Source organism: Podarcis bocagei, assembly GCF_964188305.1.
Source record: "Podarcis bocagei genome assembly, chromosome: 2".
In the NCBI taxonomy this organism is placed as follows: domain Eukaryota; kingdom Metazoa; phylum Chordata; class Lepidosauria; order Squamata; family Lacertidae; genus Podarcis; species Podarcis bocagei.
This window is the reverse complement of record NC_138126.1, coordinates 32,035,211-32,179,389: the sequence shown is the minus strand read 5'-3', so window position 1 is coordinate 32,179,389 and position 144,179 is coordinate 32,035,211. Positions and strand designations below refer to the sequence as shown.

General features: G+C 42.4%; 2 protein-coding genes and 1 long non-coding RNA gene across 11 annotated transcripts; 1 reads left to right on the top strand and 2 right to left on the bottom strand.

Moving 5' to 3' along the window:
- Positions 1 to 40,913: 40,913 nt before the first annotated feature.
- LOC308581587 (monocarboxylate transporter 2-like) lies at positions 40,914 to 71,469 on the bottom strand. 3 transcript variants are annotated; one of them, XM_081184218.1, is made up of 5 exons: positions 70,899 to 71,013; positions 67,959 to 68,222; positions 48,310 to 48,453; positions 46,372 to 47,229; positions 40,914 to 41,932 (listed from the first exon to the last, which is right to left on the bottom strand). In XM_081184218.1, the coding sequence occupies exons 2-5, from the start codon at positions 68,173 to 68,175 to the stop codon at positions 41,631 to 41,633; spliced, it is 1,521 nt and encodes a 506-aa protein (XP_081040344.1). In that variant the 5' UTR covers positions 68,176 to 68,222; positions 70,899 to 71,013; the 3' UTR covers positions 40,914 to 41,630. The 3 variants fall into 3 exon arrangements, with proteins under 3 accessions (XP_081040344.1, XP_081040345.1, XP_081040343.1); XM_081184219.1 differs by lacking the exon at positions 70,899 to 71,013 and adding an exon at positions 68,736 to 68,883; XM_081184217.1 differs by lacking the exon at positions 67,959 to 68,222 and having other exon boundaries at positions 70,899 to 71,469.
- Positions 71,470 to 89,823: 18,354 nt separating this feature from the next.
- KBTBD8 (kelch repeat and BTB domain containing 8) lies at positions 89,824 to 112,191 on the bottom strand. Of its 4 annotated transcripts, none has more exons than XM_081184150.1 (5): positions 112,063 to 112,191; positions 110,964 to 111,009; positions 105,124 to 105,334; positions 101,718 to 102,832; positions 89,824 to 94,458 (listed from the first exon to the last, which is right to left on the bottom strand). In XM_081184150.1, the coding sequence occupies exons 3-5, from the start codon at positions 105,270 to 105,272 to the stop codon at positions 93,995 to 93,997; spliced, it is 1,728 nt and encodes a 575-aa protein (XP_081040276.1). In that variant the 5' UTR covers positions 105,273 to 105,334; positions 110,964 to 111,009; positions 112,063 to 112,191; the 3' UTR covers positions 89,824 to 93,994. The 4 variants fall into 4 exon arrangements, with proteins under 4 accessions (XP_081040276.1, XP_081040274.1, XP_081040275.1 ...); XM_081184148.1 differs by lacking the exon at positions 112,063 to 112,191 and adding an exon at positions 111,436 to 111,605; XM_081184149.1 differs by lacking the exon at positions 110,964 to 111,009.
- LOC308581689 lies at positions 111,904 to 143,715 on the top strand. Of its 4 annotated transcripts, none has more exons than XR_014005162.1 (7): positions 111,904 to 111,972; positions 116,408 to 116,500; positions 126,562 to 126,689; positions 131,282 to 131,371; positions 140,634 to 141,049; positions 142,241 to 142,378; positions 143,061 to 143,714. It is a non-coding gene; the product is annotated as an uncharacterized lncRNA (long non-coding RNA). The 4 variants fall into 4 exon arrangements; XR_014005163.1 differs by having other exon boundaries at positions 142,241 to 142,422; XR_014005160.1 differs by having other exon boundaries at positions 142,241 to 143,715.
- Positions 143,716 to 144,179: the final 464 nt, after the last annotated feature.

The window sequence follows — 144,179 nt, the reverse complement described above, 5'->3', positions numbered from 1 at the left end:
TTTATTGTGTTCCTTCCAGGTGTGGTAAGCTATAAGCAGTGGCTTGTGGTTAATTTTTTCATAGGGGAACACTTAGGGCCAAAGCTGCCAGCTTGCAAGGGCAATTGGGGGGCAACGTTGCACATGTGACATTGCGATGTTGTGACGTTGCATGTCGTCTTTTTCTTTGGTGAGAAAGATTGTCTTTTATAAGCACAGTTTTAACAGTGAGTTCACAGGTGACTGTGGAGGCCAATTCTGGATCCACACGTCCTTCCACAGTGGAGGCATAGCTTTCCAGGCAGGAGTTGATCATGGTGAGGGTTTGCCAAGCATGCCTTCCTCTTGGCATGTTATTCCCTTTCATCCTGAACATCTTCAAAGCCCATGACACCTTTGGTAAAGGCTGTTCTCCAACTGGAGCGCTCGCAGGCCAGTGTTTCCCAGTTGTCGGTGTTACTACTACATTTTTTAAGATTTGCCTTCAGAGAGTCTTTAAACCTCTTTTGTTGACCACCAGCATTATGCTTTCCGTTTTTTAGTTCGGAATAGAGTAGTTGCTTTGGAAGACGATATTCAGGCATCCGCTGCCTCATGCCTCCCTCCTTAAGCCAGGCAGAAGCTTACTCTATGGTCTTAACCCATTAATTAATGCATTAATTAGAGTTAAGCATGTTGGTTATATGAGGCTGGTCATCCTACAAATTTTACATCTTGAGTTCACTTATACCTACCCGTCAATGAAATTGTATGCATGCCTATCCTGAAGTATGTCTGAACTGTGTTCAGGGGATGGTGCTCCCTACTTTTATCCTCACTATTTTCAGTTGGTCTTACCTCTAGTACGTGTGTTTAGATTGCAGCCTTAGTCTTGATCCGACCCTCTCTTTTGAAATAATGGATAAACTCCATGAGTGCAAAACAGGATTGCTCAAGGAGTGCTTAAGAAAGATGTCAGAGCAATAAGCTTATTTCTTAGACTTTGTTTTGCTTGAAAGCTCTCAGCTACGCTTTTTATAGAACAGTTTTAAATAATAGCATTGAGAAAATAGAGAGAAGGTAAAGCCATAGCATGTAAAGGCATTCCACCTTTTATTTCTATGAGAAATATGTTACTGTGATGTTATTTAATTACATTCGGTGAAGCATGTTTAATATTGACTCAGACCAGAATCACTCATGTTCTAATTTATGATGTGCTACCAGAGCTTTAGCCCAATGTAAGTGTTGCCTCTTTGAAGTATTGCTAGATTCTATAATTTTATTGTACGCTGAGTTGCCTTGTAAAAATTATTATCTTTCTGTCCGTCTAATTAAAATAAAGATGTAATAAAAAATTTACAGTTTTAATTAGAGCATAGATCTTAAAGCTATTACAGCGTGATTAATAATTCTTTAACAAGAGATGAAAAATAAAAGGTTCTACTCTCATGAAAAATCAATAGGCATTACTCAATTATGCTAACAGAGTTATACAAAGCAATCTAGGTCCCAATTAAATGGCTTTTCTTGTTAAGCTGGTTGGTGGAGTTAGCAGTTATTAATGAGTCCTGATTTGTTTGTTTGCTTGTATTTTAACTCCATTTAAAAAGAAAGAAAGACAAAGAAAGAAGTCCTTGAGGACATGCTAGGATAAACAATGGCAGCCAAGGAACTTGTGTGTGTGTGTGTGTGTGTGGTCTGATTCACGCAAGACAAGGCACTGTACACATTTAATGACATCACTTCCAGACAGGTTCATAAGTCACAAGCTTAAGGCTGGGGATGAAATTTGATTCAGTTCGTATTTAAAGGTGAGCTTACCTAGTTTGATCTTTCCAAAACAATACGAAAACTTAAACACAGTTCATTCTTCAAAACTGGCACATCTCCAAATGTCACAGTATAGTACGCCATCCAAGTCAATGTGCATACCATAGTAAAGTGCGCATGAAAATGCACATCTTAGCAAAAACAACAACAACATAAAAATATGCATTTTTTGGGGGGGTGCTTTGCAAAAATGAGTATGTATCAGGCAAGATTGTGTGTAAATGTATTTCCTGAGAGAGATTTGCACTGAAATGCTGGTGAATTTCCACTGGGACTTTTTTACGTAAAAAATAATAATCACAAATTGATGTGAAAATCTGAAGAATTGAACTTGAGGTAGGAACATGAGAAACTGAGAGAAACCAAAACTGACAGATCTGCCGATTCTTATGCACAAATTAACCAAGCTCTGCAACAATCTCCACCCCTTCAGCCAATCCATCAGCATTATACCCAGTGGCCACAATTCAGAAAAAAAGCATTTAAACCCACATGCCTGTGTTGGGTTTTGTCGCAGAATTTATCAGGGTTGCACCATTCTACTAGCGCCTTTATTCCCTGGATCTAGGTAGACCAATGGTAAGACTTGTTGTAAGGTAGGTTCTGCCCCACTCCTGTAAAGCAAATTTGATTGCATTTGGGGCAGTTTTAAACTAGGATTGCCTTGGCTAAATCAGTGAGTGTAAGTCTCTGCACCAGCTCCCTGCTGCTTTAAAGTTCAGCTCATGGCGGTCAAAGCAAACATTTCCATTTTTGACTCTTTGCTTCACCTTGTCGTTTCCTTATATTTTGGCAAGTCACTTGTTGGCAGATGTCTTTGCGTTGTAAGTTCCTACTTTCCCTCCAAGCAGTCAGATCTAAGCCAAATGTTAGTGACCTGCAGGGCATATTTCAAGACACACTTATGCTCTTGAAGCCTATGATAGATTGCTTGCAAAATGCCATGGCTAATGCACATGCTAATCTTTTGCAATTCAGCACCCTAGCTGCCAGGTGATTAAGTGCCCTGGAAAGTAGCGAAGCCAAGAAACAAACTCCGGCCTGGATATACGGCTAATTTTGCAAGCCAAGTAGAGATTTTGCTTGGAATAAACAGCCAGTGTGGCTCTCAGTGCTGAGATTGTATAGCTTCAGTTTGTGGGCTGTCATCACAAATTCATCCTAAATTCCTCCTTGATTATGAGTTCTCCTAACTTATGAAATTACCTTTCACTATTAACAGCAATGTCTGCTGAAGCTAGGGCTGCAGCTATGCCTAGGAGATTGTGTGTGTGTTCTGGTTAGCCACAGTATAGGACTTTTCCCTGTAGGCTAAGCAATGGGGGACACTGCACTAGAAAGCATGAGATCACAATTGCTTGACACAGTGTCATATAAACTCCCACAAACTTTCTGCAAAGAAATCAGGTGTTATGAGTTCCCTGAACAATGTCCTAAGAGTCCCAATGTATACATTCCTTCTTAGGTTCACCTGGTGAAACTCATGACCCTTAAAGAACTAATGGTCTGTCTCTTCATAGGACCCCCCAGCAGGCTCTTTCAATATTTTTAATAGCCAGGAGACTGATGGCTCTTTTCTTGAGGGTTCTGAATGAGTTAGATGGCACACCTTGTCCCCTGTGCCAGTTAAGGATGTTGTAATGTAGATACCTGTGTGAAGAATAGAAAGTAAAATATAGAGGCAGAAGGAGAGATGGGGACAAATGAAGGGAGGGAAGAGAGAGCGCAGAGAGAAGAAGCACCAGTGAAACCAGACACCTGCATCTGCCCTGCCTGCAATAAAATATGTCTCTCCTGTATTGGACTCTATAGCCACAGCAAGCGCTGTAACTCTCCAATGGTTTGAATTTACCCCCAAAGGCACACTCCTCCATTCTCCCAAGACAGATGGAGGCCAACAATAATAGTACTTCCAAGAATGATTTCTCCACTTCTGTTCCCCTTTTGCTCATTCTGCTATCTAGATGAAATTTGCAAAAATTTCCTGAAGAAACCAGAGGCCTTTCTCCTGGGCATGGTCGGCCAATTGGTGCCAAAGAAGGATAGAACTTTTTTTATGTATGCTACAACAGCAGCAAGAATACTCATCGCAAAGCACTGGAAGACACAAGATTTACCCACCCGGGAAGAATGGCAGATGAAGCTGATGGACTACATGGAATTGGCGGAAATGACTGGCAGAATCCAAGACCAGGGAGAAGAGTCGGTGGAAGAAGATCGGAAAAAAATCAAAATATATTTACAGAAATATTGTAAAATTAATGAATGTTAGAAGGATGCTGGAATGAAGTTACATGGTTTTAGCAGAAATGTTATAAAGAACTAAGTAAAAATAGATTGTTAATGGGCCAAAGTGTAAAATTTAAGGTCAGATTGTGTTAAGATAAATTATAGAACAAAAATTGAGAAAGATGGAAAGGATTTGCTGAAATAGCTAATTGAACAAGAATACAAAAAAGGGAGGTGTGAGGAGGTCGATGATACAAGTAAATGAAAGGTAGAGATATAGAGATATTGGATGTGTTTTTAAAATGTTTTTGCTTTTCTTGTTGTTTTGTTGTATTGGTTTTGTTGTTTTTGTTTTTTATTTTTGATGTATTGTGAACTTTTTACTGTTTCTTTCTTCTTTTTTCTGTAACTATTAAACTTTTAATAAATAAAAATGAAATTTGCAAAAATGACCACACTGCAGCCTCCACTTGACATGACACAACACAAAAAGCCAAGGTATGGTGTAGCAAAGAAACTTACCCGCTAGTTATTCGCCATTTTGTTTGCATTGACTGAAGTGGCACATCCCAGAATTGAAGTGGACATACCCAGAGGGGACAAATGTTATGCAAAATAATCTCGGTATCTGGCAGATTCCTCAACATAATAGTATCAGACATCACATTTTCAAATCCTGGTATTTTGTGGCTCTGAAACAATGCAGCACTATTTTATTTTAATTTTTTTAAGCTCACCTTCCTATACACATAACATCTTCACACACATGATCAGCACATGAACAACCAATTTCTACATGACCACACCCAGCTGAGCATGCCCAGAATAAAAAGAGATCACTGTGAAATGCTCGAGTTAACAACTTATTAAGCCAGGGCACTTCCAAAGAAGGATTCCCCCCCCCCCATCCACCAGTTTCCCTTTCCCCCTCCCTTTCCTCCCCCATAGGTTTCTCTGTCCCAGAAAGACTAACGGCTGTTTGTTTGCAGTCCTATGTAATGTCATGCTCCATTTGTAATCTTAATAGCTCTCCGGGGATCATAAGAAATATCTAAATGTAACCATGCCACCTTTCACAAAAACTGCCTACCAGACCTAATTAATAGTGCATCCTAGTTAACACATGCAGACTTGGCATTATTAGTCTAATTAAATGGATTTGAGCAATCCCAGTCGCCCTCCTTCCCTCCCCCGCAAGCAGTCCGACATATGCAACTCAAGGAAATTAATCCCATTAATCACCATTGGTGCAAATGATATACATTCTCAGAGCACAGTCCTGTCCCTGAAACAGAGACACTAACAGCCCTCATTATGTTTAATTTTGTTCCCCAGCCAGGGCTAATAAATACAAATTGTAACATCACAATAAAACATTTAATTATTCAAGAGTAGGTACGGAACGTTATAATTAGCATTCTGGTACACGTCTTCATTTACGCGATAATGGAAACAATTTGGGAGTTTCGATGTCCCCTGGTCAAGTAAGAGTTTGCTGGAACTTTGGCCGAGCAGAACAAATTGAAAGAGATGTGACTCTTTTGTGCTGGAGGGGAAAAGAAATGGGATGCTCTTAAGCTGAATTACATGTGATTTTAGTTTTATTTACAGTCATAACTCATGTTACGTTTGCTTCATGTTACGTCCTTTCAGGTTACATCCCACAGTGACCCGGAAGTACCGGAAAGGGTTACTTCCGGGTTTCGACGCTTGCGCATGTGCAGAAGCGCAAAATGACATCATGCGCATGCACAGAAGCAGTGAATCACAACCCGCACGTGTGCAGACGCGCCGCTGCAGGTTGCGCTCTTTTCATGTTGCGAACGGGCCTCCGGAACGGATCCCACTCGCAACCAGAGGTACCACTGTAGTTACATTGCTAAGCTGTCTTTGAATAAGAACCCATGGCAAATGACTATGAAATCAAAACATAAGAACATAAGAAGAGCCTGCTGCATCCGGGCAATGGCCCATCTAATCCAACATCCTAGTCCCACAGTGACCAGTCAGATGCCTGTTCAGATAAGGAAAACAGCAAGGATGATGATGATCAAGATCTTGGTCTTTTCTAAGCAGTGAGCTGTCCTAGGACCAAAGGCATCAGGAGGCACGTGACACCAGAGATTTTGGTAGAAGAGGAAAGGCTTGGGTTTTTTTATTTATTTCTAGCTTAATGCTAGAACAGAAATTGTAGAATTGTAGAGTTGGACCCAAGGACCGTCTAGTCCAACCCCCTGCAATGAAGGAATCTCAGCTAAAGCAGCCATGACAGATGTCCACCCAACCTCTGCTTAAAAACCTCCAAGGAAGGAGTCCACCACCTCCCAAGGGAGACTGTTCCATTGTCACACAGCTCTTACTGCCAGAAAGTTTTTTCCGTTTGTTTAGTTGGAATCTCCTTTCTTGCAGCTTGAAGCCATTGGTTCGAGTCCTTCCCTCTAGAGCAGGGGAAAACAAGCTTGTTCCCTCTTCCATGTGACAGCATTCAAGATATTTGAAAATGGCTATCCTATCTCCTCACAGTCTCCTCTTTTCCAGGCTAAACATACCCAGCTCCTTCAACCATTCCTCATAAGGCTTGGTTTCCAGACCCTTGATTATCTTGGTTGCCCTCCTCTGCACACGTTCCAGCTTGTCAACATCCTTCTTAAATTGTGGTGCCCAGAACTGGACACAGTAATCTAGGTGTGGTCTGACCAAGGCAGAACAGAGTATGCCAGGACCCCTGACCAGAGAAACAACCTAGACTCTGATTTGGATGAGAAGGAGCTGGCCAGCTCCCCCAAGCCCAGCAGCACTGGAGGCAAATCTCAGGACTTCCACCCAGAGCAACAGCCTGGGCTCTCACATGGAGGGGCTATCCTGATCCATTGTTCCTGAGGCATAGGAGGATCAGAAAGAAGGTCATTGTGACTATGCCTGACTGCTGCCAAAACCCAGTGGACCAGGGCCTCTGAAGCCCAAAGCTCGGGGGGGGGGGATAAAGGGTCTCCTAACAGTTCTCAGACTATGGCTCCCAGAATTCCTATGGGGAAAGCATGACTGTTTAAAGTGATATGACAGTGCTTTCAACATATGGTGTGAATGTGGCCTTATATTATCCTCACCTGATCACAATCTTAAGGATTCTTTGAGGAGGTGGGGACCCAACTACCAGATACACTATGCTACAAAACATTTGTAGCATAGATTTATATTTTTTATGTTTGTTTACATTTATGGGCATTTATATTCCACTTGCCCACCACAAACAAAATTGTATAGGAGCTTTTATCTCAGACCTGTGGTGAATTTGCTCATAGGCCCATAAGCATAAATGGGATATATGTTCTGGAGAATAAACCCTGTCCATATGGCTGATCAAAGCTTCAGAATGCTGAAGCCATTCGATAGTTTAAAATAAAGAGCCTTGCCTGTAAGTGTATGGAAAACCAAGAGTAAGTTGCATGCAGGCCATTCAGCCTTTAAGATATAGTTAAAGGAATTCATTAAGACTAATGGCCTTTGTAAAGGGTTCATTGATGAAATCTATATGTGGGTGGAAGGGAACAAGTCACGATCCTGGCTTTTGGTTATTACGTGTCTTATGGGAACAAAGTCAGCTTAAGAGTGGATTAATGCTCAGAGAGCATCTGGATTTGAAAATTTGTTTCCAATGCACACTCCAGACATCCCACTATTGCAACCTTTGGTAAAAGAGAGACCCTTGGTTGGCTCATGCCAGAGATAAGCAGTGGAGTGAAAAAATGTGAATTGTGCAGGTCAAGCAAATTCTGTAAAATAATCAGTACTTAGATGCCTGAATAGATTCAGGAGGAGGAGGAAGGAGAAGAAGACGACAGTTGCAAGGTTAAAGAGGACTCCAATTTGGAATAAAATGGCAATGCCAACAAAGGGGTATGCACAACTCTTGAAAGCACATTTTTCAGTTCAGGGCAGATACTTACAGTTTATGGACATGAATGATGATGTCCTTCCTAAACACACAGCTGAATTAGTCTAAGAAAGTATGAATGTGAAAAGGCAATCAACTTAATAAATGTGGTATGGGTGTTATTTCCTCTTCTGCTAAGTCTTCCCAGCAAGATTGACCATCTCTGGGAGTCTTGCAAATAAATTAAATATAACGTGAACTAGATACTTGCTCACAGGGAGCGCCTGGTTTAAGGGCTCATTAATCACTAGTTTAAATCCTGAAGTCCCCGGCCGTACTAATTAATGGGACATTGCAGAACTTTGGAATACAGGAAAGGCAAAAACAAGCTTTTGCTGATCTTGGCTTGAGAGGAACCTGATATTTGTTTCTCTGCTTTTGCTTTTAAGGCTGTTAAACTGCTATTTTAATTTAGATTCAAGCAGGAAGGAGAACAACCTGACACCTGTCAGTCCCTTATAGGGTCATTGATGCCTGCTATCTGAACCACATAGGGAAATGCTTTACATTCTGGTTGTTTCTGGTTAGATCTCCTTAGGTTTCTAATTGTGAAGGATGTCTTGCACCACAGCTGTCTGGGCAAAGGTCAGACAACTATCCAGACCATTTGAGATCAACTGCAGATCCTGAGAAACAATTGGGGAGTGGCGAGGCAACATTTAATTTTTTGAAATCACTGCATCTCCATTTAGTCCACCTGTCCCCAGGGAGCCAGTTACACCCTTTCGAAGTCTTCTGAGGCAGTCACAGACTGTTTAAAGCAGTGCCTACACAAATGATCAAGCTTCAGGTTTGTTGAACAGATTCTGACCCTCTCCACAAACAGTGCTCGCAGTCTGGATCACTGAGTAAGTGAGAGTAAGTGTAAAACCCTTAACAACCGAGGACCAGTTTACCTGCATGACCCTACCTATTGATATCAGGTAGTCACTTTCACTGTATTCATTTTGGTGCCTGCTGAAAACATTTTTGTTTAGACAAACCTACCCACGGCACAAGGAGAAGGGGACAACAGAGGACAAGATGGTTGGACAGTGTTCTCGAAGCTACCAACATGAGTTTGACCAAACTGCGGGAGGCAGTGGAGGACAGGAGTGCCTGGCGTGCTCTGGTCCATGGGGTCAAGAAGAGTCGGGCACAACTAAATGACTAAACAACAACAACACCCAGATATCAAGAATATTGATGTGTGTTTTGGTGTATTTTTGTTTATCATTGATTTTTATTTTTTTATTTTTGTGTTTTAAATGGTTTTTAACTGTTTTTGCCACCAATAATGGTTATTGTTTCATTATTCTGTAAGCCACTTTGAGGTTTTTTACAATCAAGTGGTGTATATAAATAAATACTAAAGGAGCAAATACTCAGAGGTTTCAACCGGGGTTTCAACTTTCTCTTTGTCAACCTGCTAAATTCATACCAGTGTATGTTTCCATAGCTATGCCTCTGTTTATTCTAAAAGGCCAAATGTTTGAGGTTTATCCCCAAGCAATTTCACAAATTAAAGAGGTCTCTATTCATCACTCAGGCACCGTTATGACAGTTTTTAAGATATTGGAAATTTATAACCACAAATGAAATTCCAGGACATTGTGTTCATTTTTTTTTATTTTGCAAATGAGCTGCTATTGCCCATGCGAAACAGTTCATATCTGCAGCAGCAAAGGCAGCAAGCTGGTTTCCATTAGAGCACTATTTTTCTTTCCGTTTGTTTGTTAAATATTGGCAGCAGATTCCGCTGGCATAATGCAGACTTGGTGGTTGTTTTTGCTCCCCTAAGCCCTCATTCATGGCCCAAAAATAAGCAGGAGAGTCAATTGCCAGAGCCTTTGCCCTGGTTTGTCTCCACCATCTGGAAGTTAATTAATTAGCAGGTCTTGAAGGGTTGAACCAAGCTGTCAGGAGGGAGGAACGTCTTTCTGGAAAAAGGTAAGTTGTTACTGCCATGAGAAACCTCTCTAGGGCATCACCTCATTGCATGGAGATTCTTAAAAGGGCAGCACGGCGGTGCAAATTCTCCCATTAACTTCAGATTTGGAATTGGTTTCCTATTCATTACGATGGACTTCACTGGAGCTCAGGTTTACTTACACAAGAGCAGGGACGAATGTCAGCACACACAGCCACACACAAGAACATTATTTGTTTCTTATTAATTTTGTTTATTTTATTTACTGATTTATAAACTGCTGTTTGGTGGATTAGCAAAAATAGTGTTAAAAATCACAAACTGCTTCTGTGCTGTTTTTATTGCAGGTTTTGTATGAGTTTTGATTTTGTGTATGTGTGTGTGTTGTGTGTATGGCATCCTTCTGTCTTGAGAGACAATGGAGTGGGCCTCCAGAGGTGGCATCAAACCACTGGATAATCACAACACCTGCTGTGGCTGCAGAGACCAGTAACTCATGACTGCTGCCTCCCGTGTTGTGTTTGCTGCATTAGCAGCACCAAAGTGACCTCTCTGGGATGCAAGTCTGGGCAGTGTGTATGGAGGTCCTGGGTTGCCCAGATGACAAGACCCCCCTCTCAATCTTACTGATGTGGTACAAAGGAAAGCAGAGCAATATGTTTGTCCCCAGCTTGGCTGCAGGAGTTGCTGGAAGGAGGTATACAAGGCACCATCCAACCATCTAAGGGCCTCCACTCCATATTTGTGTACAGTTTACTCCTTAGCCTTTTCTTCTAGTGAAAATATCCCACAAGGCAGTGGGATAGATAGATAGATAGATAGATAGATAGATAGATAGATAGATAGATAGATAGATGATAGATAGATAGATAGATGATAGATGATAGATAGATGATAGATAGATAGATAGATAGATAGATGATAGATAGATAGATAGATAGATAGATAGATAGATAGATAGATAGATAGATAGACAGACAGACAGACATAGATGATAGATAATAATAATAATAATAATAATAATAATAATAATAATAATAATAATAATAATACCACTACAGTGGTACCTCTGGTTATGAACTTAATTCATTCCAGAGGTCCGTTCTTAACCTGAAACCGTTCTTAACCTGAGGTAGCTAATGGGGCCCCCCGCTGCCGCCGCGTGATTTCTGTTCTCATGCTGGGGCAAAGTTCTTAACCTAAGGTACTACTTCCAGGTTAACGGAGTCTGTAACCCGAAGTGTTTGTAACCCGAGATGTTTGGAACCTGAGGTACCACTGTAATAATAATAATAATAATAATAATAATAATAATAATAATAATAATTACAAGTGGATCAATATCAGCACTCTTTCTGCATCCTTCCTGCCCTCTTCCCTTACTCTCCCACATCAGGTGTGGTGCCAGGTAAACACCTGCAGAACTTGGGCAATAGACTAGACCGAGCTCTACTTATCAAAACCAGCAACCCCTAAAAGCAACAGCAGTATGTCAAAACAGCAATTTGCAAAGCAGAAGTTCTGCTACTGCCAAAGATTCATCTAATCTCTGAAACTCTATGAGAAAAGAACAACCATGAGGCTGCTTTAGAAAGTCATTCCAGGACACCCTGGAATGTGGCCATGTGGCCAGCATGACTAAACGGCTTCTGGTGCAACGGGACACCATGACGAATGCCAGAGCACACAGAAATGCCATTGACCTTCTCACCGCAGCAGTACCTGTTTATCTATTTGCGCAGGCACGCTTTCGAACAGCAAGGTTGTCAGGAGCAGGGACAGAGCAATGGGAGCTCACCCTGTCGTGCAGATTTGAACCACCAACCTTCCGATCACAAGCCCAAGAGGCTCAGTGGTTTAGACCACAGCGCCGTCTGCTCCCTCCAGGACACCCCAATCTTAAGAGACTACCTTCCCCGATGTGTGCTACCCAATATGTTCTCAGCTCAACAACAGAAGCTTTGCTGCAGAAGTTTCCACTGAATTGGCAGGGGGGCAGGTGTTGGCACAGCAGAACCAGGGCATTTTCATCCGAACATAAGAATAGTCCAGTGGCCCATCACTCTAGCCTCTTAATCATGTTGGTTGCCATTTTCTGAACTTTTCCCAACTCTAGAACATCCTCTTAGAGTGTAGGCAACCAGGACTGTACATAGTATCTGAAACGTGGTTGCACTATAAATTTGTATCATGGCATTATATCAGCAGTTTTATTTTTGATTCCTTTCCCAATGATCCCAAGCCTGGAATCTACCTTTTTCACAGCTCAGCATCTCCATCCAGCTTTGACCTTAGGGACGTGTTCCTGGTCAGTCACCACCAATTCAGACCCCATGAGTTTATATGTTATATATAGTGCCTTTTAGGTGACGGCTAAATGTTCTGATTTGAATTTAATAACTACAAATTAATGTTTTTCCGAAAGAATTAATTTCAAATTATGATCATTTTATTTATTCAGCATTTCTCTTTTGTAGTTCCCCCACCCCATCCAGGATCAAGTGATCTTTACTATATTATGTCTTCACTCTTTTCATTGACTTGAATGTTGGGTGGGGGTCGGGCAGTGGAAGGCTGCACCCTGCCAATGTCTGCTAAGGACATATGGAGCAGGAGGATGCTTAAAGATTCTTTGCCACCACCACCACCCACCCACTCCCGGCATTTACAGAACCAAAATCCTTAAAATCAGTGAACTACAGCTGCATTAACAGAATAGGAATGCAGGTTTCATGAAAGAAAGAAGTTGCAAACGGTATCTTAAATCTCAAAACGAAAAGGCAGGAACACCCACAAGATTGTTTCCAGCACACATCTCTAGTAAAGAGTGTCAGACGCCAAGCTTGGTGTTTTTGAAAGTGGAGAGTTGTGAAGTCCTTGGATCTAGATCAGATAAATCAGCAATTGTCCAGTATCTCACATGTCACAATGCTTGGTTATCATAATGCTGATCCATCCCCATGTATAATGCCCGAGGTCTTGGTATCCCAGGCAACAGCTGAGCCATTGATGCAGGAGAATACTCACCCCAGAGTTCGCAACAGCAAAATGTAAAAAAGCTCCTACAGAACCAACAACAAAACTGAAATACAACCAAAAAAAAGCGCTGCCCCATCCTTTAGAAACTCCACACCACACAGAAAACTGAACCCCATATAAATGGCTAATTGTATGTATGACAGACAGACAAACAGAAAGAAAGAAATACTCAAGTGGGGCAGAAATTCCTAGAAACAGACAAAATACACATCCATTAAGTCAGATCCAAAATGTATGGAAGAAATGAGGTGACTATTTTTTTGGGGGGGGGGAGAAACTTCAGTGGGAAAACTTTGCATCCCCTCCCCAAGGCTACAAAATAAGTAGTTTATGTTACATTCTGTGGGAGAGAATTCCATAACTGAACCATGTTAAACAGGTTAAACTACTGGTTAAATAGGTACTTCCTTTTCTCGGCCCTGCCTCATGATAGAGTGTGAGCTGGTAGGGTGCCAACCAAAATAATTAGAGGTGGAGCAACTCCCCTATGTGGAAATGATACACAGTTCGGAGCTTTTTCTTTTCTTTTCTTAAAGATGTGGAAGGTGGAAAAGTAGATGGAATTGCATAAAATTATGCAAGGAGTGGGGAAAGTGGAAAGCTAAACCATGGAACTCTCTACCGCAATACAGTGGTGCCTTGCAAGACGAAAAGAATCCGTTCTGTGATTCTCTTCATCTTGCGGTTTTTTCGTCTTGCGAAGCAAGCCCATTGACGGATTAGCGGATTAGCGCTATTAGCGGCTTTCAGCGGCTTTTAGCGGCTTATCGGCTTATCGGATCAGCTGATAAGCGGCTTAGCGGCTTAGAAAAAGGGGGGAGGGGAAAAAACCCGCAGGAACTCGCAAGACATTTTCGTCTTGCGAAGCAAGCCCATAGGAGATTCATTTTGCGAAGCACCTACAAAACGGAAAACTCTTTCGTCTAGCGAGTTTTCCGTCTTGCGAGGCATTCGTCTTGCGGGGCACCACTGTATTTCATTGAGGGTAAGACCATCAGTGACTACTACCAGTTGCAACTAGTAGGGTGTGTGTGTGAGGTTCTGCATTGTACTCCTCTTTCCCCAGCAATTTCCACAGTTGCTGGTGGAGAGCCAGAGTGGGAGGGGACAGGAAGTCAGGAGCTGGCCCTTGTGTGGGCCCAGTATCAGAAGTGTCCGATTGGCTCCACTGTTGTGCCTGCACCATGCTGAGCTCCAGGCTGCCATGCCCCTTCCCCTCCCAACCTTGGTAACCATCAGTGACTCGCACTGTTGGGAAAAGAGGAGAGCAGCATAGCTCCTCCAGCCAGTGTTTACTGCTACTCGTGATGGCTTTATTGCCTCCAGCATCTGAGGCAGTGTGCCTCTGAATACAAGCTGTTGGGAATCATAACTAGGAGAATGGCGTTGCACTCAGGGCCTGCTCGTGGGCTTCCCACAGGCATCCTGCTTAGCCATTGTGAGAACAGAACACCACACTGTGAGGGCTTTCGGGCTGATCAGCAGAGTTCCTTTTTACGTCCTTGTTCTGTAAGCGAGCAGTCTCCTTAAAATTTATAATATTTATCACGCCCTGGGCTCGCTTCCTTTTGCCTCCTCTTTTCTCCTAATTCTGAGGCTTCCTGAAGTGAAGAAACCTTCTCCTCAAAGAGGACATGGAGAACTTCCAAATGCAGAAAGCTTGTGGTGACTGCTTTGACAGCCATTTATAGTTATTATCCAGTCGCCAGACTTGTTAGTCAGAGAGCTGGATTTAACATGCTTGCGCCTTGGCATCACTTGTCCTCTTATTAGCAAGAAGCAACATCAGCACTGCTGTTCAGAGCTCTATCCGGTACCCAGAAATGCAGTGCTAGTATCTTTGAATCTGAAATATTTATTCAGGTGTGTGGAAGACAGGAGCCTAAAAATTTGCTGCCTCTGGCAGTGGGGGGTAGAGCATAGCCCTTGTGGCTAGAAGCTGTGGATCAGGCCCCTGCTACCATTCCAAGAATGAGCAGGGCGGCAGGGGCAAGTATAATGATGCTCAACTGGTATCTAAGAATTTCTAATGCAACACCTTACCCTGCTGAGCTTTCATTGCCTCCATTTCTGGACACCTCCCAAGCTACTTTCATCCCTGATTTACTGGACAGCTCCCTGACGAGATGTGCACACATTACATTTACTCTGGCTCCAGGGCACTCCCACTAGTGGTGTTGGAAGCCACATACATGATGTTAACAACAATCCATAAGTATCCTCGAGAAATACTGCTGTTTGGTGCATTTTCACTCCGGCCAGCTTCCGTCAGCTTGGAAAAAGCTGAGGTGTGTACATTCGAGACAGTCGTTGCACATGCTGAGCACATGCTCAGACGAGAGAGAGCATGCACATATACGACAGCTTCATCTGAATAGGAGGGAAACAAGTCAGATCATGCAGATCAGATGAACACATCCCCACCTTTGGTTTCTAAAGGTAAAGGTAAAGGGACCCCTGATCATTAGGTCCAGTCATGGCCGACTCTGGGGTCATCTCGCTTTATTGGCCGAGGGAGCCAGCGTACAGCTTCCGGGTCATGTGGCCAGCATGTCTAAGCCGCTTCTGGCGAACCAGAGCAGCGCACGGAAACGCTGCTTACCTTCTCGCCAGAGTGGTACCTATTTATCTACTTGTACTTTGACGTGCTTTCGAACTGCTAGGTTGGTAGGAGCAGGGACCGAGCAATGGGAGCTCACCCCGTTGCAAGGATTCGAACCACCAACCTTCTGATTGGCAAGTCCTAGGCTCTGTGGTATAACCCACAGCGCCACCCACGTCCCTCTTTGGTTTATACATCAACATAAAAAAATCACTTGAAATGCTGCAGGGGAAAATGACCTTGCTGTGTTTAAAACTGCTAACAAATGTATACTTAGCCTGGGTGGTGTTGGTAATGGGACTGCTACAAGGCAGCATGTGTGACCCAAAATTACATGGATGTGATCTGATCTTCCATGTCTTTTCTTCCTGCTCCCTTTGCATTTCTCATGTGCATCCTAAGGCTCATATAAGGTTCGGTCAGGGTGTAAAGATGAGGGAACACAGCCCCACAGTTAAAGAGATTTAGCACATCAGAGAGGTAGGTGTTTTGCAATGACAGGAAAAGGAAACGCCAATAGGCAGAAACTGAAATCTTAGGCCTGTAATAAATGTATAACTACTTAGATGAAGCTTGAAAGTTGTGCACAAGTCTCCTTTATCAAAACGTGTACCACTGAAATATATCACCAGGCTTCCAAAAGGTGTTTCTTTCTCCCTTGGACCAATATAGCAATAACCGCCTGCCTGCCACCATTTACAGGTCAGAGGAGGTTGGATCATATTGAATAAACTACACCAGTGTAAGTGGTTTGCTTCATCTCCTTTTAAATATTCATTATAGGCAAATGTATTGATTTTAAACACTGTTCATTCTTCCCCAAGACACAAAAAATAGGAGAGGGGGAGTGCTCTCTCTCTCTCTCTCTCTCTCTCTCTCTCTCTCTCTCGTTTTAAAATGAAAACTGTAACAAAGTGTGACATTTTTTGAAAATGTTTAATCACTGGTTCAGAGCAAAAAAAAAAAATGTAGATGTTTCCATTTTGACATGCCTGGTTCAAAGCTCCATTGATGTTTTGGACATTTCACAATTCATTCTGATTTAGAATAGAAAGTAATTAAGAAACATCAATGTTACCTTTCAAATGAAAACCAATTTCTTGTCAGGATGTGGAATGCCACGTTAAGCCGTCATGTTCAGAGATGGGGGGCGGGGGAAATGGTCTGGAATAGCAGGCATGGCAGATACGGGGAGACCTTTCGCATACTTTTAGGAATACAATACACTTTTTTTGCAAGTGACTATAACCGTGAGTATCACTTATCTCTGAGGAGCATTACAGTGGTACCTCAGGTTAAGTACTTAATTCGTTCCAGAGGTTCGTTCTTAACCTGAAACTGTTCTTAACCTGAAGCACCACTTTAGCTAACGGGGCCTCCTGCTGCTGCCACGCCGCTGGAGCACAATTTCTGTTCTCATCCTGAAGCAAAGTTCTTAACCTGAAGCACTATTTCTGGGTTAGCAGAGTCTGTAACCTGAAACGTATGTAACCTGAAGCGTATGTAACCCGAGGTACCACTGTATCTGAAAATATGTTGGGTAATCCAAATATTCAGGGCAGGGAGAGGGAACTGTTTTCTCACAAAGGGTCCCGTTTCCACTTGGGTCAATATTCTGCAAGTCACATGCCCAGTGGTCAAGGCAAAATGGACAAAGCAATGTAATCAGTGTCACCTTTGTGAAGTAGTCTAGTTTCTACACACACTCAAATACCTTTCTCTATCTTCCATCCCAGCAACCAATAGACAATGTCAGAGTTAAAGGACATGTTCAAGCCAGGCAAAAACACTGAAGGAGGGCAGGAACTAGGGCTGATGTGGAGTGTGGCCTGCAGAGAGTGGGTGTGGCTGAGGAGTGGGCGTGGCCTGGGGAGAGTTCCAGGGGCCAGATAAAGAGGTCTGAAGGAATACATTCCCTCTTCCCCATGGCCTAAGGTTTCCCATCTCTGAGTTGGGGATGATATATGAATAGTATTAGATGTATACCTCTCATCAAACTCTGTTTGACATCTGATGTCATATGACCTCATAGGAAGTCTCACCCCATGATGGTTGCATTCAACTACTAATATGATGGGCGGCCAGACAGGCACGGACTTTCCACATCCTCTAAGACTGCATAAGATTTCAGTACCAAAGGAGTGTTAGATGACATGTAGAAGCATGAATCCAATAACGAGGGGACCTGTAATGGGTGTGTGTGGATCTGAACTTATTTCCATGGTTTATCACTGTAGATCATGTCATTAATAATAAGGTTAGCATAACTCTAATATGACAGGAGCCTCGCATCCTGAAAGGCATTCAGGCATATCCTGAGTTCAGCTACACCAGACCTAAAAATTAACACATGCAAATTTTGTTGCCAAGTGAAGGATACTGTCTCCCAGGTGGGAGACATCCACACAATGGTAATGTGATGTGAAGGAAGATAGGAGTCAAGAGCTGGCCAGGTTCAGTTGACCTCCATAGCTCAGTGGTAGAGCATTTGCTTTATGTGCTAAGGGTCCCAAGTTTGATCCCTGGCATCTCCAGGTAGGCCTGGGAATTCCCCTGTCTAAAACCTTGGAGAGCCACTGCCAGTCAGTGCAGGGTCCATACTGAGCTAGATGGAACTAGGTTTTGACTCAATAGATGGCAAAATCCTATTTCAGGTACAATGTCAAGGGGGCCACATTTGGAGAATAAACGTACAGTGGTACCTCGGGTTACATACGCTTCAGGTTACTGACTCCGCTAACCCAGAAATAGTGCTTCAGGTTAAGTACTTTGCTTCAGGATGAGAACAGTGCTCTGGTGGCACGGTGGCAGCAGGAGGCCCCATTAGCTAAAGTGGTGCTTCAGGTTAAGAACAGTATCAGGTTAAGAACGGACCTCCAGAACGAATTAAGTACTTAACCCAAGATTCCACTGTATTGTGTTTTATCATATTTTGAGGAAAGATAAAACATTTGGGGAGGTTTGCAATGCAGCGTCTGAGTTGAAGACTGAAAGATCACAGAAAAATATAATATACACCTTCAGGACAAAATTCTCCATTTGAATTGCAAACACCCGCTCAACCTACATATGTTTTCAAAGGGGAGAAAGGGAGGAAATACAAAATAGACTTTAATTTCCAATATGTGTTGGATATTGAAAAAGTTGAATAAAAGCATACCACGAACCATGGTCAGAGATGATGGGAACTGTAGTCCAACAAAATCTGGAGGGCTGCAGGTTCTCTGCCTCTGGTTTAGAGAGTACTGGTAACTGCTTAGTGAGATCTGCAAGATCAATTTTTTCTGCTTTTCTCTTTCCTCTGCACCTGTTAAAGTTCCCTCTTCTCTTAAATGCAAAAGAGACCAGTTTTCTTTTGCATCTAGTCATCCCATCTATACCATGAACATCAGAAACTGTTTATCAGAGCAATCCTAGTTATGGAAAACCAGTGCAATTTAAGCCAGCATAATTTGGGCCAGATTAAGTTGCACCTATTCCAAACCCCATTCAGTAGGAATTTGTCTTAAACCACCCTTCCAGCTGGCTAAGTTCTGCTGAGTTGCTACTGAGCTGAAAGGGAACTGGAATCAGTGTCTATTCTTACCTTGCTCTCATCCCAAACAGCTTTTTTTTGTTGTTGTTGTTGTTTTTGGAGCCAAGCTATGCCTGCAAAAGTTCTGCTGCTGTATATTCTGCTCTCTGAGCCAGAAGAGTTCCAGCCATAGGAGCCTACTCCTAGGGGCTGACGTCCTTTAACTCCCCGCCAATAAAATATTTGAGGGGGCTGCTCCTCCCCCAAGTTGATGGGCATTGCCAATCAAATGGTGTGTGCGCACCACATTTTATTCAAGTTGGCACCCCTGGCTCCAGATGACCTGAGGGATTTACAGCAGCCTAAATCCAGCTCATGGGTGGCACTGTGGTCTAAACCACTGAGCCTTGAGCTTGCCGATCCAAAGGTCGGCGGTTCGAATCCCCGCAACGGAGTGAGCTCCTGTTGCTCGGTCCCAGCTCCTCCCAACCTAGCAGTTTGAAAGCACGCCCAAAAGTGCAAGTAGATTAATAGATACCACTCCGGCAGGAAGGTAATTTCCATGCGCTGCTCTGGTGTCAGTGTTCTATTGCGCACGGGAAAACTGTCTGTGGACTAGACAAATGCCGGCTCCCTCAGCCTGTAAAGCAAGACGAGCACCACAACCCCAGAGTCGTTCGTGACTGGACTTAACTGTCAGGGGTCCCTTTACCTTTACCTTTAAATCCAGCTCAGCTTGTTCCAGCATAGGCACAGTGTAGCCCTGGCTCAGCCAAGAAAGTCAAAGATTCTCCGAACCTAAATTGTCTTAACCTGGCAGATCTTGGGTTTGGATCATACCGTAAATGTCTGAAACGATCACCTCTCCTTCTTAAGCTCTCCCTTTCATAACATCCCATTTCTAACAACAGTACATGTGTTCAAAACACAGAGAGGGAAGAGAGAGTTATGAAAGGAATTCTGGAAATAAAAGAGGAATTGAGAGAAGATAGCTTAGGAGTGAGGGAGGATACATTATCTCCTGGCTGTGGATACTAGAAAGTGTAAAGTATTCATCTCACACGATTAAAAGTGGGTCAGCACAAGATTTAACTCATCTCTTACTTAGCATGCATGTCTATTTTGGCAGCAATAATTAGTCTGAGCAAGCGGAAGAGCAGAAAGCCGTGTGGCAACTGATTGGGCCCACAGATGCTTCTCAGTGCATGGTGAACGTGAGCCTGCAGGCATCTGAAACCCTAGGACTAAAAGGTGAGAAACTGCTTAACTGCTTAACAATTTGAATTAGAGGTAAAAGAGTCTAATAAAAAAAGCAGTTTACAAGGTATCTGGGCAGCAATCAATAAAGTCACCTACTGCTTAAAGGGAAATTACATTCAATCACTAATCTAAGCCTTTGAAGTCTCTTAACAAAGGAAATTGTGGGGGAAGAATGCAAAGTAAAGGCCACACTTCTGTAAGCATGAGGGAGGGGAGGACTCACGGAGGCAGGTGTTCCCTTCTGAGCATCCACACAGGTCTCTCTTGTGTGATAAGGGCCTAGAGAGGCAGGAAGTTCAACTGCAGTGAACCCCCTCTTAACTACTGGCTATTTTTTTTTAGTTTTTCTAAAGAGAATTCTGGTAGTTGGAGACTTAGGGAAGATAAACAGGAAAAAAGAATGTATTTTGAGAACAAAATGAGTAAAAAAAAGAATGTGTCAAGAATTATTTCAGGAAACTGTGTGTATGCCAAATTCAGTGTATGGTGGGATTGCCATATTTCAAAAAGTGAAAATCCGGACACAAAAGTTGTTGAGCCCTTTTTTGCTCAAAGTTGTTGAGCTCTTTAAGGATTTAAGGAAAATCACTAAAACCGACACTGCCAACATGGGTTGCCATACGTTTGGGTTTTCCCCGAACATTTTAAGCAATTTCCACCCAAACACAGCTTCCAATTGCAGTATTCCGGCTATGTCCAGGAAATTCCAGACGCATGGCAACCCTATGTTACAGGCTTCTAAACAAGGTGATGAATGCACAGCTTCTTTTCACTGGTCTTAATCTGGTCTTAATACTCGGGTTCTTAAATAGAATGGTAAAGGTAAAAGTACCCCTGACCATTAGGTCCATTTGTGGACGACTCTGAGGTTGTGCGCTCATCTTGCTCTATAGGCCCAAGGGAGTCAGCATTTGTCCGCAGACAGCTTCCAGGTCATGTGGCCAGCATGACTAAGCCACTTCTGGCAAACCAGAGCAGCACACAGAAATGCCGGTTACCTTCCCGCCGGCGTGGTACCTATTTACCTACTTGCACTTTGACGTGCTTTTGAACTGCTAGGTTGGCAGGCGCAGGGACCGAGCAACAGGAGCTCACCCCATTGTGGGGATTTGAACCGCCGACCTTCTGATCGGCAAGTCCTAGGCTCTGTGGTTTAGACCACAGCACCACCCGCGTCCCTAAACAAGATGGTACTTTCTGTCAATTTCCCAACCTTCTATAAATCACACTCCTTTAGGGGATGTCCAACTTCCAAGAGACTGTGATCTACTCCCACTATAAAATCACTGGCAGTGATCTACCCATTGGATTGACCAAAGTTGTTGAGCATTTCTGGGGGGAGAGAGACCCAAAGTTGTTGAGCTTTTTGGGAGGAGGAACACGCGATTGACCGGGATCGACTAGGAACGCCCCCGTGATCAACCGGTAGATCGTGATCAACCTGTTGGACATCCCTGGTAGGGGTTCATCACACACCTACAACTGGTTTGGGATTCTTCTCTTTCTCTTTGGCAGTCCCCAAAATGTTGCCCCCCTTCCTGCCATGGAAGAAGAGGCGAGGGAGATGTGCATCAGGAACTAGGGGGAAGAATCAGGATCTACTCCCCTTGTGGATCCTGCCACCTGAGGCGGTTGGTCAAGATGGGCCATTGGACTGATCCAGCAAGTTCTTCAGGTGTTCTAATAAGTGATAAAATAAATAAACAAGATTTATGGTCATGAAGACCATACTGTTCTCTTGCACTCTCCCAGCTCATCCAACAACATGAAGTTAAATGATACAGCTTTCTTCAGTGAAAGTAAATAAATAAGAAATGTTGGGTTGCATCCCATGCAGTGCAAGCATGAAAGGGTGGGGAGAATCCCCTGTTCTTCCTTGTTCTTGCTGCACCTACCCCCAAAAAATCTCTCCTGAGGATCAGCGTCAGGCAGCAGAGGAACCAACCCACACGGCAGGTTGCCAGGAACGGATAAGACCAGGAGAAGTCCTTACCATCTGCTTTTTATTCAATATTTGCAGAGAGAGGCTTGAGAATGCAGCCCCTTGGAATAATGGTGTTGTCCCGAGTAAATCTCCATCTCCCTTTTCCCACTTCCTCATTCATCAACAGCACCACCACCCTTATGGTTGTTGCTGCTTAGGGCTACCTGCCTCCAGCTCTTTGCTCTCCTACTTTTAAGGCTCCCCAGGTACTGGGAGATGGAGGGTCTGGAATGCTTTCTAGTGATAACATGTCAGCCAGCTGCTCTGCCTCTGCCTCCTCCTCGTCTCCCATTATTTCCCAACTCCCCCCCCCCATCTTCCTCTGAGCTGTGACCTCCCTCAAACCCTGTTGTAATTCTGAACTGTCTTCTTCTTCTTCTCTGGAAGGGCCAGGCTGGAGAGGCCTTCTCCACCATTCCTCCTCAGCCTAGTCTCCGGCAATCAGCATGCTGTCTCTGCTTGATTCTCCCTCTGCAGTCCCTGACCCCACATATCAGACGTATCCTGGGGCTTGAGGGAGTGCAGTCAGGAGGCAGTGACAGGGGATTTCTGTTGTGTGAGCACTGCACTGGTGCAAGCCTGTAAGTTTCATTATATAGCATATCAAAAATGAATGGCAAACATGCCAGTGTCCATTTTTAAAATGTGCTGGATGGTGCTAAACTAAAGCTTGTTTAGTGAATCTACAATCCAGACAGGCACCACTAAAAATAATGTATCTGAATAAATGTCTAACATCTTTAAGAGTTTGGAGTTGTGCTCAGAGTTAATGTGACCTTTACAATATTCCATCGATTGGTCATTTATATGCCTCTTCACCACACCCCCTCCTGAGGTTGTAAACAGGGGAGCAGCAAAATAGCCAAAATAAATGCACCAGGTTGCATAAGCCTAAAGCAGAATTTGGAGGAATTTATGAGACGTAAGATTCCACCGTCTCATTCTTCTCATAAAAAAATTTTAAAGAGAACACAGAATGTGGCATGAAAATCAATTTGCTCTCATGGAAAAGACCATTCATTAGGACAAGAGAAAAATATATCCTTCACTCCCACTCATTAAAACTTGAAGGTGATCAGTCAATCAATCAATCAATCAATCAATCAATCAATCAATCACCTTTATTACAGTTTACAAAGCTTCAAGTCAAAGGTGTTCCCTGCAGCAAATATATGAAAATGCATGAACGCCAAAACAGAGATAGATTTAATTCACTTTCAGTTAAATGTTTTTTGGCTTCTGCCTTCCTTTGTTACACAGTTGGGGTTCCATATGAATGCTCTGAGTCAAGGCAACGGTTTCAAGAGCAGTCAGGGTGGGGAAAAGTTACAAAGAGTTGCCCTGAACTCACCAGAAAGGAGACAAACCTGGATTTAATCCGAAATGGTGCTCAGAAACTAATACAAGAACTGATGTTGAAACAGTGGCCATGCTGCTATCAAATTCAATTTATATGAAAGTTGACAATTGCCAGTCCAACAAAGTCAAAGGAGGAAACTCCTCCCTCCAAAAATAAAAAAATCAAGAAATGGAATTGGTAAATAAATAAGCAAAAGCTGAAAGAGAAAGTCAAGAGGGTAAAATTTCTCCAGAACACTTGGGGGTTACTCAAAACCACTATGATATACACTCAGCTAGAATGTATAGCACAGGTCAAGAAAGGTGTTGTTGTTTAGTCGTTTAGTCTTGTCCGACTCTTCGTGACCCCATGGACCAAAGCACGTCAGGCACTTCTGTCTTCCACTGCCTCCCACAGTTTGGTCAGACTCATGTTTGTAGCTTTGAGAACACCGTCCAACCATCTTGTCCTCTGTCGTCCCCTTCTCCTTGTGCCCTCCATCTTTCCCAACATCAGGGTCTTTTCCAGGGAGTCTTCTCTTCTCATGAGGTGGCCAAAGTATTGGAGCCTCAGCTTCACGATCTGTCCTTCCAGTGAGCACTCAGGACTGATCTCCTTAAGAATGGATACGTTTGATCTTTTTGCAGTCCATGGGACTCTCAAGAGTCTCCTCCAGCACCATAATTCAAAAGCATCAATTCTTCAGCGATCAGCCTTCTTGATGGTCCAGCTCTCACTTCCATACATCACTACTGGGAAAACCATGGCTTTAACTATACGGACCTTTGTTGGTAAGGTGATGTCTCTGCTTTTTAAGATGCTGTCTAGGTTTGCTATCACCTTTCTCCCAAGGACCAGGCGTCTTTTAATTTTGTGACTGCTGTCAGCATCTGCAGTGATCATGGAGCCCAAGAAAGTAAAATCTCTCACTGCCTCCATTTCTTCCCCTTCTATTTGCCAGGAGGTGATGGGCCCAGTGGCCATGATCTTAGTTTTTTTGATGTTGAGCTTCAGACCATATTTTGCGCTCTCCTCTTTCACCCTCATTAAAAGGTTCTTTAATCCCTCCTCACTTTCTGCCATCAAGGTTGTGTCATCTGCATATCTGAGGTTGTTGATATTTCTTCCGGCAATCTTAATTCCGGCTTGGGATTCATCCAGCCCATGATGAATCCTTTTGCATGATGAATTCTGCATATAAGTTAAATAAGCAGGGAGACAATATACAGCCTTGTCGTACTCCTTTCCCAATTTTGAACCAATCAGTCGTTCCATATCCAGTTCTAACTGTAGCTTCTTGTCCCACATAGAGATTTCTCAGGAGACAGATGAGGTGATCAGGCACTCCCATTTCTTTAAGAACTTGCCATAGTTTGCTGTGGTCGACACAGTCAAAGGCTTTTGCATAGTCAATGAAGCAGAAGTAGATGTCTTTCTGGAACTCTCTAGCTTTCTCCATAATCCAGCGCATGTTTGCAATTTGGTCTCTGGTTCCTCTGCCCCTTCGAAATCCAGCTTGCAATTCTGGGAGTTCTCGATCCACATACTGCTTAAGGCTGCCTAGTAGAATTTTAAGCATAACCTTGCTAGCGTGTGAAATGAGTGCAATTGTGCGGTAGTTGGAGCATTCTTTGGCACTTCCCTTCTTTGGGATTGGGATGTAGACTGATCTTCTCCAATCCTCTGGCCACTGCTGAGTTTTCAAAATTTGCTGACATATTGAGTGTAGCACCTTAACAGCATCATCTTTTAAAATTTTAAATAGTTCAGCTGGAATATCATCACTTCCACTGGCCTTGTTATTAACAGTGCTTTCTAAGGCCCATTTGACTTCACTCTCCAGGATGTCTGGCTCAAGGTCAGCAACCACACTACCTGGGGTATACGAGACATCCATTTCTTTCTGGTATAGTTCCTCTGTGTATTCTTGCCACCTCTTCTTGATGTCTTCTGCTTCTGTTAGGTCCTTTCCACTTTTGTCTTTTATTATGGAAATCTGTGTACGAAATGTTCCTTTCATACCTCCAATTTTCTAGAACGGTACCACCCCATCAAAGATGTCACCAATTTATAAGAATTAGGGCAGCATTTGGACTTCCAAAAATGGAAGGATTGCAGTGTCTGCTCAGAAGTAAGCCCTAAGAGAGCCAGTGTGGTGTAGTGGTTAAGAGCGGTAGACCCGTAATCTGGTGAACCAGGTTTGCGTCTCCGCTCCTCCACATGCAACTGCTGGGTGACCTTGGGCTAATCACACTTCTCTAAAGTCTCTCAGCCTCACTCACCTCACAGAGTGTTTGTTGTGGGGAGGAAGGGAAAGGAGAATGTTAGCCGCTTTGAGACTCCTTCGGGTAGTGATAAAGCGGGATATCAAATCCAAACTCTCTTCTTCTTCTTCTTCTTCTACTACTTCTTCTTCTTCTTGTTCTTCTTCTTCTTCTTGAGTTCAGTGAGGCATTCTCCAATATAAACATGTACAGGAGGGATGGGAAACCTCAGGCTGAGGGGCCAAATGTGGCCCCCAGCCCTCTATATTTGGCCCTTGAAACTTTCCCCAAGTGATACCTCTCAATGATCTTCCTTTGCACCCCAAGAGTTCTTGTCTGGCTGGAATGTGCCTGTGAAATCTAGGTAATGCCTCTTGTTAATTGGAATGAAAGGTAAACAGGGATATGGGTGTGCGTATGTGTCTGTGTAGAAACATTTCTTGTTCCATCCGCTTTTGTCTCTGGCCCCACCCATCATTATCATGTGACCCTCAGAAAGTTGCCCACAAGGGAAGGTGGTGCACAGGCTGATAAAAGTTCCCCACCACCGCCGTGTCGGATTGCAGCCTTACTTTCTCACCTGCTGTTTGGTTGACACTGTGACTTCAACCTCTACAATTCAAATGAGCAAAGTCTGGCCTTCGTCCCTGATGGCAGCCCACAACAGATCGCTCAGGAAGGGTTTTCAAAATATCCTCTTTTTTTGGAGCACACACATATATTGTTCATCAAGTCGAGCTGAACAGATGCGGTTCATTTCGGAGATGACATCTGGTGCTGTCAGAACGTGTAACTGGTGCTGATTTGTAATGTGAGCTGAATATGCGGATCTTATTTATGAGAGATGATAGCCCTTACTTATAGCCTACTTGCCTTAATCATTGTACAGCATATGTAATCCAGGAACTTTACAGCTCCGTGTGTGCTCGGAATAGAAAAAGGATGGAAAGGAAACAAAAAGAGAGATCTGAGTTTTAGATGACGTAAACTGTGGGCACAGACAAGCAGAAATAAGCACTCTTATATGGCTTATTCAGGGAACTTGGCTTCGCTTCTGTACAGTTTACATACTGTCTCCATAACTCACTCTTTAGGGACATAGGGACAAGTGCGTCCTCTTTTATAAAGCAGAATGTATACTTCTGTTTCCTCCCCACTTTGACTCCTTTCTCAGGGCTGATCCTCAGGAGCAAACTAGACATGACAATAAAGGGGAGATTAAATACATTTAACATGTCTTGTTTTTAGAACTAGCAGCTGCAGAAGGCTTCACTAGGAGCCATGAAGGGGGTTAATCCTTCCTCCCACCACTGTCCTGATGAAGATCATATCCAAAGCCTGTGAGACGCAGGAGGAAATACCCATTGACACCAATGGAAGCATCCCAACATGCAAAGGTGATAGGACCAGTACATGGGTGTGATTTCCATTGTGAATACAGCAGATAAAAGTTTAAACCTGCTCCCCCATCCGCTGTCATCCCAATCTTGCACACACACACAGTGGGGTATTTACAGCATAGTTACCAAGTCTCATTAAATGCATTCACACATTTGACGGAAAATCTGGTTTGGCCCAGAGCTTTTGTGCTCAGATACAGATACCCAAGCAGAAAATGCATAGGATCCCTTTTGAAATATGAAGGACACAGATGTGTCAAATCTAAAGCACCTTTCATATATTTCAAAGCAGGGAGTCAATACTTTCTCAGTCATTATTCTGGAGTATTTTAAAGAGATGTGTGCCAAATTGTTCCTCAAGAAACTAAACTAAACTAGGCTCTGTCCTGTGAGCATCTGTAAAAAGTAGGTTAAAGTAGGTTATGAAAGGTTAGCTATACAAAGTAGGTTAAAAAGACCAAACTGAGGCTATTTTTTTACACAAATTGTTCAAAATTTGGCGACTATTTCCATGTCCTAAAGACCACTGTGAAGTTGACACTCCCCTAAATGTGATTGTCAGCATTCATTGGTGTGTTGTATCTGACAAATGGGAGCATATTCTATTTTTGGGCATTTGTGGAATTCCTCTGGGATTGGTCTACATTTACTTAATGTTGGACGTTCACCCTGGTTTACAGAATCATTTAATCAGAAGGGCCCTCATAAGCAAGCCAGTTCAACTCCCTGCTTCATAAAAAGACATCCAGAGTGACCACATCACCACCAGAAGGCTCCAGATAACGTATTCATAACATTCAGAGGAGGGTTGCCGAATCATAAATGTAGAGAAGAAAACTTTAAATAAAGAAGCCATGGGCTCCCCCCCCCCCCCCCGGGTGTATTTTGCACCAAATGAAATCACAAATTCAAACCTTAAAGTCCTTGGAGTTGTTTTGTTCCACAGTTTATGATCTCATCTCTTCTAGCACGCACCTGTACTTTAGTCCAATTAAGTTCTAATTAAAAGGAGAACCTCTGCTTCTTAATGGCGGCATTGGATTTTTCGGCAGGCGAAGTGCTTTTGCACTCAGTGCCTCCCTACCCCCCCCCCCAGCATTCCATGCCAGAGTGAGAGCCAGGTACCGAGATGAACTGTGAGTGAAGCCCGTTTCCCCCCTCCCTGGGAGGAATTTCCAAGGATGTTTACCCTCAATCATCCTTGTTTTTCCTTTGCCAATGATCTCCTGCTGTCATGGGTGCTGCCTCCATTAAGGCAGAGAGGAACCAGACGCCCCATCAAGTTCAATACTATTGGCTCTGAATTTTAGCACTGACCTTTCTAAGGCCAGATATGGCAAATAAATAAATAATACTGCCATTTCTCATTGAAATGTGTGTCAAAATATGTTCCAGCAAAGTGTAAGTGTGTGTGTGTGTGTGTGTGTTTCTAACAAAAGAAGAGGTCTTTTATTTGAAGGAGAAGCAGTAGAGTATAATGCTGCTGACCTTTCTTTGGACTTAATAGGATTTTTTCAGAGCAGGATGAGATTTTTGCTGTTGGCACTAATAAAGACAAGGCTATAGGCTGTCTGTTTGCTTTGTTGTTAGAGTGGAGTGGAAACTGGGCAGAATTCATTTTGGAGAATAAGATTTGCTTTAACAGCAGTTATACAAAAAAATGTAAGGGGCATGTTTTGTTGAACAGTTCCATTTATAGCAACATTCAAGCACAATGTTTGAGAGGCCTCATATCAGCAATTACATCCCAATGCATTTTGCATATGCCCCCCCCCATTTAATTATGGGTGCTGAAATCCATCGGATGGTTGATGGTCTAATAGAACATTATGGATTGTGTCCAGCTCTATGTTTTACTTAGACCAATTGAAATGAATGGACCTACTTAATCATGCCCATTAATTTCAATAGGTCTACTTGGAGTAGGCCTAAAATTGGATACTACCATGTCATGGACACATGTATCCCAGTTTCATTGTGAGATCTTGGAGCTTAAAGCATAATGTTGTGTTTTATATTTTTCCCAGCCTCCATAAAAACGGGTGTGGTTGCCAAGTTGGGATTACACGGCCTCTTTCATCCTGAGATCTCATTCATTCATATCTCATTGGTACGCCATGTTTTGCATTTTCCTCCTCCCTGTGAAAACAGGTATGGAGATCAAGCTGGTTCTGGAATTTATAAATGTAGAATTGTGTGCCAAAAATGTCAAGCTGAGATGGGGTGGGCACTGAGTCAGGCCAGGGTTTCAGCACCTAGGAGAGTTCCAGTGGAACAACTCACTCCAAGGAAAGCTGGAGGCTGACAGAGCTTACAACTCCCTCAGTCCAGACTGCCCCTCATGTCTTAGGAGTATGGCTTCTTAAAGGAACAGCCACCCCGGCTTGGCCTCTCATCTGGTTCCCTCTCTAAACCACTGTACAGCTGCTGTGGAGCAGAATCCCAGTAGAAACTGATCTGATCCACAATCCTGGCTTTTGTGCTTCCCAAATATTCCGACACAGTTCTTGGCTTAAGGGGGGGGGGGCAAGATACATTTAAAATGTGTATTTTGAGATAAAATAAATTTAAGAGTGCAGAATTGGAAAGTAAATACATTTTAAAATGCATATCAAATATGTATTTAAATTAAAAATATGTGTGCATTAAAAAAAAAGAAAAAACACAGATTGAGGAAGAAATCGAACAGCCTTCTTGGTGAATACATGCAAAAGTAACATGGACTGGATATATAGACTGATTCACCCATTGCTAAAACCTGTCACAAAGGGAAGTGGATTCAGAACAGCCTAGGGAGAGTAATTTATGTGTGATGAGCCAATCCCAAGCATGGTCCCTCACAACAACTGAAGTGTTAGAAAGCACCCTAAAACCAACACGTGGCTGAGGCTTTGAGCAGCCACACTATCATGTGATAAATGCACACTCATGGTTGCGCAAATCCATCTGGGGCAAGCTGCAATTGGATGATCACTGCTTCTGCTGGCCATATCATCATCATAGACTTTTATTGCGCTAGCCATAAGCCATGGCATCATTCAGAAAAATAACAAAAGGAAAAACAGCTATAACCATAAAAATCATCAGGCACCACACATGGAATATAAACCACGGTCACAACTACTAAGATTGTTTGTTGCATAAAATAGAATAGCAGAAGATTCTCTAGTAAAATGTGCCAAATTAAATATCCGAATCCCCTTTGCAATTGACTACTATTTTATCTATTTCTTTCCTCCTGATCTTCTTAGTTGCCAATGCATAGAGTGCTACTTTATAAATTACAAAGTCATCAGTATCGCTCAGCAGCCATTTCCACCCTATTCAAGTGAGTTCCATTCAGAAACAGGGGTTTTATGAATCGGTCTCTTGGGTCTATATATAACGGGCACTGCAATAAATAGTGTCACAGGTCCTCCACACAGGGTTGCCCACACAGACAAAGTCTCTCTTCATAATGTACTTCGCCGTAGTGTCCATCCAACACCGCTGAGGGCATCAATTGGAATTGTAATTCTGTGACAGCGATTCTAAGCATAGCAATGCTGGCCTTATGAAAGAGGCACAACGCAGAAAATAGCAATACCAATCCTGTGCATATGTGTGCATTGGTATGAGACATGGCTGGATGTCCAGGGTTTACTCTGACTTTGTGAAGGCATAAGTCTTTATCAGGATCCCCATCTGTAGCACCATCTTGATCATGTCCAATGCTGCACTGGTAAGGGGAATGTTGGAAGTGGTAGGTGATGATGATGTTTTCCTGGAAGCCACAGACACTGGCATTGGGACAATGTGCATCATGCACCCGTCCCATGCATAATAATAATTAGCCGCTACATCTACAGCAAATGGTCACTAGTTGATTCCAGCAGCAGCAGTTGCAGTAAATGCATTTAATAGGACAGCGCAGCATAGCATCTGTTTAAAAGTTATATACTTCTTCCCGTGCCTATAAATCACCTGTAACTAGGCTGATGGCAGTCACACCATTCAGATGCAATAATTGATATGATTATCATTCTAGCAGCCTTAACTACATTGGAAAGAACTGGTAAATTAAGTAAATTAGATGTTAAAAGCCAAAGGTCATGCTGTGAATTTGAGATAAGAGTTCCTACAGCAAGAAGAAGCACCTTGTGCAGCTCAAGATTGAACTCTAGTGGTTATATTTAAACACTGCACACAGCTTTGGGCACCTTCACAAAACAAAAGATGTTATTTAGAATCTATTCCAGTTGCTTGGGAAGAAATAAAGCTATTGTCAGTCTTCAGGTAAAATGCACTGAAGTGGTTAGCAGTAGCACATCAAAGAGATACATTAAAAATGTGGCAAAGGGTGTCTGCAAAATAAGAGCTCCAACATAAAAGGGGAGACTTGAAACCCTTGGAAATATTTTTTTTTTTCCCAGAGAGAAGTTAAAAGTGCATGCCCTTGGAAAGCATAGTCTCCATTCTGTTCTGGTAATCTTGAATTTTCTTATTGTTTCCATATACTCAAAAACAATATTTTCCCCATGCATCAAATTGCATTAAAAGTATGTTTTGCGTCCTTGAACGTTATTAGTCCAATTCACAGGTTTTTATTGCAGCTGAAGCCTATAGGTGCCTGTTGAAGCCTTGGAACATCCTCTCCTACTCACCAAATAGATTATCTGTATTGTCAATGGTGACAGAACTGATCATCTGTTGGAGGAGAGAGAAGGCACCTGAGCTAAGGCTGTGAGCCTATGCACAATTAACTGTGGACCTGTTGGTCATAGAATTTATTCCAAGTAAGTATGCATAGAAATGGGCTGTAGGTTTACAGACTTCTTTCTATCCCTTCTCTGCTTCGCCAAGTGACTGGCCTTGATGAATCTGGCAAGAAATCATTTGCTTGGTATTATATCAGTGTGCTGGACCATCGTGAACCCAGATCCCTTAGCAACATCATTTTGTTCAGGCAGTGAAACAGATCTGTTGCCAGAAATGTATTTCCACTCATGGACCGCTCTCATTTGGGATCTGGATTGACCAAACACATTCTGATGATGATGTTTGTGCTGTAGCTAAGGGGGTATAGCATTTGCCACATCCCATCCCCTTCATTTCCAGGTAGGGTTAAGAAATGACTCCTGTCTGAAGTCCTGGAGAGCCACAGCCAGTTAAAAATACTGTGTTGGGTGGACCAGTGGCCCTTCTAGGTATTAAATATACCAAGAAAAAAGCACACCAAGAACTCAGGCCAATGTAAGTTTCAATAGTGGGAGTGGTCCCTACTCACAAATCAAGAGTCAATAATAACAAAAACTAATCCATTCAAAAGTATGTATTCTGACAAGGATTAGAAACTCAAATAGAGATTACAAACTCATCGTGGAGGTTTTAGTTTCAATCATTGTTTCAATCAATGATTGAAACTAAGACCTCCACGATGAATCCGGACTAACATGAATTTATCTCTACTCATAAACTCTTATCGCTAATTCTGTAATGAATTATTGTGTTATACATATTTTTATGAGTTTGAGTTTGTAATCTCTGTTAGAGTTTGTAATCTCTATTTGAGTTTCTAATCCTTGTCAGAATACATACTTTTGAATGGATTAGTTTTTGTTACTATTGACTATTGATTTGCGAGTAGGAACCACTCCCACTATTGAAACTTACATTGGCCTGAGTTCTTGGTGTGCTTCCTTCTAGGTATTAGGCAGTTTTCCTATGTCCCTTCCTCCCCACCTCAGATTACCATGGACACAATAGACAGAAGGTCATCCATAGCAGTGACAGCTCCATGTTGGAAGAAAGGGACTTGGAGAAGATGCTTTCAGAAGACACTTTCATCAGTGGCCTACTTGTTCTTCCTCGGCCTCTGGTCCCAATCCCACTACTTCCCAGAGAGGGAAGGCAGGCAATTGGCAGCTGCTGTTCCTTCAACTAATTCCATTGCTTGTTGGTCCCTCTGGGAGAGCTGAGAAAAGCAACACAGAAGGCTGTGTGTGTGAATCTGTAGTTACAGAAAGCTGCAACTCAAGGGAAAGCAATTTCAGTGTAGCAAACATTTCAGAGTTGTAAAGATCCCTGGGCTGGTCACCTCTCCTAGTTTTTGGATAATAAGATAAATTTTGAAAAGTGTACCTTCCACTGAGGGCAATCCTTTCCACCCAATGCAGCTGGAGAGGGGAAGTGGGGGCTCGCGCTGGAATTAATTTATCAGGCCCAAGTCATTAAGTGAAAATGTATCATCTTTATTAGCTTCTTGGGTGAGTTGCAAAGGCCCATTCATCTTAAGTGTATCAACTTGCTGGCTCCTTTGTCAGATAGAATAATGACAGACATTATAAAGAACACAACCTGTCAAGAAGGAATATATTTGCTCGTAAGCCAGACTGCATAAATATACACATCCTCACTTTTACTGGGATGGAGAAGGTGCTAAGGGAGGGACACAAAGTCTCTTCCTGTCGGGAGAGAGGAAGAAAAATGTGTGTCCGTGATCCATGTGTAACATTTGGCAATGAGGCATGGAGCCATTGTAATAAAAATAAAAGATCAGCTGACTGATGAAGGAATTGCATCTGTTTGGGGGGTTGGGGCCCACAAATGTAAATGGCTTAGGTAGAGATGGGTGAATCTATCAATTTTAGTTTCTCTCAGATTCTCTCTCTTTTTTAAAAAAACAAATTTTAAGTTCTGCTCTCCACATTTTCATATCAGTTTGTGACTTAAAAAAAAAAGTCCCTGTGAAAATTCGTCAGCATTTTAGTACAAATTTCTCCTAAGAGATACATGCCTGTATGGAATCATCCTGTGTGTAAACCCACAATCCTATACGTTGAAAAGGTGTTTGCAAATAAAATAAATGAATGTGGACAGTTCTGGGGGAAACCTGGAAGTGCATGTGGGAGTCACGTGCATAGACTATAAGACAAAAGAAAAAGAAACTTCTGTAAAAAGACCACTTGTATTTGTGTTTGCATGAGAGTAGGCGGCACTGAACATGAATCGGATCAGGCCTTGGGCTGCATTTTGCTTGTGCTTATTTGCCACTTAGGAGATATTTGGCACTTGTTAGAAATGTCCACTTTTTCATTCCTCATGCCCAAGTGGTAAGGATTTAAGAGGCTATTAGTGTGAAGATGAGTTCAACTTTGTACGCTCTGCTTTTGTGACACTCCGTGTGAGAATTTCTCTTACCTCAGCCCTGTATTAATGATGCTGAATTGTGGTGCTGAATATACTTTACACATCATTATTCTTGCAGAGGGCAAGCAGCCCTGAGTAGCCTTTGAGCCAAGCGTATTTCGGACCCCAGCGCAAACTGTTACCCTGTGGCCTTGGTTCAAAGCCCTCTGCATAGTGCTCTCAGCAGCAGAAGAAGAAAAAAGGCTTAATCCCTTAACAAACCTTAATACATGCTGAAGTACAACCCAGGACACCATTATTGACATTCTAAGCGTTGTTAAAAATGATGGCACATCCCATTTTGACACTCTGTTTTAAAGAATGGGGAGAAACTTTGAATGCCCATGTTTCTTATTATCAAGAATGAAAATAGTAAGAAGAGGAAGTAACCTGAGAAGTCGAAAACAGAATGTCATTGTCATATGCTGCATCGAAGTCTTGCTTCATTATATATTGTAGTTGGGAAACAAAAGCTTTCTGGTTTTGAATCAAATCAAATTTATCCTGTTGCCCCAAATAAGCTTCTACTTATCTTTGTTCAATTTTTCCTTTTCACTGTATGGTAGGGCTGCCATACGTCCAGACATTACCGGGATTTCCAAGGCGGAATTGACGTCCAGGGGGAATTTCCAAAAGGTGGTGCTTTGTCCTGGATCTTAGACAAATAATTCAAAAGACTGTGAGTTTTGTGGGCATTTTTGTAAACAAAAAACAAACAAAAAACCTCAACAACTTTAGGGTTTGCTCAACAACTTTCAAAGTGTCCTGGTTTTTACTTTTTGAAATATGGCAACCCTACTGTATGGTTTAGAGCATGGGTAGGCAAACTAAGTCCCGGGGGCCGGATGCAGCCCAATCACCTTCTAAATCCAGCCCATGGATGGTCCGGGAATCAGCGTGTTTTTACATGAGTAGAATGTGTCTTTTTATTTAAAATTAATCTCTGGGTTATTTGTGGGACCTGCCTGGTGTTTTTACATGAGTAGAATGTGTCCTTTTATTTAAAATGCATCTCTGGGTTATTTGTGGGGCATAGGAATTCGTTCACTTTTTATTTATTTTTTTCAAAATATAGTCCGGCCCCCCACAAGGTCTGAGGGACAGTGGACCAGCCCCCTGCTGACAAAGTTTGCTGACCCCTGGTTTAGAGAGTTATAGATGTTCAGTGGAAGTCACACTGTATAAATCAATCATTGGCTTTGCTTTGAAATGGAAAGAAAGCAGAGAGTAAAGAATGAGCTGTGAGTAGAGGGAGGCTCTTTCCCCATCTTTTGGACCCTGTGGGAAACTCAACAAACCTACTGTACCTGAAACTGGGTATAGAAAGTGCAGCCGAATGGGACACAGCTGTGGGCAGCCTGAGGAAGGATCATCCACCATGGACCTACCCATGAAAAGCAAGTCTAGATTGAGAGACTAGGGTGATGTCCACTGCTTCCAGGAACTCTTCTCATTGTGAGATTTTAATGGGTGAATGGAAAGTTTGTCTGGATTCCAAGTGAGAACCTGGAAGCTGAGAGGGAAGGTGTGTCAGAAGGAAAATAAAGTAGCAATTTGGGATTAAGGTAACTTTTCTTATATGTTTCTGAGTATTTTTGTAATATTTTTGTTTAAGCTGCTGGTTGTCGCTTCTGTTTTCTGTACACCACTTAAAGATGTTTCTAATATATTAAGTGGTACAGTAATTAAGTAATCATCAATCATCAAATCTGTGAAGCTAGTATCTACTACCAAGCCCATACCCAAATGAACCAGGTATAATGAGCCAGTGTGGCTATGAGGAAGGAAGGGTGTTTTTAAGATTCTGGGTAGTTTTATGACTGTCTTTTGCAGTTTCTTTGTCTTCTCTTGTCTTTTTGTTTCCCAAACTATCCATTTTTTCACCACCATGATTTTTTTTAGGCTCCTCTTTCTCCCTGAGCAGACTTTGTCTGGTAGTGTCTGTTCCCAACCTATCCTGAATTTGTATTTTTACTATACAGTGGTACCTCAGGTTACATACGCTTCAGGTTACATATGCTTCAGGTTACAGACTCCGCTAACCAAGAAATAGTACCTCGGGTTTTAAGAACTTTGCTTCAGGATGAGAACAGAAATCGTGCTCCGGTGGTGCGGCAGCAGGAGGCCCCATTAGCTAAAGTGGTGCTTCAGGTTAAAAACAGTTTCAGTTTAAGAACGGTCCTCCAGAACGAATTAAGTACTTTACCCGAGGTACCACTGTACTATGAGAAGCCCATACGTATGAACACCGAGGGAACAAGCACACTGGACACCAAGACAAGACGTATCCCGCTATGGCAGAGATGGGGAACCTTTGGCCCTCCATGCTGGCTGGGGTGGATGGGAGCTGGAGTCTAACAAGCCCCCTTCTTTTTATACAGGCTACTTTCTACACGCACACACACACACACACACACACACACACACACTTCTCTATCCTCTGTCCAGACAAGCAAGAAGCACAGAGTTCAACAGCACCTTTCAGAAAGACAAAAATACTCTGGGAGAGTGTGCAGCAAGGCTGGGGAAAGGTGTGACCTGGGGAAAGTGGGTGTGGCTGGCGGTGTAGCCTTCAGGGCCAGAGAAAGAAGTCTAACAGGCCACATGTGGCCCCTGAGGCTGAGAGACTCTCCACCTTGTTCCAGACCATACCTGCAGGTAGAATAGTCAGATGAAAAAAAATCTGTGTTCCTTCCCTCATCTGCAATTATTTGCATAAACATTTGTATATGTTCCCCTGGCTTTCTTTTCTGTCGTATACTCTGCTATGGGCAATTGTTCCTGTATCCCTCAATATTTGGAATCAGACTGTTTAGCAGTCCAGAAGACTGCAGTGAGACCAAGAGGGAGCTTGTATGAGGTTCCACCTGCAATCCAGGTCACAAAGTTTTATTTCGCCTCCCCATTTGCTTCTAATGCTGAGTTTGGGATGTTCCGGACAAAAGGATCTGGCCCGCCAAAAAGCGGCTTATGTTGAAAGAAGAGTAAGACGGTACTGGTGTGTGCTTTTGTTTGCTTGCTAATCAGTTTTTTGGTCTCCATCCAGCCACAGGAATGCACCCAGTTGAAAAGAGGAACCTCTGTTGTTTTGAAAACTAGATATGGTGGCTGCCTACATTATCTCAACAGGAAGGCTTTGTTTAAATATCCTGTTCCTTAAGTTATCAGCTGTCCTCATAAGCGTAGCTAGCATTTCAGTCAAGTTTGCCCTAGTGCTGCAGCACATGGGTATAGGAGGGGGCAGGGAGATGTGTGTATCTGAAGATTTATGCGCTGCTTCTTCAGTGGCTGCTCAAGAAAAGAGTAGGTGCCAGTATGTTTGGGGTCAGTTAACTGCAGCATTTACACAAACAACAGCATGGATTGGTGACTGAGATCTGTTGTTCTGGTTAGCTGGAAAATACGTCTTACATAAAATGTGAAATCCCACCATAATGTACAAAATGTGCTAGGAAGGGCGTCCCACTTAACTCAATGGGACTTACTTCCTAGTATGTGATGCATGCTAAGAACTTTTCTCTTTTTTATGTAAGCATACCGAATGCATGTACTTCATTGTGTGCACTTGTTTTTGTTCTGTTTTGTTTACAATGTGTTGGGTTTTTTTTATATGTTGATGTCATGATGTCTCTTTTCAAAGTCTATGGCTATTTTTAAAGAATATTTTATGCCATTTTATGGAAACCACTTAGGAGGTGATTTTAAAAAATAAAAAAATAAGTGGCATATAAATCTTAATTAATAAACAGGATTGCAACTTAAAGCTTTCACCAAAGACTAAAATGTATACCCCAATTAATAAAGGGAGATGACAACAGATTCACGGTTCATCGGCCAACACTGAGGTGTCTTCAAGAATTGTACTGTATAGATTACATAAATATATCTGATCTTTTATTAGCTAATGTTGCCAATTGTGGAGTGGGGGGGTACCTGGCCATCTTCTGTGCAGTTTTAATCTCTGCTAATAGGCAGGTGAAGCTTCTTGCAGCATGGGATAAACATTAACACATCCTAACGTCAGCAGATTGAGCTTCTGTTCCAAATACAGGAGCAGGCAGTGACACAAAACTTTATACCCTTTACTTCTTCCTGCATCAAATGGTAAGAATAAATGTCAGTCGTTGCATGCAAAGCTAGCAAATGATTGCCTTCCAGGTGTGATAAGTCTGTTCACCTTTTGCCAGTGGGCGGCGTTAAGAGATCCGGGGTGTGAATCCAGTCTGAAGCCTGAACGTGGGCTAGGGCCATGTCACAGCCCCTAGGGTGACCCCTCGGGGTGCCCCTATTTGATGCAAGTCATAGGGCGCCCCCATTGGCGGTTTACCCTTAAGTAGACTCTCTGCAGACGGGCAGGAGTCAAGATATAGCCTGGCTTATCCCCAATGCCTAAGCCAAACCACTCGCATCTGTATCCAATAAAGCCTATTTGAACCCATAAACCAAAATACAACATGTCCGTGTGCTTTATTGTTCTCCTGGGAATTTTGTTGCTTAGGTGCCTTGGCACGCAACTATTGTCCTTCCAAGAAGAACCTCAGGCAATAAAAACTGAAGGTTCAGTTGAGAAATCAGTGTCAACATGCCTTTTAATGTGCCTGATTCTCTCACAGTACTAATGAAGTTACTTAAAAGTCTTTTTTTTTTTACTCTGATGTTATTGAAATATGATTAAAATAACCATAGTTTTTGCTAATTAATGTGTAGACTACGTCTTCGCTTTTAAAAAAAGCCCCCTTCCCTCAGGAACTTCAGGAAAGAATCTTTAGAGAGGAACACCCCTGGACAGAAAGAAAAAAAACCCTTCACAGTGGAAGCATATTCTGGGGAAGAAACTCCTGCTGGTTCCTGTGGATCTGAGGATCATGTGGAGTTTGAATTTTGATGTTAACATTCTTCAAAGGATTCCTCTGCGAGTGCTTCTCAGAGAAGGAAGCACACTGCGCCAAAACAGGTCCACTTTCTTTCTTTAAAATGTTCAGGTAGTTCTGCCAGATAAAGCAGCGCATGTTCATCTTGGCAACCATATCTGGTATCCATCAGCTGCAGGCAAAGTAAATTTTGCCTGAGGTTTAGAGCTCCTGGATTTTAATTCTCTGCAAAGGACCATCCACGTTCTCTACCCCAAAATTCCCTTGACTCAATCGCTAATGTCCCTTGTTTCGCTCTCGTGGATTTGAACCTGACTTAGGGTCTAACACGCATGTTATATGTCAGGGAAGCTGAACTATCAGCTTGCTGGCCTCATCAATCTCCACAAGCATTTTGGGGGGTGAGATGCCCTTTAATTTTGGCTGTGGCAGCAAATAAATGTACACATATTACGTTGATGTATAAGTTTCAGTACCCAATTCTGCAAAGTGGTCTCTTTATTTCCCCCTGGGGTTAGGTGAGAAAAAGAAAAAACTCAGGCAATTTTATCAGAAAAATGTCTTCTTGGGCTCAGCTTCGCTGGAAACCTTTATAATAATAAAATTCAGTGGCAGTAAAATAATGCCTTTATTTGTAACAAGCCAAGCTCATGATTTTTGACATTACTTGGAAGCCTTCCTGAGAATGAATGGCCAGGTTGTTTAAAAAAAGAGAGGAATGGAATCTGTGTTTCTGGGGAAATATCTGGTGTGAAGCTCTTTGTGCAGTTTGTGTCAGTCATAAAATGATAAGAGGAAATGGTTGCTGAATGATCAGGTTAGGACTATGTCTTGTGCAAAAGTCTTAGGACAGGTTTTTGTGGCGGCATTCTTGGACAATGTATGAATTGGGGTCTGTACAGTCTAGCTGGAAGTTATCTAAATCTAACCAGAATTTACAGGCCAGACAACAACAAAACTTTGGTAAGCTTTATATTAGCAGTGAATTACTGTTAATGTTAGTAAACATGCCACAGAAACTGAACTGTGTAGTGCAACCTAGTCATTCGAACTGTATGTTGTGCTTATGCACATTCATAATGTTAAGTCCTCATAGGCCTAGATCCAGAAAACTCTTCTGCTGGAAAAAGTGATGAGCAACCATCACATGACTGGGTCCAAATGTCAAATGGGTGTTTGTCAACAAGAGAAGTCAGTGGCGACACTTAGCTCTCTTCAAGGTCTCTCTCTCTTCACTTTTTTTGTTCTGTGCACCTGATCGCCACCAGAAGAGGCCAGCTGTGTACACCCCAGCCATACAGCAGGCACTGTGAATTATAAGCTATGAAAGAGTAATGAAAATACAAGCATCCCTTATACCAAGTCAAATCGTGGATCCTTCTAAGAGAGCACTGTCCACTCTGGCTAGCAGTAGCTCTTAGGAAGAGGCCCTTTTAGAATCATAGAATCATAGAGTTGGAAGAGACCACAAGGGCCATCGAGTCCAACCCCCTGCCAAGCAGGAAACACCATCAGAGCACTCCTGACATATGGTTGTCAAGCCTCTGCTTAAAGACCTCCAAAGAAGGAGACTCCACCACACTCCTTGGCAGCATGGGATTGTCTAAAAGAGGATTAGACAAATTCATGGAGAACAAGGCTACACTGGTGGGTATCTCCACAGCCAGAGGCAGTATTCTGAATACCAGTTGCTAGAAATGGCAAGAGGGGGAAATTCTGTTGCCTTTGGGCTTTCCCATATTGCAACTGATGATGAGCTGGCCTGATCCAGCAGGCTCTTCTTACATTCTTTCTCAGGCCTGGTACTCAGTACCTTTTTTTCTAGAGATGCTTGGGATATTCTGCACACAAAGCATGTGCTTTACTGCTGATCTGTGGCTCTTCTCTGTTAGAGGCCATGGAGAAGGAATGCTGACTCTCCAGTGTAGAGGATCCACTGTCAGTGAGCAATTTCCCCAATGCCATGCAACTTTTCCTACAAAATGTTCCCTGGTTCTTCCATTTTGGGGCCATTTTGAGTGAGGGGCACAGGCACAAAGCTCTGACATAGGCAGTTATCCTGGACAAGGAGGAAAGTGTTTGCTGCCTAAGTGGCTGGGAAGGCTCAAAGCTTATACAGATTTGAAGTAGTGTAATAACGAGCACTGCATAGCATTTGCTGTGTGCTCGTAGGAAACTGGGCTTGTTATTTGCTTCTAGGCTTTTGGAGTCAGCGGGGGCAGGGAGGCAATAGTGTGTGAAGGTCATCTATACATGCTGTACATCTGAAGTCACTTTAAGAAATACGAAAGAGCTATTTCCCATTCAGAAAATCAGGTGATGCAGATTTAGGCTTCACTTGCAATGTTTGCCCCATTCTTTAGTGCTTCCTCTTCACTTCCCAGAGGGACTGCTTCGGGGCCACCATTCATCTCTTCTGCTCCCGTGGCGTTTCCTTCTGCAGTTACTGTCCTTACGGGTCCATCATCCTTCTTTTGCGCTTCAATCTTTTTCCTTGCTTTCTCCTCTTTTGCAAGCATTCTGTAGTTGTAGTAATTCATAATGAAGAGGAAGAGCCCAGCCAGCACCATCACTGCCCCACACTTGATGAACATGTATTTGTAGTCCCCAAACATGTCGATGAGAGTTCCTGCAAAGGGAGAAAGAAGAAGGGCTGTCAATCAACCAAAAAGGAACCTTAACAGAATTAATCATTACTTTCAGCCTATTCAGCTGGATAAATAATCAATCAAGCGTGTATTAAGTAGTAACTCCCACCCACCCAAAAAAACAAACAGATCAAAGGTTGACTAACTGTACAGTTTCACAGAAGGAAGCACTAAGCCTTGTACGTACTACACAACAAGGTTTCTATGGCCCAACAGGGCTCTGAACCCAGATTGCCAAAGTCTCAGAACCAAACCAGCCGCAGCGATCATCCTCTGAGGCCCTTCTTGGTGTGCCTCCTCCATAAGAAGTACGGAGGGTGGCAACACGAGAATGGGGCTTTTCTGCAGTGGCTCCCATGTGCAAGTGTGTGGGTTTCCTCCCTTCCTCAACTAAGGGTTTAGTTAAAGGGTTTAGTTAAAAGGCAGTGCCAGTGTTTTAGGGGAGGTTAGAGTTTAGTATGGCAGGAGTTAAGGAACAGAGTTACTTAGCAGTGGGTTGGAGAAAGAGTCAAAAAGCAGGATGCTGATGTTTGCTTTGAATCCAATGTTGTGGCTATAGGAGAAACCAGAACAACTTGTTCTGTAATGCAATGCTGGAGATCCCTCCGTTAGATTCAGGTTGTGTTTATGTGTAAATATATCATAAAGACATCACAGCCTCCTCTGTGCTTCATTGTCTAAAACAGTCAACCTTCTTATACCTATGGCCCACTAATGCAGTGGCGTAGCGTGGGTTGTCAGCACCCGGGGCAAGGCAAGTAATTTGCGCCCCCTAACCTGCCGCCGCTGCCAGCTTCTTCTTGCTGCTGCCTGGTCTGGTGTGGTTCTCTCCCGTGCTCAGCGCTGCGCTGGGCGGCCGCTGCACTGTCCCTCCCCCAGATAGTCCCTCGCTCTCTCTCCGCACCGCACGCCTGGCACCCACCCCCTCCACAGTGGGCGGTGACCCAGCGGCTCGGATCGGATTCGCACAGCCAGCACTGCAGTGAGAGAGAGAGAGCCAGGTAGGGGCAGAGAGCTGTGAGTGCGAGCGCCCCCCCCAGATGTTGCGCCCGGTGCGCCCGCCCCCCCCTGCACCCCCCACGCTACGCCACTGCACTAATGCATCTTTCTTGATGGTGAAATTTCCTTACCACCCACCAGTGCTCAATAGAAGGAGGATTCAGCTTGTGCTGTAGAACCCGCTACTGCCCAGTGGCGGAGCTTCGTGCTCCAGCACCGGGGGGCGGAGAGCAGGTGGGGGCAGGGCTGGTGCGTGTCCGGGGGCGTGGCAATCCGCCTGCGGGGACGTGGCACCCAGCGCGGGCGGAGGGCAGCCGCAATGGCACCCCACTGGGATTTCACTGCTGGGGGCGGTGCGCTCTCCCCGCACTCCTCTTCCTCCACCAGCGCTACCGCCCACCTAGAAAAACGCCCACTAGTGGGCGGTAGGGACCAGTTTGAGAACCACTGGTCTAAAAGGAAACACAGGCCCTGGGTTAAAGCGCACCTGCAACCTCTGGAATTTTGCGCCTCTCGAAGATCAGGGTAGCATGTAACAATACTTTCTTTTGCCTGCCCTAAATTTTCCATTCCAGTTTCACTGGATGACCATGGGTTTCAGTATTATGAGAAAGTGAGGGAAATGTCTCTCTATCCACTTTCTCTACAACTTGCATAATTTTATATACTTCTATCATGTCCCCTCTCGTTTGCCGTCCGCCCCCCACCCAGCCGGAGGCTAATTGCAGTAATTCTCACTTTCTGCTAATCAGAATGACCTAGAGGTCTGCTAAATACATTTCACCAAGCGCTTTAACGAGAAGAGTACTGGAGAATTCATCAGTAGAAGAGTCTCACCCTGTTCTCCCCTTTGAGAGTAAGGCAATGTCATAAAGCGCACCAGGAACAATTTACCTAGTTCATTAAAGCAAAACGCAGTGGTAGGTTATTAAATGCCAAGGAACCAATCAATGCGCTGCTTATTAAAATGGAGGAAACAATGCTGCAAAACTCATATTGCAAACTATTACACAGCAGTTTCTGGCCTCATTACCAAGCTTTAGCAATTAGCTTAATCTGCTTCATAAAATTGTATATAACTTGGGAAATGGCTGCTTTAAAACAAAATCCAAGTTATCCTGAATGGAATTATGTTTCCCCTCAAAAGGAAGGTAATGTGCAGGTGTTCTTTCATGCAAAGGACAAAAAGGGAAGAAGTGAATTGCTCATCGAGGTAATAAAACAAAACAAAAAAGGGGGCTGCATTTTTGTAAATCTTTTGAATTACACTATCGGAGGTCCATTTACCTGGCAATGCTTTTGGGGTAGCATAAATTATAAAATTACCCACTAAGCAGTTGCATTTTAATGGTTATATCTTCTAACCAACCATCTAGGTAGGAAATGGTCCAAAGCCATTTCAGCCCCACTGTAATCCATAGGGTTAAAGCAAATTTAAATGCAAATGGAGCTGTTCTATTAATTTGTGAACGCAAACCACAGAATCCAACACAAACCCTGTGCAGTGAGAGGATGGCATTGATCCTATATATTACTGAGCCTACCATATTTGGTCATTTATGTCCTTGTTGAAATACTCTCTTTAGTCCAGCACTAAGACCAAAAAAAAAGTTTAGAGGCAACTTTTATCCTATAACTATGCAAAGATTTATATCTGGCTAAATTATCCCAAGGTCTGCAAAAGACTGCTGCTCTCATAAGTGTGTAGAATACTGTAGCAGTTCCCAAAAACATTTACTAAGATCAACCACTTGCTATCACCCTGGTACATCACATCCATTTCTCTTCCATCTTAGTTCAATTCCATTCTCTTTTCATCTTAACGCAACTTGCACTGGTGCTGCAGTAAGTACCCAGTGGGAAAATGTTGAGTTAGATCAGCCCCTCCCTCTTGCCAGGCCTTGGTAATGCATACCAGACCAGCCCCTTCATTGATTAGAATGGATTTATTATGGGCTAACTTTGCATCTTGCAGCAATGGAACCAAGCAGGAGAGCTGGCTGTTGCAACAACTCAAATTTTATTCATGAGAAGCGGCACCATTTATGCCAGCATGTAATTAAACAGTAGAGCTGAATGCTGCCTAGATGCACTCCTACGAGGCAGATAAATAAATCTTAGCACTAATCAATGTGCTGCAGTTAAAATGCCAGCAAATACTACGTACTTGGTGTGCACGTGCCAAGTTAATATCACAAGTCACCACCAAAAGCTTATCCACAAGGCTGTTCCCTAGGGGTACCACCATTTTGGAATTATAGCTCTAGCAAGTTACCTGGGAACATGGCCTCATACGGTAGTTGCAGAACACAACAAGTGTTAACAGGAATGGCACCTACTAATGAAATGATGCTCGCATTGTAATAAAACTGAAACCCACTGTCGCTGTATTTGTGGATGGTTAAAGGGATTTTATTCTGAAAGTTACATGAATATTGCATCTAATTTCCCCCTTTCAAAAGTTTTGTCATATTGACACAACTCCTGCAGAGCTTTCTTGTAGAGAGCAGATTTTGCTATCAGAGGGTTTCTGTTGTTGTTTGAAGTTAATAAGCTTTTGATTGAACAGTTATACCTCTAAGAACAAAAAGCAGGGATTATACAATAAAAACATGTGTGGATTCCAGCACTTGCAACCAGCTCCTCCACCCACCCACCCCCAGCTCTGGAAGGTTTCATATTTGTTTAGAACTGTTTACTGAAGAGAGGCCTGTGTAGCTTCCTGTGTAATTGACCATATAAACCCCTGTTGCCCAACCTGAATTCTTGGTATGACAGAGGGAGAGAAATGTGGCTAGAATTCACATGTCCACTCAGAAATAAGTGCTACTAAATTTAAAAGGTCTTAATTCCTAAAAGCAAACATATAAAGATAACAACCATGTGTCACTCTTCAAATTCTAATCTAAGTATTATCTACTTAGTTTGCCAGCAGAGGAACCTAAGGTCTTGTAAGGTTACATCTCAGCAGTGGAGTTACATCTTAGCTTGCAAATACCTTACATTTAAGCAGCAAAGATTTCACTATGTTCATCTGAATTTGTTTGAAGAAGAAACTTTGATTTGGCACGTCAGCTCTGCAAGACCCATTTCAATTAGTTTGCAGGGGAACTGAACTTTCTAGCTGTGCTGCGTTTTCAACCGGGGACAGAGCTCGTGGTGGCCAGCCATCTTATATCAGTTGCCATTTAAGCTGCAATCATATATGTACTTACCTGGGAGCAAGTCCCATTGAAACTGCATTGCTGGAAAACTCAAGGAAAGAGGGTTTGCTCCAGCAAAAGGAAGAAATGGTGGGTCAACATTCGAAGTGGTAGAGCGCACCTTAAAGCCTGATGTCCCCTACTCAAAGTCAAAGAATTCACAGATCTGTTCCCAACTGCAAACAGAACAATGAGCGGAAGTATAGAAATATCCTTACCCCCAATAGGTGGCCCAAGTAAGATGGTGCAGCATTCCACTATAGTGACGAGTCCAACAGCACTTGTGAATCGGCTGGCGCCAACCAGGTCCATGAGAGTTTCAAAGAGCATTGCACAAACCATACCGAAGGCCAGCCCGTAGAAGACGGAATACACTACCAGGCCTGTATAGCCTGTTGCTAATGGGCACAGCAGATGGCATGTGCCATTAAAAGCAATGGAGAAGCTGAAGAAATACTGAATCTTTGGCCTGACCCACTTGCTATTGGCAATGAGCCCCGTAGCTGGCCTAGCTATCATATCGACTATTGCCAGAATTGAAAGGAGGAAAGCTGCTGAATATTCATCAATCCCAAGGTGCTTTGCGTAAGGAGCCAAAAAAACAATAGGGGCAAAAAAGCCCAGAAACATCAGCACATTCCCTACCAAATAGATCAGGAAGCCCCTGTGCTTGAAAAGAGATAAATCAAGGAATTTGTTAAAGTTTTCGCAACAGTCTTTGTCCTCCTTCTCTTCTTCTCCAGGGTCAGCCATTTCAGCAATGCCCATATCAAGCTGTTCTTTAGCTAAAGTCTCTTTTGCTTGTTTATTTGTTTGCTTCTCAGAGGGGCCAGATGCTGTGCCGATGGGCCTGAAGAGGGCTCCAGCCACACAGCAGTTCAGTAGTATCGCCCCAAGAATGAAAAAGCTCCCCCTCCACCCAAAGTTGTCGAAAAGGAGCTGGTTCAAGGGAGCGAGCGTACAAAGCATGACAGGGCTTCCTGCCATGGCGAGGCCGTTGGCTATTGGACGCCTCTTCAGGAAGTACTTTCCAATGATGATCACGGAAGGCTGGAGGTTGAGGGCGAGGCCAAATCCTGTAACAGAGACAGAGATAGAATTAATTCAGAAGGCAAAATGTGCTCCGGCACAGCAGGGACTGACCATGTGCCCCAGAGGGGTAGCCATGTTGTCCTTTCTGCATCAAAGACAACAAAGGAGCCTCGTGCCCCCTTGCAACTAGATTTATTGTAGCATGATGAATGAGGTATTGTTCTTAGTGGGGAAGTGTATACCTACACACACAGGCTAGAGAGGGAAATGATAAACTCTGGGGTCAAATGGCAATGAAATGCAAAAAGAGCTGTCTGTGACAATTCGATTAAAGCTTAAATGTATGCAGAATAAGCACAAATGATCATTCACACCAGCAGTAATTACTGATAATACAATCAAGCTAGAGCAGCCATATTAATTAACATCTGTAATAGGATAGGAAATCGTACTTCTGGATATGTTCTAATCCAGCAGTCCTGTGCTGGAATCTTGCTTTTTAATTCCTTGGTTGCAGAAGAAGAGCTTAAGGTGATATGAGCTTTTGCAGACAACCGTCTTCTTCATCAAAGGATGACGTGAAATGAGAAAGAAAAGCTAGAAAACCTTTAGGATTTCAGCTCCTGAGGAGACTATGGTCACTAGACCAGCCTTTCTCAGCCTTGGGTCTTCAGATGTTGTCGGACTACAATTCCCATTAGCCCATTCCAGCATGGCTGTGCTGGCTGGGGGTGGCAGGAGCCGCAGTCCAAAATGTCCAAAGAAGAAGAAGAGGAGGAGGAGGAGGAGTTTGGATTTGATATCCTGCTTTATCACTACCCGAAGGAGTCTCAAAGCGGCTAACATTCTCCTTTCCCTTCCTCCCCCACAACGAACACTCTGTGAGGTGAGTGGAGCTGAGAGACTTCAAAGAAGTGTGACTGGCCCAAGGTCACCCAGCAGCTGCATGTGGAGGAGCAGGGAAGCGAACCCGGTTCACTAGATTACGAGTCCACCACTCTTAGCCACTACACTACACTGGCTCTCAGAGAGCACCACGTTGGTGAGGACTGATTTAAATATCCTCATTAGACACCTGCAGTGCCCATTATTCTAAGGAAAGTAAAGAAAGGTTTCGTTATTACCTGTGATAAGCCCAGCACATAAGTATAGTTGAAAAATGCTTGTGCAGAAGGATGCAGAAACCATCCCTATGCCACAAAGCAAGCCTCCCAATATGACCACCGGTCGGCTACCGTAGCGGTTCACCAAAATGCTGCTGATGGGACCTAAAAAATAAATGAAATCAAAGTAGGAAAATGAATCCCCAAAACAAACATTTCTGGAAAAAAAATATACTTTCAAAGATAAACTGGTTAAAATCATTCAGAGTATTCAAGAATGCTCAGGTTATTAGCAAGAACATGGCTGCATGGTGCTTTTTACAGGGGCATAGTACAGTGGTACCTCGGGTTACATACGCTTCAGGTTACAGACGCTTCAGGTTACAGACTCCACTAACCCAGAAATAGTGCTTCAGGTTAAGAACTTTGCTTCAGGATGAGAACAGAAATCGTGCTCCAGCGGTGCGGCGGCAGCGGGAGGCTCCATTAGCTAAAGTGGTGCTTCAGGTTAAGAACAGTTTCAGGTTAAGAACGGACCTCCGGAACGAATTAAGTACTTAACCCAAGGTACCACTGTATGATCATTCATGACATTCAAACCCTGTACATCAGATGCCTCGTGGTCTCCTTCCATCTGCAAACCAGAAGGACAAGCTATGTGGGTGAAAATATGCTATCAGTGCAAGGTTCTTCCATGTCATGTTGCACTCATATATCCTAGCCCTTTTGTTGTTGCCCCTGATTTTTTTGCCTCCATGAAGAACAAACCATACCTGAAAAAACTCTATAGTCATGTCCAGGTTCTTCCATAGGTTCCTGGCAGAAAGCACAATGTCACCCACAATTTTGGGGTAACGCCATATCACCCGGAATTTAATGCAAGGTGTTTTTTTAAAAAAGTATCCTTCAGTGAACATGATCTCGGTGTCGCAACAACTGTAGCAAGGTGACATGAGAGCTACCACAACAAAACAGGAAAGCAAAGTTGTTTTGTGAAAATGAAAACGTGATTTCGACCACGGGAGGAGCGGCTGTGTTAACCTGCTGCAACAAAAAAACAGGGACGATCCTTGGGGAACTTACAAGGTCTAACGAAAGGAGTCTGGCATAAGATCAGAACCTACTTCACCAAATGTGCATGGCCTATGATCGCAGTTGGCAGATTATCCATATTAGCTATAGCTATGGAGAAAGAGAGAAAATAGAAAGAGGGAAGCCAAAGGGCCATGGAATGCAGGAGGTCCCATAGGTCTGTGACATTTCCATACAAGGTTCAAGTGTAAGTTAGTGAGATATGGTGGCCATGCACAACAGCAATGATTGGCACAGCTAGGAATATCACCAATTGCAGAAGTTGCAAACGCTTACTCAGCTTACACTGTATACATTTCAGCTTTGAACAGAAATGTCATTTCACATAATCTGCCAACTGAAATAGCGCATTTCATTCATTTGATGAAGCATGGCTCAAGTTCCTGGAAGATTATTCCACAAGTGCATCTATTAATCTCAAAAAGTGTCACAAGATGCTTTGCTGTTTATGACGCCTAACTGCCACTTTAGATAGCAGGTAGAGAGAGATCAAAAGAGTGGTTCATATCATCATAGCTGTGTGCAGGTTTAGGCCCTGATTCCATACTCCTTAATAATAATTAAAAAAAAATGGGGGTGGCGGTTGTCCTTCATGCTAAGTGTCTTCTTTTCTTACTGTTAAAAGGAAAGGGGGGATTCATATATTTCTGCTTCTTAATTAAGAGAGTTAGGTGAAAATGAAGGTAGGAGAAACAGCTGGCAAGGATCTGGCACACTCATAAAGCTGCCATGTGCTTGTCTTGACCTTGCTGCGGAAGTGGCAGAAGCGTTGACAGATTCCCCCGAAAAGTTTTAGAGCTGAGGAAGTAGCCTCTGAGGTCTAGTCAACAGCTGCTGAAGGTTTTATCAATATGGCCTACACCTTTCAAAAACAGGGCGGCGGGGGAGCAGAGGGAGAAATGCCATCTGAGAACAATCATTAGTGGCATCAAGCAGCCTGCTGTCTGGTTCTTTCTAATGGGGGGGGGGCAAAGGGAATACTCTGGCTCCTCATCACACCCCAAATCCACTAAGAACACTTGTTTGCATGCCTTCAAGAACTGGGTGTGGGGGTTTTAGTGCTAGGTATTCTGCAGACAGAAATAACCACATGCACGGGCCTTCTTTTCAGTTCCCAGACCAAATCAGCGAGACAACCGACTACTTCACTCCTTCCTCCCAATGACCTTTCGAATTCTATGTATTCTATTAATCATCTGTCACAGAAGAAAAGGAATGAAAAAGTGAAGGGAAGCAAGGAAGCAAACTAACAAAAACCCTGGCATGTTTTTCCCCCTCTTCTTCTTCTAGTGCTGGAATTAAATGCAGGACTCAGTTTGATCCAGGGATTACCTGGAAGAGCCATAGCTCAGTTGCAAAGCGCATGATCTGTATGCAAAAGGTCCCAGATTCAGTCCTTAGCATAACTAAGGAGAGGGCCAGGGAAATACTCCTGTCAGGAGCCTGGAAGGGAGGGGGCAGGACTGATGCTTGTTGGTGTAAAAAGTACTGTGCTAAAATAACCGATGATGTGATTTGGGAAAAGACAGCTTCATACGTTCATAGCATGTGAAGCAATAATAATGGGAAGTCATTCTGTGCACAAGAATACATTTCCCTCGCCACTGAGTAAACACAATCCATCTTCCAACACTTGAGATTAGCATTTCTTAGCATGGGTGTATGGCTTCCAGGCAGGTACTGTATATGCTTGGCACAGAAACTATTCCTTGCTCAGGTGCAATAATGTCAGCTGTTCAGTCCTGTATTGTGATTCTTTGTTCACTCACCTGAATCTATGCAGTTTCCCCTGCTGAAAATGCAACAGCAGCACCAACCTGTCCAGGGTATATAGGCAAAGTGCTACAGAGGCTTTGGGGGGGGATCTATTATACCTATAGAAGCTCCCTTTTTGTGACCTCTACCATGGGACACAGAAACACGCTAATTACTAAATTACTTATTAAAACCACTTCGAGAGTTGTGGTTGGTTTTTTTTTTTTATAATCAACTGGTATATAACTTTTATGAAAGAAAATAAATAAAATAATTAAGGAGCAATGGTGAGATCAATTTGTCAGTAACGCATCAGCCATGATGAAAACTGATTTAATATTGCCAGAAATCATTAAGAATACATTGTGAGGGGTCATTGTCAAATGAGATTTCCTGCTGAGTAGGTGCTAAAGAAGGATCCTGGTTGTGGATCTTTGCTAGATTATTAAAGGATTTTTTTAAAGGATGATTTATAGGATGATTTTTATATAGATAACTATGTACAGATATGATAGAATATTTTGTCCCTGGTGATGGGCATTTCCCTCTGTTCCACTTCATGGTGGGAAAGCAATGCTTTTGTACTAAAAGAGCCCTACTATGGATGCAAGCTACAACTCAGTGGAATTAGTGCTGATTTGACCTACTGAGAAAGGTTTACAGCTGTATTCTACAAACAAGTGAGCAGAAGAGCCTGGACTTAAACCAGTATAACCCTGTTTACCGATTGGGGAATTGCAGCTATAGCCTTCTTGCTTCAACCGCTGCATCATGAATGGACATTCATTTAGCATTGGAACCTAGCAAAGTGCTTTTTTGGGTGCAATATTCCTTTATTCATCGTTGGAAGAGTCTGGTCAAGGCTTCTTTGCAGGATCAGACATACGGGAGCAGCAACCTCTTAATTCGACATGACCTCTCATTTGTTTACACACTGAAGGGTGAATTAATGTCTTAGCAGAAAGAGAATCCTTTTCAAGAGCCCTTCAAAATGCTCTTGGCTCAACTCTCCTGGACCCCAGGATGAGTGATTATGTAAATAATACCAGTGCGTCATTTCTGGTAGACAAGAGGCAGAAAGAGTGTAGATTTGCCTGCAAAGGCAACTGACCTATGAATAACTCATGAGTGGTTGGAAAGGCTTGTTTCTATTGACAAACGTTGCTGATTCAGAATAGTAGGTTTTGTAAAGAATCGCTAAGGTAGGTGACTATTATTCCCATATAAAAGATAATGAGCAGAGGCTAGGCTAAGAAGTAGGGCATCGCCCAATGCATTGTGTGTTATGCAAAACGCATGATGCTGTGGTCAAGGCAGCCCACAGATCATCTGCACACCTTTTGCAGTAAGTCACTACAATTATTTTTGGTGCATTTTCAAATGAATGAATAGCACCAGCATTGACAAGTTAATGAGATACTGCCATTTCTTTGTCACTGACATGGAGTTGACTAATAACAGGGGCGGGGGGGGGGGGTGTTCTTCCAAAAATGTGAAAGGAAATGTTCCATGTTTTGAGTTTAGCAACTAGTTTGGGGTGCAAATTTCTCTGGATCAGTTACTGAGATGACTAAAGGTTCTTTTACTTACTATAATGCCAACTCCAGCCTGCCATTAAGCAGGTGAACAACCTGGGTTGTTATCAACTGGAAAATATGAGCTTGTCTTTCAATGTCCAGAATTTGTTCTGGAACATATGCAGTGGCCTTAGATCATGTCAGACTAATTGTCTGCCTAGCTGACGGTAGCTCTCCAAAATGTCAAGCAGCCTGCTGCCTGCTAACCACCACTTGCTAACTGGGCCCTTTAAACTGCCAAAGATTGGACTTGAGTTCTTCTGCATGCAAAATATACACTCCCGCTAACATTTGTTTATAAGGGGGTTTATAAACCACCAACTCATAATGAAAATATTGTGGCAGCGTACACCAGAAATACAATAAAAACATCATAGAATGATAAAACACAGGCATGAATGGCTTGTACAACTAGTATAAGGTCTGGAAGGTGCAAACTCATTATAGCACTTCTATGAGATCACTCAGGTTCCTGCATTTTTACACCACTTGTTTTAAATAGTGCCCATGATGCACCTCCAGACATGAGTGCAGCCAAGGGGAAGGCAGGGGGCAGCTGCCCCCCCCTAAAAATCAACACATATCAATACAAATCTGAGGTTCCGCCCCCTAAAAAAAATCCTGGCTATGCCCATGCCTCCAGATTGTTTCTGTCAGTCTCCACCCTTAACTGAACAGATGTGTCTTGCCTTTAAGAAATCAGGGTCTCTGCTGAATACAGTAACAGCATGCTAGGTAAAAATTAGTGGCAGCGCTGACTAGGGATAAAGTTAATTAATAGTGAGAAGTGCAAGCTCTGATGGAGCTTGCACATTTGTGCACAAACTGATCTCCTGCTTCAAATGCAAGAGCACATGAGCAGTCTTCAATAAATTCTTAACTCCAAAATTGTCACCACTGTTCTCATTCTCATTCTCCAAGTTTAACCTCATAAGCTCTGCTTAACTCATTGCCTGAAAGCAACGAAATGGTCCCATGGGGAGGTGGGCTGGTTCAGGTGCAGGGGACTGGAGGCAGGGTTTAAATAATAATGTAGAATATCAAATGCTATTTATTTGTGGAGGCAAAATTAACAGCCTCAAAGCAGCTGTATGTCTTACTATTGAATACAAAATATACAATGTAAAAAGAAGTTTTAAAAACACACCATTCTCCTATGTCAGTGTTGTGTGTCCTGGGGCCAGATGATTTCCATTGGAGTCAAAATCAGTCACAATATTTTTGTGCTAGACCTCAACAGGCTAAAGCTCAACAGCAGTCAAGTTCATGGTCTATGCACCTGCTATGGGCCAAGCCCATACTACTAAAGCAGACCAAGTATTAGCACAAAGCAAACCAGCATGATGAGAACCACGAGCACTAAACAAGCAGGGACACAGCAGTGAACACCATCCGTAGTGTCAACCCTACTTAGAAGACAGTTGTTTGATCTGGTCTATGAGCGGCTCAGGTGTGGGGAGCAAGAAGCCTGAGAGGAAGGAAGGCTTTAGAGGAAGAAGGTGCAGAACTGTGGGAAGAAGGGAAAAAGTACATGAACAGAGTCAGACTCCACTTGCTTGGGTCAGGTCCTGTTTTGTGCTGTGCTCCTTAATAATCAAGAGATACAATTTGGAGCTTTCCCCACTGGGCTTCTTAAAGAGAGAGTGGGAAACACCCCCTAGCTATGGCCCTGCAAAGTTGCAAAGAGTTAACCTTCCTCTCCATTGCTAGTTCATATTATATTTTAAGTCTATCACAGCTCTGTTATATTCCTGTCCAGCGACCTTGATAGCCACAGTGAAAAGCAAAATTATGGCTTGTAGTGCAGCGTCAAAACACAGGAACATTTCACCTGAATTGATAGTGCTATTGTTATTGTTAATCATAATTGTATTAGGTAAGAAACTTAGCTAAATCTGTGTGACTTAATTTTTTAAAAAAAAGATTCCAGATTCCAGACACTACTGTTGCAAACCAAAACTTGGATTTGCACACAAAAGCAAAGGAAATGCAGTATTATAATAAAGCAAAATAAAAATCTATTATGTTTAAACATTTGTCTTTTAAAATTAAGGGTGCAATCCAATTTTTGCTTACAGAATTTCCTGTTGAAATCCCTAGACTGTCCAAGTATTTGACTTGGGATTGAATTGTGTACTTAATGTGTGTTTGTCTGTGTGTTTTAAAAATATGTTTTCAGCTTTCAAATACAAATAAATGTACATATCAATTATAAGGGAATTAGGAATGCCCATATACCGGTAATTTTTTTTAGTACAGGCAGCAGAAATGTATACCTGGAGTAGCAAAATTCCAAATATGCATTAAATAAAACAAATGTGTCATTTTGATCTGCAAATAGTCACTGTTTTACCTTTAATGTCAGTGGAACTTGAAGCAGATCTCTGAATGCTAAGCTGAATCCTCAGACACATCTTTCAATGGGCTAAAGAATGAGGTGCATTATTTTAATGCTTTATTTATGCCCCAGTTAGAATGGGCTTTCTGTACCTGCCACTGTAATTTATAGTAGCAGCTGAATAATAAAGCATAGTTATGAAGTTTGGATGAAAATGCTCAAGGTCAACTGTCAGCTTCCAGCTTCCTAGGTGGAGAAGAGTGACCTACAGCCCAGTGTCTGAGAATATGTTCCTTGCTTGAGACTGAAAACTCCAAAATTAAGTTTGCTTGGTTGACGGTGCAATTCTGAAAATGTCTGCTCAAAAGTAAACCTGATTTAGTTCATACAATCATAGAATTGTGAAGCTGGAAGGGACCATAAAGTTCATCTGGTCCAGATAAGTATGTACAGGATTGCAGAAGCTAGTTGTTTTTCCTTTACAGGACATTGTTCGCAAAGACGTTCCTTTGTTAGGGCAGAAGTACATGTTACAAGAAACACAGCAGCCCTGTGACTGAGCTTTATTAAGCCTGCAAGAGAATCTTTGTGAATCTGGAAGAAGAATTCCTTTTTTACCATAGAGATTTGATACAGACTTAAGGAGAGGCTGCTGGATCAGGCCAGAGGCCCGTCTAGTCCAGCTTCCTGTTCCCACATGCAGGAGCCAAGCGCAAGAGCACTCTACCTCTCTATGGTTTCCAGAAATTGGTAGTATTCAGAAGGTTACTGACTACAACAATGGAGGCAAAGTACAGCCATCCGTAGGCACTGATAGCCTTATCCTCCATGAATCTCTCCAATGCTCTTCTAGATCCATCAAGTTCATGGTCATCCTGTGGGAGCAAATTCTGTAGCTTATGCACAGTGTGAAGAAGTATTTTTGTATGCTTCTTGAGCCTTTCAACATTTAGCTTCATTGGATGTCCACGAATTCTAGTGTCATGTGATACAGAGAAAAACCTTTCTCTATACACTTTCTCTATACCATTCATAATTTTATAAACTTCTATCATGCCACCTTTTACCTTTTAACTATACTAAAAAGTCCCCAAAATTCCTCACAGGGGAATTGCCCCATTCCCTTGATCATTCTGCTTGCTTTTTTCTGAACTTTTCCCAACACCATCATCTCCTTTTTTCCCCCATTTGTAAGAGTTTTATAGATAGATAGTAGGGTGACCTTTTATGGATCACCAAAGATGAGCAAATGTATTGCATACATTGCACACACAAAGGATGAAAGAGGACATGGGTTTCATGGAACTTTGGAGTGTCAGGCATAGCCCTACTGGCTTTAGCCCAAACGTAGCAGAGTTTTCCTGCACAGCGAGGAAGCTAGTTGCGGCAGTAATGACTAGTCAGCTAGACTCAGGATAACTATTTACAGGATTTATTAAAAGGAGAAAATAAAACCAGCAGAGTTTCTGCATACAAATAAAAGCAAAATAAATCCTTCCTTCCTTTCTCTCTCTCTCATAACCATACACAGCACTTCTAACTCCTAACACACCTCACACCAAACTGTGCTAGCAATCCCTAGATAACAGAGTTGAGTGCTGCTCGTTAACCAATCAGAGTGAGTAGTTTCTAGGTCAAGCAGACCTGGGCTTTCTGCCAAGAGTAAATTGACACCAGCTTGAGTTAATTGGTGAAGCTAGAATCTGCAAGTTTCCCACGAGAACCAATTAACAGAAACTGAAACAGAAACTGAACACCCCCTCACAGATTCTGCTGAACAATTAACACCAAATACACCTATGTAGGAGATCATTTTTCCAGCAAACCTAAACCCTTGCACATTCGCTTGTTCTTTATCTTTGCCAATGGTTTAGTTAACACATCTGCTACATTTTCTTCACTTGACACATAAGTACAGGTGATTACATTGTCTTGTACACAGCAACGTACATTTTGGTATTTTACAGAGATATGTTTGGAACGCGATTTGAAACCCTCTGTTTTACTTAATGTTATACAAGCTTGATTATCAATGTAAACTTGTACTGGTTCTCCACAATTCACATTTAAATCTGCTAACAAATGCTTGAAATAAATCACCTCGTTGCACAATTCACTCAATGCGGCATACTCTGATTCCGTTGATGACACACTTACAACGTCTTGCTTGCGTGACCGCCAGCTGATTAAAGCTCCACCGACCATTATGACTAGTCCTGTGACAGATTTTCTATCTGGCAAATTTCCCCAGTCACTATCACAGTAGCAACTCAACATTTCATCCTCTGAAGAATTTAATTGTAACATATAGCCAATTGTCTGTTTGAGGTACCTCAGAACTTGTTTTACCCCTTTCCAGGCATTTAGTGTGGGTTTTGAGACCAATCTACTTAATATGCCTACTGCATAGCTAATATCAGGTCTGGACCACTGTGCTAGATACAATAAACTTCCAATTACAGAGTGATATACATCAGGGTGTTCAAATTCAGGACTCTCATCTATATGAAGTGTTTTTATGAAACCTGGATCCATAGGCACCGCTGCCCCTTTGCAATCCTGCATCCTGTATGTAGTCAGTAGTTGTTTAACTTTGTTCTGCTGACTAATTAGGCAGCTGCCATCTTGGGCCCAGCACACTTCCAACCCTAGATATGTCCTAACCGGACCTAAGTCTTTCACTTTGAACTTACTGGACAATTGCTTGGCAAACCTTTTAGTTTGTTTATCTGTTTTACAGGCATACAATACATCATCTACATAAATCAGACAAAATTCTTGATCACTGCCTGTACCACGTACATAAACACAATTGTCAGCTGTACTCTGCTTGAAACCAAATGAAACTAAGGCCTCATGGAAACATTTGTTCCAAGATCTTGCAGCCTGTTTAAGACCGTATAGAGCTTTGTTTAATTTCAACACTCTATTGGAACCTGTCTCATAACCAGGCGGTTCGGCTAGATACAGGTCTTCTGATATTGGTGCATGTAAATATGCAGTCTGAATATCAAAATGGTTTAACAGGAGTTTTCTCTTTGCTCCAAGCGTTAGAATCAGCCTTACACTGTCCCCCTTAGCAGTAGGGGAAAAAGTTTCGTCATAATCTTTTCCAGGCCTCTGAGAGTATCCTTGAGCCACTAAACGAGCTTTGTATTTGTACTCTCCTGTCACCAGAGGTTTAAGTTTGTACACCCACCTGCAGCCTACAATCTTTGCCCCCTCAGGCGCTGCTACTGGTGTAAAAACCTTGTGCTCATTCAGAGAGGACATCTCTTCCTCCATTGCCTGTTTCCAGCGCTCTGCCTCCTCTTTTGGTAACTTTAACACTTCCTGAAAACTCTTGGGTTCTGCACTTACACTAAACACATTTGCAGTATCTGGGGAAAAACGCACTGGAGGCACTCCTTTGTTTTGTCTTTTAGATCTTCTGGGAGAAAATTTTTCTTCTGACCCACTTTCCTCCTCAGAACTACGACCTCTCTTTTGTTGCTTAGCAACTGGTCTTCCACTTTCTTGAGAGCTCTTATCTGAACTTTCCTCCCCCTCAGACTCTGATTCTCTATGTCTACCTTCAGAGTCATGAAGCTCCTGGGAAGGTTCAAACCAAACCTCAGTATTGGCATGTAGTCTCTCCCAGCCACTATGTTCACAAAAACTGGCATTCCTGGAGATCACAATGCCATTTGTCCCTTCAGCAAAACGGAAACCTTTTCCCAGCTCCTGGTAACCCACAAACACTAACTGTTTGGTCTTAGGATCTCCCTTCTTTCTCATTTGTTTCGGAATTAATACCCAGGCTTTTGATCCAAACACATGCAAATGGTCAATTTTAGGTTTTTTCTGAAACAATTTAAAGTACGGGGTTGTACCTATTGTTTGATGAAAGAGCCTATTTTGGAGATAACACGCGGTGAGCATGCTCTCCCCCCAATAAGACATGGGCAAATCAGCATCATCAAGCATGGCAAACATCATATCTTGTAAAGATCTGTTTTTTCGCTCTGCAACGCCATTCTCCTCTGGGGAAAAAACGTTCGTTTTTCTATGCCCAATGCCACGCTTTTGTAACCAATCTCTAAAGGCATTTGACATGAATTCGCCACCTCTGTCCGTCTGAATCCTTTTGAGTTTAATGGACAGAAATCTTTCCACAGATGCCACCCAGCCTTTAAACTTAGTGAACACGTCACCCTTATTCTTCATGGGAAAAACCCAAGAATAACGCGTGGCGTCATCCACAATTGTTAGTGAAAAACGCGATCCACCCCTGCTTACAGCAAATGGACCAATTACATCCATGTGAACCAGCTGTAGCGGTGACTCACTAACTCTGTCACTTCTGGGGTAAGAGACTCTGTGGGTTTTAACCTTTTTACACACATTACAATCAAGGTACTTGTTACAACTCTTTAAATTACCCCCATCAGCCAATTCAGACATTTTTAGTACACTTTTCCAGCAAGCATGCCCCATTTTCCTATGCAATAAGTGCACACAGTTGTCATGTATAGCTTTGTTATTCACTGCAGGCTGAGATTTACTGACTACTGCTGCAACTTGAGATCCTGCTTTAAGCCAAAACAAGCCTCCCTCTGACTTAGCAGTGCCTAAAATCTCACCAGCCTTCTTAATAATGCAACTGTCTCCTTCAAAATGCACTTTAAACCCAGCTTTTAGCAAACAATCTACAGACATCAGATTGCTCCTTAATGACGGCACACAAAGTACATTTTGCAGGCATTCACGAAGACAAGGAACATAAACTGCACCCCCCGAAATCACTTCGGAAGTACTTCCGTCTGCTAGAGCCACCTGGCTGCGCTGTGCTGAGTTCTTGGAAACAAACAATTCATCTGAATTCACGATGTGGCGAGACGCTCCCGAATCGACCACCCAGACCGCTTGTTTCTCATCAGCAATCTTGACCTCGCCGGTCACCAGCTGAGCCGACTGTTTTTGTTTGAAGAATTTCTTTTTCCGCTGCTGCTGCTGCTGATCTTGTCTCTGCTCCTGCACCGGCAACTGAGACTTGACCAACTCCGGACATTGTCGTTTTAGATGCGCTGAAGACCCACATCGGAAACAACGCCTAACAGCAAACGCTGACTCCTCACCAGTACGCTGCTTTTGCTTCACCTCTGGCACGGCATGAGAACTCCTTCCAAACCGCCCACCAGTAGAAGCCTCTGCAGCCAACGACCTTTCTTGCCTCTTCTGCCATTCTTCAATCAAACGCCCAGTAACGTAACTGACTGATAAATCATGCTCCTGCATGCCTTCTAGAGACAAAACTAAATTATCCCAGCTTTCCGGGAGAGAACTCAAAATAATAGCCACCTTCTCCTGCTGGTCTAATGCACAGTCTCTTTCCTGTAGCGCAGTAAACTTTAACTGTAAACTGTGTAGGTGTTCCTGCATTGTAACCCCAGGCTGTAATGTTGCCTTGTACAATGCCTTGCGAATGAACAGCTTGGAAACCGCTGTCTCACGCACATGGAGTTCTTTAAGTGCTTGCCACACACCTCTAGCTGTCTTGATTCCCCTCACATACGGCAACTGGGAATCTTCCAGCCCCAAGACAATTGTGGCCCTTGCTCTTTGGTCTTTATCGAGGTCTTCATCATCAGGCTTCGTAGGAAACTTACTCACCACTTGCCAGAGACGATCCCTCTGCAGCACTGCCTGCATGCGTTCCGACCACAGCAAGTAATTGGAGTCATTCAGACGCTCAAAAGCCATCTGAACTGGTTGTGAGGCCATCTTGAGAGCGATGTCCCTGGAACCCGGAACCAGCTACTCACGACCACCGAGAGAGAAAACAGGAACCACAGCACCCAGCACTCACACGCTGCAGCTGTTGTCCTTGTGTCCGCTGCGTCACCAGCTCACCACGGTCAGGAACCAGCCAGTAACAACAACTTCTGGAACTACTGGAACCAACGCCGTTGATGCTGACACCACCGCAACTCAGGCTGGCAGCACAATGCCCATAACCTCATGGAACTTTGGAGTGTCAGGCATAGCCCTACTGGCTTTAGCCCAAACGTAGCAGAGTTTTCATGCACAGCGAGGAAGCTAGTTGCGGCAGTAATGACTAGTCAGCTAGACTCAGGATAACTATTTACAGGATTTATTAAAAGGAGAAAATAAAACCAGCAGAGTTTCTGCATACAAATAAAAGCAAAATAAATCCTTCCTTCCTTTCTCTCTCTCTCATAACCATACACAGCACTTCTAACTCCTAACACACCTCACACCAAACTGTGCTAGCAATCCCTAGATAACAGAGTTGAGTGCTGCTCGTTAACCAATCAGAGTGAGTAGTTTCTAGGTCAAGCAGACCTGGGCTTTCTGCCAAGAGTAAATTGACACCAGCTTGAGTTAATTGGTGAAGCTAGAATCTGCAAGTTTCCCACGAGAACCAATTAACAGAAACTGAAACAGAAACTGAACAGGGTTTGCATTCAATTGGCATATGCTAATTTACATGTAGAAATAATGAATATGATTTAAATGGAAATCAAATCCATCTCACCATAGCAGAGAGGTTTGTGACCAGGTGAGCTGTGTGTACCTGCTCAGTCCATTATCCAGATGCTCTCTGTTGATGGGGGAACCTCAAGGCCCCTGCTGCTCCCATCATCTCCTCCTTTTTGAGGTGAAATGACCCAGATGGGAAACACTATTCCAAATGTGGTTGCACCACAGAGTTCTAAAAATTATGATATTAATATTTTTTTATTTTCAATTGCTTGCCTAAGGATCCCTAGTACAGGATCTGCCACATGCTGGGTCGACATCTTCCTCATCAAACCATCCACTATGACCCCAAGGTCTTGTTCCTCATCAGTCCCTGCCAGTTCAGACCCCAGGAACTGGGATAGATCGGTATGAAAAGAAAAACCACTAGTTTTTTCCACTACTAAAAACCACTAGTTCAGTAAATTTCACTTTCTGGCGGTTTGAAGGTAACTCTGGTCCCCTTTAATATGCCACCGCTTTAGCCAACAATGTCGCATGTTTGCAAATTGTTCTCTGAGACCATGAAGGCTAGGAACATAGCATTTAAAGGGGGGAAAGACAAGCTGAAGAAAAACCCCTAGAGTGGGAACAGTGGTGAACAGACACTTTCCCTGAAAAAGTTCTTTGTTTGTTTTTAATGCTCAACTTGTGATTAGTCCCATGATTTCAATAGAATTGTTCATGTGATGAAAGTTAAATGAATCTGAGAACTTTCTGAAACTTTCAGAGGTTCAACCCAAGACTTGATATTGTTTAACAGTTTTAATTACACTAGTGAATGGCTTCGATATAAAGTGCCCCACATGCGAATGGAAAGCACTGCTGCTTGCCCCTGGGGAGGTTGCCGACTCCTCTCCAGTTCCCCACACAGCATCACAACAATTGTGTGGAGTCCCAACAGACGTCAAAATGGCTTTTCATCAGAGTGAATATCCCAGGCAGCATACAGAAAACCATGCTTTTTTTTAAAGCTCCAGTGCCCTTAAATTCCTCCCTGATCTTACAGGTGAGCCCAATGAAGATGTTAACATTGCAAACTCTGGCTTGCAAACTGGGAGCCAGCCTTCCTCCTCCCCAAATGGATACAAACTTCTCAGCTTTCATCAAATGTAGCCACGGCTTAGGACTATATATCCTCAACAAAGCTCGCAATGGTTAATATTAGGTGCCCTAATGATTTGCACATCACTTCAAATGCTGCTTGTGAAAATAGCTTCAGGCAAATAGATTTGTTCTGCCTTGTTCGCAAAACAAAGGCGGAGCAGATAGTACGCCATGCAAACAGTGACGTCCAATGGCAGAGTGCCTCTGTAATGAGGATCATGAGGAAGAAATGAAGGCAAGCACATCTATGCTATCTGCAAATGAAAGCTATTATTATCAAACCGAACATCAGTTTCTCCTCCACCCAGCACAGCACTCAAAGACAAACCAGCATCAGCTGGCATAAATCAGCGCAAAATTGCATCACTCGTGTTATGGCACTTATTCACCATAGTTGTTTTTCTCCTGTATTATCTTACAACAATACATACAAATTCTTTAAAAAAAATAAATGAGGAGCCTTGCTGAGAAAATATACCATAGCTGTGCATATTCATTTGTTTGCAGGTAGATATATAATGCCACATTATATGATGTTGAGGGGGGGAAACACAAGGCCAAAAGCCGGAAGTCAGGCAGAAACTGTTGAACATTTCATGTGTATTTCAGGGAGCCAAGGAAAGGCAAACAGCAATTCTCCATTTGCTCTGAGTGAAGTATCGAATCAAATGTTTAATTTTCAAAAATAGTCATTAGACTCTTGGTTGTTTTGGGGCCTGTATTTGGTTATCATACCTAGATTAGTGAATTAGGCCTTGAAACTCCTGCGCTGTGACTGATTATTACTTAATGGCTTCAATATTTCCACGCTATAAGTAGGGGCAGACTTCTGTAATATTTCATAATACGGCGCACTGTGCAAAGCCAAAATGTGGTGCCCCCAAACGGATCTTCTCAATTTTGGGCCACCCGGCTCAGCACCCTGTGGAGGGGAACCGCCCACACCGCCCGAAATACAGTGTTGCTATAAGAAATGTCTAGCATTTGTGAAAGCTCTTTCTCTACAGTGAAGTGCTATGTTGAATTTTTGTTGTGAAGGTTGTCATTTCAGGCATCTCAGCAATGGCCGTATGCCTACTTGCAGACATTGCTTCGCTGCTTTGCTGTCACTGCTTCAGGAAACGTATCCTGAATGGGGAACCATTGCTCCACATTGCATTACTTTCAATGGGCTGAGCATTCAGAAGTGCATCCCACAGTAAAGGAGAATGGGCCCAGTTGTTTCGATAAAGGGTATGGGAATATAGGACACTCCTATTACCCATTCATCACCTGTTCACTTTTTCTCTTAGAGAAAAACAAACGAAGAGTGTGGGGTAATGACAATCTTCCTGCTTCTTTGTTTGTTTGTGCGCTCTCCCCCCCCTTTTCTTGTCCCCTCCCCAGGTGTTTCACCTCATTGGCCCCCAAATGGCAAACACGCTTAGAAAATGTCAGAAACAGCTTTTGTCCCCTAATCCTAATTGTGATGCAGAGGCACGGCAATTTCTGTTGGGATCACAGCGACCACCCCAACAAAAACCTCCCCCACATGACAACCAGTCTTTTAAAAAGCTTCCTTGTGGTTATTTTGGGGGGAAGTCACTGATTAAATGTTGTGCAAAATGTTGGATTCTCCTTCTTACTTTCTTTGTGACGCTGCTTCTTGCACTTCAGAGTTTATGCTAAATTAGCATCGCAGCAGTGGAGACCTCTCTCTGTTTTTTCTGAACAGTCCAAGTCTCGTGGATTATTTGCTTATTTGTTTGATTTCTATACCACCTTTCATCCACGGATCACAGGCCTGTTTACAATATAAAAACTCAAAAATACGTAACAGTAACAAACAAAAACAATATCCTGCACATACTTAAGTTTAAAAGACCATGGATTATTTAATTAGCCAAAGGCCTGGCATAAGAGGAATGTTTTTGCCTGGAGCCTAAAGAGATGTATGGAAGGGCCCACATGATCTTGATTCCATAGCACACTAGCATAAACACTGACAACTGAGAAACGCTGGCCTGCGAGTGCTCCAGTTGGAGAACAGCCTTTACCAAAGGTGTCACGGGCTTTGAAGACACTCGAACTCAGGACACAAGGGAGAAACGTGCTAAGACACTTGGCAAATCCACACCGTGATCAACTCCCACCTGGAAACCAATGTTTCCACTGTGGAAGGACGTGAGGACCCAGAATTGGCCTCCACAGTCACTTACGGACTCATTGTTAAAACCGTGTTTATGGAAGACAATCTTACTCAGATACAAGTGATCGCCGAAGAAGAAGAAGAAGAAGAAGAAGAAGAAGAAGAAGAAGAAGAAGAAGAAGAAGCATGATGCTCTGGAGGAAGCGAGTTGTGACTCCAGCTACTCTATTCAACATCATCAATCAAATTCCGGAAACCTTTGCACACACCAAGAAGCCTCTACCAGTGCACTCACTGATTCCCTCTGCCTGCCCTGCCCTTTCCTGCTTAAAATGTGATCAGGCCTGGGCAACAGGGGCAGGATTGTGGGTGGGGGAAGGACTGACAAAGCGAGTCATGCACATAGAAATGTTGGTGCCCCGGCCCAGCTGTCCTTTGCACTCTTGCTACAGCAGCATATCTGCACAGGGAAGCCTATTTTCAAGTGCAGATTCTGGTCACGGGTTCAGGGTCAATGTATCCAGGGTAAGAGGAAACACAAATAATCCATCCCCACTTTATATGTTCTACACACGCAATAACCCTCTGTGGATATAACTGCATCATCCTGGATTTCTGGCTTCAGCACAGATTGCTGCATAGAATTGGAACAATCTCTTTAATCAAATATTAACTCCACGGTGCCCTGTTGCATTACCAAGGTCTCCTAAATCTATATTTTAAAAAATAATGCTTAAACCAGCTGTTTTTAGGTTCCCTGTGCTTCATATCATATTGTCCTTAAACAAAACTATAACAATTTCTGTTTATCTTGCAGTTTATTGTTGGATACTAGATAGCACCTTTAAGAGGCCCGAAAGGGTGACAGAAATAATGAATGTTGCAATAAAAATGTTAAAAGGGGAAAAGTCACAAGAAAGTGAACTGAATTTGTTGCAACCCTGAAGAAAACACACTTTGAACAAGATGAAATGAGCTTTGTAGACACAGTCTTGCAATGACATACCAGCACACACAGTGCTATAGAAAAACATAACACAGGGATTTGGAGAAAACTCATTCTTGCTGGTGCAAGCAATTAAATACAATCATAAACACACCCTGCGCTCCAAGGTAATATCATTTTGTGGTAAGAGCCACATGGCAAATGAACAATCCCATTTTCTTTAGGTTTTCCAAAAGCCTAAAGAAGAAAAGTAAAATTTGAAATCTGGATTTTTCTAAACATGCTGAAAACCACCTTGCGCAACAGAGAAAATAGCTGCAGGTATTGCAATTCTTGAAATAAATTCAGAGCTTTATTAGCTGAAAATAATACTTTTGCAAAGAATACATAACCCTTTCAATATTTTCAGGCAAGATGACATTGTAGTTAATTCGTGTAAAATTTTAGTGGTACAAAATGTTTTTTTACAAAGCCTTCTCATTGTGTTTCTATGAAGTGGCATAGTATCAGTCCCATTTTTCAGATGAAGAATAGAGGCTGAAATGTAACTTGTGTACACTGTCCTATGAGACCACACCCTGGCCTTTGACACATATCAATGACATCAACTAATTATTTATATTGCAAATTGAGAATTTTGCAGTTTGCACAGCTGCAAAATCTATGCCCAAAACTACAGTGATTCTTTTGAGAGCACTATTGAAAAGGAACTCAGATAGGTACTAGTCCTGGACAACCTTGGTTATTGCTCAGAACAAAGAATGGGGATTCAGCCTGGGCTGGATGGGGTACCACTCCCCCTGAATACACAGGTTTGCAGTTTGGGCATGCTCCTGAACTCAGCCCTGAGCATGGATGGATGGCCAGGTCTCTGCAACGGCTAGGAGTGCATTTGCACAGTTAAAGCTAGTGTGCTAGCTGCATTCCTGGAGATGTCTGATTTGGCCACAGTGACATGCACATTTGTTCCCTTCCCCTTGTGATTAATGTAACGGGCTCTACACTTTGAAAAGCGTTCAGAAACTTCAGCTGGCTCGAAGAGCAGCAGCCAGATTGCTGAGCAGGGCTGGTTATAGGGAGCACATGACTCCCTCATTATAACAGGCTACTGGTCTGTTTCCAGGATCAATTCAAAGTGCCTGGAACTTTGACCTATAAAGCCCTACACAGCTAAGCTCCATGCTATCTGAAAGATTGTATTCTCTTATTTGAACCTGCCCAGGTTTTCAGGTCTTCAGGGGACGCCCTTCTCTTGGTCCCACCACCCTCACAGTCAAGCTTGGTAGGGGTGTCAGAAAGGGCCTTTGGAATTTGCAACTCCCTCCCTAGAGAAGCCAGACTGGCTCCCTCCTTGTTCTCCATCCACCGGCAAGTGAAGACTGTCTTGTTCCAGCAGGGAGATTGGCTGCTTTTAGTTAAAGGGGTGATGCCATGCTGTTTTTATTGTAATTATTTGTATGTTTTAAACAGATTTTATATACGTAGATAGTTTCAATTCTATCAATGTTTACTTGTTTTAAAATTATTGATTTGTCTGTGTTTTTAGCTGTGTTCTTTTTTATCTGTTAGCCACCATGAGTTCCCGTCAGGGAAAAAGGCGAGGTATAAATAAACATATATATAATGATAATAATTGCTCTTCTGATTTTTTAAAACTTTTTTAACAGATAATTTTAACTTCACTGAATTTCTGCGTTATTTTATATTGTGAATCACTTTGTTATTGCTGCAATGAAAATTGGTACGTATTTAAAAATAAAATGAAATAATTAATACAAAGCACATTTGACCTCAGTAGTGCCTTGCAAACAATTCCTCCTCTTGCATTTCTATGAAACTGCTCTTCAGTACCTATTGTATTATATGGCTCAACAACTTAATTTCCCCATTTTTTATTACTGCATGGCCTTCAGTAAAGTTCGAAAACTTATCACCCCTACCAACACAGAATCCCATCTGATTATTTAAGGACAGCTCTGAATAATTTGACTATGATTATGTGGTTGTTTTCTATGTTTCTCAAAATATGTCCCAATGTGAAGAGTAACACAGATTAATTATGAGTACTAGTAAATTCACACACCAATTACGAGCATCCCCCTCCCTGAAGTAATTCCAACAGCCCCTTGTTCTCAAGTTAATGTGGAGTTGATCAACCTTCCATTCCCAAGTCAAATCAAAGCATTTTGTTCTGGTTTTACTCACCTCCGCCGTAGGTAGCAGCCAACATAATTGAAGACACCCATGCAATCTCACTGTATGATGTGCCAAAGAAATCTTGGATTTCTTTGAAGAAGATTGCTATGCCTTTGGGGAAAGCATATGAAAATCCAATGGATATGAATGCTCCAAAGACCACTGCCCATCCCCATCCTCCATCTGGAGGGGTATAGGCTTGGCTTGTGTCTGCTGGAAGTGGCATGTCAAGGTTAAGTTAATTCCCTGTAATTCCCCTTTTTTCTGGAAGCCCTGAAAAACAAAGTGCACACTCACAGTCTTTTATCAGATTCCCACATATAGTTAACTCTCACACACATTATTACCCAATCTCCCTTTCTCATTCATCTTGGTCCTATTATTATTATTATTATTATTATTATTATTATTATTATTATTAAATAAATAAATCAAGAGGCACAACAGGTATTTCTGGAAATCTTATCTTAGGAAACGTTTACCTGCCTATGCTTGTCAGGCTTCTTTCACTGGAGTTTGTTGACAAACATGGATGGGACGGGATCTCACTGTTACCTCTTTCCACGATACAGCCAACACCCACATAATCAAACTGGTGATTATGACTTCTAAGAAAATGAATTATTTATATGTGGGTTGATGTGTTACAATCTTGGTAATGTTATTGCTTTTTTAATGTTATTTACACCCAAAGGAGCCCAGGGTGGCAAACACAAATAATATTTTTTTTATTTAAAAAAAATCTGCAATAGTTACAAACTGTGAAAGAAGCTTCTACAGTCATACCTCAGATCTCAAACGCCTTGACTCCCGAACAAATCAGCTCCTGAACGATCAAATCCCAGAAGTGTTCTGGTTTTTGAACGATTTTCAGACGCCAAACGTCCGGCGTGGCTTCCGATTGGCTGCAGGGCTGTGCTTTGGTTTTCAAATGGTTTCAGGAGTCGAACAGACTCCCAGAACACATTCTGTTAGAGAACCAAGGTATGGCTGTATTTTAAAAGCTTGTTGGAAGAAGGTCTTCACTACATGCTGAAAAAACAACTTAGATGGCGCCTGTCTAATATTTAATGGGAGGGAATCCCAAAGAGTAGATGCCACAACGCTAAAGGCCTAATTTATATATAGTGCAAAACAGAACTCCCGCTCTTGTTCTTATTATGTATTTGGTGTTCTATTTTGTACTTTTATGCTGTGATCCAGTCTGAGCCATAAATGGGCTGAGTATCTTTAAGGACTGCCTACCCTACTTTGAGGCTGTCCAACCATTAAGGACCTCATTGGGTTCTGGGTGCTTCCAACTGGGTAGCTAATGGAGAGAGGCACCTTTTCTATGATGGCACCTCATCTGTGGAAATCCATCTTTGTAAAATCTACTAGGACTCTATTCAGGCACCAGGTTTTTGTTTTTTTTAAAAAAAATGTTATATACCTAGGGCTTTAATTGTGTTTTTTAAAATGAAGTTTCCTCTTCTTTTTAATCTGCTGATGACTATTGTATTGGATGATTTAGTACTGGTTTTTGTATACTGTTACTGATTTTAAAAGAAACAGTAGCAAGCCACCTCAAAAGCTACTGTTGGTAGGCAAGATATAAATATTTAAAGCAAATTTCAAGCTCTACTTTGAACTTAAGCTAATGGCAAAATCGTAGTTGATTTGACTGCCTTCAGATTCCTTTTTTTCCCCACCCATAAAGCCCATAGAAGTTAATTCTAGATTCCTGCAGGCAACTTACTAGATGGCTTGCCTTTTCTATATGAGCATCAAGGTTGTTGTTTTTTTTAAAACATCCCTTTAAAGTAATTAACTTCAGAGGCAGTTATTACTTAAGACCAGAAGCCATGTTAAAACCGGTTCTTTGTCTCTAGGAACTCTTCTTGAACAAAGGTAGCCAACTAAAGCTGTAAACTGAGGCAGGAATCTGATACAATCTATTCAGCTTTTCCCAAGCGTTGCTTCCACTGTTTTTTGTTTTCTCACACACTCATGGCATATGTCAATCAGAGGAAGGCCTCATATGATTTTATTCTACTAAATACATTAAGCCAACCATGTTATTTCTGGCCCTGTGTCCTGAGCTGCCATTGTTTGAGAAGGAGACCAATACACAATCTTCTCCGCAAGGAATGCAGATGCATACAGAAAATACCTTGCACAGCACATTTACGTAGGACATGGTCCCTTCACATGTGAATTAATACATACAAAATGCATGTGTGTGTTTTCTCTGTATTTTAGACTTGTATGAGGCAGCGTGCAGATTGCAGTTGAAGCACACACATATTACCGTGCTGCATCTCACAGAATAGGCAAGCTGCACATCAGACCCTGCTTTCATACCTCAAAAAAAAACTGCCCCAAATGGCTTAATATGTCCTTTTGTGGCATTGATGTAGAATAGGAGGGAGAGAGGCAACTTATTCAGGCAGGGGAAGCGAGTGGCCTCCTTTAACATGTGACTGCCCTTAACATGATGTGTGCATACTGTCAATTTAAGCTCAAAGTTTTTTATATCTTGCAGGAATGCTGGGCAGTAAATGAGTCACACAGCTGGCCACCAAAGCTCAAGCGGCAACTGAATTTCCAAATTCACGCTGCAAGAGCGGGGCTGGAGGGCCTTGTAAGCGTCCGCGCAGGATTCCTGCTTATATACGCACCGGGCCAGCAACAGCTGCTACGTATAAATGCAAAAATAATAAATTTCTCAAGCTTCCCCGATATCCGAGGAGGATAAATAGCGCGCGCCCGACGCTCTCCCCACCAGACACACGAAAGCAGACACGCTGGCATACGGCGCGCACGCAGCACCGTCCACGCTGCACGCGAGCGCACTCCTCGAAGTTGCCCTCTTTGCTACCCAAACTCCCGAAGAAGTTTGGCGCGCTTTCTCCGTCCGGGGCTCAGCGCCTTCGCCTGCGGAGCCTGGGGCGGCGCTGCTCTTCTTACCTTGTGCTCCCTCCGGGTCGCCCGGTGTCAGCCCCCGAGTGCACGCGGCGCCTCGGAGCAGCCTCGCGGGAGGGAAGCGAGGAGGAGCCAGGGCGGGAAGCCACGGGGAGGCGTGGTGCCCGCGTGCGGGGGGAAGCGGGTCTTCCCCCTCCGCCGGGCCAGTGACGCGCGCGGAAAGGCGCCTCGGAGCGAAAGCCTGGCTTCGGGGTCGCGCGCAGCCTCGGCCCCTTTTCCTCGCTCGCTCGGGCGGGATTCCTGTCAGAGCATAAACCTGAGCGGGGATCCCGCACCCCGAACCTGCCTGTGGAAGTGGCTCGCCGTGGCTTCCAGCGCTGCCCTTTCGCCTCGAGAGGAAAAGTACAGAAAGGGAGGTGCTTCGTGGTAGCTTCATTCGCAGCTTTCAAACCGTGGCAGCTTCTCCCGCGCAGGCATTCCCTAGAAATGATCCCTGATAGTTAACCCGCGCTATTTTGTGAGGCTTTGGCAGGTTCTAACTAAAGGGGCAGGAACCCTGTCCTCCCTTGAATCTGGCCTCCCTATTGGGGGAGGGGGACTATTGGGTTGTTTTTATTTTTATTATGTATTTTGTGGATTTTATCTTGATTTCATTCTGTGAGGCATAGCTGTCAACGTTTCCCTTTTTCTAAGGGAAATTCCCTTATTCCGAATAGGATTCCTCGCAAGAAAAGGGAAAAGTTGACAGCTATGGCCCTGAGACCCCCGGGTATAGGGCGGTATATAAATTCAGTTATTAATGATGATGATGATGATGATGATGTAAGCTTAGTGAAATGCCACCTGCTCTACCTGTCATCGCCACATTTCAATCTAATTTTATTTATATGCCGCCTGTTCTTCCAGGGAGCTCAAGGTGGTTCTCCTCTCCATTTCATCCTAATAACAACCCTGTGAAGTAGGTTGGGTCTGAGAAATGGTGACTGGCCCAAGCTCACCCGGCCAGCTTCATGGCTGAGTTGGGGATTTGAACCTTGGTCTCCCAGGTCACAGGCCAACACCCCAGCCATTACGCTACACTGGCTCTCTGTCCCAAAGGAGCATCCTTGTGGCATGCAGAAGGTCCCAGGTTCAATCCCTGGCTACCTGTGGCTGAGAAAGTCTCCTGCTTGAGACCCTGGAGAGCTGCTGCCAGTCAGTGTAAACCTGGGGTAGTCAATGTGGTGTGTCGTCCCCCTGCCCAGATGTGATTGGGCTGTAACTCCCATCACCTCTGACCATTTGACCTGCTGGTTAGAAATGATGGGAGTTGGCATCCAGCAATCTCTGGAGGGCACCATGTTGGCTACCCCTGCTCAATGCCGTAACTCAGTGTGAGACAGTTCCCCATGAATTCTCTCTCTCTCTCTCTCTCTCTCTCTCTCTCTCTCTCTCTCTCTCTCTCTCAGGCTACAACCTCCACCCCATGTGGAATGATAATACTGACTTACCTTACAGGGGTGTTTATTTATTAAATTTCTGTCTCACCCTTGCTCCCAGACCATCTTCAAGGGCAGCCCCACATGGAGCACATTGCAGTAGTCCAGGTGGGAGGTCGCTAGGGCTTGTACTGCAGAGGTCAGGCTACCCAGGTCAAGGGAACTGCCATAGCCTGTGAACCCATCTAAGCCAAGCACAAGCACTGTTTGCCACAGAGGCCACTTGGGACTCCATGGAAATCCAGAAGTACCTGTTCCTTCAGAGGGCTGTAAGGCGTCCAAGAACAAGTTGTCAGGCTAGTATTTCTTCACAAGAATTTTGTAAAGGTTATAGCTAGATCATGCAAAGTGCTTTGAACACTTGAAAACATCATGAAAACTTTAAAGTATAGTATTATTATTTATAGGAATGGTTTTCAGAATTAATAACAATGGTTAACATTTAAATAGCACATTTCAAGAGTGCAAAGTGTGTTTTTTTAACATGCATTAACTGAGTAATTTCAACAATGACTGCCTAATCAGATTGCTTTTGATTGCAGGGGTAGAGGAGGGCTGCTTTTTACCCTCCGTTACCTGTTTTAGTCTCTGCTGAGTAACTCACTAAAATGCATGTTGCGGTGTTATTGTTCCTGCTCTATTATGGTTTGATGCTTTATTGTAATACTGTATGTGCTTTCAACTGATTTTTTAATCAGATATTGCATGACTTGTTTTTATTTAAAGTATTTCATTATTATTATTTTTTAAAAAAACACAGCTGACAAATTTATTAAATTAAAACAGGTCACTATAGTTGTCCCCAAATTGCAGGTGGGGTGGGGGAAGGGACTAAGGCCAAGAGAGAGGGGCTTGCCTATGCCTAAGATATTAAAGAATAACTCTCAAAAAATGTCAAAATCTGTAAAATTCACATCAGAGCAGAGTAAAATGGCAATTTTGCTTCCTTGCCTTTTTTTGGCATTCCTGAAGATTGTGTATATTCACCCCTGAACTCCACTGCCCATATTGATATTGTCCCAGTAAGGTGATTGCTACAGGAAATTCATTACTGTGCACCACGTCATGTAATTAAGTTGGTATGTCCTCATTTTCTTGGTGGTGGTGGTGAGCTCATTGTTTTAAGTTCTAATGAAGCGATTTCATGGAGCCAGAGATGATGGGGTCCAAAAGGTCTGATCAAAGTGCTGATCACCATGAAGTTGTTACAGTGTCACATTTCTAACCAGTGCTTTTCTTCTAGACATCCTTCTATATTCAAGTTACAAGAAGAAATATTCTGCCTAAACATCAGGAAGAACTTTCTGATGGTAAGAGCTGTTCAACTGTGGAACGGACTCCCTTGGAAGGTGGTGGACTCTCCTTCCTTGGAGGTTTTTAGACAGAGGTTGCATGGCCAGATTCCTGTATTGCAAGAAGTTGGAACAGATGACCCTCTGGGTTCCATCCAACTCTACAATTCTAGGATTGTCTTCTTCACTGATAAGCAGTGAGTGTCAAAGCACTCATGCTACCCGAAATCAGTCTTCGTCAACCTGGTCCATCCCCATTTATAATGTTTCAACTCTCATCACCCCAGCCAAGCCAAGCACTGTCTGCGCTAACTGTAGTTTCTGAACCATATTCAAAGACGGCCTCATGTAAAATGCATTGCGTTCTAACCTGGAGGTTATCAGAGCACAGACAGTAGAAGCCAGGCTATCCATGTCCATATAAGATCAGACATGGGCTACCAGCTGAAGCTGGTAGAAGACACGATATTGGATTCAAAAGTACCCTCAGGAAGAAGAAGAGGAGGAGTTTGGATTTGATATCCTGCTTTATCACTACCCTAAGGAGTCTCAAAGCGGCTAACATTCTCCTTTCCCTTCCTCCCCCTCAGCAAACACTCTGTGAGGTGAGTGAGGCTGAGAGACTTCAAAGAAATGTGGCTAGCCCAAGGTCACCCAGCAGCTGCATGTAGAGGAGCGGGGAAGCGAACCCGGTTCACCAGATTACGAGTCTACCGCTCTTCACCACTACACCACACAGCTGTTCCTTCAAGCAGATTATAACCCTTCTCAGAACAAGTACATTCCACTCATGCAAACAGGGGAACCACTTGGAAACAGTGTCTCAATCTTATCCAACTTGACCATTAGTTCCCGTCCATTACTGAGCATAGACACTGATACAATAGAGAAAATAAATAACGTGCTGAGACTGATATAATAATTCACACTTTACGAACAAGCTTAGTTTAAGCCCAGGTCCCTGTTTTTGGAGGCTGCACCCCACTAACTGTTGCTTATTTAGTGTCACTATATTGTTGCATTTACACTTGACATGTAACTCTTAGGGTTTTGTTTCTAATTCTAGTAACTTGATTGCTCATTACCGGTTTATTATTATTATTATTATTATTATTATTATTATTATTATTTATTACATTTTATACTGCTCTTTATCCAAGGATCACAGGGCAGTTTACAAAAAGACATAACATAGTAAGAAACAAAACAATAACTGCCGCCTGCTACAAACACAGAATCTCTGTATTTCTAAAATCAGCTGCAAAGGGGCTACAATTTGTATCTGAATCACATGCACCTCAGGCTGGGTGCCAGCATTTTTAGCCCAATGGTAGAACAGCAGTGTGGGTTTGAACTGAGCATTCCCTTTCTCTTGGTGCTGCTGCACCAATCCACATCCGAGCCCTCCATGGCTACACTGAAACAACCAGCACATCTATTTCGACCCAAGGCTCTCTTTTTATTAGGGATCTTCTTGTCTGAAATTGTCATTTCCATCATTTTTGGGCCAAAGTCCACAGCTTGACTTTGTGTTTCATTTTTTCCCCTCTCCTGCAATCATTGCCAACACAAAATTAACAAATAAATGTAATAAATAATCATTTGTTGATGGAATTTAAGTAAGAATTTGAAATAGTAGTCAGATCAGCCAACCTTTATGGGCCAGTGGCAGCGGTAAAATAACCAATGTCCTCTGTTAGGCCATCATACGGGGACATAGCTCTGCCAAAGCACCTCACTCAACATCAACAGATAATTGGGGGTGTATGGTTGTGGCGTTTGCCCTCCTAGGTGTGCGACATCATACTGGGTTCATAAGGAAAGGGTTAACTAATTGTAAAATGACTAACCAATGGGAACCCAAGGGGAGGTGTTGGAGTTAGGGGGGTTGAGAAGTTAGTCTGGAGTTAGAGAAGAGAGGATAAGTCTGTGGGTTGGGCTAGTCTGATGTGAGAGAATCTGTTAAGAGGAGTCAGTCAAACAGTTAAAATAATCAGTCAGAAGGTATTAGGAAGGTATAGGCCGGTAAAGAAACTAAAGTTAAGAAACTGACAAGAATATTATCTGAGAAACCATAAACTTGTTAATGCTTATAAAATAAACTTGTTTATTTGGTTCAATTTTAACAACTGACTGGACTCATTGTTTTACCCAAGAGTAATGGGTTGGTGGCAGCAGGGAAGCAAGCACAGTGGTGGCACAGGGATCAATAGACCGTTAAACGTCTGGGGACCCTGTGTGATCACCACAATGGTGAAGAAGGATCTGTTTGACAAGGTTTTGTTTCTGTTTTTATTTTTCATTAACAAAAGTAAGGAGAAGCACCACCCTCCAACAACACCATCTATGTGAAGGGCCTATACAGTGGTACCTCCGGTTGCGGACAGGATCCATGCCGGAGCTCCAGTCGGATCCCAAGGTTTTTGTAACTGGAGGTACCTGTTCTGCGCATGTGTGCGGTATGGTAGAGCGCTTCTGCACATGCGCACGGTGCAGTAGAGTGTTTCTGCACATGTGCGCACAGTGAAACCCAGAAAAATACTTCCGGGTTTGCCATGTGCGTATCTTGAAGGATACATATCCAGAGGTGCATGCAACTAGAGGTACCACTGTATTGATGTGGGATAATAGAATGAGATCAAAAGAGTGGAATTAAATGCCGCACTAATACAAATGTTACATCTGCTCAGACGTATGAGCTTGCCTGACAGATGGATCCCCGCTCTCCCCATATACTCTTCTGGGGGTTCTCCTGAGCCGAAATTTTGGGGGACGCAGGGGGAGAAGAGAGAGAAAGTCCCATTGCACAAGCAGAAGCCCTTGCAATAAAACCCCATGAATCCTACCCAAAGCAATTTAAAGTCTGTCTTATTGGTAAGTTGCACAGAAATAAAAAATCTTTACAAAATGATCTCTAAAGACTGAAAAATAAAGTTAATACAATCATTAAAAAAAAACCCAACTCAGCTCCTCAACAGAATGTTTCCAGTCCATAAAATGGTGGCAGTTCACCATTTTTAACAACAGTTGAGACCATAGGAGCCAACTCCTAGGGGCCAAGGTTCCTTTGGTCCCCCCAGTAAAATATTTGAGGGAGCTGCCCCCCCCCCAGGTTAATGGGCATTGCCATGCAAATGGTGTGCATGTGCCACGTCTTGTGATTTATTATGCAAGGTGGGGTTTATCTGGCCCCCCCCTATATTTTATTCAAGTTGGCATCATTGGTTGAAACTTCAGTGAGAGATTGCATGAAATATAAAATTCTGCAAAGAGAATGTTTTATTTCCATGAAAGCCTGTCCAATTTGCTGGATTCTGTTTAGCTGGATGATATGTACAGCTTGGCTTAATATGCTCAAGAACCTTCTAGAAGAACTAAGGTTTTGAGGTATGGAGGATTCTTCTTTTCCGCTTTATGGGGCGAAAGAAACATTTTCAATTCACTTACCTCCTCCATAGGTTGTGGCACACATAATTGAAGACACCCATGCAATCTGGCCATAGGAGATATTATAAACAGCCTGGAGTTCTTTGTAGTAGATTGTGAAAGCCTTAGGGAAGGAGTATGCAAATCCAACAGATATAGATGCTCCAAAGACAACTACCCAACCCCATCCCCCATCAGGAGGGGTGTAGCCCAAGTTTGCGTTAAGTGGCGGAGACATGGCTGAATTTCACAATCAGATGCGACAAGGATGACCTAAACAGGAATAAATAAAAATAAACTGAAATAAACTGCTGCATAGGTGCAGCACTCTCAGGGCGCTTACTTTTATACAGTATATGTTATATAAAATTGGTATTTTGAATACAGTAGGAAGATCTTCAGTGAGCACTGAAAAGTCATTAAAGATAATGCCTGTCTGATGGGGAGGGAATTCCACCCAGCTAAAGACTGACACTCTAATTAGAGGCAAAATATAGACCATAGAATCATAGAATTGTGGGAATCTCAACTAGAGCACCCATGACAGATGGCCATATATATATATAGGAAAGCACAGAAATGAAATTTCAACAACAAAAGTACATTTTGTCTCCAATGTGTGTCTTTCGCACAAAGACATCTCTCAGAGAGCTGCAACCACTTGGAAGACCAGAATGCATTAAAACAGCATTCATATATTTAGTGTATATATTTTTGTGTGTGCATTTAGTTACATTTAGATTCCTGCATTGCAAGGGATTGGACTAGACGACCCTCGAAGGTACCTTCCAACTCTACAGTTCTATGATTCCACGAGTTCTTATTTTCCATAGGGTAACTGGGTACTGTCATTGACAGGGGACTGTAATTAGGAGCATTTGTGATAAAAGCAAAACAACATGCTGCCCTTTCATGACACTCCAAGCTAGCTGCTTTAGGTGGCCACCTGACTCTGGCCAATGAAAAGGCCAGTACTGTCGGACACTGGTACTCTCTGGCCAATGAAAAGGCCAGTACTGTCGGATCTCTGCAATTCATAGTTGCTGTGCATGAACTAACAGAACAGCAGTGTTCAACTTCCTCTGACCTAGAACCCAATTTAAACCCAAAGCTGCAACATCAAACCCTCTGTTTGTTGTTAAATATACCAGATTTTATATATATATATATATATTGGATGCAACCATATATATATATATATATATATATATATATATATGCTTTCGTAGATTTTCACGGGTACAGGAATGTAGGTTTTGGTGTCTTCGGGTGTCTTCCCGTGTAAGAGTTGGGGTGTCTAGGCGACGTTTCGACGAGGTCTCACTCGTCATCTTCAGGCTGGTGCTTTCGGCTTCTTGTTACTGGAACAGAGCAGGATCTCAGTGTTTGAGTTCCTATAAATACTGTTGAGGGGGTGTGGTGCAGAGAAGAAGTTCCCAGGTTATTGTGCCTTTTCTTCTTTTGTTCCTTAATTACTTGGGGGATATCTTGAGTGATATCTTGAGTGATATTCTGAGTACCACTTAGGTGGGTCATTAAGTGTGGATTAGTTGCTATAGCTTTCGTGTCTTGACCTTTTGAGCTTGTGAAGAGATTTTTCTGAGAAGATGGCTGTACTGCACTGAGTTGTGCTCTGGCTTGGCTTCGTGTATAGGGGCGAGCTGTGGTTTTGTGCCCTGTGCCAGCCAGATCTGTGTAGGGATTGCAGGGGGGTGCAGCATCCGGAGGTGCCACTATGGTTTGGCTACCGGATGGAGTCTGTAATTTATCTGTGGAGAGGGTCTGGGTTTGGGTCTGGTGTGGTTGATAGGTGATGGCGTTCTGTGTGCCTCTGGTCCTGGTGTCGGTTTTTGTGGGGAGGGCTAATTTCCAGATGTCTGGCAGGCGGGACGTGTCGTCACGCTTGTTCATGTTGTGAGGGTGTTTCTCTATCTCGATGGCTTCCATGATTATTCTCTTGTGGTGATGTTCCATGTTAAAGAGCAATTTGGAATCTGCAAAATTAATTTCATGTCCTGTTTCTTTCATGTGTTGGAAAAGAGAGGAGGTTTTTTCTTCTTTTTTGACGGCATTCTTGTGTTCTGCGATACGTGCATTTATTCGTCTGTTTGTTTGTCCAATGTACGTGGCTGGGCAGACTTTGCAGGGTATTTCATAGACCCCTTGGTTTTCCAACTGGATTTTATCTTTGGGGTTTCTGAGGATATTGGCTATTTTTTGGTTGGTGCAAAAGGCTGTTTTGATATTGTGTTTATGGAGGATTTTGCTGATTTTGTCTGTAGTGCCCTTGATATAAGGAAGGAGGGCCATGCCATTGTTTTCTTCTGTGTCTTGGTTTTTGGGGGGTGTTTCTTTTTGGATTAGCTTCGTAACCCTGTTTTGCTGGTATCCATTGGCGATTAACACATTTGAGAGATTCTGTAACTACTTACTTACATGCACAATCACACCACCACCCTGCACAAATAAACTCCGTAGCCAAGACTCTCATCTCCAGAACCAAACGCCTGGCTGACAAAGACCACTTGACAACTGAGTTACAGAATCTCTCAAATGTGTTAATCGCCAATGGATACCAGCAAAACAGGGTTACGAAGCTAATCCAAAAAGAAACACCCCCCAAAAACCAAGACACAGAAGAAAACAATGGCATGGCCCTCCTTCCTTATATCAAGGGCACTACAGACAAAATCAGCAAAATCCTCCATAAACACAATATCAAAACAGCCTTTTGCACCAACCAAAAAATAGCCAATATCCTCAGAAACCCCAAAGATAAAATCCAGTTGGAAAACCAAGGGGTCTATGAAATACCCTGCAAAGTCTGCCCAGCCACGTACATTGGACAAACAAACAGACGAATAAATGCACGTATCGCAGAACACAAGAATGCCGTCAAAAAAGAAGAAAAAAACCTCCTCTCTTTTCCAACACATGAAAGAAACAGGACATGAAATTAATTTTGCAGATTCCAAATTGCTCTTTAACATGGAACATCACCACAAGAGAATAATCATGGAAGCCATCGAGATAGAGAAACACCCTCACAACATGAACAAGCGTGACGACACGTCCCGCCTGCCAGACATCTGGAAATTAGCCCTCCCCACAAAAACCGACACCAGGACCAGAGGCACACAGAACGCCATCACCTATCAACCACACCAGACCCAAACCCAGACCCTCTCCACAGATAAATTACAGACTCCATCCGGTAGCCAAACCATAGTGGCACCTCCGGATGCTGCACCCCCCTGCAATCCCTACACAGATCTGGCTGGCACAGGGCACAAAACCACAGCTCGCCCCTATACACGAAGCCAAGCCAGAGCACAACTCAGTGCAGTACAGCCATCTTCTCAGAAAAATCTCTTCACAAGCTCAAAAGGTCAAGACACGAAAGCTATAGCAACTAATCCACACTTAATGACCCACCTAAGTGGTACTCAGAATATCACTCAAGATATCACTCAAGATATCCCCCAAGTAATTAAGGAACAAAAGAAGAAAAGGCACAATAACCTGGGAACTTCTTCTCTGCACCACACCCCCTCAACAGTATTTATAGGAACTCAAACACTGAGATCCTGCTCTGTTCCAGTAACAAGAAGCCGAAAGCACCAGCCTGAAGATGACGAGTGAGACCTCGTCGAAACGTCGCCTAGACACCCCAACTCTTACACGGGAAGACACCCGAAGACACCAAAACCTATATATATATATATATATATATATATATGGTTGCATCCAATGTTAGTCCTGCTCAGAGTAGACCTGTTGAAATTTATGAACCCGAGATAGCTATGCCCATTAACTTCAATGGGCCTACTCTAGGGAGAACTAAAATGGGCTACAAGATACGAAGGAGGGAATTTTGGCAGCTACGATTTGTCATGCAGGGGTGAACTAGATGAAATTTCTTTTTCTGCACTGTGATTCAGAGTAAACAACTCTGCCCTTCTCTCATCCAGCCCTCCTCCTTTCTCTCTCTCTGGGTTTTTCACCTTCCCGTTTTTGTCTCATTAATTAACCACTACTAGGGTAGTCTAACCTATGGGCCCTAACCAGTAAGAATGCAATTGTTATTAGTGATGGTGGTGGTCCTAGCATTCACATTCATATCTCAAATTTCCTTCATTGAGGATGGTGGCACAAGCAGGTGAGGGTTATCCCACTTTACCCTCAAATCAACATTGTCAGGTTAGGATTAGAGAGAACAACTGGCTGAAGATCACCCAATGATCTCCGTGGCTGAGTGATCTCTCAAGACAAAGAACAGTAATCTACTGCCATACCACACTGGCTTCCTGTACCAATGCCCTAAAACACATGGGGGGGAGGTGAGGGAGAGAGAGAGAGACTTATTGACTCAGACAAACTCACTACAGAACTTTAAGAATTCTAAACTACTTCTGTGCTACATATTAAAAAGAAATAGTACCTACCTTCTTGCAGCAGCGGCAGGCCCCCCCCCCTTTTTCAGGCTAGAAAAGAGGGGCTCCTTGGGATTTAATGGCTTGAAGGTTATGGAGCTCAGAACCCAAGTGATAAGCATATGGAATCGCATCTCGTTGTTCTTACAGGAACTTCACCAACTCTCTTACCTTCGAATCCTGTTCCAAACAGTTGTCCTGGTGATGGCTGTTTCTTTGTCCTTAAGAGAGATTAAACTTGACTCCCTTTTTAGGACTAATGCTTCATCATCATACTATTTTCTGAAAGGCTGGTTAAAAACTGAACAAATCTCTGGTTCCCATATGATCCCTGCTTACAAGCATAAGCCCATTGCATAAGCAGCAGGTGACTTGTTCTTCAACGTCTTGATCGCAGAAGTGTGGGCTATTAAAATTTTACAGCAAAGGAACGTGGAGGATTCCATAAACAACCAGCTCAAAGCCCCCGAAACGTTTATGAGAAGCTAATTCAAGAGTTCCTCTAAGGTTTGGAAGCAGTCTGTGTATCCTTGTACCAGGTCCTCATATTTGATCCAGAAGCAGCAGGGGCTATTGCATCACTAGCATTCTTACAATTTCCCTGAAACGTTAAAGGCAAGAACACGGGCCAATAAAAAATTACCTTCTTAGGAGCAAGGCCAAGTCCCTCCTCTCTCAAGATGAAAAATCAAATTCATGGCAAAGTCTGTTTCCAAAGGAGGGGGTTGCGGGGAGGAGAGAAGCAAGCTAAGAGTGACTAGCAATTCACACACTGTAAAAGAACACTGTGATGCCTGACTACACAAAGATACCATGACATGGGCAAAGGATGTTCAAACACCTGTGCAAAACCCTTCAAGCAAGCCCTTGCCACATAGTGGGCAGGGGAAAGATGGTGCAGTGGAGAAGGTAGGGAAGGAACAGGTAAGAGCCAAGATTTTGGCTCATACCTTTGGCTGTGTGCGCATGTAGTTTACCCATTATGGAGTTACAATTCCTAGTTCCCTTAGCAAACTACAGCTGCGATGATTCTTTGTGAGAAGTCATGTGCTTTAACTGTATGGTATATACACAGCATTTGTTGGCCTTTTCACTAGTCCAGTTCTGTGTTTTCAGCAGCAACCTGACACAGGTAAACTGAATACGGGTGTGCAGAAGAAGGGGTTTCGCTGTTTAATTTATGAACCTGCCTTTGAAAATATTATACCTGGCATATCTAAGTACAAAATGTGGTGCTAGGAGAGGTGTTTGTGTGGTTCTGGGATTGATTTCTCCCCACCTTTTGATACACTAGCCCCCACCTCCACCCCACAAGGCAGCTTACTAACATACAATGACATGGGGGCTGCCTCTATCCCCTCCGGCACATGGCATTGTTTTGGGAAGCTTCCCTTCCAGTGTTAAGGGATGTTTATCTGCTTTCATCTCCTATCTGCTCAGGACTCAGGAGTTCAAGTTTCTTCCTTTATCCATGATCCAACAGCCTTCCCAGTAGTGATGTATAGAAGTCAGAGCTGGACCATGAAGAAGACTGATCGCCGAAGAATTGATGCTTTTGAATTATGGTGCTGGAGGAGACTCTTGAGAGTCCCATGGACTGCAAGAAAATCAAACCTATCCATTCTTAAGGAAATCAGCCCTGAGCACTCACTGGAAGGACAGATCGTGAAGCTGAGGCCCCAGTACTTTGGCCACCTCATGAGAAGAGAAGACTCCCTGGAAAAGACCCTGATGTTGGGAAAGATGGAGGGCACAGGGAGAAGGGGACAACAGAGGATGAGATGGTTGGACAGTGTTCTCAAAGCTACCAACATGAGTTTGACCAAACTTCAGGCAGCAGTGGAAGACAGGAGTGCCTGGCATGCTCTGGTCCATGGGGTCACGAAGAGTCGGACACGACTAAACAACTAAACAACAACAACAGCCTTCTGAGATGAGAAATGGCCCCAATTGTGGTTTGTAAATTGTCTTCGAATTCAGACAAAAGAGCAAACCACAAATTGTAGCTTCAGATCCTGGTTTGCCAGGCCCTTAAATACCACAGGTTGTACACAGTCCAGATGCTAAAACAAACCATGGTTTTATGGTTTGAGTTGACAATAACAGAAGGGAAAATTCCCAAGGGGAAATTGGGTGGTAGGTTGAGGGATTATTTTGCTGAGAACCAGTGGTGTGCTTAAATAGTTCTGTTTACAAAGTAGTTCCCGCCAATCTCTCTTCCCCACACACACCCTGAGCCCTTCCCAAATCTGCTCCAGAGGGTTGGGGGGGGGGACCAGAATAGATTGGGAGTCTGGGGGATACTAGAGAGGCAGGGGGAGTTCCATTGCTCAGCCAGGAGGCCTTGCGCTTACAGAACTGCTTCATTGGAGACCACCCAAATTTTTTGGCTCTATTTACTAAACACAAGTAAAGTAAGCATGATAAATTAGACCACTCTTTTTGGGCACCAGAAAACTTTCTGATCTAAACTACCTGACACAAATTGTTCAAAATTTCCAGAAAACCCACATTACTGGAGAGAAAGGGAATGATTAAATAGCGGAGAAGAGATATATTCGCAGGAGGAGAGGTGGCATCCAGAATCTGGAAGGTATAGGATCAAGGGAAAATATTTAGACAAGGATAACAGAGCAGTCAACTCATCAAGTTATAGCTGAAATGTGGAAAGGGAGAATTTAGGCAAGGGGAGAGACTGGAAAGCATGTGTGAAGTGAGACATTATGGGTGGGTTTGTATTCCATACTGTTGTAGTATATAAACATTTAGGTCCAAGGCCAATTGAACACCACAATGGGTGTAAACAGACTCGTAAAACAGGTCAATATACTAGCATAAAACAATAACTTAAAATGTGTTATAAAAGACTGTAAAGTGTCTCTCTCAGCCGCAAGAGTATATTTATATATGCTTTCTAACACCTAGGAATGCACTATTTACATGAACTTTGGCTTGCTAAGATTAAATCTTTGACGTTGGTAATCAAGAGTTTGCAAAGGAGAATAGTGGAGTAAAGGAGCTCACATAGCAATTCCTTGTATAGCAATCCTTACTTCATTCATCCGCCGCTCATGTGCTGGAAAAGCACCAACTACGTTACTCTCAGGAATGAAAGTGAACAGGAATAGTGTGAATCGTTGTTCCTGCATAAAATGGGTTTTAGATCACAGGTCTACTAAAACAAAATTTGTGAAAAGCTGGCTATCCAATAATTCACCACGCCACCTGTCTGTAGCAAAGGAAGAAATAAAAAGAGAGGCCTACTACATGGGCTCTCCTGACATAACCACTCCATTTGGCTCCTCCTTTCCTTGAATTGTTTCCATGCAACAAGTTTTGTGAGTCCACATCTAGCGTACAGTGGTATCTCAGGTTACATACGCTTCAGGTTACATACGCTTCAGGTTACAGACCCCGCTAACCCAGAAATAGTACCTTGGGTTAAGAACTTTACCTCAGGATGAAAACAGAAATCGCACAGTGGGAGTGTGGCGGCAGCGGAAGGCCCCATTAGCTAAAGTGGTGCTTCAGGTTAAGAACAGTTTCAGTTCCGGAACGAATTAAGTACTTAACCTGAGGTACCACTGTACTGGGTCCAGTTTTGGATGCTGCCTTTTAAGAATGGCATTGGCAAATTCACTGGAGTGTGTCTGGAGGAGCACATACAAGATGATGAGGGTTCTGGAAGCCAAAGTTCTAGGATAAACAATGGCAAATCACATAGATAATTTTAGTTACTGGGCGATCAAGAAATGAAGCAATAAATAAATAACCCCTAGAGAACTCTACTGCAGATCAATACTGAGCTAGATGGGCCTAGGGCCCGACTCAGTACAGTGGTACCTCAGGTTAAGTACTTAATTCGTTCCGGAGGTCCGTACTTAACCTGAAACTGTTCTTAACCTGAAGCACCACTTTAGCTAATGGGGCCTCCTACTGCTGCTGCGCCGCTGCCTCGCAATTTCTATTCTCATCCAGAATCAAAGTTCTTAACCTGAAGCACTATTTCTGGGTTAGCGGGGTCTGTAACCTGAAGCGTATGTAACCCAAGGTACTACAGTACAAGGCAAGTTCCTATGTTCCTGATTCATAATCCTAATATGGGACCAGACTTGGCTTAGACCCTGAACCCTAAAAAAAGATCCTATTGGAGAGCCATCGTGGTACACTGGTTAGAGCAGAGCTTTCCAAACTGTGTGTCACAACACGCTAATGTGTTGGCTGCGGTGTGCAGGTGTGTTGCGTGAGAACTCCCAGTGCTCCTTCTGAGGCTGGAAAGGGGTTAGTTTAATCTCTGGTTTGAGAGTAAAACTGAATTACTGTGTCACGGAAATGATGCATGTCGAAAAAGTGTGTCACCAACATGAAAAGTTGAGAAAGCTCTGAGTGAGAGTTTCACACTAGGGCTAATGAGACCTTGATTTAAATCTACACTCTGTCACAGCAGCATACTGTATATTAAACAGTTACATATATAAGAACAGTTAAAACAATAGCATATATAAAAACATTTCTTTAAAAACAGTATCGGTTTAGAAAAACAGCATAATAGGTAAAATCAAATCCATTGTGTTTGTAGTGCTGCAAAATCTTGGGTTTTGTACTTTTAAGTTACCTTCTATCTTTTTTTTATTAAAAAAGGCAAACAAGCGAATAGGAGTTTTCCCACAGTAATTATATTCACACTCTTTCTGTCTGACCCTCTCATAAAAATGCACAGTTACTTTAGACCTAACTGCACTGTTAAACCGAAATTAGATTTTACTGCTGCTAGTTCAGTCACCTAGCAGAATTATACAGCTATAAAACATATGCAAGCCTAACAACCATATCATTGTTTCCCAAACATTCAACCCAACTGATGTTGTAATGCTATCAACTCTTAGTGGGAGTAAGCCCCATTAAACTCAGTGGGTTTACTTCTGAGCAGACATAAATAAAAATGTATTTCTGTGTTTGTATGTTGTTTGAAACACAATGCTGCGTTTTATTTGTTGTAACCCGCCCTGGTACCTTGGGAGAGATGAGTGAGTAAATAATAATACAACTAAGTATGTTTCCAGGGCCCACTGACAATATGAGATCCACCAAAGGACCATTTTGCTGGAGTCAGAAGAGGCAAATGCATACTGTTTGGCCATGTAAACAGGGGTAGGGAACCTCCAGACTGGGGCCAAATGCATACTGGCCTCCGGGACTCTCCATAGGCCACTCCCCCCGGCTGGCCCCACTCTGCGCCTTCCTTGTGTATTTTTGTCTGGCTGGAATGTGTCCTTGGATTCTGATTAAACTTCTTGCTTGCCTTAATGGAGAATAGACAAGAGCGTATGAGGATACGTAGAAAATAGCCTATAGAACAAAGGTAACAACTGCAGTGATTGCTGTGCCCACTTTTGCCACAGTGACGTTACGGCTCTGAAAAGCTTGCCAAGAAGGGAATGTGGAGGCAAAAGATCCCCCACCCCTGGTATGAACCAAGAAAGCTCAACTCAAGAGAGGTTTTATCCTGGGTTAAATCACAAAACCAACTTTGACTATTTTGTGAATAATATCGGGTAATGGATTTATGTTAAATACACCTTCCCCAAACTTTAGCTTAATAGGGCCATTTCCATACGACACACATTTTGAGTGAAAGCTATCAAGAGGGATTTAAAGCATTTCCCTCCACAGTTTTCAATGCATCCTCTGCAGGGGGTACTTATTGTTCTGGAAACAAGTAGCACAGCTGAGTAAATCTACAGGAGCCTGCTTGTGGAGCCTACAGGAGCCAGTGTGGTGTAGTGGTTAAGAGCGGTACAGTGGTGCCTCGCAAGACGAAAAGAATCCGTTCTGTGATTCTCTTCGTCTAGCGGTTTTTCGTCTTGCGAAGCAAGCCCATTGACGGATTAGCGGATTAGCGCTATTAGCGGCTTTTAGCGGCTTATCTGCTGATCGGATCAGTTGATAAGCGGCTTAGCGTCTTAGAAAAAGGGGGGAAAGGAAAAAAAACCAGCAGGAACTCGCAAGACATTGTCGTCTTGCGAAGCAAGCCCATAGGAAATTTGTTTTGCGAAGCACCTCCAAAACGGAAAACTCTTTCGTCTAGCGAGTTTTCCGTCTTGCGAGGCATTCGTCTTGCGGGGCACCACTGTAGTCTTGTAATCTGGTGAACCAGGTTTGTGTCTCCGCTCCTCCACATGCAGCTGCTGGGTGACCTTGGGCCAGTCACACTTCTCTGAAGTCTCTCAGCCCCACTCACCTCACAGAGTGTTTGTTGTGGGGGAGGAAGGGAAAGGAGAATGTTAGCCGCTTTGAGACTCCTTAAGGGGAGTGAAAGGCGGGATATCAAGTCCAAACTCCTCTTTTTTTTCTTCTTATGGTAAGTTGGTATAAGATCGATTGAGGAAAAGCTTGAGCAAGCATCTGAAATGTACGAAGGGAGGGAGCTTTCTTGCGGATTTTCAAAACTATGGAGTAAAGCACAGGTGTGCACCTCATAAACATGCTGAATACATCATCACTAAGCCTGCTAAATGACAGTCAGCAGATGGACACCACATCCCCAAACCTGCCCAAGTAAGACCAGCCTGCTGTTATCAATTAAGCCAATCAGAAGCGGCTGGTGGGGCAGCAGAGATGGGACACTGCTGCTCTCCCAGCTTCCATACACAGTTTGTTGCTGGTACTTACTGCAAGGAGGGGGGGCAAGGCATGGAGAACTTGGCACTGTGCACAGAGCCATGCACCCCACAGCTTTCCCCTCTTCCTCCAGTAAGCGCCAATGACACACTGTGTCTGGACGCATGAGAGCAATGGTGCCCCGCCTCCACCCCCACTCTCACTGGCTGCTACTGAGGCCAATGGCCCGTCTAGTCCAGCATCCTGTTCTCAGTGGCCAGCAGTTTGAAAGCACGTCAAAGTGCAAGTAGATAAATAGGTACCACTCCGGCGGGAAGGTAAACAGCGTTTCTGTGCGCTGCTCTGGCTCGCCAGAAGCGGCTTAGTCATGCTGGCCACGTGACCCAAAAGCTGTCTGCGGACCAATGTCGGCTCCCTCAGCCAGTAACGCGAGATGAGTGCCGCAACTCCAGAGTCGTCCACAACTTGACTTAACGGTCAGGGGTCCCTTTACCTTTACCCTAGTGTTATCTTTAATACTATTCAGAGGCTGGGACATGCAGAGCTCTTTTCAACAATAACATGCAGATATCAACCCTTATACTTTCTTCTATCAGTCTTAGTGCTAAAAATCTCCTGATGCTGCTTAAGCTATTATTATTATTATACTTATTAGACCCAGACTTTTCCCAAACCGGGGCTCTGGGCAGTAAGGCTTGTAAAGACATATCATGAGTATATAGAACATTGCTGCTTGAGAGTGAGAAGAAAGGATTTGACTTCCTAGAAGCAAAGCAGAATGTTCCTATTTGGGCAAGTATTTAGAATCAAACTGCATATGATCCAAAGTCAGATGGATATGTTATTTTATTTATTTTTAAGAAAGCAGCTATGGGAAGCTGTAACGTGGAGCTCAGGGCTTTTTTTCCCAGGGGCAAATTCTGTATGGTAAATTTTACCTATTGAAGCTGGTCTCAGCAGCCTGGAGCAAATACAGCTTTCTGAACTTAGGAGGATGGAGTGGGGTGGGGAAGAATTACAGAAAACCAAGCAGTTTGGCCCTGAAGTACACAGGCTGGTTCACGAGTGATTACTCCTCAGCAGAGCTGTGCTGGCATCAACCAAGTTATCTAAATCTTTCTGCTTAGCGCAGCAGTGGCAATCCTCTATATTTTAACTAAGGGGTGCCGTCATTACTAGGCTTGTGAAAAAGATTTCAAACACTAGAATGGAAAGAGGGTAGGGAAGGGAACAGTGCAGCTTGCAGGAACCAAACTATGGGATGCCACAAAGCAGTTACATTGGTGCTAGGATACCTAGTTGCAAAATGGAATTACCTCTCCACCCTTGGCTCCAGAGTGTTGGGGAAACCCCAGAACAAATTTAGGGGGCACAGGGAATCTGTGTTGCACAGTCATTGTGCTAACACAGGGGTGCCCAACCTTTTTCCAAAGAGGGCCAGATTTGATGAAGTGAACGTGTGTGAGGGCCGACCAAACTGAGCTTTTTAAAGGATTTTACCCCAGGACATATACTGCCACGGGGGCCAGATTAAATCGACCAGCAGGCTGGATTAGGCCTCCAAAATGGACTTTGGACATACCTGTGCTAACAGAACTTTGTTGAGTACCACCCACATGTGAATGCTCAGTTTTAATACCAGACCACAGCCTTCCAGAAATGTGCTATGAACTTAAGACAATATTCATGCAAAACAATAAAAACAAAACACCGGAACCAATCATATTTGAACAGGTTTATTATAAGAAAAATGAACATGACATTAAGTAAAAATGCAAAAGTTGTGCAATTATGGCAAAATGTTTAAAAAATCCACACATTTGCCCTCAGAGGACTACAGTACTTCTTACTAACATACCTGAGCACTGAACTTCTGATGTCAATTCTAAACAGGCTTTGGAACACAAGGAGTTTTGATATTATGCAAACTACATGCACTGCACACACAACGAAGCCAGCTGTAGTTGGGTAGAGGGGCAGCCCATCAAGCACTACCACCACACAGCACCGCTTTTATTTCTGTGAGGCAAAGCACTTGGCGGAGTGTTTCTTCAAATCAAAAAGTTCTGGAATAAAACTTGGATCGTTTTTCCAGCCAGTTTTCCAAAAAAAAAAAAAAAAAAGCATTTAAAATGGAAAAGTAATGTCTCAAGAAGCTAAGCTAGAAGAACAATAAAAAGGGCAGATAGATCAAACATAGCCCTGCAGAGTTTAGCACAATTACAGTTTTGCTGTCTGTTCTCATGCTGTGCAGGGTTCATTTTAAAATCAATTTTTAAAAAGCAAGTTTTATACTGGCAATTTTCACTAGATAATTTAGAAGCATGTAAACAACTAAAATGTCTTGGTTAATATTAACTGCTTAAATTATTCATGCATAAGACTCAGTGTATTTCACCCCCATGGCAAAAAATTCAAGAGTTAGCTTTCAAGCACGCTACGACCAACCCCCAACCCCCCAGTGTGAATGGTTAGACAAAAAAGATCTTTGTATTTAGTGCAGATAAAAATGAAAATTAAGAACAAACCTACTGTAGAATTAACCACAGCATATTCTATACATCACATGACAGGGTCATTTGCTAACTTAAACTATTTTTTTAAAATTTCAAGTGAGATTGACATTTCTACTAAATAAATACAGGAGATTGTCAAAAAGCAGCAACAAGTCTTGTAAAGATTTTCAACAGAACTTTTTTTTTTTTGAAAGACACATAACACCTTCTTTGTAAAAAATAAAATACTAACAACTTTTATGGGAGGGTGCTTCAGAAAGTTTGCAGCTAAGAGGCTTACAACAGCGCAAATATAGCCAACTAAGGATTAAGAAAAGTTAAATATGTGAAAGCAACTGGATATGTGTGAACAGCATCCCCACCATTAACTTCTTTCAGAATTTAGTCACAGCAACTATGCTTAAGACATCGAAGCCTTAGCCTTTTAGAGAAGCACCTGAACTCGCATCTAAGGCATTAGACTGACTGCACCTTACCATTTGAAGCATTGGCTTCATCTTAAACTATCAAGGGAACATTTCACTGTCCTTCATTCTTTTTCCATCGCTATTTCTTAATAGCATGGGCACACAAGACAGCCTTGTCGTGCTGAATGGAAACTGCTAAGCCATTCAGACACACTGCAGTACCAATTCACATCTCCAGTTGGCTACACAGAGACTAAGGTGCAGATTAGATGCTGTAGGCATACAGACTATTTTGCACGCAGTTCTGCAGCACTGCTACTCCACGGATTAAGCATCATTGTGGCAATGTAGAGTTATGAACTTTTGCAAAGAAAAGTGAAGAAAAGCATTAGCTTTTTAGTTACCCAGCCTATATCGTTTACTAGCCTGACATCTCAATGCTGTTAAAGAGAGACAACAATGAGGAAAAAAATATAAACACATCATGACAGATGTGCACATTTTGTCTCTTATGTTCAGGTCACTGTACCTCGAGCACAGTACATAAAGAAACCCAAAGACAAAAGGCTTCTTGCTGAATCTCTGGAAGATGAGGTATGTAACAGAACGAGGCTTTATTGTCCTTTCAGTTTCACAGTTGTGTTCAATGTATTGTGCAAGATTTAAAACGTACAAACTCAAGTGGGATCATGTTAGCACAAACGAGTTGGGGATTGCAAGTTGATACTTACTGAATATTCTAAACGTAATCTCTTTAAACCACAGTTTCACTGACATGCCTATCTATAAAGTCAGAAATAGTTATCATCCTTGGGTATAAGGCCGGTCACCATCTTTCAAAGTGGAACTTAAATTGAATCAAGATGAAAGCAGGGCATGTTTCATTCTTGAGCAACCATGCTCCTCAACCTGTTCTCCCTGGCAAGGTATCGCCAGTAAGAGGTCTACTATTAACGCTCAGATCCTAAAGAGATGTTAACAAATCCTTAGTCACTCCAAATTAAAAGCTCGAAAGTCTTCTTAGACCTGGTCTGTACTTGACATTAAGCCAGTAAAAGAAAAATATCAACTATGGCTTAACATAAATGAGCAGCATGCTTGTACATGGAGCTAATGCAGTGCTTCTTTTATTCTTCCCCCATTTTCACGGTGCTGCTGGTAAGCAACCTAGAGTTATTATAACAACTAAAGACAGGCTCCTTGTTTTCTTTCCTCCAAAATAAAGCAGGAGTAGCAAGCCAGTAACAAAACGTTGGCTTCCAATTGTTTGTTTGTTTAGAGAGAAACCGACCACCAGCCCAGGTTTAGACATCATGACAAACTTGCCTCCCAGTAGCACTGCAGGAGCTCACCAAATGAAATGGCACAGTGCTCATTCCAATTAAGCCAGAGTTTATTTTTAACCATGGTTTAAAACACCAGGGCTTTTGTCCCAATGTACTAGATTCTTATTCTGTTCCAAAAGCTTTTATGTCTGGACTTCCTAAAGTGGCTACCCTTGGAGCACAAAGAAAGCTCAGTAGTGCAAACTTTCACATTATTCCACAAGTAACTGGAGTGCTTAAAATCAGGCAACAGTTAGAAGGATCTGACGGTACTAGCAAAAGCCAGAACTGCTTCTACATTAAGCTGACTGGGGAAAACCATTGTTTCATGAGAATTTGTCAGCTGCAAAGACAAGCACATGCCAAAACGGCAACAGAAGGAAACATAAGGTGATGAGTTAATATGCCATATTTTTTAAGGATGGCTCAGTATTATTTTCCCAACAGCCAGCTCTCACACAATACAATCTTATGCATGTTTACGTGGAATTAAGTTATTCCATGTTCAATGGGGTTTACTCCCAGGTAAGTGGGAAAATATGTGCAGCCTAACTCAACTTATTATGGATGACAAGAGATGTCACAAACTACACTGTTAAGTCTTACTGGAGGGTGGACAAAAAAGTGCATTCAGCGCTTAACCTTCTAAAAGCTGGAAAACTCTCCCCAAACTCACAGACATTAATACTTTGCCTATCCTTATTCTATGCAAGAACAAATTTCACAAGATAAAGTCAAAATAAAATAGAGGCTCATATACAAAGCACTAAGATACATGCTTAAGACTAGAGACATTAATACTAATGGAGTGCTGTAAATTAGCAGTCCCATTTGACCCATTTCAAACTTACAAGTATTAAAAATGTGCTAGCACCATTGGGTTTAAGCCCTTTATGGAGTGACCAATGTGTTCAACTGCTTTTGAAGCTATACATTTAATTGGCAGAAAATGGTTCTTCTGATGCCACTGGAAGTTCAAGAGTAGACACACACTAAAACTCACAGAAAAGGAGCCACCTAATGGAGGCGTTTTTCAAGGTGGTAGCTCAAGTTCTGCTGCAAATTTTGATATTTCTGCAGTAGCTACCATAATTTATAAACATAAATATTTCAGTACCTTTATACATATGGAAGAGGTAAAAGGACCAGGAACTTGTCTATTTAGTGTCACTGAATCTAAAACAGCAAACTAGTGATATTGCCTCAGATTTTACCCGTATTTTAAATAAGTCACTTCAAACTTGCTCTTTTCACTTCAGCTATTCATGTTAGATTTTGCTCTCTGCGTTACCCCAATCCACCTACTCTTGCTTTTAGTCAAACTGTCACTCTGAAACATGATCAAATGACTCTAGCAAAGAAAATGCTGATAATTGCACTTCGTAACCCACACCTTTCACCGCAGGAAAACATCCATTAGGAAACTAAACTAATTCCCTTCTCCCCACTGCAACCTTTAAAGAGCACCCATCCCCATGTAAAAAAACCAAAAAACAAACCACCAACCATTTCAGCTCACATTAAATACTGACAGAATTGAATTGGTTTTTTTCTTTAAAAACAGATTTTTCTGCTACCATTAAATACCAAAGTACTAAGGCCTTTTACCAATGAAAGGAGGAGGGGGTTGGGGACAGAAGAAGTCAAATAACTTTCTGAAGACACTGTGGATACAATTTAGCAACAGCACATTCAAAATGACGTCCAAGATCCCAAAGCTTATCTGGGGTTTCATACACCTTCTGCCACTGGTCAGTAACTTCATCGTACTGATAAAGAGAATTCTTCCTGCTGGTTCTGAAGACGTGTTCTTCAACAGTGACTTGAGTAGCTCGGACAAACAAATGAAGTTTATTTTTGAGGACGACGAGTTTAATGTATGGATTGATGGACTGGTCACATGGGAAATCCCTCTTTCGAGTCCACTTGTTCAACTCAATGTCATAGGCCTCTACGGTAAACATACGCTGATGGTTTCCACAGGTTCCAGCAATATAGTAGATGGAGTTGTTGTAGACAGCTGCCAAACCCTGGATCCTAGGCACAGTCATAGGAGTTAGGAAACCCCAGTAATCTTTTCGAGGATCATAGCAGAGAAAAAATTCTCCTAGGGAGAGAAAGGAAGAGAGACCAAAGCATAAGAACTTACAGTTTGCTCTAAAATGACAGTGGGCAAAGTCCAGAATAAGAGATTTCCCTTTCTGGCTTTCCAGAGGACATCTCATCACAATGTCACCCTAGCTTAAGAGTCTCAAACTTTCAATGCATTTTAAAAATACAATTATTATAGGACTTGTGTATGGTTACTCCACAAGAAATGCTGCTTTTATGTTAGATATCCAAATATATACCTAATGCAACCCAACAACAGAGGGCCACAACCTTCAACATCCCCAACTATCAGCCATGCTGCCAAGGCCTGTTGAGAGTTTGGAATCTAACCACATTTGGAGGGCTACAAGTTCCACAGTATTTCTTCATACAGTGATAAAAAAAACAAAAACAGCCCATCCAATTTCCTAGATAGGCTTTTCTGACTATCTAGGAAGCTGGATGAAACTGAATTTAAATAGTTAAATTTAAACTAAAATAGTAATTGTTATGCATATATTAAACATGCTGGTGAAAACTCATTTATCCCAATTTAAGAGGTGAGTTGCATTAACTTAGGTGACAATCTTTAATGGGCTACCTAAATACTACTGAATTCCATGAACACTGCTGTTCATTAAAACCAGTTATCAGCTTTGTCCACTACAGAGAGCTGTCCATAGCAAACCTATCTGAGTTGTGTGCACTGCCATACTTCACCATGTAGAACTTAATTTGGCAGAAAACAGTTAAGATTTCCACATTAATTCACTTTCAGACATGTGACTCCTGGAACAGCATGCATTTTGCTGAAACTCACAGGAATATCACCACCAACATCATCATTTGGGATACCTTAGTCAGTAGAGCATAAGACTCTTAATCTCAGGGTCATGGGTTAAAGCCCCACGTTGGGCAAAATATTCCTGCATTGCAGGGGGTTGGACTAGATGACCCTCGTGGTCCCTTCCAACTCTACAGTTCTATGATTCTATGATCATCATAATCATGCCTTTTACCTTAAAGTCCCAGGACAGATTGCAAAGAGTACAGTATTGAAAACAGTTTAAAACAACTTCAATCAATAATACCAGTGCAATAACAGTTTGGGTAAAGCTAATACATTGACAAGATAAACCATGCTTTCTAAAGACATTTACATCAACCTTTTGCACTCCATCAAGCTTTTTACTTTTTATTCTGTTCTACATCTACTTATTTCAAGTCTCTTTGTGCTGTTTCACTGCAGATTTAACAGAGACTGATAATAGTGACTTTCCCACTTGCCTGGGAAAGTTCAAAATACTCCAGGTTAACAGGTACTGACCCAGAGTCTCTATTTTGGAGCACCTCTCCAGCAAGGTCTAACCTCTTTGTATCAAAATCAGGCAAATTAGCTTTCAGTACACATGAAGATTATCTAGCTCAGACATAGGCAAACTCTAGCCCTCCAGATGTTTGGGACTACAATTCCCATCATCCCTAGCTAATAGGACCAGTGGTCAGGGATGATGGGAATTGTAGTCCCAAACATCTGGAGGGCCTGAGTTTGCCTATGCCTGATCTAGCTGTACTTTCTTTGTCAGAAACTTTCCAATTTGTTGTGTAAACCACATTTCCAAGTGTTTCCTACCATTGGTAGATGCCCTTTGAATGTTTCCCTATTGAAGTGAGCCCTTTATCTCATTTAATTTCTTGACTCCTGCTAACCTGAGGTTCCCCCATTGGCAAAGCCCTGCTACTAATGGGGATAAGTTGTGTGGCATTTAAGTAGAGCACAGGCAGAGAAAAGAGACTGATTAGTATTATTATTTCACTTGTAGGTTTTCAAGAGTCTGATTAGAGGTTTTATTTTCTGCACCTTTTTTGCATAAGTGTGACTATTCAGCAGGAAGGACACTTTTCTTAGGCTCAGAGGCCCTCTAGAGTCTAAACCATTACTTGACATGTTCTCAGGCAGAGCTGCAGCAATAAAACATTTAGTATTTTGAACAGGAAAGACATTTAAATGCAACACCCTCCTATAAAATAGTTCTCATCAAATTTTAAAATGGTTTAAGTTTCACAACAGTTTGAGGGTTCTAGCAATGCTTGCCCTCTGGTATAAAATCTCTTGACTCCCTTTTTTGCAGTAGGGAGGGGGAATTCGAAGTGAAATTTGCTCAATATAGGAAAAAATGCCATAGTATTATTTCTTTCTGATTATGAAGCCTCTTTACCTTCCGTTATACACCAACTTGTTATATATGGCAAGATATCTGGATTCACTGTTAACTTCACCAAATCTGAGTTTATGTATACGTACACCCTGCCAAACCTACAAATGCACTGGCACAAACAACTGGCATGAATATCTGTAATATCTACTTTAAATACCTGAAAGTGATTATACCTAAGAATCTATCAAAACTAGAAAAAATGAACTTTACTGCCTTGATAAAAGAATTCACAATGCTAAAAAAATCGTCTTAGTTTACATTCTTGTGGCCGGGTAGAGTTTCTTTAGCAAAAATGATGCTCTTACTGCACAATCTTTCTTTATTCAGAGCTTAGCAATTCATTTCTCACGTTAATTAATTGACCAAAAAATACTAAATTTTATTTATGCAAACCAGAGACCTTAACGACCTCATAAAACCCTTTATAGTCAAGAAAGGAGGAGGTATAGCAATACCTAACCTAGAAAGGTAAGGACTTTGCTCCCTTACTTACACAATATTTTTTTGATTTTACAAGGCTCAGACCAGGTCCCATGGTTAAAAAAGGAGGATGATACGTCAAGACTTTATGCATTCACTCCCTTATCAGAAAATGAACAAGACGACATCAGAAGACATTATTAACCCATTTCTAAAATCAGATTTGACCATATGGGAGACTGAAACATTTACCTTTTGATTTCCTTTAGTCCCAAGAACTCAACATTCTTCCTTGTGCACAACAGCCAAATCAGGCTCATTTGAAAAGTGGGAAACAGTGGGATTATATAAACTCAGAATCTTCTACATTTATCAAAAGCCCTTTACAGCTCCAGAAATAAATTTTATATTGGGAGATATACCAGGTGGCTGGTTGGAGATACACATTATAAATTTTCTAAATCAGCCAAATATAAGGATTCAAGCATTACACAGCTTAAGTAGTTTTGAGCAACTACTCAACTCAACCAATCCTCTGGGAAGGGGAATCAACTTCCAACTATATAAAATCCTCACACAATTGACTACCCTTCTTCTTACTTCATGAAGACTAAAATGGGAAAGAGATTTTTGAGACTTAGAGTAAAAACTCTGGGAACAAATTTGGAATAAGCTACCATTTGGCTTCATCTCAATTAGAACTCGAGAAAAGCACATCACTGGTACATGTGCCCAGACAGATTATATGGACTTAATCTTAACTCCAATACTTTGGCCACCTCATGAGAAGAGAAAACTCCCTGGAAAGGACCCTGATGTTGGGAAAGATTGAGGGCACAAGGAGAAGGGGACGACAGAGGACAAGATGGTTGGATAGTGTTCTTGAAGCTACCATCATGAGTTTGACCAAACTGCGGTAGGCAGTGGAAGACAGGAGTGCCTGGCGTGCTCTGGTCCATGGGGTCACGAAGAGTCGGACACGACTAAACGACTAAACAACAACAAAATCTTAACACATCCAACCTTTGCTGGCAAGAATGCAATTTACCTTGCTCTCCAGTACATGTGGTGGTTTTGCCCCAAAATTATTCCCTTTTGGGAAAAAGTTATTCAAACAATTAATCAGATGTTGAGACAAACACTGCAACCAGACCCAAAATTAGCCCTACTTTCTTATTTTACCCCCTAGATTAAGAACATTAAGAACCAATAAAGACCTCATCCTCCATTTATTAAATGCAGCTAATTACTTTAAATGCAAATCTTTTTGAACCCAAGTATGGGGCATCATGCTTATGGATAAATTAACAATTTCACAAAAGGAATATTGATCTGGGGCTCACACCTTCCACACAACATGGTAGCCTTTTGTTAACTTTGTTAAGACAATTGAACTTGGTTTTCATCCTCCATCTACTCATGGAACCCCATATAGATACTTTCATATTACTGCCTTTCTTGGAACGTCTAAAACTGCAACCATCAACTGGTATTTTTCTTTCTTTTCTGTACAACCGCTAAGCTCTGTTTTCCTTGTATGGATATGTTTTATTATTTGAAATTAAGAACCAGTTTTAAAAAATGAAAGATGGGAAACCTTCAGCTGGAGGTTGTCTGCACTCTTAACTTTCATCATGGCCCATGGACAGATATGATGGGAGTGCTAAACCAACATCCAGAGGGCCACTGGACCAAGTATGAAGGCAGCCCTGTTTAGGGAAGTTTTTAATATTTGATGTTTTATTCTGTTTTTATCTGTTGGGAGCCGCCCAGAGTGGCTGGGGAAACCCAGCTGGATGGGCGGGGTATAAATTATTATTATTATTATTATTATTATTATTATTATTATTATTATTATTATACTACAGGTCAAGGAAGAATGAGAAGTATTAGTCTAAATGTCTTTTGCCTAGTCCCAGGCAGCAGCCCCATTGTAATAGGAAAACACAATTTTCCAGGAATTCTGCTTCTTTTTCAACCCTTTCCATCTCACTACAGGAACCGCCTCACTACAAACACTTTGCATAATGTTAGAGTACAGAAGAGGTGGGACTGAACCAGATGTTATCAGTAATAGGGACTTAAAATGTTATGTGCTACGAATCCTCCAAGACAGAAAGGAAGCTACAATACATCTACCTGACCTTTTTTTGCCTGCCCTGCTATTGTCTCTCTTTGAAGCAGCACAATAAAGCTAGGGGGGGAAAGGGGGAAACTGCTGGTGCCAAGTGTGGATCCATTTAGAAAGGGGCATCAAATCCCATAAAAATGTCAGATGCATGTTACCCTACTATTAATTTCAGCCATTTTCACCATCCCATTTCCACACACACACACACACACACACACACACACACACACACACTCATCTTGTTATATTATAGGTCTCCATGAATCTCCAGAACACTCCTACCAAATCCAGGGATTTCCTGGATTAACTAGGTTTGCTTCAATATCAATCACAAGGCTACTCTAAAAGCCATTTCTATAGAGGCAGCCTACCAAGTGATTTGAAACAGAGCAATTCTATTTAAGCCAACGGTTTGGTGACTTGAGGAAGGCTGCTCTGTTGGTAGGGGCAGCACTGGGGTATATATGCATAAGAAGGATCGGATGGATGGATGGAAGATAGGCAAGCAAAGAGGATGACTCGTTTATTCCTTCCCATCCATAACTAATTATTGCTGGCTACCCTTTTTTATGAATGTGCATATGAACTTAGAAAAATGTGGCACAGATTAGAAAGAATACTTGGGGGCGGGAGTGGGAGCAGAAATCACCTGGCCACAGTGATCCATGCGATGGTCACCTCCAGGCTTGACTACTGTAATTTGCTCTATGTGGGGCTGCCCTTGAAGCTGTCCCAGAAACTCCAGCGGGTGCAGAATGCTGCAGCGAGGCTCCTCACGGGGTCTCTGCCATGGGAGCATATTCACCCAGTGCTTTTCAAGCTGCACTGGCTCCTGGTGAAGTACAGGGTCAGATTTAAGGTGCTGCTTTTGACCTTTAAAGCCCTTCACGGCCTAGGACCCTCGTACCTACAGGACCGCCTCTCCCGGTATGCCCCACGGAGAGCCTCAAGGTCCATAAATAGCAACACCCTAGTGGTCCCGGGCCCTAAGGAAGTTTCAACCAGAGCCAGGGCCTTTTTAACTCTGGCTCCGGCCTGGTGGAACGCACTGCCTCGTGAGACCAGGGCCCTGCAGGATCTGATTTCTTTCCGCAGGGCCTGTAAGACAAAGTTGTTCCGCCTGGCCTTTGGCTTGGAGCCAATTTTATTCCCTCCCTCTCTTTCTTTTTTCTTTTCCTTCTCCTCCTGCGATGAGGCATTTTAATTAGGCATTTTAATATTTTAATGTTTCAATATTTTAATGTTGTATTTTAATTTTGTTTTAAGTTGTAATCATTCAGCTTGTTTTTATTATTGCTTGTTAGCCACCCTGAGCCCGGCCTTGGCTGGGGAGGGCGGGGTATAAATAAATTAATCATCATCATCAGAGGCAAGTGCTGCATAGAAGATCCAGAATTTCCTTATACCCAGTGATGCAAGGTTTCTGGGAGGAAAAATCTCAATGCAAATTAGGCTAAATTGCATAAGATAATATGTGCTGATAATTTTCTGAGGCCCTAGAGAGTGACCTAATTTAGTGTTTTACTTGCATTTAACAAAGAAAGCCAACAACTTTGTACTCCCACACTTGTATAATACAGTTGTACCTTGGAAGTCGAACAGAATCTGTTCCTGAAGTCCGTTCAACTTCCGAAGCGCGGCTTCCGATTGGCTGCAGGAAGCCCCATTGGACGTCCAGCTTCCGAAAGAACATTCGAAAACTGGAACACTCACTTATGGTTTTTGATCGGAACGTTCGACTCCCAAGGTGTTCAGGAGCCGAGGTATGACTATTTTATTTGCAACTGGCATCCAATCACTGTTACTAATGAACTTATGAAATGGAATATTTTCCAAGGAAAAATTAAGCACAAGAGAATTCTGACAAATTGTCCATTTTGGCAAATGTTCCACCCCCACATCACTGCTTATGCCTAATCTGACCAGTCTTTTCTGATTGACAGTAACTTCCCAGGTCCTCACACAGTGACAGGTCTTTGCCAGCCTTGCTACCCAAAGTCCTTTTCACTAGTATTGTTAGGAACTAAATCTAGGACTTTCCACATGCAAGCCATGTACTCAGCCACTGAGCTATGACCCAGTCAATGACGCTGCTCACGTTTCCTAAAATCATTCACTTTGTGGTGTGGACAGCAATCCCAGTATATTCTACCATGACTCTTAAGTAATGCAGTATGTTGTAACATCAACTACACACAATACCATTTTTCTCCTCCATCAAGTAATAACTACTGGCAGTATGTGTCAAACCAATGCTAAGCCATGGATACAAACTAGCATTAACTAGTATTACCAAGATAAAAAAGCAGGCAATACATAGGTCACCGAGTAATTAACTTCCCTTTGCCTACAGTTTAGGTGGACATAAGTAGAAACTTTCCTTTATACAACTATAACCCTCAACAAAGTTATTCAGAAGTAAAGGCCTGAATGAGAATTTTTCTGTGAAACGTTCCACTTGTAGATGCTCCCACACATATACCACAGGGACACAAAGCATCTTACCCTGTAAAACATAGATATTGTCTTTATATTCCACAGCATTATGAAACTCCATTGCTACAGGCATTGGACAGACAGCTGTCCAGCAGTTCTCTCGGCCATCATAACACTCCACAGATTTCAGGGAGTTGCGCCCATCACCTTCATACACCCGACCACCTATTGCATACAATTTACCACAGCAATGAACCAGTTTGCAGCCTATTCTGGCACGAAGCAGTGGAGTCTTAGGGATCCATCTATTGCCTGAATGATCATACATCCAGAAGTCACTTTCTGCCCTGTGGTCTATGGAGACCTCACTGCTGCTTGGTCTGTACCCTCCAGCAATGTAAATGTCATTGTCGGGAGACACAAGAATCCCCACTTCCCGCAAATCATTGGGTGGTTTGCATAGTTTGAACACTCTCCCTGTGACGGAATCTAAACAAGGCACTGTTTGCTTCTTTCCTGAGTGTTTGTGGGCAGCATCAAAGCAGATGATCATTTCTGAAGCAGTCATTCCAAGCCGTTGGGTATAGCCATTGGCACTACTTTCTCCTTTCTGTACACAGTTTTGGGCTATAGCCTGTGCAAACATGGGAGGAATTTTCTCTACGAATGCTTCATCCAACAGGGGCATGCGGATGCATTTGGCAAAAATTTCCGGCAAGTGGACTTCTCTTTTGTTGGGTTCGTGTTCAAACCATCTTATAATGCTTTCATAGACATGCTCTTCCTTGTCAACGTTTAAATCATTGCTGTCCAGGATGCTTATGAGTTGGTCCTTCCTCAGTTGGAGAAACTCTTGTTCTTTGGTGACACTCAGGAACTTTTTACGAATGTAATCTTGTGAGCTCACTTTCAGTTCCTGATGCCCATAATGATCAGCAAAGATAAACACTCCAATGGAGTTCTGAGGATCCAAATGACTGATCATGTATTTAGCACACTGGTCCTGGATAGAAGGGATCTGGAAGATACTAGCTGCAGTGAACAAAGCTTGGACATTGGCCTCTGTCAGTGTTACTCTGGAGGTATATGCATAGTTCAGTACTAAATGCATGGACTCTGCTTCAACACCAACAATCCGAACTTCTTTCTGGGTACTCTCAGTAAGGCCACTAGTGAACATTGATCTACAAAACAAAAATGTGCAGAGTTATTTATAAGGAACTACTGTTAACATGCCAACAGTAAGCTAACCTTTGTATTAGCAATTACCTAATCAGTTTGGTTTTTGTAGAACACAAGACACATTTCTAAATCTTACATTGCTGGCTCAAACAATTTACTCAGACAACTGAACAGACTTCTGACTTTTATTGAGCCACCATCCACTGGTGGTATACAAATACGCATGCTATTGCTCAGGGCAGGGATTGCAACACAAGGCAAGCAAGGTTTCTTTTGCAACCACTGCAGTGAATAGCTATATATTATATACCACCTACGTTGCTGTTCCCAGCAGTTCATGCTAAATAGTCTGACTCCTGTGATAATGAATTAAATGTTCTGCTATAGTTGCATATTGCAGCAATGCAACTTTGTGAAGCTGCAATAGCAGACTACAACTACATACATGACCAGAGTAACTGCCTATCATAGACAAGCAGCCACACCCACACTGCCAAGCCTAGGTTCAGCACAGTGAATGACCCTACAGAAAAAGAGCCTCCCACCCCTGATTTAAACGATTAAGTTAATAAAGTTCTTAAGAATACAAGCAGATTCTACTGTTCCAAGTTGGATTAGTTTTGATGCAATATAAAATACTCACGGGGCTTGAAAGAACCAGTTTTGCCATTTTTCTTCCACTGAGGATACCCACAACTTCCTTGAGCTAGGAAGTGTAAGGAGGTAAAAATGGACTGAACTGATTTTCTGTGTAACATTCTTGTAGGAGGAGCTAGCAGGCATAATTCAGCTTTGTTGAAATTGCCTAAAGTCATCTTATTTTGAAACTGTTTACTTTGGTCTGTTTCAACATAATGGGCAAAAAGGGGAAGAAACAGAAAAGAGGCTTCCAGCTACATACCTCTTTATTAGGGATCAAAAAGAAGAAAGGGGGAAAGGGAAGCTCTCAAATCAAAATTGGTATAGTAAACTTAAGGGTAGACAAACTTTCCCAGGCACAAAGAGCCAATGGTGCAAATACCAAATAGGAACTTGGGTGCAGTGGGAGAGTTCTATAGTTTGTACTTTACTTACATGGTCCCCATTTACTCAGTTGCCTCGTTTCATCTCCTTTCCTTCATCAGCAATTTCAGACTGGACAGGAATAATGCATTCCTGTTTGTCTGCAGTTTTGCTCAGTGACAAACCCATGAAGGGATAGAGAGAAATGTGGTAGCACTGGTGCAGAACCTGAAACTGGCCAGAGATCTTAGGCCTGTTTTGTTTTTTTACATGGATATACCTTCTCCAGACTTTTAGAGTGGTAGAACAGCTTGGTGGACAAAGGAGGAGACCCTATTTTCCCTAACGGAAAGCAGCCCTTGGCATATTTTTCTTGGTTTATGTTTGTTGCTGTTCAGTCAGAAGCCTTATTTTTTCATGTGCTATGACCTAACAACTTAGCACCATAAACAAAGCCTAGGCATGATTTCTGTCAACCAGGCTACTGTCTTTCCATTCTTCAGCATAACACAGTGGCATGCAAAGTTTGCTGGAATGCAAGCAAATATAGTTCCATTCTTCTAAGCATGTGCAATATTTTTTAAATAGTGTATTTGTTCGCCTTTGGGAAGAAGGGCAAGATATAAAATCAAAATAAATAAAGAAATAAGGCTATGTTCACTGTTGCAACCTATCTGAAATCACATTACACCAGCAACCAATTATAATTGCCTGAGAAACTCATTACTTTTAAGCAAAAACTGTCAATGATTTCTTTTTCTTTTCAATGTATTCATTACATAGTCAACACTAAATAACCCAACCCAAGTACTGAATACAACCTCTTTTTTGCCAATTCCATACCTGTCAGATTGAACATTTAAGTTGTGATCACTATACGTTTCCCTAGTGGCAAAACTAGACCTCCGGATATAGGGCAGCATATAAATTCAATTAATAATAATAATATTAATAGCGGCCTCACTCTGAGCATAATACAAGGCCGAATGTCCAAGGCTGTAAAGTCTCTTGCAAATTAGCAATACTTCATACATTTATAATACCACAGTCTACCTCATTTATTCAACTGGTTAGCAGAACATCTGCCTGGAGAATAGGTTGGTGAAAATGAATAAATCACATTTCATATTGATATGGAAACATGATTAATCAATCCAGAAGTTTGTAATGCACAAACTTCTACTGCCATTATTCCTAAACCTTAAACGATTGTCTGCACATTAATATTGAATGCAACAGCTAAAATATAATGAATGGAACATTAACACAATGCATTGCTCTCAAAATGTACCTGAAGTAAGGACTGATTGCAGCAAGAACATTCCGATGACAAGAAAAAGTTTTCCCATGATCTACTTCCACCACAATATCTGTCAGCTGTCTTTCATCATACATTGCTTTGAGCTGCTGGAGAATGCTACAAGCATGGGAGGGATCCATCCCAACGCTGGCTGTGCTTGAAACTGGAGTGCCATTCAATATTTGTGAGAACTTGCTCGGTTCTGGTAAAACATTGAAACAGATAAAAACTTAGCACAGAGTAAAAAGAGAAGACTCGCAATCTTCTTGCATGTTTTCATGGATCAAGAAACGAGTCGTATTTTATACGTTGTGAACACTAGTTCTTACACCTTGAAGGAGACAGGAACAGATTATTAAGATGCCTTCCCAAGACTTCACACAAGCTACAACACATACTAGGCATTACAGATTTCTTTTTTCATCAGTCACCTTGTGGTAGAATTCCATACATCTCTTAGGCAAGAGATTCAGTACACATTAAACCATGGTTTAACATTACATGGATGAGCATGAACAAGCCCAAGCAAAGCATCAGCCTTGCACTCCCACCCACTCACATCCCTGATACAACAAGAACTGCAACTTTTGGAAGTTTCACTTTTCAGTGATCCCAGCTTAGTGCCACATTCGAACCACACATCTTGTTTTAAAGCGAACTCTGGTAAATTTAGTAACACACCAGCTTCTTAACCCATCAGCACTTCACTGATTTAGCAGCAATTCAAAGGTTGGCAAATGGTTTCTTCAAAGTACTATTCTGTGAATTTTCTAAAATTAAATTCCTGTACTGAAATAACTGAAACCATTGTGGACTTTCATTTCTTCTTAAATTTGGGCAATCCTTTCTTAATTTTTTAAAATCATATTTGCATGGTAGCAGTGCGACTTTTGCAACCCACCTCAGGTGTTTTTGTACTTATCCCAGTGTATCTATAACTGAAACACTCACAGACTTCCAATAACCACACCAACTGGAATTGAAAGCTGTTTTATATATTAGACATAGTGACACTTTCTCAACAGAGAAGAATGGGCTGGATGAATTTTCTACAACTTTTTAAGGACATGCCAGAGTTGCCTCACATCAGCATCTAATAATAGGATTAATTAAGAGGGCTAAACTTCCATTATTACAGAACGACCAACAAAACAGGCATTAAGAACATACTACGCCATGCAAAAAAATTTAAAAATTAAAGGTGCTCTATAATAATGAAATCTCATTTTTGTTTTGAAAGCTACAATTTTAACCATCCACAAAAATTTCAGAGAGGAACGCTTCAAACATCTTCTTCATCCTGTCCCCACAGAACACCAGAGTTCTTAGGGTTCAGATTTACACTGAATGAAACCAGGGTCCATTCTTCCCATATAATCAGATACTATGAACCAGTAATCTTCAGCTGGTGAACAGGACTATGCAATAAATCACAATATGTTGAATTGTATTGAAATAACATCATTGTAAGTGTTTCAACAAGGCAATATACCATTGAACAAAAGCTGAAGAGTTACCCCATGGGGTAGCTCAGCTGAACCATACTTTGCAGATAATTTGCAGGCACTGTCTCCAGCATTTTTTGTTCTCTCCCTCCACCCTCCTAACCAATAAAAATGACAATAAGCCCTCACACAGCAAACCAGCAAACTCTTTCAGCTTCACCAGTATCTTTCCACCTAGAGCTCAGCTAATCATGCAGAGCCTGCAAACAATTCCACAGTTAGACAATCAAAGAGGCAAAGTAACCAAAGAACTGGAAAGCACTTCTTTCTTTCCTCACCAGTGAAAAAAAGAGGAAGAGTTTTTATTTTTATTTTCTGGAGGTGTTTATGTTGTTGGTTCCCCCTATATAGCTTTCTTCCATATTAAGAAGGGTGCTTTTCTGAATGTAAAGGAGACTCGCTTACCCTCCCTCCCTCCGATAAAAAGGGAGAATTGGTGGGATGGGGGCTTTTGAGGGGGCCTTCTGGGGGGGAATGGAGGGAAGAAGATTTAGCTGGCTGCCTTATGATGAAATGGGAGGTTGGGTACTGTGTGAGAATGATGAGGAGGGTATTTTTCAGTAAGCAGTGAAAGCAAATGTGTGTCTACTCACAAGCAAGCCCTACTGAATTCAATGGGGTTTACTCCCAGGAAATTAAAAGTTTAGTTTAACTCAGTGAGACATGCATGCAGATTCCACTTAGACCTCTGAGTGAGGAAACAGATGCAACTTGACTAGTAAATCACTTAAACTACTCATAAATTAGTTGAAAATATAATATATAGACGTTTATTTAATATTTTTATTAAATCTACTACTTCCTCCACCACTCCAGGGAGCCTGGTGAAGGCCCTCAGCTGCTGCAGGGAAGTGCAGTGCACCCACTACGAGGAGGTACAGCAGGACCCTCTGCTGCCACAGGGAGGCACAGCAAAGCCCGCTGCTGCTGCTACGGGTAAGCAGGGCACACCCTCCACTGATGCAGGGAGGTATGGCGAGACCCTCTGCCACCGCAGGGACAACACCCTCCATCACTGTATATATCATGATATAAGTGAAAAGGTAAAGGACCCCTGAATGGTTAAGTCCAGTCAAAGGCAACTATGGGGTGCGGCGCTCATCTCGCTTTCAGGCTGAGGGAGCTGGCGTTTGTCCACAAACAGCTTTCCGGGTCATGTGGCCAGCATGACTGAACCGCTTCTGGTGCAAGGGAACACCGTGATGGAAACCAGAGCGCACGGAAATGCCGTTTACCTTCCCGCCACAGTGGTTCCTATTTATCTACTTGCACTGGCGTGCTTCCGAACTGTTAGGTTGGCAGGAGATAGCATGAAATTTAGCTGGTGATATATTGTGATGTTGAAAACAAGGTATCACCCATCCCTACTGGTGAAACAGGATCTAGTAACATTCATCTGACCTAAGGTGGGTACAAAATTAGAGCTACCACAGTACAAATTTAATATAGAAAAGGTCCCCAAATGCATGTCTGGGCTAAAGGTGGGTCCCAGGTCTGAAAAGGTTGAGAACTACAGCTCTAAACAATTTTTAAAAATCACTCCATAATTATTAATCACTTTACACAAAGCAGTCAAACAAGAATCTCAACCCCTCTCATGCCTTCAGCTAAAATGAAGCTTGTACAATATATACTTGGGAATGAGAACATTATGAGACTCCACAACAATGTAGATCTACTGGATGTATTCACTTCACTATGACTGCATTATTTATCTGTGCCCTACCATTCATTCATTTGCTGTTTACAATGCCCAGGTCATGAATATGTTTTCCTATTTTCATTAAAAAAAAATTTTTCTTCATAAGCGGAAGAACTTAGAAATTGTAACTGAAAAAGTAGATCAGCAGAATTAGAAAATGTAACTAATGAAGTAGATCAGCAGAATTAAACACCTGACTGATAAACACAGGAAGATGCCTTATACAAAGTCAAAACAATGGTCCACCTAGCTTAGTATTGTCTACTGATTGGCAGCAGCTGGAACTCAACTGATGCTTAGGGGCCTTTTCTCGAAAATAATCAATTTCCATGGGGGATGCGGCCAGTTGCTTAATCTCTATAAACCTTGCACTCTGTTGTACTCATGCTCTGTCCCTGGACTTCCCAGTAGTATCTGAACAGCCACTGTTAAAAGTAGAATGCTGAAACAAGAACCTTGGCCCTGACTTTTCTTAAACTTAAAATAACTACTAATTCCTTCATCATGCCAAACTAAGCATTTCTGTCAAAGCCAAAGACACCATGTTCCTAGCTCCTGCACTGCTAATTTTTTTTAAAGGGGGGTTGGGGACAGGGATAAGATGTTAGTACTGAGGCAACTAATACTAGGGCAAGGCGATTGATGTAATGGTATCAGTTTGTAATCCCCAAAATCAGGAATTTGTATTAAGTGCAGCAGAAGTAATACATTTTTAAAACCCCAACAGGCCATAATAAGACCTCCCCAGGCATTATGTTTGCTTGTCTTCCTCATATTTATTGAAAACAGATAGCCTGATTATAAGGTTGGAAGCAAGAGTTGGGTTTTCTTACCTTACTCCTCTTTCATCTTTAGCTCCAAGTCAGAGCTCTCTGTGTATTAGTAGAGTTTCCAAATGCTTAGATACAAGTATCCAACCCATTAAGAGTACAGTGGTACCTCGGGTTAGGTACTTAATTCGTTCCGGAGGTTCGTTCTTAACCTGAAACTGTTCTTAACCTGAAGCACCACTTTAGCTAATGGGGCCTTCTGCTGCCGCCGGAGCACTATTTCTGTTCTTAACCCGAAGTAATATTTCTGGGTTAGCGGAGTCTGTAACCTGAAACATATGTAACCTGATATGTATTACAGCAGTACCTCAGGTTACAAACACCTTGGGTTACAAACTGTGATAACCCGGATGTGGTACCTCGGGTTACAAACTTTGCCCCAGGATGAGAATGGAAATCACACGACGGCAGCAGCAGGAGGCCCCATTAGTGAAAACACACCTCAGTTTAAGAACGGTTTCGGGTTAAGAACGGACCCCCCGAACAAATTAAGTTCGTAACCTGAGGTACCGCTGTAATAAGTGATTTGCAGTTTTGGTTCATAATTAAAGCTTTAATCATATGCCACTTCTGTACTATGAGAAACAATTCTGTACTGAGGAAGCAAACCTGCTTATGATTTATCACCACTCAATGCTGGCTAGAGCAAAACTTCATATGGATTGGAAATGGGCTAATGTTTGTAACCAACTGACAAAAATAAAATAAAAGCCCTGAAAGACCTATTATGCATTTTACCTCTGTGATAAGATCTAAAAAAAACTGACATAAATTGCATTTAATCTAATTATCTTTAAAATCTATGCCACAACCATTAGTACATAACGAAAAAAGACAACCAAGCATAAAAATCTTGCAAGGAGTGCCAAGAAAAGTAACAATTAAGCAACCTTTTGTTAAAGCAACAAAGCAAGCAGAATTCCCAGAGGGGAAGATTGGGTATTTAAACATATTACAAATCCCATTCTACTATCAAAACACTCTTAATCTAGATACTTCTGCTTCCACTATAAAGTCTGAGAATTCTTACATGGTACTTTACCTATCTCTTGCACAGTAACTGACTTATGCTGCCCAAGTTTTATGTCTGCTGAGACAACCACTCACACAAACTTTCAGTCTTTGAAGTTCTGCCCTATCGACCCCTACAAGGCGCCTCTGAAGAGTTTATTCCTGATCTCTTCCAGCATTTGTGGGTCAGGGCTGGTTTTTGGGAAGATCTCTCTGCCTTGCAAATTTTTCATTCAATATTTTAAGGAGATGGCTGGTGTCAATTTGTATGCTATATTGTATTGCTTGAATACCACATGTGGCTGAGGAAATTCAGCCAGATGGGCGGGGTACAAGTAATAACGTTGTTGACTTTTTGGGAGCCTTTTTCTTCAAAAAGTGGGACAGAACTTTAACATGAGTCCACAATTGCCTGTTCTTGGAAAGCCATCCAACAATGGAGACAGTTTGGAAGGTGTTCTACGTGCCCAGAAAGTGCAGCTTGAAATCACAGCCAATCTTCATGATATAGTTGGGGGTTGGGGTTGATAATGCTTGCCAAGCAACTATGGCAACCGCATTTTGTAGATTCTTGACAATAACTGAACAATGCCTTCTTTTTTACACATAGATATGGCTAAGGTATGCCTTTAAGAACTAACTCACAAAGGTTTCTCATGTTTAGCAGCAATTTATTTTATTTTATTTTTTAAGAAATGTATCTGGGAATTCTGCATTTGATAGTGAATTCATCTACTGCCTCAGATAAGTGTCTAATCATTTAATGATATCTAGTGCACTCACCAATTGCCTCATCCAGGTCCTCCCTGTTTCCACATACCCCAGGACCCTACAGAGGAAACATACCTTCAAGCTACTTAACTCAATTTACATGTACATTCATAACACAGACACACTGCATATTGACAAAGTCCTATGCATTTCAGCTATACATCCTCCAAATCCAGACCCTGTTGCTCACAGACACTGGCATGTGCGCGCCAGAGATAAGAGATGTTTGGAGAGGATTCTTCTAATTATTATCATTTTACACCACCCCAGCACCCCCAGCCCTCCTTCCTACACAACAGGAAGCGATCCCTCTTCCAAGATGGCAACTGTGGCGAGTCAGACCCCACCCACACCCACCCCAAAACCCAAGGGCCACTTATCCGATTCAAAAACTGCCTCCGTCCTACACACACGAATGCTTAAATGAATTAAAAACCTGTCTAACTAACTGGGGCTGCTAACCTACACACACACACACACTTACCTGCCAGAAAGCCCTAGTGAGCACAGTGGGGCCTATTTCTGAATAGGGGGGACGTGCATAAGGCTTCTTGGCTGACACCTCCCACACTTGTCTATACCCAGCTAATAACACACACACAGCACAAGGAAGTGCCATGGGCGCTGATGCGTCTTAAGTTGACAACCTTTCCCAGCACATTTGGACTTCGCAAGTAATATAATAATAATAATAATAATAATAATAATAATAATAATAATAATAATAATAATAATAATAATAATAGCAGCCCACAACACCAATCTCACAAAGACTCCCCCCCCACATATAATCAGCAACGGCCCCCCCCCACTTTGGTGCACCCCCACCCCCCGCAATACCCTTGCAATGGAACTGCTGCCCGGCCCCTCCCAGCAGCCAGGCCTCGAAAGCCCCTCGCGGACTACCTCGCGCGCCCACCTACCCCCGCCCCGCCCCGCCCCACGCCATCCTCCTTCAGGGCCCGGCCCAGCTGCGCCCACCTCCCACGGCAGCCATTCTGCGGGGCGGGCGAGGGGAAGGGTGAGTGGGTGGGCCCACCACGAGGCTGAGGGGGGGGGGGAGGAGGAAGAAGAAGGGGGGGGCGCCGAAGCTTCTCTCTCACACACACACCCTTTATTGCCTTCCTCGGCTACCCTCCCGTCGAGAGCGCCGCCAGCGCGGCCTCCAGTCGGCTCCGCCAAAGGACGGGCTCCCCCGCCCGCCCTACTTCACAGACACGCCGCACGCTCGCGAGCGCGGATTGGCCGGCGAGCGCTCGGTCGCCGCTGGGAGTTGTAGTTTTAATATGTCTGCGCGCGCGCGCGTGCGTGTCGTCTGCGTTCTGCGGGGTTGGGTGTGCGTTCTCCGCCCCAGTCGCAGCCGCGGGACTCCCGCGCAGTGCACCTCGGGAATCGTAGTTCTGAAGTGAACGCGCGGCTCTTCGCCAAGCGGGTGGCTCGCTGCTCTGAGGAGATAATCCGCAGAGGTCGCGGTGGATGATTTGAGTGTGGCCCGGTATATGTTCTTCGGCCACGGCTGGTGCTTTGGATCAAAAGGGTGCGGTGGTTTATTATTGCTGTCGTTCGTATTAATTTTATTTTATTGGTTAAATTTGTATACACCGCCCTTCATCCCAGGATCTCAGGGCATTTCACAGCATTATTAATTTTATATACATAAATATGACATTTATGCTATATGTGTGTGTGAATATATAACACACACACACAATATATTTGTCAAGTCCACAAGTTTACATAGTTTTAATAAGATAATACATTTTTCTGCACATGGAAATGTAAAATGTAAGTTGGAGGCTTTTGCTATTCCTAATGAAGGTTTTCTCCACCCCCATCGCTCAGCCCAGACACTGAGATCCAGCACCGAGGGCCTTCTGGCGGTTCCCTCACTGCAAGAAGCGAAGTTACAGGGAACCAGGCAGAGGGCCTTCTTGGTAGTGGCACCCGCCCCGTGGAACGCCCTCCTATGTAAAAGAAATAAACAACCATCTGACGTTTAGCAGACATCTGAAGGCAGCCCTGTTAGGGAAGTTTTTAATAATAAAAAATAATAATAAATTTTTATTTATACCCTGCCCTCCCCAGCCAAGTCCGGGCTCAGGGCGGCTGACACCAGATATAAAAACAGATTGATTGAAATACAACTTAAAAACAAAGTTAAAATACAATATTAAAACATTAAAATACAATGGAATGAGGTGTGATGTGATGTGTGATGTTTTATTCTGTTTTTAATATTTTGTTGGAAGCTGCCCAGAGTGGCTGGGGAAACCCAACCAGATGGGCAGGGTATAAATAATGTTTTATTATTATTACAGTGGTATCCCGGTTAGAAACACTTCAGGTTACAGACTCCGCTAACCCAGAAATAGTACCTGGGGTTAAGAACTTTGCTTCAGGATGAAGACAGAAATCGTGCTGTGGCGGCGCGGCAGCAGCGGGAGGCCCCATTAGCTAAAGTGGTACCTCAGGTTAAGAACAGTTTCAGGTTAAGAACTGACCTTCAGAACTAATTAAGTTATTAACCCGAGGTACCACTGTATTATTATTATTATTATTATTATTATTATTATTATTATTTTCTGCTAGTGAGTTGAGTGCATCAAGAGTCCTAGAAGAAAATAGGGATAGTTTTCAATGCAGTGTTCTTTTTCCTTTGGCATAATAGTAGTGATTGCTGTCACAACGTTTTAGATAACTGCTGCAGGTGCTGCATCCTACTCATCCTTGGAGGATTTGGTTCTATTTGACATCAGGGAGGCACCTTCGCTGCACGCTTTCCAGCACCTCAGTCAGTTAGAGCGTAGTGCTGGTAATGCCAAGGTTGCAGGTTCAATCCCCAATGGGACAGTGGCACATTCTTGCATTGCAACGGGTTGGACTGGATGATCCTCAGGGTACCTTCTAACCCTACAATTCTATGATCCTAAAAACACTTTGGTTTAGGCAAGCCAATCCAGACATATGTGATGTTGACCCGTGTTTTAAACTGGTTTTTAGTTTATCCGTTGATTTTAATTAATTTTGTGTGTGTTTAAATATCCGTTTTTAACTGGTTTTTTAAACAAAGATGTTCTGTTCTTTTTTGTAAACTGCTTTGAGGCTTTCTTAAAAAACAACAAACCAGTCAAGCTAAATATACATTTTGTAAAATAAATATGTAAAAATAAAGCTGGGCCCAAAAGGCTCCCTTTTCTAGATCTCTGCTCACGCATGAAAATTATCAGGACTGACCTGCATGCTTACCTGAGAATAAGCCCTATTCAACACAGTAGAATTTTCTTCCAGATAAACATGCATAGGATTCAGCTGCATATGGCCTTGAGATAGCCACTGTATTTCAGTTTAACCAGATCAGGGATGCTATGAGGAACCAGATCAGGGATGCTGTGAGGATCGACTGTGCTTTGAAACTTTCAGATATAAATAAAATATAATTTTATTTCAATAATAAACAGGGCCCCTTCAGGCATCCTTTTTACTGTGCATCCATGATGATTTATGCTCATGAGGGTAGTTATTTGTGATTCTGCTTTTAATACTGTTTGGGTATGCAAAAGCTTTGGGATCATTTCATTTCCAATTGGTGCATGTCTTGTAACTTCCTGCTGAAATCCTATAGCTTTTCATACCACAAATGTTTGAGGGCTTCTTTGTTTCTTTTCATCCTGATTTTGTTGTGCATAGCAGCTGTAAATAAGTTTGGTTATTTTAAAGCATTTATAAACTGCTTAATGTTTCCAAAATCTCTAAGTGGAGTACAGTCTAAAAAACAAAAAATATATCATCACAGTATTAAAAGAACAAAAACACAACCAAAACCCATTAAAATAGCCATATAAAAAGGTAAAGGGACCCCTGACCATTAGGTCAAGTCACGGACAACTCTGGGGTTGCGGCGCTCATCTTGGTTTATTGGCCGAGGGAGCCGGCGTACAGCTTCCGGGTCATGTGGCCAGCATGACTAAGCCGCTTCTGGTGAACCAGAGCAGTGCACGGAAACGCCGTTTACCTTTGCGCTGGAGCGGTACCTATTTATCTACTTGCACTTTGACGTGCTTTCGAACTGCTAGGTGGACAGGAGCTAGACCAAACAACGGGAGCTCACCCCATCGCAGGGATTTGAACCACCGACCTTCTGATCGGCAAACCCTAGGCTCTGTGGTTTAACCCACAGTGCCACCCGTGTAATAACACATAAAAGCAAATAAATGCAAATAAAACACAGAATCAGAAGATTTAAACACATAAAGCCGGGTACAGTCTTATGGGTTAGGGAAAGTCTGGGCAAAAAGGTATGTCTTCACAAGACATCTGAAGTGACTGGTGGTTGCTACTTCACATATGGCAAAGGTAGGTGCAGAGACGACAATAGAAAATGCCTCTTTTTGAGCCAGCACCCTACTGTATTAACATTGGGTCGACATCTTAGAACAGGGGTCAGCAGACTTTCAGCAGGGGGCCGGTCCACTACCCCTTAGCCAGACTATATTTTGAAGAAAAAAATGAACGAATTCCTATGCCCCACAAATAACCCAGGGATGCATTTTAAATAAAAGCACACATTCTACTCATGTAAAAACACTAGAATAACTCATCTGGTATTCTGTACTTTGACTGGGGCAGGTGTGGGGAGATTTGCTGACCCCGCAAGGAGGATTGGTTTCTAGCCGGCAACATGGGGGCGGGAGAGATGTCTGGCGCCTTCATGCTCTTGATGATGGGCTTCCCAGAAGCATTTGGTGAGAAAGCAGCATGCTGTGCCTTTCTATGCTCATTTAGCTATATTTTTGTTTTGCTTTTGTTTTATGTATTCAAAACTATTTTTTTAAAACTTGCTGTTTATTGTACATTGCCTTCAGTTCATGTCCAACAGAAATATCACTAACACATTTTAAAAATAAATGCTTAAATCTAGCACATGAAAGAATGCCAAAGATGGGATGCTCTTGCGCATCTGTAGAGTGCCTTGCCCTAGTTCTTGGGTAACTCCATTATTAGCACACCTCCATTTTTAGCAGGAGAGGCTTCCAGGTGCGTGCCAGTATCAGACAGGCTCCTGATGTGAAAACCTTAAGCACTGACCCTTCCAATGTATTATTGACAACCTAAAGAAACATTCAGAACCAGCACCTTTGGGGAGTGTGGCAATGTGGTCCCATTTTTACTTTAAGAGGACGGCTTCAGCCTCTCTTAGCAATTATCAGCAATGCCCAGGCTTCTTTTCGATAATAATACCACATAACACGGGAATGATAGCAACTCTGATGAGAGAGCTGTAAAAGAAAATAGAACCTCACTTCTGCAAATCGATTCTGCTGGTTTCCAATTTCCCCATTCAGCATTGCTATGGGCTGTGAAATTGACCAGCGCTGTATAAAAATGAAAGTGGAGGAAGAATACCTACAACTCCTACCTTGTAGCAAATGACATTCTTGGATATTTGTCCTTCTCAGCCGGCGGGTCCTGCTTCCCTGAAGCCCTCACTGTTTCCTATCTCCTGCTGCAGAGGCTGGCTGGATTAGTGTGCAAAATGAAGCAATGAAATGGTGAGTGTTGTCTAATACAGAGATGGATAATTTAATCTTGTCTTTCAGAAAGGAAACTTTTCTTCTCACGGTAGATTTCCTTTGTAACGCTTCTGACTTGGATGCAAGGGGATGGGGCGGGGAATTATAACCACCAACTAGATTTTTATCTCCACCTCACTCTGTAGGGCCATCTATCATCAGTGGCTAGGGTGGCCTCTTTACACGGCTGCAAAATAAAAGTGGACAAAGAAGGGCAGAGACTTGCATTGAAAATGCATGTGCTAATTTAGAGGAAGGATGCAAATTAAGAAATAAATACTATAAACATAAATAAAATGCAGCTTATCATAATGGGGAAGACTGGCCAGATGACCTGGATGCTTGTTGAAGCTGCTGTCCTGATGCAAATTGTTGATAAGCAGCTTCAAAGGCTTGACACTCCTTTCTTAACTTCCTTATCCTTAAACTGGGCTTGGACCAGAATGTCCTTAAAATAGAGGCAATAGATGGCAGTGCAAGTGGGGCTCTGTTCCCAACACTGTGGTTGCTGCTGCCTTCTGAGATGGGGAGAGGGAGGCTCAGGGTAGCCAATGGCAGCAGGAGAGCAAGACTGCCTCTGCCACCATGCTGTACCGAGCTTCCTATGACATCATGGGTTTCCCCCCCAAATGAACTGGCATTTTACTAATACTTTGTATAAATCAACAATATAAGTATATTATATTTTAGAACCGACCTTATTCTCTTCATTATAATATTGTGTTATAAAATTACTATAACCCGCCCTGGTACCTCATGATGCAGGGTGGGTAATAATCTAGTAATAAACTAATCTAGTAATAATAATCTAGTAATAAACAAACATGTACAAAATAAATAATGTTGGCAGGATGGCAGCTAGGATTTATATTTTAAGTGTTGTAGATTTATTGGCAGGATGGCAGCTAGGATTTATATGTTAAGTGTTGTAGATTTATTAGTAGGGAATGAATGTTGCATTATTGGTTCATTGGTACAAGACACATCATATGGGGACATCCGGCGATGCAAAATGGCGGGCGCCACAGCAGCAAGCAGCTCCTTCTGGGCTGCTGAGACAGCCACTGCTGCCGTCACTGCCGAGGGGGGATTGGGGACACCCGGTGCGTCAACTGGGGGAACCACTGACACCCCCCCCCCCGTGACCCAAATTGAGCCGAGAGCGAGAGCACCCAGCCACCCAGCTGACTGCCCAGTGGCGCTCCGGGGCCAGGAAAATCCTGGAGCCGACACAGGGAGAAGGAGGAGAGGAGAAGGAGAAGGAAGAGAGAGAAAGCGGAAGGAGAAAAAAGAGGGGATTCCCGACCTTGCCATGCTGCTGCTGCCACTGAGGAAGAGAGGTAGGAGAGCACCGGGAGGGCAAGGACAGGTGGCCGAGCCCAGGCCCGACCTGAGCCTACTCCATGGCAGTCAGAGCTACAAGAGAGCAGGCCGGGGCCCAGAGGAAGACCGCGTGACAGAGGAGATCACAGTAGAGAAGATATTTCTTTTTTTTAAAAAAAAAAAACTTTTTAAAATAACTTTTTTTGTCTCTTTTTTAAAAACAGTGTCCCTAGATTCTTTGAAAAAAATCTGGTAACCTTACCTTAGACAAGTGTCTCTTTATTACATCTCTATCCTAGGAGGAGGTGGGATCTTTTTTAGATGGTCAAACAAAACTAACCTTGGCACTGCTTTGATACCCAAGACTTACTGTTACGGTCTCAAGCCAACAATCATGATGATATGGTCAAATGCTTTGTTTGTTGATTTGCTGAGCTTGGGATAGCTTTACTGCTGGCAGAAGCAGAGAACTATTTCTGCCAAGGAGGTTCTTTCAGGGGTCCTCAGCTGCTGCCTCAGGAAACATAGCCATGATGTGCTAAATGCTAATATTTACTAGCACCTTACATTTCTGGCACTGTAAGGATCCAGGACAAGCTAAAATTGAATTGGAATCTTTCCAAGATCATGCCCTGAGGCCAGTCAGGGGAAGTCAGCACAAAGCACATAATTCACTCCCTCATTCATTGAGCCTCTCAGATATCAGTAGGTGGAAGAACTTAGTTTCAAGAAGTTTATTTCATTACATTGTAAAGAAACTAGACGAGAAATAAATTATTATTCCTGTTGTTATTTAGGCTTGTTAGTTGCTTGTTCCATACAGGTCTCCAAGTGACTTGCAGCATATTTAAAAACATAAGCGTAAATAAAATACATTGTAAGTGACAGTATACATGTTACAGAGAACTGCTCCAATCCTGCTCTAGCGCACAGAATGGTGGCCTCAACAGAAGTGTACATCAAATATTATTTATTTTCTTTTTTTTTTTTTTTTAAATAACTTTATTACAATCACATATACTTACACATACAAAGAAAAATTGTACCATATAAAATAGTACAAACAGCACATTAAAACATACACACCTCGAAGTAATAGAGAAAAAAAACACTATACAAAAGAAAAATTCCAATCATACCCTTACACACATTTGACTTCCATTAACCTCAGCTTTGGATTAAGTATTCTATATTATTCTTCTGCAGTTATTTTCATTTTTCTTTACATGTCGTAGAAGTTAACCGTCGTCTACTGTTAAGTTATTAATTCTCAAATTAGTCTCAAGATAACTTATGAATTTAGACCAATCTTCAATCTTTTTACTCGAGCTATCCCGCCTAACATATTGGGTAAGTCTCGCCAGGTCCAAGTATTGATACACTTTCTCCTGCCACTCTCTTATTGTTGGTATTTCTGGGGATTTCCATTTCTTTGCTATTAATATTCTCGCAGCAGTGGCAGCATACTGGAAAAAAATCTGATCTGTCTTTTTTATTTCCTCCCCAACCATCCCTAGTAAGAACGCTTCGGGTTTCTTGGGAAAATTATACTTTAGAATTTTCTTTAGCTCCTCGTGAATTTGTCCCCAGAAACCCTTCACTTTCTCACAGGTCCACCAAATATGAAAGAAAGTCCCCACCTTATCTTTACACCTCCAGCAAGTGTTATCTATTGTTCTATACATTTTCCCTAGTCTTGCCGGGGTCAGGTACCAGCGATACATCATCTTATACAAATTCTCACATAGGTCAGCACATACGGTAAATTTCATACCTTTCTTCCATAATGTTTGCCATTTGTCATATCCTATCTCATATCCTAGATCTTTATTCCATTTAATCATTACCTCTTTGATCATCACTTCCTTGTTTTCACTTTCCAGCAATTGCCTATACATTTTAGATAATAGTTTGTTATTACTCTCCATAATCTCCACTTGAAATCTAGATTTATTTTCTCCCATACCTATTCTCTTATGCTCCCTCCATATTGCGTTAACTTGATGTAGGTGATACCAATCCTTAATTTTTTCTTTCAATTCATCCTGTGATTTTAACTTCCACCCTTCTTCTGATTTAGTTAAAAGATCCTCATACGTCCACCTTTTACCTATCATATTTGATTTCTTTATTTTAATAATATCCACGGGTGATAGCCACCAGGGGGTGTATTGTTCAATCACATTTTTCCTCCTATTCCAAACTTCTATGAGTGATCCTCTAACAATATGATTATAAAATCCTCTGTGGACTTTATCTTTTCCCTGCCAGAGGTAGGCATGCCACCCAAATCTTAAATCAAATCCTTCCAAATCTAATAAGTCAGTGTCATTCAGGGTGGCCCATTCCTTTATCCAGAGTAGGCATGCCGCCTCATAATAGAGCCTTAAATTTGGTACACCAAAACCTCCTCTTTCCCTGGAATCTATCAGATATTTAAGTTTCACCCTGGGTTTCTTCTCTTGCCAAATATATTTGGTCAAGATCCTTTGCCAGTTTTTAAAGCAGGTGGTACCTTTTATAATTGGTAAACTCTGAAACAGGAATAGCAGTCTCGGGAGGACACACATCTTAATCGATTCCATCCTCCCGGTCCAGGATAAGTTCAGTCTACGCCAGGTGTTCATATCTTTCTTAATTTCCTTCCACAGTTTGTTATAATTGTCCTCTACCAAATTAATGTTCTTTGGGGACAACCAAATTCCCAAATATTTCACCTTATTTACTACTTTAATATCCACCTGTTGTTCTAGCTGTGATCTTTCTTGTATTGTCAAGTTCTTTGTTAATATTTTAGTTTTTCCCCTATTTAGTTTGAATCCAGATAGTTTACCAAAATCTTCCAAGAGTTCTATCGCTCTGTTGGTGGTTTCTAATGGGTTCTCAAAGAAAAAGACCAGATCATCTGCGTAGGCTTTTAATTTGTATTCTTTCTCTCCAATTCTTACTCCCTTGATATCCGGGGTCGCTCTTATTTTATTTACGGCTGTTTCTAACACTAAAATAAACAATAAAGGTGACAGGGGGCAACCCTGTCTTGTACCTTTCCTAATCGGAAAGTATTTAGTCAAATTATTATTGATGATCAGCCTAGCTTGTTGCTCAGTATAGATTGCCCTAATACCCTTCAAATAAGAACCCCTTATACCCACCTTATCAAGTTTTTGTAGCAGAAATTCCCAGGATACGCGGTCGAAGGCTTTTTCTGCATCGACAAAAATAAGGGCCGCTGGCACGTCTGGTCTAGCCTCCAAATACTCCATGATGTCCAATACATATCGGACGTTGTCTCTCAATTGCCTACCCGGTAGGAATCCCACTTGGTCTCTATGTATATATCTATTTAATAGTTTTTTAAGTCTGCTTGCCATAATATCACCAAAGATCTTATAGTCACAGTTTAAGAGAGAGATTGGCCTATAATTTGTTATGTCTGTCTTTTCATTTTCGGTCTTAGGGACTAACGTAATATACGCCTCCTTCCAGGAGCTAGGTATTCTTCCTTCTTGAAGAGTGTTATTTATTACCTCCGTTAAGGCCGGAGCTAACAAGTCTATCAGTTTTTTATAATATTTTGCAGGCAGACCGTCCGGACCTGGAGACTTCCCGTTTTTCATCTTATTGATAGCATCCCGGACCTCTTTTACAGAAACCACTTTGTTTAGTTGCATGCAGTCCTCTTCCGTAAAGAATTTCCTTTCTTCTTGGTTTAAATAATTCTCTATTTCTACACTACTCTCTTCTCCTTTTTCGTACAGCTTTTCAAAGAAAGTAACAAATCTATTTTCAATTTCCTCTGAATCTTCTATCACCCTTTCATCTATAATAAGTTTATTAATCACATTTTGTTTCTTTCTTTTCCTAAGCTGCCATGCAAGTAACTTCCCCATTTTGTTGGCCGACTCAAAATATTTTTGTCTCGTAAATTTAATTTTCTGTTCTACTTCTTGATTCAAAATGGCTGAGTATTGGGACTGCAGCACCCTCACCGTTTGATTGATCCTTTCATCTGTCGGGTCCAGAGCAAGTTTTCTTTCATAATCCCTCAATTGTGCCAAGATATCTTCCTTCTTTTTCTCCCTTAACTTCTTTCTATAGCTGTTTTGCTGTATTAGAAAACCCCTTAGGACAGCCTTACCGGCATCCCATACCAACTCTATTGGGGTATCTCTATTCAGGTTCATCTCCCAGTACTCTCTCAAAGTTTTTTTTGCCATGTCCAATACTTCCTCATTTTCAAATAAATATTCATTCATCCTCCACCTTAGCTGCCCTTTCAATTCGTTTTTAATTTCCAGGGCCAAGGGGCAGTGATCTGACAGGGTTCTGGGTAATATCTCACATCTCTTAACTCTCCATACCATGGCCCTAGTCACCCATATCTGGTCAATCCTGCCCCAACTCTGGTGGGGCTCTGAATAATGGGTGAATTGTTTTGTAGTGGGATTCCGGTACCTCCAGATGTCGATTAGGTCTAGATTTTCCACTAACTCATTAAATGAGTTAGGGAGCTTCCCCCTATTTGCATTCCTCTGATTTTCACTTCTGTCTATACTCGGAGTTGGGACCCCGTTCCAATCTCCCAATAAGATTAACTTATAAGGTTCTAATTCTAACAACATACTTTCTAATTTTCCGAAAAACTCAGTTCTTTTTGTATTTGGTGCGTAGACCGACACTACGTTAATTCTTTCCCCTCGAAAATTTAATTGGATACCTAATATTCTGCCCTCCTCATCCTTGCAAATTTGTTTTGGTTCCCACCTTTCTTTGGCGTAGATTACCACTCCTTTTTTTTTTGTTTACATCCGAGTTTACAAATTCTACTCCCAATTTTTTATTCACTAAAATGTGTCTATGTCTCTTAGCGATATGGGTTTCCTGAAAACAAATTACATCATATTTCTTATTTCTCAAAGCTTTTTGAATTTTATTCCTTTTAATTTTCTCATTTAACCCATTCACATTCCATGATAAAAGTTTTAGAGTGTCCAGTATTGTCTTAGTTCTCTAACTACTTTACCTCAAATCAAAACTCCAGTTAAAAACCGACGCCTTTATTTCCTAGGAGCCCCTCCTCTTCAACCGCCTCTCCTCCCACTGCGGTTTCTTCATCTTCATCTCCTGAGTTTAACCCCCTTTCTCCTTGGTCTTTCACGCTTCCCTCCCTCCCTTCCTTTCCTTCTCGCCCATTCCCTGTCACCTCTTCTTTACTTCGCACTCTATATTCAGTCCTTCCTAACTCTTTTTCATATCTTCTCAGAAACTTCTCTGTTTCTTGTATGTCCGTTAATTTAAATTTCTTATCTTTATAGAAGAAAGTAACCCCCTCAGGGAACTCCCATCTAAATTGTATTCCATTTCTCTTTAAGGCGGCAACCACTTGCCTGTAGCCCTCTCTTTTCCTTAATAATCTAATTGGTATCTCTTTGTAGATGATAATGGGCCTGCCTTCAATTCTGAGTTTGTTGCGGTAACTCGTCCTTAAAATTAGATTTCTCATTTCTAAGGAATTAAATATCACCAAACAGTCTCCCAAGAATTTGTTAATTTTTAGATGCTGTGGCCTAGACATTCTAAATGCACTGTCAATCGTTAAAGCTATCTCTTCCTCTTCTAAACCCAGCCATTTAGAGAGCTCTTTAATCATTTTCTTTCTAACATCCTCATTTCTTTCTTCTGCCACGCCTCTAAATTTCAAATGGAGCTGCTTTTGTCGCATGTCGGCCATGGCAAGGTTGTCCCAGATCCTGTCCTGTGCTTTATTTAATTCCCCCAACTCTTCCCTCATCCTCCCTGTTTCTCTTTTCTGTTCTCTCAGTTCTTTCTGAAGTTTCTTATTAGACTCTTCAATCATCTTAGATTTTACTGACAAATCTTGAATTTTTGATGAGAGCTCTCCTACTGCTTCCTCTATTTTTTTATCAATCAAGTCTTGCATGTCCCCTAGCTTATTTTCCATATATGTTTCGTTTTGTTTAAATTCTTCCTTTATTTTAATCCATAAGCTATCTAGGTCTTTAATCTCCTCCTGACGCGATGTCTTTCTTTCCCCTGGAGTCCCACCCGTTTTTTTTAGGTCCTTCCCTTCCTTCCCCATCATTATCTTCCGTACTTCTAATCTTCTAATCTTTCCTCCTTTCCTTTCAAAGAGCGTCCACCGGGGGCAGTATATATTATGTCTGATCTTACTGTATCTTATATCCCTTCATATAAACTCATGAACACAAAGACACGTATAAACACGTATAAACTCGTATAAACCCTCGGTGACCGCCGATGACCACAGTCTCTCAATATGCTTTCTTGGGTAGGAGGAAAAAGGAAAGCCGCTGGGAAGATATCAGTCCAAAAGTATCAATTAATCCGCTCCAGGTCTTCACCTTTTCTTTTGCTTCTCTCAGTCCTTTCCAAGTCCTTTACCCACCCTCACCTGCGACGCGCCCAGCACCCAGTAGGAGGGGGGGAGGGAAGAAAAAAAAATCAAAAGCAGAGGGGGGGAGGGTAACTCTTGAGCACGTGATTGTCCTGCCCCGCTTCTTACCCAATACAGTCAGATATAGTCCTGGTTAATTTACTTTCAAGATCCACATTTATTTGTGGATCTTTAAGGCAGACTGTCGTAACTGGCTCACCAGCTCTGCAGGGTCTAATCATCACAGTGACAGCTGCTTTCACCAGGAGGTGTTCTGTGACATGGGAGTCCTCACAACATCACCTCCACGCAGAACACCATCCTCCCAGCCAGTATAGGACACCACATCACTGCTCATTCTAATAGTGAATGTGGCTGAACTGCAACCTCAATAGCAATATTTGACAGACCTCAGCCAGCCCCGATGCCTGATATGCCTCACCCTTTAAGCTGTCGAGAAGAAGAACAGCAGAAGCCTTGAATAATTTGCCATTGTTCAATCTTTCAAAAGCAGATGAAGTGTGTCATTTACTGCAGCAATGCTATCTTTAGGAGACATGCCCATTAAGTAGCACTACGGTAATTAAATGCACTGATACATAGATTTAATTAGCCAGCTTCATATTTAAGGACTCGCTCTGTACACTTTGGTGAGGGTGTTTTGTGTGTATGTGTGTTTCTTGAAGAATCCTTGAGTTGATGCTGTTCATTATTGGCGGTTAACTTGATCAGGGAAAAGCAAAGAAGAGAGATCACTGGGGGGCAGTTGCCCTTGAAAGCAAATTAATCTTTTCACACTGAGCGCAAAGCATGTCACATCAGAATCGACCAAAGAATGGCAGGGGGTAATTAATGGGGCAGATAGCCAGGTTGCCATTTCTGATTACCACATGCTGCCCACTGGATTTGATCTCGCTGAGGCAAGCTGTTGGAAACAAGAACCCCTGATGGGCAACAGTGCTGCTAATGTCAAGGAAAAGAAGCCCCGTCCTTAACAGGAGGGGCATTTTTTATTGGAACCATTTGTTGTTTTGGGAAGATAGCCCACCCCCAACCACACATTCCAACTCACACTCGCACACATGCGCGTGACCTCAAGATGTGTAAATTTTGTCCTCTTAAGACCACACCACCACATCTGCATAACTAATACCATTTGCGGTCAAGAGAGCTGGGTATGTTTAGCCTGGAAAAGAGGAAACTGAGAGGAGATATGATAGCCATTTGCAAATATCCAAAAGGCTGTCCCATGGAAGATGGAACAAGCTTGTTTCCTCCTGCTCTGGAGGGTAGGATTCAAACCAATGGCTTCAGTTGCAAGAAAGGAGGTTCTGACTAAACATCAGGAAGAACTTTCAGACAGTAGAGAGCTGTTCAGCAGTGGAATGGACTCCCTTGGGGTGTAGTAGACTCTCCCTTGGAAGTTTTATCAGAGTTTCCATGGCCATCTCTCATGGATGCTTTTGATTCCTGCACTGCAAGGGGTTGGACTAGATGATGCTTGGGTCCCTCCCAACTCTACAATTCTATGATTCTACTGTGAAAGAATAATTTGGTGATTATTTGCAAATATTCCTGCCGAGCAGGGTTGTTTTCCAACCCTTCAGTGCCATTCCACCCCCACCAAAATAAAAATAAAAAGCTGCATTTTATGAACCTAGACACAACATGTTTCAAATACTATGCAGTCCAGGGCTGCAGTCGTCCACATAGATGGTAATTAGCAATTTGAAAAATCAACTCACTTCGTATGATTTCCCTCTTATCAAAATCCTGGCACATCCCTTTACCTTAAACCCTGTGAGTAGTTCTTTATACCAAGGCTCTTGAACTCCTCTTTGGGCAGAATTCTTTCAAATCCTTTTGGGTGGAATCCTTTCATATCCTCTAAGCTCAGGCGTTTTATGGAAATGAGCAGTGGGATTTTGCTTTTGTTCCTAGTCAAATAAAGTTTTCCAAATCTAAAATGGCAGGATAAAATGGCCATAAGCCAGTGACATCTGGATCATATTTTGCATGTCCTTTTTAAATATTAAGAGGCCAGTGTCATGCTTTTGGAAAAGAAAAGAAAAGAAAAACATGATCCAAATGTTATATACATACTCCTGTTTTCAGCACAGATGCAGGGGGGAAACATTCAGAAAATGCCATCAAATAGAAGGACAAGCTTCTTAATGATAATAAACCTTGGCGGCCTTAATCTTTGTTGCTGGAATCTCCTGCTTCGGCAAGTTCACATTCTCACTGAATTCCAAACAGGTTACAATATGCCATTTGGCATTCCGCTATATCCTCCTTTCAGACTTCCCATGAGCATCCATAAAAACAGGGTGCAGAAATCCTTGGAGCCTTTGGTCTGATGCAGCAGGAATCCTCTTATGTTCTTATAATCTGATTCAGACTCATGGTTGGATCCTTGTATTGAATTAGGTGAGACATACTCTTTTGTCTAATGTAATGTAATGTATTGCAGTGTGTAATGTAATGTTCAATGCAACGGAATTGATTTGGCTGCATCCCTGCCCCATAAGTGATGGGCCATACCCACACCATACATTTAAGACAGTAGACAGTCCCAAAGGATCCTGGGAAGTATAGTTTCTTAGGGGTGCTGAGAGTTGTTTAGAGTCCCCTATTCTAATGGAGCTACAGTTCCCAGAGTTCCTTAGGAAGAGAGCGTGAATGTTAAACCTCACAGGTGGGCTAGCCCTGTGTAGTTCTGTGCAGGGAATAGGGATCACCTAACAAATCTCAACATCCTTAACACACTACACCTCCCAGATTTCTTTGGAGGAAGCCGTGGCTGTTTAAAGTGGTATAATACTGCTGACGTGGATGTGGCCGTGGTTTGCTTTTTTACAGCTCTCCTCATTTCCCATAGAAGCAGCCTGACTTGGAAATATATTTGGATTTGGCTGTGTATATGACAACTTTTCTGTCCCCCTGTCTTCAAAGCTGCTTGCAGTCATAAAAAGTAACTTAATAAAAGCCGTAAGTGCATCAAATAGATGGTCTTTTTAAAAATGATGTAACATTCGTAATAAGCTGGCTACATCTAAGAACCATCAACCAGCCCACACAGAGAATCAATTAAACATCAAACGCTTGTTTAAAAGGAACAGTTTCCAAAAGGTTAGCCATGTTAGTCTGTTGCAGCAAAAACAAATATTCATGTGGCACCCTCAAGACAAGCAGATTTATTATGGCATAAGCTTTCATGAACCACAGTCCATTTCATTCGGCACATGAAGTAATCCTGAATGTGCAAGAAGACACACATATGGTGTTCTGGAGGGTGGGAACACAGAGGACCAAGTTCAGAAGGAAATGAAATGCAAAAAGAACAGGCAGTGATGCTAAATAATTACAGCGATCAGTTAGCAAGGGCCACAGCATTGGTGGTGGCAAATCCTGGCACTGAGAAGCTAATTAACATGTGCTATTTTTATTTTGTTAAAACTAATCTCGATTCAACCTGCAGGTAACATTACTTAATTGCCCCATGAATGGCAATTCGATCACTTCCTGCTGGAGTTTCTCCTTGAATTTCAATTTATCGGACAATTGTGGCTTAAATTAAAACTATCATTTTTAATCATATTCTCATTACATGTGTCATCTTGCCAATGCCAGGATGCTTGTGCTACCTACCACCAACCCTGCCTTATTTAATTGATCACTCTTAACTATTTTGGTTTCCACTGATCATCTTTGTCTGGTTGACATTGATTGAAAGGCAGGGAAGGAATCACAGAGGGAAGGGGATAAGACTGTGCATCACAGATCCATCCATCCCGTCAAGCACTGCCCACTAGTGGATGGCAAGCAGTGAAATAGATTTTGGAGGTATAGAATGTAAAGTGCTTTTACATGGACAAAAGCGCATACAGAAAAAATGGAATCTATGGGATCCACATGTGCATTAATGCTGCATTACGGACACAACCTATCTAGGTATGACTGATAAGAAAGTGAAGGGCACAACAGCACTCCTGCCTTGCTAGCTTCACATGACAAGGTCTGCCCAAGAGATCAGAGACTCACCATCTCCACTGATATTAATTTTAAAAAAGTGGGCAAATGGACAAGTCTGACATATAAGCTCACAACCAATGACCCAGCAAGGTGGATCTGACAAGTGTGAAGAAGTGCAAATCTCATGTTTGGCAATCTTCCTTTCAAGAAGAATCTCCAAGGAGTTCATTGATGAATTTTTAAAGTGGCACGTTGGTGCTAAGAGGTCAGATGCTGAATCAAGGAATTTCATTTCCATTTGCTGATGCACTTTGCTGTCAAAGTGGGTGGTGGCTGATCAAGCATGGTTAGAAATTCTCAGTAGTTGCGTTGTGCTGGAATCAAAAATTCGTTTCTTATTTGGCAGATAGCCTTCCCACCACGCGCCTCTAGCAAGACGATCCTAAATTCCACTACCACAACCCCTCATCACCCATCATAGGTTGCTATAGTAATTGTAGCCTTTAGTTGAGTGGCCTGGCCTGCTCCTTTCTCTGCCGCCCCCCCCCCACTTTCCCTTGGATCAAAGGAGAAGATAAGCAGCTTTCATTGTATCACCACCTCTTTCTGATGCTTCACACAACTGAGCATCTTCACAAATCTGCCACTTGAGACTTAAATGCAAAATGAAGTCACTGATTCCAAATCAGAAGCTTTTGAGACACATGAGTGGAAGACCATTCAGAAGACAGAGAGGAAAGGAAGGAAACGAACAGTGTATACTTAACACTGAACAACAGTGGGCCTTACTTCCAGGTGAATGTGCCCATGATTGCATTGTAATTCTCACTGATTTATCTGTAGGAGTTGTTAGAATTCAGCAAAATTGATTTTCCCATCATTTTCTCACACACATTTGTTTTTGTTTGGTTTTTTGGTGTGTTTTTTTGCAGACCTGTGAAAATGACAAAAACCAACCCATACCAACACATCCCAGGGAAAATTGAAGCATCTGGAAATAAGCCAGCTTTACAGAGAGATGTTTCTAGGTTTTGTTGAATTGCATCAGAGCTGGATATTCTCTGATGCAGATCTGTGGTCCACACTGAACCTGTGAAAAAATGACTTTCCAATTCTAGAAAATTAGGCGTGTTTCCAGGCTGCCACTATTTTCAGGGGGGTATTCAAGGGCATGCTGGAAATTTAGCATTGCACAATTAAAGTGGATTAAAGTGCTCTGTCATCCTAGAACAAATCCACTTTTTAAAAGGACTTTTTGCAGTTAGGAAAGGCACTGAAGAGTGTGGGATGAATGAATATTTTATGGGAAGATGCATAAACACCCTGCAAACAGATCAAGATCAATGCTCATGGCTATATAACTCTCACAAACAAATCAGAATGAACGCTCAATAAAATACTGGATATCATCTAACATCTGCGTAAGCTTTGTGCAAGCAAATCAGGATGAATGCTCAATAAACGGGTCATTTGGACAAGCCCTAGGATCCAGTGACATGCTGGGGCAAGCTGATCTGAAAGAGCCAATTTTACACACCAGTCACTACTAGCCATAAGTCAAGCCAAGCAACATTTTCTAAAAATAGCAGCACCATAGACTGCAGTACAGACCGACAAGATATTTGCTCTGCATTTGCAGTGGGGAATCCACAGAGGGAATAAATGAGTGCCTTGGTTGTGGCTTAAATACAGATCTCCTGCGCTGGAAAGCCAAAGCAATTAAATTACTTTATTTCCTCATTCCATTTTATTCCAGTGCCTCTAGCCAAATCCATGCCTGGCTCAACTCCTAGGGTTTCCCACAGGGGTTGAATTTGGATCAGTAGGGCATCAAAAAGCCAGCTGATGAAGTTATTGAAATAGCTTTTGCCAAGACATTTTATGTGATTATTGATTATGTCATAGGGATTGCATTCAGCAGGCATTTTTTTAACACGGTGCCCATAGCCTTCAGATGATGCTGTGGTGATGAAGAAGAGGCATTCTTTATTTTATAGAGCCTACATTTCCTTTATGCGCACAGTCAACCTTCATTGGTTTTATGTATTTCCACCACTAATTTAAAGGAGCCACCCAAATGAGCAAATGCGACCTCTAAAACCTTGCTATTTCAGCACTAAGAATAAAACCCAGGTTTTGTACAATCTGGAAAGGATTATCTTCAAAATGGATTTCAGGCTTGATTTGAAAGGAGACTAAATATGGGTGTGCTTTCTTCTGTAGAAAGCCTCCTTGACTTGTGTGTGCGGTCAGACTGGTTCTGCTGCTTCAAAGGCACTGCAGATTGTACAATGAGAAAACAATTGTATATTTATCTTTAATTAGGGGGAGCGGGCAGGGATGCTACAAGCGCAGGTTCTCTAAAAGCTGCATATATTTTAAGGTTTAAGGGGGTTTTCCCCCTCCCCCTGAAGCTATGGGGAATAGAAACTCAGGGCATTGTCAAAATAATGCATCCTGTCAGTGCAAGGATTTATGCTTGCATAATGGAACTTTCCACAGGGCATTCCTGGACAGGGCAAAAGTAGCACAGCTCTCAGGTGTCCTCCAAAGACAGCAGCACCTTGATGTTTGAAGAACTTTATCTTGGCGAATTCCAGCTGATCTGATCCGCACCTCCCAGATTAATGCATAATTTTCCATGACTGTCACACTTCCCAGATGTTCAAGTGGATTTTTCAGCCTCCCACAAAAAAATACAATGTGTAAAATAATAATAATAATAATAATAATAATAATAATAATAATAATAATAGAGTGAAAACACTTAGAAAAGCATGTTTTAAATTTGTATTAAATATGGACTATTGTGTGCAATTTTCATGCAGATTAATGGGGAAACAGAAAAAAAGGATTTACGGGTAAGGCAGATGAAAGAGATATGGATTGGGAATAGATGGGAGGGACCCCTGGACTGACTCACTGTAAGGCAGCTTCCTGTGCTCCTTCTGATGTGACCTTGCTTGGGCAGAGTTCGCTGTGCAAAAGTGGTATATAAATAAACTGACCTTAACACCTTTATATCCATGTGCGGATTCATCCTCCAGAACAAGCACACTCTCTTCAAGATGTGAGGAAGGCAACACGTGAGCAGGAGTGAGAGGGAGGTGCTTCTATTGCCTTCCAACTTAGGGCAGGTGAGTGGGTGAAGCAGGTAGTCTTTCTTAGCAGGGTTCCAAACGGGGAGCCCCTAACAAACAGAAATATCCCTGCCCAATCACTGAAGTCTTTAAGGCATTCATGGTTGGGGTTGATGGTTTGGACCACCAGGAGCCATGTGTTTAGACTTGGGGGCTCAATTTAAGGGAACTCCCTTCTAGCTGAGCTCAGACAGGCCCCCTTCTGGTTGCACTTCTGGTGCGTACGGAAGACATAAAATTATTATTCCAGGGAGTTCGATTTTAAAGTTTTAACTTATTTTTATTTTTTGTATCATATCTTAATAAACTGCTCAGAGGCTATTGTAGTTGGGCGGCATATAAATCATTTCAGTAAATAATAATAAAAAGGCATGAGGTAGAGTTACCACAGTCATCTTTGCTGCTGCCCCCACATGTTTCTTGCCCTGTATTGATAATGCCTGGAGAGGGTTTCCATCTCCTCATCTTTTAGGCAACTCTGTTGTATTATTAAATCAGCAGGGAGTCCCCAACTCTGCCTGGGCATTTGCAGAAACCATAAAATATTGTGATTTAAAAAATATATATGTAGTGTGATGTACCAGTTGGACCTATCACGCCAAAAGCCAGGCAATGTCAAACCAAAGTCATGTTTTGGTCCACCATATTGATTCAAAATGGTGCGCGGCATCCAAACGTAAACATCTGCTGCTGCGACCTTGGGAAGTGTTTTGCCAAGCTAGATGACAATATCTCAAGAGGGGGACAAGTCAATGGAGAACAGACTGACAGACAGACAAACCTATTTCCAAAATATATAGTAGCTACAGAGGGAAAGGTTCCTAACATTTAGAAAGGGCACCAAACTGAACATAGGACAGTTGTGGCACAGTTCTGATCACCCACCCCGTTAGCTGAGCTGCTTGCAGATAGGCAAAGTGTGTGTGGTTAGAACTCTGTTTCGCCTTTGCTTTGCAAAGCCTTGAACATTCACCTGATACTGGGCTTATTTCCCTTTGTTCTGTATCTGAAGCTGAATTGCTGGATTAGTTCCACTCTGTAAGTTCAATGCATAACTAAGCATACCTAGCATGGCTTGAGGATATCCACTCAGTGGGGAAGTTTGAAACCTAATAGTGGAACGGGAATAAAAAAAAAGAACTCCCCTGTGACTACGGTGCACCCGCATGTGAAATCCTGAGCTATCATTTCAGCAGCCTGTCAGTGTGTGAGCAGCAGATTGTCATTGGGCGAGCTGGGAAGGCAGAATGAGCTGCAGTTCTAACAGAAGAGTTTTGAACAATGCTGTCGCTGGCTGGAATTGCCAGTCAGTAATTCCCCCACCCTGCTGGGAAAGCTGCCTTACGCTCAGTGGGGGCTGGTGCCTATTGAGACTGGTAGGGCAGAAGGCAAGGAGGCCAACAGTAGGTGGAGAGTCAAAGGTAGGCAGAGCTTCTTGCTGACGGGTTGTAAGAAGGCAGGCGGATGGGGGCTGGCTGAGGGCAGACAGAGTGGGGGGGGGAGCAGCCAATGTGCCCTCAAGAACCAGCCTCCACTGGCCCATCTAGCTCAGCATTGTCTGCCCAGACTGGCAGCAGCTGTCCAGCATTTCAGGCAAGTCTTTCCCAGCACTACCTAGGGAGTTGAACCAGGCATCTTCTGTGTGCTCCTGCACTGAGCTATGGTCCTTCCAATGTTGTTGGCATCTGTCTGTCTCAAGAGACAATGAAGTCAGCCTCTGGCAGTGAAGTCAAATCACTGCCTTAGCAGCACCAAAGTGACCTCCCCGGGGCGCAAGCCTGGGCAGTGTGTGGGGCAGTGTGTGTGGAGGTCCTGGGCTTCCCATACAGCAAGAGCCCCCCTCTCAGCCTAGGTGATGTGGTCCAAAGGACAGCAGAACAATATGTTTGGCATCAGCTTGGTTGCAGGGGGTGCCAGAGGGAGGCGTACAAGGCGCCATCCAACTCTCTTTGAGACTCCACTCTGGATTTGTGTGAAGTTTACTCCTTAGCCTTTTCTTCTCCCGAAGATATCGTGGAAGGCAGCAGAGGTTTGGACCAGAGTTTTCCTTCTCCTAGTTGGGCTACCTTCCCAGGCTGACAAGCCCCATCTGCCCCTCACTTCCCTCTACAGCACATCCAGAAACCACCTTCTTGACCGTTGGACCCACTGTTGGTCTCATCTGCTCAGTCTGCCAGGGCCTGTCTTCTCATTAAGGGGACATCCCTAATGCAACAAGGTTGGGTTGGGTCCTTCCTAATGAGGTCAGTAGAATTTGCCCTCGTTTCGTTAATGGAAGATCACAGGCTAGTCATCCTTGATAAGAATGCTTGTTTCAGCAAGGACAAAATTCAGGCCTGCTTAACTGCAAACTTCTCATAGCTGGGCTTTCATATTTTGGAGGAAGAGCCAAAGGGGAAGGTTTTACCACAGCCTTAGCAGAGAGATGGAGCAGGACAGAGGACTACACAGTCTGCTCGGCACATAATTCTTTCCGTCTGACCTTTATTTTATAGCCTAAAGAGATAAAGAGATAATAGCTGAGTTGTATGTGACACAGAGGTGGGGGTCAAATTCAGCTCAGTTGCATCTAAAGACAAACCTACCTAATTTGCAATTAGGTAGGTGCATTCTGGGCAATTCAAACTTCTCTGAATGTTGCAATGCAGCTCTCCAGTCAAGTAATGTGTACAAAAATGCATATGCTAGGGCAGTGTGTGCATATATTCATGAGAATCATGTTTAAAAATGCATTGCCTTACGGGAAATTGCTTTGCAAAAATGTGTGTATTGGGAGAAATTCATGCAAAAATGCTGATGAACTTTCATGAGGACTTTAAAAATAAAGAAAGCATAAAATGGGATGTGGAAAACTGAACTTCAGATTAGGAAAACGCAAAACTGAGAGAAACCAAAATCAATATAGCAACATAGGAAGCTGCTTTATACTGAGTCAGACCTCTGGTCCATCTAGCTCAGTATTGTCTACTCTGGCTGCCAGCAGCTCTGCAGGATTTCAGGCAGGAGTTTCTCCCAACCCTCCTGGAGATGCTGGGGATTGAACCTGGGAACCTGGGACCTCCTGCTTGCAAGGCAGATGCTCTACCGCTGAGCTATGGCCCTGGCCCTTCCCCCTCCCTAATGACAGATTCCCCCATCCTTAATGTGATGCTGTCATGTTGTTCATGGCACTGGTGTTGGTACCCTGTTATCGTCAACAACCCTTGCTTGCTATATAGGATTATACTGACAGGCATGCCGAACTTTCATTTTCAATCAAATCCTCTTTCTGTGGGAAGAGAACAAAGCAGGTCTATTACATCGGGCCTTTTCACCATTCTTGAAATTACTGAAAAGGGCCCTCCGTTTAGGTCGTGATCTTTTGTGGTAAATAGTGTTTCAGGGCAGTGTTAAGGCAATCATGCTAGCCTCTGAGAGTAGATATCAGGGGTGAGGAACTTGTAGCCCTTCCATCATTCCCAGCACAGACGGCCAGTGATCAGGAATAATGGAAGTTCTCCAGCAACATGTGGAGAGCTCCAGGCTCTGTAGCCCTGGAAGAAATGGCTTGAGTTTGATTGCGAGGACTGGCAAAATGTAATTTCTTTTCAAATAATTTTTATTGCTTTTCAAATGAGTGGACAGAGAATTTAAAAGAAGAACAGAAAACTCCTGAGACAGAATGTAGAAAAGCAAGAAGGGATGATTAAAGCATGTTAAATGTATTTTTCAGTGTCGTCATAAAGGCATATAGTTGTAGAATGAATCATTGGCATTACGTAGAAGGGATGTTCCCAGTAATCCTAAAACAGCTGTAATTGGAGGGGGGGGAGGATTTGTTGTGCCAGAGCAACAGAGTATATTAATTCATTTTAATCGTATGCAACTGAATCCCTCCCACTAAATGTTGACAGCCAACAGGCTGTGTTTTCTGTGTTTTCCTTTTTTAGAAAGGAGAACAAAAAATCCTGAACAACTTAAGAAAGATGTGGGGGTTTTTTAACGATTGTTCACCTTGTAATTTTTCAGCTATTAAGATTTTAAGGCTGAGAAGCATGCTCCTCACAAAGTAAACCCCATGTTGAAAACAGTGGGACTTGCTTCAAAGTTTCTAGCATAGGGTTGTATTGGGGGGGAAATCATTCTGTCTGTAATCTCCTGGCTCAGTTGTCATCATGGCCTTGGTGTAGCAGTGGCTCAGACTTGGTTGACCAAACACCTGCAGATTCAGCTCACTGTACACCACATGCCCCAGAAGACGAAACCTCTGTTCGGATCATGCCCTGAGCTAGAAAGCTCTTTGGCTGTGTCTGATGTTTTGGCCTAAAGAAACTATTGGACTGGGGGGGAAACATTCTTCTGACATTTTGTATAGTCTTAGCTATAAGATATGATGAGCAGCAATATAGTCACTGAAAGTACACTTTTTCAGTGCCTGAGGGTGCATTCAAACATGGGGAATATTGCATTCATTTCCCTGATGATAACGCTAGGGCTTCTGTCCTGTTGCCTAACATCCTTTCACGCTGCAGTACCTATTGCATCATGTGGCTTTTTGACTGATGATACCAGCACATCAGGCTAAATTTCATTCACAGTGGCGGGCATGATGTGACACAATAGCAAATGTCAACAACGAACATCATTGGACAATGGTGCTTCTATTCTCCCATGATTCTCCCATGAAAATGGCAGGAAATAACTGTGTGCTGGTATAAATACCCCAAATTTGGTCACTTTACTTTTCTGGGTTAGCAAGGTCGCAAACAGATCTTTTTTCTGGAAGCAACTAACACCTAAATGAGTGCTAGATGTATATAAACCCACACATGGTATGGAGATAATGGATTAAGAAAAGTACCCTCCAGCTGCATCTCATAACACTAAAACATAGGGCCGTCCAATGAAGCTGAACAATGAAGATTCAGGACAAAGCACTTCTTCAAACAGTGCATAGTTAAACTATGGCATTCGCTCCCAGAAGGGGCATTGATGCCCACCAATTTGGGCTGGATCCACATTGATCTTTTAAACGTTATTAGTTCTTAGATAACATTATTAGCAGGTGGTGCTGTGGTCTAAACCACTGAGCCTCTTGGGCTTGCCTATCAGAAGGACAGCAATTCAAATCCTTGTAACAGGGTGAGCTCCCGTTGCTCTGTCCCAGCTCCTGCCAACCTAGCAGTTCGAAAGCACGTCAGGGCAAGTAGATAAATAGGTACCATTGTGACGGGAAGGCAAACAGCATTTCTGTGCACTCTGGTTTCCATCATGGTGTTCCATTGTGCCAGAAATGGTTTAGTCATGCTGGCCACATGACCTGGAAAGCTCTCTGTGGACAAAAGCAGGCTCCCTCAGCCTGAAGCGAGATGAGTCGCCTTTGACTGGACTTAACCGCCCAGGGGTCCTTTACCTTTACCTTTTACTTAGATATAATGTTCTATAACATTTACTGCGGTTTCCCTTGGCCAGTGGCTTGCTGCTCTGCAGTGCCCTCTAGTGTCACATTTTAACAACACATTTTTAACGTTATAAACCATGAGTGTAGATCTGCCTTTGGGTGGGTTTGAAAGAGGATCAGACTTATTCACGAAGGATAAGGCTATCTGTGGCTACTAGCCACGATAGCTGTTCTCTGCTGCCACAGCTGGAGGCAGCAATGCTTCTGGATAGCAGTTGCTGGAACACACAGGAGGCAGGGAGGCTCTCTTCTGCTCAGATCCTGTTTGTGCACTTCCCATAGGCATCAGTGAGAAGCGGATGCTGTCCTAGATGGACCACTGGCCTGATCCAGTAACCACTTCTTATGTTCTACTTAGAAGTAGGCCCTGCTGAGTTCATTGAAACGTACTCCGAAATAAGTGTGTTTTGGATTGCAGCCTAAATCCTGTAACGGAAACTCAATCACATAGTTTAAAAGGACTCTTTACAAATTGGGGAATATCTTCCTTGGTGGTGTTTTTGTGTGTGTGTGTTTTTAAGCACTCACCATTTAGCAGAAAGCTCTTGAACTTTGTGGGCTTCAGAACAAGCGATGAGGCTTTTTCCAAAGGCCAAATCAAACCACAAAGGGGGAGAAAAAAGAGACAGAAAACCGAATCCAGAGTCAAAATAGTGGAAATACATCTTAGAAGCACTGGGAATTGTTTAAAAAAAAACACCCTTTGATTAGGAAAGCAACAAAAATGCTAATCTGCGATTTAAGAGGGAAGCTTTTAAAGTGTCTCACAAATAGCATGAATTATTCAAGGGCAGGTTATTGTTTCTTTTCGGTTATTTTGCATATGATTGAAGCTTCAAACCTGGTGCAAATACAGATTCCAGTTAGAGCTGAAGTGGGAAGAGAGACATGCAAGAGTCCCCCAACATGGATTTTCAATTCTCTTTACTCCTGAAAACCTAGGATCGCTTGGCCTCCTACAAGCAGCTCCGATCCTGCTCTAATTGGCACTTGCTTTGATTCGTACAGTTGTAGCACAAGTTCTGCACTGAAGATGCTCTTTGTGTTTCAGATGAAGAAAGCGAGGAGCGGTAAAAGTTGATAATGGGGGATAGGACCGAATGCCAACTGCAAGACTCTCTATCCTCACCACGCTCAGTTATAAGGTTGCATAAGGCACCAAGGAGCAGAGCCTCCCAGCCTGGTCCTTAGCACAGAGGTGCCTAACCTGTGGCCTTCCAGATGTTGTGGGACTCCAACTCCCATCAGTACCTGCCAGCATGGCCACTGGTCAGGGATGATGGGAGCTGCAGTCTCACAACATATATATGAGCAGCAGCGCATTAACCATACTGCTGGCACCACCAGCGTTTGGATCCCCACAAGCCAGGCAGTTCAGGATCTCTGGAACAAGTATACCCTCTAGGCTACCATTCTTCTGGCATGAATGCAGTCAGCTGACCTCACAGACCAAGCCTGATAAAAGCCCTCACAGCTAAATCAGCTTCTTGGTCTGAGCAGGCCAAAATCTCCATTTCTGCAATTAAAGCAGGTGGTTCTCATACACAGAAAAGCGGTTATCAGAATATGATTGTCTCGTGACAAGCACCCCAGCAGGGCCCAAAGTTCTCCTCATTGTATGGCTCTTTAAACAACCTGTGCTGCCCTTCCGCATTTTGCCTGTCAATTCTGAGATGATATTTGGGCACTTAAAACCCTCCGCTGTCGCTCTAGATTATGATCTGCTGGAAACCACTAAGTGAGTTTAGCCTTTGGACTGTCCACATCTTACTTCCCTGTCTTTAAATTGGAGGGAAAAGCCAGCTTATCAGCAGGACAGCAAGTGCGGATTTGCTTCTTTTGAAGGGGGCTCGTTCTTGAAAAAGGGAATGTGCGTGTGTGTGCATGTGGTGATAAGGGGGAACTCTGTGGCAAAGGATCCCTTGGTAAAGCTTCTGATTAAACACACAACAGTCGAGCCAAAATTATAGGTGACAATTACTGTAACTCGATTAGGAGCAACAGCAACTGCACTTTCCCTAAATCACTTTTCCGAGTCTCCTAGGAGGCCCCAAAGATGTAGCATATGAGGTTCATTTAATCTCTAATGCCGTAATTATCGCTATCGACTAAAGAAAACTGTGACAAAGCAAGGAAATAAATTTAACACTTGAGATTTTAATGAAAATTTTATAGATAACCCAGTCGGCTAAGACGTGTATAATCAGTCTCATTGGTTTTTTGAATGGCTTTGCTGAGCTGTTTGCTCCATGTGACTCGGTGGCAAAATGCCATCTCACCACCACCACCACTGGGAACTGTGGCAAATGCCACACTTTTGTGAGTCATGCACAGAGGCACATGTGCTTTGCAACACGTGTGTCTAGGCTTGTATCATTTCTCTCAGCAGTTGGGATTGGCTTCCAGGCACTTGTAGCATGTGTCCATCTGTACATTACTGATAACATGTTAAACTCTGTTGGATCAATCCATCAACCTCTGATGGGTGATTTAAAAGGATTGGGTCCTGCGTCACATTTGCTGCACGTGTGTCCTAGTATCCATACTCAGCAGAGTTACATCTCAGCACAGCTCCTTCCTTGGAAGCTTCCTCGGGGTTGAAGGTACAAGAAGGCAAGTGTAAGGCAAGAAACACTCATGGATGCTGTAAAGATTCAGTCAAGTGTAGAGGTTTACTTGACAGGCATAAAAGCATATTGGTAGCAAATATGTACAGACATTCACCACTGCCATGGTCAAGGCATGCATAGAGTCCAACAAGAGTCCATGACTCTCTCTCTACTTCTCTCACTGCATGGCGCAAGCAAGAGACTCACAACAAGTTACACAGAACTATTGTTATCAGCGCTTCCTGTCATACTGCACATGTCCAAAGAACAGTTCCCACAGAAAATGTCCTTGGGTAGACAAAACAATCTCAGCCTTCTCCTGCTTCTTGAAACTTCTTTGTTTCTGGAACAAATGATTCTCACACGCCCAGAGAATATCCAACAAACTCATATGTAAGGCTTGGTATCATCAACAGAATTTTCATGTGAGAAGCAGACGTGTGTTAGTGCATAAGCGACAGGGCAGTTTTGCTGGCCAGTCAGATCAAATAGAGAGAGATGGTAGCTCATGTCCTCAAGTGAATTTCCTATGTGGATATTTGTTCCATGCAGGAGATGGTGTGTACAGTTTCACATATGGGAAGAGCACTCATTTTTATGTTCAAATGGCTTGAAACGCCAGTATTTTATTTTTACTTTCTAAAGGTATACTCTGATTTTTCTCTACTCACAGAGGCCATATAGCAAGAAATTTGCACTACAATTTTGCAATATTTCTTTTGTTTTTATTAAATCATTAACAAAACTTAATTTTTAAAAAATATTTTATAACTACAAAAGACACCCTTCTTGTTTTTAAAACATAACAAGTACATGGTTTGCCCATTCTACAAAAAAAGTATGAGATATGTGTTAGTTGTGGTTTGCGCGCTATGGCCTATTGAACATACCAAGGTAGAAAATGACTAAAATTCACTTTGAATGGTTGGTGACCCTTTTCTGTGGCACTTCATACCATTTTTATACCTTATTTTGAAAGAGACCAAAATTAGCTTTATTTTGATACCAAAATAAGCCCAATTGGTTGAAGAATAAGCAGAACAGGAGGTTTTCTCTAAACAGACGCAGAAATTGCATTAGCCTAAATTGTGCAAAAGTTGAAATTTTTAAAAAATTCTCCTACACCCAATTTTGGACCAAAAAATCTTTAAAATTTAATTTGAGGTTATCTCATAAGTATCTACACATAAATATTTTCTTGTTGTTGCAGAAAATCTGAGACGTGAGAGCATGGTCGAGTATTAAACCAGGTGATTTGGCGTGGAATGACCCCCATAAGAAATGTGTGGCATGTGGACTAGCCCTAGATGTGCACCGGAATGGTTAAGTCCACTCAGCTCTCCACAAGTCATGCAGACTACCTGTGCAACACAATAGTGCCTCTGCTGGTACATACAATAGAGGCAGGTCATCAGAACCTGTGCCCTGGATATGTGGCCAGCAGAGAAAGGAGAGTTGATGGTTCCCAGCAAGCACACACAGAGATTGTATCATGCCATTCTTCATTTTCCACAGGTTGTGAAATCATCGGCCTTTCTATTATGACCCCTCCTATGTATAGAAAGGGTCTGCTGGGTCTGCTCCCAGCTTCATTGTCCTGTCTTCCAGTGCCTCTGCATGGAGCGTGTAAGCATTTCTTCTTCTTCTTCTGTAAATTTGTATACCACCCTTTATCTGGAGATCACAGGGTGGTTCACCCAAAAATACCCAAAATGAGTACACAAAATACAAGAAGGAAAACAAACCTATAACCCACCTTTGCTTCCACACAAGAGGCAGTCCCATCACATGCTTCCAGCACCTGCAGGAGCCTACACTTAAACACACACACACACACACACACACACACACACACACACACACACACCCCTATTTATTTAAAGTGCAGAATTACCCATTTGGTGCTCTTTTTAATCAGCTGCATCTTTAAGTGTTAGGGTTAAGCTGTCTTTGCAATCTACCATGAGAATCTTTATTGCATTTTGCTCATGCCTCCTATGCTAATGGTTTTTGAACTGGCCCAGTAAGTAACAGGTAAAATTGACTGACTCCTATAATCAGTGTGAAAGCTAATAAATATTTAGGGAGTGTCATAAACGCAATGAAAAGCAGAATCAAAATGGTAATAGAAGCCGGTCAATGAATTGCTGACAAGAGACTGAAGGTAAGTTTCTCCTGCTGATTTGGTTTGAAAGGAATACAATGGAGCAATATTTTATCCACCAGCACATAACATACCGGCCTGCCAATCTTTCATAACATTGCCAGCCAAATTAAATATCCTTTATGGGAATTCCCTGGATTGGATAATATCTTTAAATTGCTCCCCCTTGAGACCATCCTTGCTGGAACAATAAGACAATAGATTTTACCACCCCCTTATAGTTTCCCACCCCCTCCCCAATAGCATTGTTTGCTACTAACAGTATGTAAGGTATCAGACAAGCCAGAGACATATAAGGTGATAGCCAACTTAAGTCATATTCAGAGTAGACCTATTGAAATGAATGGGTAAGTCACTGAAGTTCATTAACATCAGTGGATCTCTTCTGAGTATGACAAACATTGGCAAGATTGCCTCTAGTCTTAGAGGTGACCAGCCTTAAAATAGGATTCGGGTGACTGACGCAGAAAATATGGTCTAAACCTTGGGAGGCTAGGGGAAGATATAACATTTTGCAAGGTCCAAAGCCTTGCTGCTTGACTATATATTTAAATATGTGTTGTGGGAAAGCATATTTTAAGAGCATTTGTTTGTTGTGATCATTTTTCTTCTTCTTACACCTTACTGTAACTACAACAATGTTATCAGCACAGGAAGACAGGCACAGGAAAGCAAAGGAATGAAGCAAAGGAATGCGCGTTCACCTGGGCCAATCAGTTACCTATCAATATCCATAGCTGCTCAGGCCCATTTCACACGTTACACAGCAGCAAACCTGAACATGGAGCTTGGTCAGTTTGGGATGCCTGACAAGCTCAGCATCCCTGCAGAATTCGTATGTCCTCATGAGTTTTTCACATTTATATGTTAAGATTTCTAGCTGTGTGCATAAAACATTTCAGGTGTACACCTAAAAAAAAGTTATATGAAAAGTGGCCCTCTGCCTGTAGAACCAATGATCTAACTAGTGATAGATGTGCTCCTGATGAAATAACTGTGGTCTGAAATGCAGGGGAGGGGGGTGCCCCTTCCTCTCTCAGAATGACACCCATGCTTGAAAGAAGATAGAGAGCCATAGAAGGCAACTGTAAAACACACTGTCTCTCCCATAGAAACATAGGAAGTTGCCTTATACTGAGATGGACCATTGGTCCATCTAGTTCAGTGTTATCTACGCTATGATCTACATCACGTGAGGATCCTTTGGCCTTCCAGATGCTGCTGAACTGCAACTCCCGTCATCCCTTGCCAATGGCCATGCTTGTTGGGGCTGATGGGAGTTGTTGTTCAGCAACACCTGGAGTTCTAATGGATCCCTACCCCTGGTGCCCTGGACAACTGCTTTGCAAATTTCAGAGAGGTGTGAATGTCAAAGGATGGCTGCGTTTCAGTTCTCTCGTTGTTTTGAAAAGTCCAAATTAGGAACGTGTTCCATTAAATGCAAACTGAATTGGATATCTCCCCCATCTCTAGGTCAGTTCTACAGTGAGGGATCTTGAATCCTCAGCCAAGAAGCTCATGTTTCTGGACTTGAAATAAATTAGGCAAATCAATTAAAAATGATGGAAGCTTGTTTATTTTGCTTAAATCTCAGTAATAGGCATAAATCAAGATTTGAGGTTTGTTTCTTTCACATTTATTTGTTTCTTTGTTGTATTTATATTTTATTTCTCTGGGCAGTTTGCAAAAGAAAAAGTATCAGCTTTTTTTTTAGATGCCACAATGACTTTGCATAATTATATTTTTAATGTGAGAAATCAGAGATGTGTTGGAAGTTGTTTGGGGAAACCTTGATGGTTTTAGAAGGAAAACATTCCAGCATTTGTAATATCCTATTCCATATGCATCAAGGTGAGTTTGAATGAAAAGTGCTCTGCTGCCATCTTCTGGGAACTTGTGTTCAAAAGAGCCCAAAGTGTTGGCAGTTGGATGAGAAAAGGTTTCTCCATCTCCTCCAGCTTCAAAACAGAGGCACTCTCAGGCACAGAATGAATGAAAACCTGCATTCATCACTTACTGTTTTTTCCTGACCAGATGAAAGCATGTTCCTGATGTGTTTTCCCCACAGGGTAGCTTTAGAACTGCCATGTGTTGGCTACTGCAAGCTGTTATTTCCTTCCCATCTTTTTTTTAATGTAAATCTTAACAAATGCTACAATCCCACCTGCCTACATGTCAATTTAATCCCAGCTGATTGATAGATGAGCAAACATCACAAAGCATTCAGGCTCTTTGCTGCTGCAGGAACAAATATCCTTCTATCCTTTTCTTCTTTTTTTAAAAAATCATATTTATTAAAGTTTCCAAAACACAAAAGATAGAAATACAAAGAAAAAAGAAAAATAAAACACACTTAAAACCTTACTTTCATTTCCAACTTTCTGGGACTCCCCCATCCCCCTCCCAACTATATTCCCCTTTTATTAATTTAGTTCTACAAGCTCTTACTCCCAATTTAAAGCTTAATTTGTTTAACCCACTATTCAATTTAAATTATACAATCATTCCGCCATCCCTCATCATTAACAGAAAAAAAAAATTCCCCAAAGTCCACCCCAGTTTCCTTCCACGAATTCCCTTTTTTAATAAACA

Excerpts from the sequence above, each read along its gene's own strand:
- KBTBD8 (XM_081184148.1), bottom strand. The coding sequence starts at position 111,570 with ATGGCACTTCCTTGTGCTGTGTGTGTGTTATTAGCTGGGTATAGACAA. Across the intron at positions 111,010-111,435 it reads TCACTAGGGCTTTCTGGCAG|GGTCCTGGGGTATGTGGAAA; the intron begins GTAAGTGTGTGT and ends TTTCCTCTGTAG. Across the intron at positions 105,335-110,963 it reads GGACCTGGATGAGGCAATTG|AACCGAGCAAGTTCTCACAA; the intron begins GTGAGTGCACTA and ends ATGTTTTACCAG.
- LOC308581587 (XM_081184217.1), bottom strand. The coding sequence starts at position 71,289 with ATGAAGCTACCACGAAGCACCTCCCTTTCTGTACTTTTCCTCTCGAGG. Across the intron at positions 47,230-48,309 it reads ATGTGCTGGGCTTATCACAG|GATTTGGCCTCGCCCTCAAC; the intron begins GTAATAACGAAA and ends TCTCTGTTACAG. Across the intron at positions 41,933-46,371 it reads ACTTGGGCCACCTATTGGGG|GAACTCTCATCGACATGTTT; the intron begins GTAAGGATATTT and ends CTCCCTTTGCAG.